Below are 144,179 nucleotides of genomic sequence, written 5' to 3'. Positions count from 1 at the left end.
TCCTTCTGCTGCTCGCAGAACATTGCCAGCCTCACTCACAGAGTGTTGCCAGGCTTCCTTTCGGCGAAGCCTCCACTCCTCGGGGAATCTCCACTTAGACAGGCCTGCTGCACAGGCTATTCAGCCTCACAGGCCGTCGTCAGTGTTAAGTGTAGTTAGGTCATGAGACCTCCACTCTGTAGATTCCCTCTGAGCAGAAGCTCCACTCGGGTAGTTCGGGTTGCATAGGCTATGCAGCCTCACTGAATACCCCCAGTGTCGAGTACAGGCCTTTTCCTCCGGGCGTGAGTGTAGCCAGGTCTCCCCTCACTGAAGGGCTAGTGAGACCTCCACTCCTAAGAGCTGGTGGACTGAACGTTGTCAGGTTTCCTCTCTTTTTAGAGAGTCTTCTGTGAAGCCTCCGTTCTCCAGAGGCTCCGCCTCCAGTACTTCTAGGCGTGAGTGTAGCCAGGTCTCCCCTCACGGCAGGGTTATTTGAGACCTCCACTCCTAAGAGCTAGTGGATGGAATGTTGTCAGGTTTCCTCTCTTTCAGAGAGTCTTTTATGAAGCCTCCATTCTCCAGAAGCTCCGCTTTCAGTACTTTCAAGCGTGAGTGTAGCCAGGTCTCCCCTCACTGGAGGGTTATTTTGAGACCTCCACTCCTAAAGAGCTAGTGGATGGAATGTTGTCAGGTTTCCTCTCTTTTCAGAGAGTCGTTTATGAAGCCTCCATTCTCCAGAGGCTCCGCTTCCAGTACTTTTAAGCGTGAGTGTAGCCAGGTCTCCCCTCACTGCAGGGCTATGTGAGACCTCCACTCCTAAGAGCTAGTGGAGGGAATGTTGTCAGGTTTCCTCTCTTTTCAGAGAGTCTTTTATGAAGCCTCCATTCTCCAGAAGCTCCGCTTTCAGTACTTTCAAGCGTGAGTGTAGCCAGGTCTCCCCTCACTGGAGGGTTATTTTGAGACCTCCACTCCTAAGAGCTAGTGGATTGAATGTTGTCAGGCTCCTCCATTCCCTAAACTCCGCCCCTTATGGTCAGGGCGTTTATGAGCTCCTTCACTTAGAGAGCTAAGTGTAGTAGGCTTCCTCTAGGCCTCCACGCTTGAGAGTTGCGTGCACAGGTAGCCGGGCTAGCCGTGGCAGGTCACTGGGCCCCAGCGACTCTCGCTGATGCAGGGGTGATTTCCTTCTTGACTCCTCATTCAGTCAGTTTGATCACCTATCCCTCGGCATGGCGGTGTTGGTATAAGCGTTCCCATAGTGTCCACCAGGACGCAGCGTAGAGTTCCCTCCGGAAGGGAACGTCTCAGGTTACGTAGGTAACCCTAGTTCCCTGAGGACAGGGAACGAGACGCTGCGTCTCGTGGCCATGCCTCGGGCCCTGCACATACCTCCGTCAGACAAAAAGATGGTAATGTGCTCTCAGGCACCTGCTTTTATACTAGCAGGCGCCTGATGATGATGTCATAGGCTGGCGCCGGCCAGTGTCAAGTTCACTGTCGTTGTTTCATACATTTGTTTCAGAACCGGTCATGCTGAAGGCAGTTCCCATAGTGTCCACCAGGACGCAGCGTCTCGTTCCCTGTCCTCAGGGAACTAGGGTTACCTACGTAACCTGAGACGTTTTCTTATGTCAAAAGTCAAGGATTGAAATGACTCACCATAACCACAGTAGTCATTAAGAGGGACAAGAGATTTAAGAGTAGTTGTGGACCAATATTAGCCTTACTGAACTAGTACAGTGAGGGAAAATATTATTTGATCCCCTGCTGATTTTGTGCGTTTGCCCACTGACAAAAAAATGACCAGTCTATAATTTTAATGGTAGGTATATTTTAACAGGGAGAGACAGAACAACAATAACAAAAATCCAGAAAAACACATTTTAAAAAAAGTTATAAATTGATTTGCATTTTAATGAGTGAAATAAGTATTTGATCCCCTATAAATCAGCAAGATTTCTGGCTCTCAGGTGTCTTTCATACAGGTAATGAGCTGAGATTAGGAGCAGTCTCTTAAAGGGAGTGCTCCTTATTTCAGCTTGTTACCTGTATAAAACACCTGTCTACAGAAGCAATTAATCAGATTCCAAACTCTCCACCATGGCCAAGACCAAAGAGCTGTCCAAGGATGTCAGAGACAAGATTATAGACCTACACAAGGCTAGAATGGGCTACAAGACCATCGCCAGTGAGAGGGTGACTCTCACTGGGCTACAAGACCATCGCCAGTGAGAGGGTGACTCTCACTCTCACTCTCACTCCAACAGTTGGTGCGATTATTCGCAAATGGACGAAACAAATATAAAATACCTGTCAATCTCCCTTGGTCTGGGGCTCCATGCAAGATCTCACCTCATGGGGTTTCAATGATCATGAGAACGGTGAGGAATCAGCCCAGAACTACACGGGAGGATCGTGGCAATGATCTCAAAGCAGCTGGGACCTTAGTCACCAAGAAAACAATTGGTAACACACTACGCCATGAAGGACTGAAATCCTGCAGCAGCCGCAAGGTCCCTCTGCTCAAGAAAGCACATGTACAGGCCCGTCTGAAGTTTGCCAATGAACATCTGAATGATTCAGAGGAGAACTGTGTGTTGTGGTCAAATGAGACCAAAATTTGGAGCATTTAAATGCTCTAAGAATGCTGCATGTCAAACATGGAGGTGATAACATTATGCTATGGGGGTGTTTTTCTGCTAAGGGGTCAGGACAACTGCATCACATCAAAGGGATGATGGACAGGGCCATGTACCGTCAAATCTGGGCTGAGAACCTCTCAACCAGGGCTTTGAAAATGGGTCGTGAATGGGTATTCCAGTATGACAATGACTCAAAACACATACATTAAGTACATTAAGGTCCTGGAGTGGCCTAGCCATTCTCCAGATGTTAATCCCATAGAAAATATGTGGAGGGAGCTGAAGGTTCAAGTTGCCAAACGTCAACCTCTAAACCTTAATAGCTTGGAGAGGATCTGCAAAGAGGAGTGGGACAAATCCCTCCTGAGATGTGTGGAAACCTGGTGGCCAACTACAGGAAACGTCTGAACTCTCTGATATTGCCAACAAAGGTTTTGCCACCAAGTACTAAGTCATGTTTTCAAATACTTATTTCACTCATTAAAATGCAAATTAATTTATAACTTTTTTGAAATGTGTTTTTCTGCATGGATTTTTTTTGTTGTTGTTTGTCTGTCTCTCACTGTTTAAATAAACCTACCATTACAATTATAGACTGATTATTTATTTTTCAGTGGGCAAACGTACAAAATCGGCAGGGGATCAAATAATTTTTTCCCTCACTGTACAAACCAGTCAACCCATTCTGTAATGTATGTGAAACTAGTATGTTACATTGTTATTTCCAAGGGTCAAGTGCAACATGAAATCAGCCCTTTAAAACAAGAGTTATTTGAAAAATAAATAGTTATTTTTTTCACCAGTTCAGAGAATGTTTCGTGAAAATATTGAACATCCTCTTTTATTTTTTCCTTTGCATTTCCCCAACACTCCTCTAGTTTTCTGAACTTTGTCTTCAGCAGGCATTCCAGGTACACTTTGGAAACACTGTCGTAAGCTATTTTCACAACAACCTGTCGGGAATGATGAGATTGTTAGAAAGTGAGATAAGGAGCTTGAATATTTTTGATTGATTTTAAGGTCATGTACTGCATGTACCGTTTTGATCTCTGAGGCGGTCTCAGGCAGAGATGCACACTGACTTTGGATTGCCTCCATCAGGATATCAGTTTGCCTGTTCCTTTTCTTGAAATAACTTTTTAAATTGTCCTACAAATGGACATTTAAAAGAAACAGGACTGTAAGTTTGATATTAAAAGTGTTCAGGCTTCAGTGTCCTTGTTGTATATTTGTAGCTCAGAGAAACAATAGAGCCAAAATAATACTAATAAGATCTTATGGATTTCACAGTTATGTGGACTCAAATACTTCAATTTGAGTAGACTTTTCCTCTGAACAGATTATCATACAGACAGATAAACATACCTGTGCTATGTCATTCATGATCTTTTGTACAGTGGATGAAGCATTATCTTCCAGATCCTGTAGCATGCATATAGTGCTTGAGTAGACATCACTGTTCTCATCTGGACTGATTTGTGCAGCATAGAATCTATAGTTAAAAATAATACTGCTTTTACGATAAAACTGCAGAAAAGGGGCACTTAAAGGTAAACTGCAGAAAAGCCAATATTGGTAACAGCCAATTAAAGATGCACTAAAAAGGTCACTCCAAAAAAATAAATATTTCTTAGCACAAATATTTTAAATAATACACTCACAAGATAATGACACTTACTATAACAATAACAGGTTTGTCTCTCATGGGTGATGTAATATTTTAGCCACAAATGGAAGCCAAATATTAGTCACTTTATCTTAATATCCCAACAATTATACTGCCCTTTTTTTGTTTTCTTTGCTCGCAAAAAGTATTCTCGTTGCGTCATAACATTCCGGTTGAATCACTGATATTACATTTTGGTCCTTACTACCTTTATGGGCTTTGAATGCATCAGTTGCATTGCCGCCTATGCAGGATCAGAGAGATCTCAGATTTCATCAAAAATATCTTAATTTTTAAAGGTTTTACATGTTTGGAATGACATGAGAGTGAGTAATTAATGACCGAATTTTTATTTTTGGGTGAACTATCTCTTTGGGTGAACTATACACAATTACAGTTTCTGAGCCATGTATTAGTTCATTACTTGAGTAAATACCTGAGTTGCATACAGGTGTTGATTATCCGAAAAAGATACACAGAGTTTTTCTCTGTAAACTTAACTTTGTTTAGATGTTCTTTCTCAGCATCCACATACCTAAGAAATCAGATATTTATAGCTATTAAGTGGGATTACAAACCTCCCCTCTCCAACAACCACACACACTAAAACGATCATAAGTGGATACTCATTTAATCACTTTAGCATGTGAACTTTAAAGGTGTAATACAAAATAGAGAAACCTACTTCTGAACAAAACTACGCAGCTGTCCTCTACAGAGTATTTGTACCGCATTCATCAAAGTCAGACCAACCTTTTTAGCATCTAAAATAGCATAATGTAGGATCTGTGAAAACAAAACATGAAGTTAGCAATATATCATATTAAAATTTCCTGTGATACCTTATACATAGGAAAATAAATGCAAGTCTTGCTTCACTTTCTCTCTCTCTCTCAGAGCTACCTGAATGACATCTATGTGCAAACTCGTGAAAGTTTCTTTTCTATCCATTGAGTCCTCATTATGTCCATGTTGCTCATCATAGCGCAGGATGTTTTGTAGATTTGTGGAGATGTCATTCTGTGGCAGTTAAAGCGGGGCAGAGACACGTGTGTTGTTATACATATCTTGTTGTGGGCCCTTTCGTACATTACCGCAACATAAGTCAGTATAATGAGAGTAAAACAATTCAAATAAACTAAAGACCATCCACGCTATTCCGCAACGTGGAATTAAGCTATTTACTGTGAATGTGCAAGACATTCATTGGCTGCCATATCTAAAACAATAAGAAATAGCAGTTAGCTATATAAAGCAGCATAGCGGACTGTGTTTTTACAGCTAAAATAATTGGAAGCGAATTACACTGGAAGCCTCGTACATTTAAGTTAGGCTACAAAGGGCCATGCCTGCTCTTACGTGGATATTGTGAAGTCTTACCTGAAGTTTTTGCAATAGTTTCTGCTTTGCTCTCTCAAACCCTCCCGTCAACAGCAGAGGATCGCACAACGTCAGTTTTGGTTCTGAACTGAAGCAGAAATGAGCACATAAAAAATGAATATATTTTAAAATGTCACTATATAAGTTTATTTTAAAGTGTTTTCTATTCATTAGTGTCACATGATCCTTCAGAAATTGTTCTAATATGCTGATTTGCTGCTCAAGAAACATTTATTATTATCGTAGTTAACAAATGAAAGCTGCTTAATATTTATTCCTGGACCACAAAACCAAGTCGTAAGTAGCATATATATTTGTAGCAATAGTGAAAAATACATCATTTAGGTCAAATATTTTCTTTTATGCCAAAAATGTTAAAGAAGTAGATATTTTGTATCTAAAATTCAGGTTTTCAGAAAACTGACCCTTATAGAGTGGGGGAACCATGACGCCACTTTGTAGGCAAAAACCCAGAAGTGAGTTAGCATTTTATCACTTCCGGTTCCATCGTCCCAAAGTCGATGGGTTTGTTTGAATGGGATTTTGGTTAAATCCCTTAAATAAGGTTTGTGGTTAACATGAGCTCAAGATATTTTCACGTTTTATTGTACGACATAAAACACACCAGTTACACCCCACTCGTGATTTTTGTAAACTGTTACGTTTCTAAAAAAAAGACGGTTGCTAACAAATTGCTAAATGGGACTACAGTCGCTGTCAGAGACATTAAACGTCATCACGCAGAACAGTTTATCAATTTATAGTGTTTTCTTAATGTACTGTAGTATAATTTGTAGTACAATTAATTGTAGATTAACCAAACCAAGTTAGTTCCCCGTGTTTTATATTATCTTTAGACAGTGTTTTTTGTTTGTTTGTTTGTGTTGCTTTGCCCCGAAATACAACTAATAGTTTTGTATGGAAGATTCTCGTTTAATTACTGATGTAACCAGCGGAGACTCTGGGTTCATACCATGAGGTAAATTAATTTTACTATTATTCTATGTAAACACCACATTTACAGGCTTTTTGTGGTCGCGGTGAAACTTTACTGATGCATAGTGCTTAAAGCCACGTTAAAATTAAATGTTTACGACCACATGAAGCTGTTAGAAAGAAGAAAGATTGAGGATGTTCTAGAAGCACAGATAAAATAACATTTTGTGTAACCACTCCAACAAAATGATAGCTGAAACGCGGTACTTTATTCGCTAAAATAAATTTAATCTTACCATAATTAAACACCTCTTCACTCTGCTGTTATTTAATAATTTCATGCGCTATATTTTATTGAATACTATGCGGAGACTCGTTTTGAATTAAAATATTCATATTAATCAAGGATTTGTTGACTTTTAATGGACCTTATTTTGAAATGTACAGAAATACGTGCTTTCATATGTGCTTTAGTTATGATTATTTCATTTATTCAGTCCTTACTGTTTATTATTATTGTTTCATTTCAGTTTTATTGTGGCTCTAGTTTTGAATTTATTCCAGTTTTATATGAAAAGGTTAATGTAAGATGGAATATAATTCATCCTTTATACTGAACATTTTTCTAAAAATAAGTTTGAAAAAGTTTGTCGGAAGCATGGCGGTGGTGACGTCGAAGGAGAGCGAACGATGTAGTTCATTTATTTATTTATTTTTTTTATTCATTACAGCTTTGTAGTTCTAGCATTTGTATTTAGGTTTCAAAATTCATACAAGTTATATTTTTGTGTGAGGATTATCTTGATGGACAAAATGTGTAATTCTTTGAAAAACAGCAATGTTAGAAAGAACAGTATTTATTTGAAATAGAATTAATGTAATGTTTGGTCAATTTAGCGCATCCATTCTCTTCATCTTCAAAACATAACCATCCCAAACTTTTGAAAGGTAATGTTTTAAAATTTTCACAGCATACCTGAAGAACAGATCTTTTTTCCACATAATAAGGAAATAGATCTCTTTTACAGACAGATCTCTGTTTAGGAGCAGGTCCAGGTTGGTAAAGAGGTGACGGCTGTAGCTGTCCTTGAGATGATCTAGCAGTCCAGCATCTTTCAGTGCAGGTGTTAATCGAAGCACATCATCAAATATCATGCTCTGTGTTCTCTTCAGAAAGTCCAGTATCTGCTCTTCCAGAGATCCTTGGAGTGTCTCTGCTGACAGCTTGGGAAAGTGGTTTTCCACAAACTGATCTATTTCCTGAAGGAACTTATCATGCCAGTCTTGAGAGAAGTTGATTTTCGGCATTGCAGCTGCTAATTGATCACTCAGAATTGTTCTGAGAATATGAAGCGCCGTCTCGCCACTCACTTCAACACCTGAACCAGACGGTATCTCATCGACTGTGCTTTTCTGTTCTCCTGCTGAATGCATGTGCATGAATTACTTTTGAAATTTTAAACATAAATGTGTTTTTATTTCTTCAAACTTCAATATTACCCCCCCCCAAAAATGTCTTGGTAAAATATAATGGTAACACTTCACTCTAAGGTTCCATTTGTTAACATTCTATATAAATCAACAACAACAGTTTTGTCTGTTAATATTATTTGATGGACCAGTGCTAACTTGAACTAACAATGAATTGTAATACATGTTGTTATTAACTAATGTTAACAAAGTTTCATAGATATTGTACAAATGGATTGTTCATTGTTAGTTCATTTTAGCTAACATTAACATTTACAAATTAGACCTGTAAAGTGCTAACAAAATGACAAAGTATTGTCTTACCATCTGTGGTCTTGGTGTTCTGTGTTGGTATGTATTTCATGAGACAACACTGCTCATCTGTATTTTGGGCTGTTTTTCGGTTCTTCCAAAACGTGAACTTTTTGTACATTTTTGTAAGGGCTTTTAGATTGTGAAATCTATCTATGAAAAAGTAAGCTGTGGTACAAGTATAGCAAATGTGAAAATTCAACCTTGATGCTGTTCTCATATATGCGCAGGATATGTTTGTGGTTCATTTGAAGTGTAGAAAGCAGTTGCAGCAAGTTTAAGCAATGTCTCATATGAAATAAACATGCCAAAATAACAGTGCTGTAAAAATGTATTTGCTGCATCCTGATTTCTTAACTGGAGGTCAGTCTTTCACAGCTGTGTAGGAGAAATTTTCTTCGCAGAACTACTTTAGTTCAGCCACATTGGAGGGTTTGAGCAAGAACTGTGTGTTCAAGGTCCTGCCACAGCATCTCAAATAGGTTTGATGGGGGGTCGGATGCTTTCACTTTTACTTTCAAATTCTTGATGTTGGTGTTATGATTTACAAGAAAAGATCATTGCCTGTTGTGGTTACATCTTTACACCTTTCACTTTCTAAAACCAAAATGAATGCTACAAAGATGGATTATTGTTCATTATTAATCTTAATGAAAAGCACAACAACAATAAAAGAGTACAATGATGATAGCTTATACAACTTTTATTAACAAAAAAAATAACAAATAAAAATAAGACTATAGGCTATTGAACAATATGGTAACACTTTACAATAAGGTTCATTAGTTAAACATTAGTTAATGTATTAACTAACATGAACTAACCATGAGCAATACATTTGTTACTGTATTTACTAATCTTTATTAACGTTAGTTAACGGAAATACAGTTGTTCATTGTTTGTTCATGTTAGTTTACATTGCATTAACTAATGTTAACAAAATTTTAATAATGCATTAGTAAATGTTGAAATTATCATTAACAAAGATTAATAAATGCTGTATAAGTGCAGTTCATTATTAGTTCATGTTAACTAATGTGGTTAACTAATGAACCTTATTGTAAAGTGTTACCAACAATATTTTACGGAAAGTTTAGCAAACACAGTAGAACAAGGTTGGATGGGCTAAAATTTCACCCTGGACAAATCCAGCCCATCCAGCCCACGTGTTTAACTCCTTTCATTTTTGTGGGGTTTGGGCCTTGTAGTAAATTAATTAATAAACAGATTAATAATGATAGATATCAGTGAATGCGCAAATTTTGTAACAGAAATGCAATTGACAGTGAAGCACTGACTTTGAGCTAGGATGCCATAAAGTAAATTTACTGCTTTTAAATTCTCAGTTCTGTGAAAGAAATTTTGAAGAATGTTGGTAACCAAACCATTTTGGTTAACTTTTACTGCTATTATAACACACACACACACACACACACACACACATAAATATATATATGTGTTGTGTGTGTGTGTGTGTGTGTGTGTGTGTGTGTGTGTGTGTGTGTGTGTGTGTGTGTGTGTGTGTGTGTGTGTGTGTGTTATAATAGCAGCAAAAGTCATTAAGCTCACACACAAACAAAAGCCACAGTATACATACACACACACACACCCACACATAAATATATATATATATAAATATATATATATATATATATATATATATATATATATATATATATATATATATATAGTCGGTGGACGACTAGCGTTGTGTTTTATGTCTTTATTTTACAAAAACGGTGAGTATCCGAACGGGCATTTGCATAAACCGATTTGTCAATATCTGTTACATGTTTGTAAATGCATTTTGGGAATCTAAGACTTGTGATGACTGTTTAGGAGGCTTTTAAATCTAGCTAATGGGTGTGAACTAGCTTGACGGAGAGAAACAAAATGGCACCAGAGTGCTTTTGCGCACACACAACTTTACCTTTTGAGGTTTGTTAAGACAAATATATGTACAAGCAAGTTTGAGAAGAAAGCTTGAGACGTATTCCATATCAAATGCAACATTTATGGCAAATCAGAGACTAGATTTCACAGTACTTTAATTCATAAATTATTCTATGGTGATCAGTCACTTTTATTATTTTCCATCCATCCATTCTCTTTAAAGTCCCCCTGAAATCAAAATTAAAGTTTTTTGGCTTTTAGTATGAATATATTAGCCTTAAGATTATCTATAGTCTAGTGTGCTTCAAAACAACAACAAAATTCGCGTTTACAAGATATGGGCATTCAAAACTTACAGTCTCGTCACTTCCGCCAATATGAATCAAGGATTTGGATGATATCACCGTGCACTTCAGTTTCTCATCAAACGTTCTGTCCAATCAAATGCTCTCTAGAGTCCGTAGTGTCCCGCCCCCTACACAGAGACGCGGCGCAGATCATAAGCGCTCATATGTGCGGTCAGCATGTATTAAACTACACAGCCTCAGCATGATAATGATCACTATTTCGTTTTAGCAAGTTTCATATTGAATCTGTGTGGTAATTTATTAGTCTGTGGCGGTCATAAGCTTACAAATGCGGCTTTACCGAGCTCAACGGCTCTGGCCCCAGCAGATATTAATGGGACGCTATTGGCTATTCGAAATTAGTGGGCGGGGCTGGGCGATATGTTTTTGTTTCAGTTAAAAGTACGTCACCACATAGAATAACGCTGCGTATTTCAAGGCACTTCAGTGGACCTTTAACTTACCCTCTGCTTATCCACGGTAATGTCGCTGGAGGACTGAAGCCTGTTGTTATCATCATTGTTATTCTCATTATAGCAGCATGATTTGCTAAAACACAAAAAAGATCAACATGAAAATGTGATCTGTGAAGAATACAGTGTTGGGAAGGTTACTTTGAAATGTAATGAGTAGTCTAACTATTTCAATTAATTTACTAAAGTAATGTAACTAATTACATTTGATTCCTTTTTTAAACACCTTTATGAATTCAAAGTTCATTTTTATTTTCTAAATTTTTCTAAACTGTTAATCATTTTGAAATGTGAACAGGTTGGGTTAACCTTACAGTAGGAATCAACACTCTTCAAAAAGACTTTCAAAGTCTCATTTTTTGAATTAAGATTATAATAATTTAATTTAAAGCACAGCCACCACAAAATCAGACGTTTAACATCTCTTTTTACTTTGAGATCGTTCTAAGGTTAAATTCAGATTGAAAATCATAACAAGAAGTTAATAACTATGATAAAGTTTTTGAAATTAAATCTTTGCATAGTTATGACAGGAAACACTGGCATCTAACAATGCCTTTTTCTTTTCCATAGTGAGGATCAAATGAATTTTGATTCATAACACTGCTTGTATATATTTTGTAAATCACAATTTTTAGATTTAGAATTTATGGTAACTGCATCAGCTGACGCTCAGCTGATTGTAACTCCTCCCACTACAATTAAATAAGATATATAAGTTCATATGTACTCACACTTGCTTTGGTCTGTCACACAAACATGTGCTTACCCTCCTCCATCCCCAACTCCTCCTTTTACAGGCTTGATCACTTAACATCTTGTCCACAGAAATCAGCTAATTGTTGCTTAAAGGGGTCATCAGATTCTCATTTTCCACAAGCTGATATGATTCTTGAGCAGAGCTCATTTGCATTTAAGAGTACCATGCAATAAAATGAGTTGATTTTTTGAAGAGCTGATTTTGACAAGATAAAAGGGTGTTTTTTTACACTACTATTGAGAATTTTTAACCAAATTATATTATAGACTTTTCATTAAGACCCTAAAGAATCATATCAACTTGTGAAAAATGGGCATCCGATAGCCCCTTTAAAACATTTTTTTTGCAAGCCATTTCGGTGCATGCCCCATCCCTCTCTTCCGTGGGGTGTCCAGCACTTCTCTGAGAGACAGTAAATTTTAGCCGCATTTAGCCGTGGAACTTCCCTTCAAAAACAAAAGTAATACACTGTGTCCTCAGCGGCTCAGATGTAAAATGACAACTGCTATATTCATCAAACAACAAAACACCTCAATCGTTTAGGAGACATACCTGTCTTCCCCTGCTCCGGCGTCAACACAATGGTGGACAGTTTACAGCTCACTCAGGGCAGGTCTAAGGTAAGACGGCGTGTCAATCAACAATCGTGGGAGTGGTCTTGATCTGTGTAACGTCACCCAGCCAAGAATCTGAGAATGGCTTGATTTGAGAAAGGGGTTATGATTTATAGGGATTTTAAAAAAAAAACGCTGGGTGGATTTTTATCATTAGGGTGGATGTGTACACACACTACCAGCACACATTTATGTTCAGACAACGTGTAAAAGTGAATTTTGCATCCGATGACCTCTTTAATCTTATCCAGTTTCATTTACAGACTTCTGCATGGAATATCTGTTGCGTATAAAATATTCTGGTAAATGCATTAGGCTTCTGGGTTTTCAAACCTCAGTGAGGTTTGCTTGTGGAAAGCTCAGAATCTGATCCCTTGAGAGTAAAGCCTGCCACCAAAGTAATGTTCACCTCTATGAAAATTATATTAGAAAAGGTAAAAAAAAAGAGTAAAGGGGTAAATAATTTTTCACCAGTGGTCCAATAGAAACATAATTTCCTATTTTCAAGTAACATCAAAAGGTCATCAGGTACAAATGAATATTGTAATGATAAAAATACAAATGTACCAGTACTGTATAATGTTCTTAACTGAATGTCACAAAACAGTCATGTCATCAAATTAAACTTGTAAACAAAGATTTTACAATTTTGGCTGATGGTGTTATTCATATCAAAGAAAACAAAAAAATCTTTTTACAGGCTGACGGGTGACACGTCTAGGTTTTAGATTGAGGCTGACTCGAGATACATCCAGCACTTCCTTCACCTGTCGCTCTGATAACTTCGAGCGAAGCAGACCAGGTACATACTGCTCACTGCAAAACAATCAGAAGAAGACTTCACTGCATTGTCTGATGAAAACAAAATAATAAAACATACATTTCCAAATCTGTAATTATGTGTACAAAGTATATACTAAGTTAAAGGGGTCCTATTATGCTCTTTTACAAAGTCTTTATTTAGTTTTGGGGGTGCACTAGAACATGCTCTCATGCCTGTTGGTTCGAAAAAACGAATTATTTTTTACATAATTTACATTATTACAATAGCTTTTTCCCCAGGCTGGCACAAATGGCTCGATTAGTTCTGGGTTTGATAAAGGTACGCCTTCCGAAAAACAAAATGTGTTGTGATTGGTTAGCAGTCCTACTGCGTTGCAATTGGCGAACAGCTTAGACCGTGTTACAGTCCTGCCACAGTAGCAAATCCAGCTTACAACTGTGCAAACTAGATTGAAGTGATTCTTACATTTTAAATATGGATTTTTTTTTTTTACAAACACACATCAGATCGCTAAAGGAAGCTTTTAATAACCCCTGGAGCCATGTGAGGCACTTTTTATTATGGATCGACTTGTTTTGAAACACTTGTCTATGCCATTCAGTTCTAAAGCTTGGGAGTGCCAGCATTATTTTTAATATAACTCCGATTGCATTCATCTGAAAGAAGGAAGATATATATACACCTAGGATGCATGGAGGGTGAGTAAATAATACGCTACAGTAGTGTTGGTCCTAACGTCAGCCTGCAAGATCGCTGATACATGATATTATCATTATTGTGCTAATGTATTCAACTATTTACATGCCCGAAATCAGCTTCAGCATAAGGCTAGTGAAGCTATCTACATTGTGTGATGAATCAATCTCTTACCACACACTGCACACGTCTACGGCGCGGCTCCAACGCGGCAACCGATGATCATCACTAGTCAATGTTTATGTTTACATCAGGCGCGGATCAGCGTGTTTCGACCCTCTGTACCGCACACGTCAACGGCACGGCTCCAGCACGGCTACCAAAGCAGTTCGTGGACACTTTAGTCATGGCTCGCTAAAGCAACCCAGAAGCGGCTGTCCATAGTCGATGCTACATGGCTAAAGTTAACCGAATCCCGCACCTCGTCCACGATTAGAATTTCCGTAGGCAGGATTTACGGTGTGACATCATAGCATCCGGAAAACAAACGCTGTAGTCCTTAAGGAGCCGTTGTTGTAGTTCTTGAAAATTGATTTTTTTAAATATCTCCCTTTGGAGTGGACTTTGAGATTTGTAACTTTGTAGATGTTTTTTATGTCCAAACATACACACCACAAGTGGAAAAGCATAATAGGACCCCTTTAAGTGTTATTAGCTATGTTTACCTGTCCTGATGGAAATCTCCAAACAAATGACAACAGGTAATCTTCAGTGCGTCTACATCATTGCAAAGCAAAACTTCACTCATTCTCTGAAGGAGACAATTCCTCTTGTCATCACTGCCACTCTGTAAAACAGATATATTGGATGATTGTGTAATTCTTTACACAAAAAAACTATGCTTTTAAAACTTGTTTACTAAAAAAAGCCAAAAGTGGTTCTTCTATGACATTGATGTGTATTTATTTTTGTATGCTTTATTTTAAGAGTGTAATTTAATTATGTTATATAGTTGTTGTTTTTTACCAGTTCAGTGAATGTGTTGTGCAAATTGAGTGCATCCTCTTTCATCCATTCTCCGACATTTCCCCATCTCTTTTCTAGCCGTCTGAACTTGCTCTTCATCAGGCAGTCCAGATACACGTGTGAAACACAGTCATTGGCTACATTCACAAAGATCTGTCAGAAAGAAAGTGGGGCAGAGGAGCAGAGAATAAATGTAAAAGGTTATGAAAAGCTACAAATCTGTTCTTGAATAATTGATTTTAACTGGTAACTTGAGTACAGAACCAACCTCTCGAATCTCTTTTCCCACATCAGTCTGAGGCAGAGATGCACACTGCTTTTGGATTGCCTCTGTCAGTATTTCAATTTGATCACCTTCTTTGAAATAATGTCTTAAAAAGGCCTAGATATGTAGATTTACAAAGAAACTATAGTTATTTTCAAGTTTTTCCTGAACAAACAATCATGAAAAATAGGTATCATGAACAATAAACAACTAATTTTCCATAATTAACATTCTAGGGGCCAGTTTTACTAACAGCTTGTGCCATTGTAAACCTCTTTTGGCGTTTTAGTTTTACTAAAGACGTGCAGTAAAGAATTAGTGCTGAAAAGGCATGGACAAAGTTATTTTTGCACCTGACCTTATTGAACATACATTTATAGGAGTTTCCCTTTCAGACTCAAAATTGATGGGAGGAGAGTATTCAAATGAATTACGCAACACATTTTACTAATGTTTGTACTCCTCAAATTACTGGCATTTGTGCCATTAATTAACGGCCAAATAAAGCATGTCTTGAAGTATTTAAAGCTTGAAATGGTTGCAATTATTGCTGCTATAGGAGGAGGCACCGCAGAGAACAGAGAGCGTGTGGTAGAAAGGAGAGGATTGTTTTCTCATGTATTCTTTTTTTCTGAATGCCAAAAGAACATATTATATGAAAATATCATTTGCCAAGCCATTTTATTTTTCACGTTGCTTCAGGAAATAAAAGACGACTGTGAACGCCTAACTAATAGTCACGCAATACCAGGTCTATCAAAACTTCTAGCAAACCTTAATTTTTTGGCCTCTGCTTATTTTTAACTTACTGATTCTTTATTTCTTTATTCTTTATTTGCGACTAGCCTAATTTGCGCTGCGTTTGATATATTGCGTTGGTCGATATGTAAATTAGATGTTATGTCTTTGTTCTTTAATTTGCGCATTGTTAGTAAATCACCTGCAGAAATTTACCTTCCCATCGGTGCCATTTTGGAATTGCACTCTGGCGCTAATTTGCCCTGTTGGTTTGTAAAGCATTGTTCATTGTTGCTTCATAATAATTAAATGCCACCTATTATGCCCCTTTTTGTATGTAATATTGCTCTTGGGTGTCCCCAGAATGTGTCTGTTAAGTTTCAGCTCACAGATAATTTATTATAAAAATATAAAGTGGGAAATATCATTTTTGGGGTGTGTCTAAAAAAGAGCTGTTTTGGTGTGTATTACTTTAAGGGGAAAAGACAAAAACAGTTTTTTCATGCACCTGTCAAGTTTGAGATTTTGGGCTTTTTGGTTTTTCATAAACTGTTTTTTCAGACTAATGGAAAGAAAACATCCAAAAGACACTGTTAAGTGTTTCTTTTATAGCACTTTATCTATTTTTGTCAATAGATTGCAATTACAATCCATAATTTTAAAGGCTGTTTTCTCAAAATGAGTTTTTTCTTCTACATTTTTATTCCTGTCTATATCCTGAAGGTTTTTACAGAGAGATTTGTTCATATATAATTTGCTTGATTTTATACATTTTATTCCCCCAAAAAACGTAAAGTGAAATGAAATGAAAAAATCCCCAAAATCTTCTCTGTAAAAACATTTGACTCAAATAAGTCAAAAAAAAATTAAACAAGAATTTCGAAACTGATTTGATCCAGTATTTAGATTTTTGTACTAGAAATGTATGCAAATTAGCGCATATTTCATTAAATAATACCTCATTTGCATATTAAAATCTAACATTTAAGAAAACTTTTAATACAAAAAATGTTTGCAATTATCAATGAAATTAATCAACTTAGTAAGTAAGATGATAACTATTAGTTGTTGTTTTTTTTTACCCTATTCACCTACAGTGTCTCGCCTTAAAGGGGTCATAAGATGCCCATTTTCCAAAAGTTAATATGATGCTTTAGGGTCCTACTGAAAAGTTTTTAATATACTTTGATTAAAAATTCTCTATGGTAGTGTAAAAAAAAAAACTAATTTTACCTGGTAAAAAATGCCTCTGTTCTCAGCAAGCGATATCAGTACCTGGCCCTTTAAAGGATATGAACCTCTGCTCACCCCGCCCCTCAGTTCTGTGGGGTTTGTCATTACATTGCACATGGGGTGTTGCCTAGACAACAGTTGGGGGTATAATTGTGTAGTTTGGGGGAAAATGGCATTGGGGTGGGGTGGGGGGTGTGAATGGTTAGTAAACTTAATGTCACTTTGATTTATCTTTGTATAAGGGTAGGTATATTAATTATATTAAGACGGATGTACATAGAGAAGACGACATAACCATGTTCTCTGAGAGTGTAAGTTAAACTTTAGCTGCATTCATTGTGAAACGCACTAACTTTAGCACATTACTTAATAGGTGATTAGCAAAGATTCATATAAAAAGAAATTACACTCACTTCTTCTGGTTAAGATGATGCAGGAACACGAATAGTTACAGACCCATTTTTCAGCAGTATTAGTGAAAGTTCGGGGGAAAAGATTCCAGACGCTTACACGTATGTCATAATATGTCTCTCTTTATTTTTCGTGTCAGCAACCCGCTGCACTACTTCAAGCTGCGTATTATCAATGTATATGAATACAAATGCAATGCTTATATGCTAAATGTTTAACTGAACAAACATATGAGTAAAAGACATAGTTTTCTCAGTTATTTACATGAACTGTAATACATGTCTCTATTCAAAGAAAAAATAAAATAACTATTTGTAAACAAAGTCTCAACAAGCAGCAGCTTCACAAAAACTGCTTTATACTGACCCTCGTTTTTAAAGCAGTGTGGTGAGAAATGATTCGCGTAAACATGAACCCATTTAGGTAGATCGGTGGCAACATTCCCTCAGTGCTGTCAGTTTACTTCTGACTCTGGGCGGGTCTATGCTAAAACACTACTGTCTAACAACTATCGCAGGAGCGGCCTCTGTCGGTGTTACGCCACAACGACAGGCATCTGAGAACGGCTTGATATGAGAAGAGGCAAATTATTTTACTTAATTAAAAGTAAACTACTGGGTGGATCTTTGTCATTCTAGGGTGGTTGTGTACACACTCTCCCAACACACATTTCAGTTCAAACAGCTTGTAAATGTGCATGTGGCACCGAATGACCCCTTTAAATACAACTGAGCTGCATATTCCTGCCCATCTTCAGAAGAGGGTGTAGTATGACAGGTGAAGTCAATAACATTATTATTATTATATTATTATTATCTCTTCATCACGGGACCTGTTATTGGGTGGGATATACTGAAATATACATGAGTTTTCACAGCCCATTTGCAATGATGGTTAAGCAACACACATACTTCTATAACGTTCACTATGTGCTTTAACAAAACAACAAGCGCATACAAACTATAATATTACAGGACTGTCAGTCAGCGGCCGTGGGCGGGGCCTAAACACTGTGACATCACACTGCTCAGAGAATCAAAACAGCACGCCTAGTAAAATAAGGAATGGATTAATTTTTAGCACTGTAGGGTGGTTGTGTTCACACAGTGCCAACACAAATTTATGTCCAAACACCATGTAAAAAGAGAATTTTGCATAATACAGTCTTAAGAATAAAGGTTCTTTTATTGGCATCAATGGTTCTATGAAGAACCTTGAACATCCATGGAACCTTTCAAATGGAGAAAAGGTTTTTTATAGTTGAAAAAGGTTCTTTAGATTTTTAAAACATTCTTCAAAATGGTTCTTTTAGGAACTGCTCACTGAAAGGTTCTTTGGAGAACTAAAATGGTTCTTCTGTGGAATCACTGCAAAAACAAACCTTTTGTAACATTTAGTTTTAACAATGTAGGTGCCCTGTAATGCATTAACTGCATTAAAGTAAAAAAACCTGAACCTTATTACAAAAGGTTACCATTACATTGTTTAACAAACCTGATAGGCAGGTATGTAAGCAAACAAATATGAATCTCTATTAATGCCTGGGACGTTCCCTTGAATTTGGGAAATCCCTCAAATTTCCAATAGTTCATAAACTGTTGATTATGAAATAATGGTACCTGGGCTAAGTCTTTCATCATTTTCTGTACAATAGACAGAGCGTGATCCTCCAGCTCCTGTAACACGCAGATGATTTCTGAGAGGACATCACTGTTGTTGATATCCAAATTATTGAGTTGAGGAGCAAAACATCTACAGTAAAATAAACATATGCAGAAGTTTTTATGACAGAACTGGTTTTGTGATTGCCTTTGTATGAACCTAATGCAGGATCAATCAGAATATTATGCATAGAGAAATACCAGTTATTTACACACTGACAGGTTTTATAAACATCAAAAATAGAAGTCACCTGAGTTGCCTACAGGTGCTGATGAGCCGAAAAAATAGAAAAAAACTATATTTTTTTATATTTTTGTTCATGATATTTTAACATATTTTTATGAAGAAAAGAATAAAAATATGCATAACAATAAATAGTTTGATAATGTAAAGAACTATTAGTCACTTACTCCTGAACAAAATGATAAAGCTGTTTAAGGCAGAGTGTTTGTGCCGTACACATCAGCGTGTGACTAAATTCCTTTGAACTTTGAATAACAGCATTCAGACACTGTAAAGACAAAACAACATAAGACAAGTGTGCAGTAAATCATATTTAAAAATCATTACAAATCCTCTTTTTAAAACCAATAAAGAATGAGCATTGCACATTGTTTTCTTTACCTGGGTGACATCTAAGTGTACTCTGATGAAAGTTTCTTCATCCATTGAGTCTTCATTATGTTCATGTTGCTCATCATAGTGCAGGATGTTCTGTAGAGTCCTGGAGATGTCATTCTGTGGCAGAGAATGGTTCGAAAGAGCAACAGAGAAACTGCTTCCAAAACCACAGGTCATGATATGCTTAATCTTTATTTGTTAAAATTATTATCAGTGTATTAGGCTAAAAAAGAGCACCCAAAATAGCTAAATATTTAGGATTGACGTATGTTTCTGTCAACAGCAGAGGGTTGTCCACTCTGAAGAAATGCTGTGAGTCTGGACTGAAACATAAAATAGTTAATATATTTGTCAATAGTTCATGCTTTAACTGTTTATTACAAGTATATTTACAGAAAAGTAAACAACAATGAATTTTATACCTGAAGAAAACATCTTTCCCCCACAGTAGAAGGCAGAAGATCTCTCTTACAGACAGATCTCTGTTGAGGAGCAGGTCCAGGTTGGTAAAGAGGTGACGGCTGTAACTTTCCATCAGATGATCTAGCAGTCCAGCATCTTTCAGTACAGGTGTTAATCGACGCACCTCATCATATATCATGCTCTGTGCGCTCTTCAAAAAGTCCTGTGTCTGCTCTCCTTGAGATTCTTGTGGTCCCTCTGCTGGCAGCGTGGGAAAGCGTCTCTCCACAAACTGATCTATTTCCTGAAGGTACTCACAAAGCCAGTCTTGAGAGAAGCTGTTGTTCAGTTGGCTCAGTGTTTTTGACACCTCAGCTGCATAATCAAAATCCTCAGGGGTTGATTGGTCACTGAAAATCTTTCTGAGAGTATTAAACACAGTCTTGTTGCGTCCTTCAACATCTAAAATAATGAGATCAGGAACTCCAGACTGCTGTGAACTGCATTCAGATGCCTGTTCCCCTGTTAAAAAGTTCATTAACAAATAAAAGTGTGCATGATAAAAAAAAGGGGGTAGATGTTAATGTACACATATTAAACATCAAAAATCTTGAATTATTCATTTATAAATACCATGTTTGGGGAAATTTTACAAACTGGCTTTTTCAGCAAGAGCAAAGACACTTACTTTCATAAATAACTGTGATCAATGTCTATATAGAAAAATTATAGTGACTTACCATCTGTCTTCTCTGTCCTCTTCATTAAAGGTTTCTCTCCATTCCCATTCTTTGTTTTCCACCTGAACGAAAAGATTTGCTTTTTCCATTGCTTAAACTCCATACTTGACTGACACAAATAAAAAGCTTTCTCATCTCACAGAATACATCAGAGTAAATAATGAGCTTGCAGGAAAGGAAGGATAATTATGGATGTTTACTTCATGAATAAACATTCAAGCCAATGGGTTTGCAGCTTACCCACTAGTTGTTTAAGGTGTGAGAGCATTTACGAGAAAACGAAAGTGAAGACTTGCTTTTGGGTGTGCCATGCTTCGTTACAAACTAACATCATTATATTTTACAAAAGACCATATAGAGTAGCAAGAAGTAGCAGACTTATTACTAGGGGAAGGGAAAATGAAAGTGAAAATCAGCCTTGAGAAGTGACAGTGGCTTTACTTTCATCTTATATTGAACCGAACCACACAAACATGGTAAATTATGTGGCAGCAATGGTAAACCAATCTATTTCCCATCACTATGAAGTAATGGCCTGCTGACAAACCAGTTGATTACCTTGCAGTGCTTTAATGCTGCTTATTACACAGCTCTGTGGAATACTCGATTCTGATTGGTCAGTCCCCAACAACAACCGGTAAAAGGGTCATTCCAGGTAAACAGTTTTGCTTCATGAGTTTTTATGTTTCATCATTCTACCAATTGTGACATGTTTAACTATTAGGAATACATATTGGCCAAGCTCAGGCACTCAAAAAATAATCATGGGTAGATTGTTCAGAAAAAATATGAAGTAAAATGCATTTTAAAATCATGTTTTGCTCGTCAGTATGTCCTTTAAGATGCCAGCTAAAATGCAGACAAGCTGTACAACATTTAGATAGTTGCCTGTCATATTTTAAAATGTTGCACTTTGTTTTGTGTGACTTGTTTCAGAAAGAAGTTCAAAAAAAAGGTGACGGCAGTGCACCTTATTTGTTTTCTTTATTTTACAAAAGCACAATGTTTTGTTGATATTGCGAGAGTATACAAATAAAAGTAGACCTTCTACAGTTTCAAATGATGTATCACTCTTATGTACAATCAAAAATGAAAGAACATTTTAAGTTATTTTCACTGTTATAAGGAAAAAATGCAAGTGATTTTTCAAATTGCTGTTTTGATCATTTGTCAGCCAATATTAAATTACTGAAAGAGTAGGTTTGGTTTGATAACTTGAAAAGTAACATAAACTTGAAAGTAAAGTAATTAGTAATCTGATTACTTTTTAAATGCAGTGATAATTAATGTAAGTAATGCAGAAATCACAAATTGCAATTTTAAAGAAGTAATAAGTCATTTGTTTTTTTGAGTAACTTTCCCAACACAGATCATATTTAATACACAAATTTCAAAGGCCTTTAAATCAATATAATCAAAACTTTTTATAAAAACAACCTACTACATGCTTTCTGCCGTTTGATTGATAGTTTATACCTTTTTACAGAGTATAATTGTAAAAACATCCACCTTCAGGTCATGTTTCACATGTCTTTTTTAAGGACACATGAGGATTACTTTTTATACTGTTCTAAATATTTCAAGATGAACACTTGACTAAAGCAACTTAGGTTTACTGGATTATCCATAAATCACATAAAAATATGTAAAAATGTGAGTATCAAATATGATCCATTAGGCTTTGAAGAATGTTAATTAGTTCATCTTTCAATCATCATTGTATTGCATTGCATTACATGGTTTGCCCCACAATAAAAACTACAGAGCTTTGATCATAAACTAAGCATTTAAATATCATCTTATTAAGACATTTTACTGGGAGATATAGAGACAACTTATATTTATATGCAATTTATCTAAGTAGGTATATATATTTTAAAAAAATAAATTGTTGACTATTGTTCAAAATTGCAGGCTTTACAGGATTAATTGTTTCCAATTCCACCTTTATTCTCACTTAATCGGATCACTAAAAATGCATCTTAATATCCGAAGAAGAACATAATAAGTAGGCTACATGAATTTTGGTTGGAAACAAAAGTATTTTATTATTTCAGACAGACAAGAAAAATAAAGTCACTGCTGTAGCTCTACAGCTTTGATGCCTGCATTCAGTGCAAACAGGTGTGAAAGAAAAGATTTAGCACCTTGTTAAAGAATAATCACCAAATCTAAATACTAGAAGGCAGAATGTTTGGAGAACATTCTTCATCTCCATACCTTTTATGAACTGAGGTAAACAAAAGATTAAACAATTAAACATATAACATAAATTCTTTGTATATTTTCAGTTATTTTGTAAGCAAAATTATTATAGAGCAAATATCTTTGCTTGAAAATATAAGCTAATCTTCATCTTCAACATCAGCTATGGTTCTGATAAATGTGGATCAGTTCTACATGTTGGCTTGGAGGAATTTTGGCCTATTTCTCATCAAATCAGTGATATTGATAGGCTTAAATTTCTATTGGGTTCAGAGGCAGCTAACCACCACTGTGCTTTTTTGGTTTTCATGTGACTATATAGGTTGCAAGCTATTTACAACAAACAAGTCTCTTCAGAGGACAACAGGTGACATGTGTAGGATTTGGATAAAGGCCATTTTCCCAGATCACATCCAGCACTTCCCTCACCTGTTGCTTTGATAACTTCCCCTTCCAGCGCAGAAGACCAGGTACATACTGCTTACTGCAAAACATTGAGAGGAAGACTTCACTGCACTCTCTGATGAAAACAAAATCTCTCATTCTATGTTTGAATACTCTCACTCAATTTTAAAACAACTGTAAATGTTTTTGCATTAGTAGTAAGTTAATTGTGATCCAAGCTTACCTCTCTTGAGGGAAGTCTCTGAACAATTCACAACAGGTAATCTTCAGTGCATCTACATCACTGCAATATATAACTTCACTCATTTTCTGAAGCAGCTGGTTCTCCTGGGCAACAATGCGGTTCTGCAGGCAAAAAATGAGATTTTTATTTATGTAATAAAAGAAAAACACACTGTTTTCTTATGTCAAAAGTCAAGGATTAAAATGACTTGCCATAACCACCATAGTCATTAGGAGGAACAGATGTAAGAGTAGTTGTGGACCAATATCAGCCTTAAACTAGTACAGTGAGGGAAAAACATTATTTGATCCCCTGATGATTTTATACGTTTGCCCACTGACAAAGAAATTATCAGTCTATAATTTTAATGGTAGGTTTATTTTAACAGTGAGAGACAGAATAAAAAAAGTTATAAATTGATTTGCATTTTAATGAGTGAAATAAGTATTTGATCCCCTATAAATCAGCAAGATTTCTGGCTCCCAGGTGTCTTTCATACAGGTAATGAGCTGAGATTAGGAGCACTCTCTTAAAGGGAGTGCTCCTAATCTCAGCTTGTTACCTGTATAAAACACCTGTCCACAGAAACAATCAATCAATAAGATTCCAAACTCTCCACCATGGCCAAGACCAAAGAGCTGTCCAAAGATGTCAGAGACAAGATTATAGACCTACACAAGGCTGGAATGGGCTACAAGGCCATCGCCAAGAAGTTTGGTGAGAAGGTGAAAACAGTTGGTGTGATTATTTGCAAATGGAAGAAACACAAAATAACTGTCAATCTCCCTTGGTCTGGGGCTCCATGCAAGATCTCACCTCGTGGAGTTTCAATGATTATGAGAACGGTGATGAATCAGCCCAGAACTACACGGGAGGATCTTGTCGATGATCTCAAAGCAGCTGGGACCATAGTCACCAAGAAAACAATTGGTAACACACTACGCCATGAAGAACTGAAATCCTGCATCCCACAAGGTCCCTCTGCTCAAGAAAGCACATGTACAGGCCCGTCTGAAGTTTGCCAATGAACATCTGAATGATTCAGAGAAGAACTGTGTTGTGGTCAAATGAGACCAAAATTTGGAGCATTTAAATGCTCTAAGAATGCTGCATGTCAAACATGGAGGTGAAAACATTATGATTTGGGGGTGTTTTTCTGCTAAGGGGACAGGACAGCTGCACCGCATCAAAGGGATGATGGACAGGGCCATGTACCGTCAAATCTGGGCTGAGAACCTCCTTCCTTCAAGCCAGGGCTTTGAAAATGGGTCATGAATGGGTATTCAAATATGACAATGACTCAAAACACATACATTAAGTACATTAAGGTCCTGGAGTGGCCTAGCCATTCTCCAGATGTTAATCCCATAGAAAATCTGTGGAGGGAGCTGAAGGTTCAAGTTGCCAAACGTCAACCTCTAAACCTTAATAGCTTGGAGAGGATCTGCAAAGATGCGTGGGACAAATCCCTCCTGAGATGTGTGGAAACCTGGTGGCCAACTACAGGAAACGTCTGAACTCTCTGATATTGCCAACAAAGGTTTTGCCACCAAGTACTAAGTCAGGTTTTGAGTAGGGGTCAAATACTTAATTTATAACTTTTTTGAAATGTGTTTTTCTGGATGGATTTTTTTTTGTTGTTGTTTGTCTGTCTCTCACTGTTTAAATAAACCTACCATTACAATTATAGACTGCTCATTTCTTTTTCAGTGGGCAAACGTACAAAATCAGCAGGGGATCAAATAATTTTTTTCCCTCACTGTACAAACCAGTCAACCCATTCTGTAATGTATGTGAAACTAGTATGCTATATTATTATTTCCAAGGGTCAAGTGCATCAGGAAATCAGCCCTTTAAAACAAGAGTTGTTTGAGAAATAAATAGTTATTTTTTTCACCAGTTCAGAGAATGTTTCGTGAATATATTGAACATCCTCTTTTATCTTTTCCTCTGCATTTCCCCAACACTCCTCTAGTTTTCTGAACTTTGTCTTCAGCAGGCATTCCAGGTACACTTTGGAAACACTGTCGTAAGCTATTTTCACAACAACCTGTCAGGAATAAAGAGATTGTTAGAGAGTGAGATAAGGAGCTTGAATCTTTTTGATTGATTTTAAGGTCATGTACTGCATGTACCGTTTTGATCTCTAAGGCGGTATCAGGGAGAGACGCACACTGACTTTGGATTGCCTCCTTCAGGATATTAATTTGTCCATTTCCTTTCTTGAAATAACTTTCTAAATTTTCCTACAAATGGACATTTAAAAAGAAACAGGACTGTAAGTTTGATATAAAATGTGTTTTCAGTGTCCTTGTTGTATATTTGTAGTTCAGAGAAATAATAGAACTAAAATAATGCTAATAAGATTTTATGGATTTTACAATTATGTGGACTCAAATACTTCATTTTGCATGGACTTTTCCTCTGAACATATTATGATACAGACAAATGTCAAAACATACCTGTGCTATGTCGTTCATGATCTTTTGTACAATGGATGAAGCATTATCTTCCAGATCCTGTAGCATGCATTTAGTGCTTGAGTAGACATCACTGTTCTCATCTGGACTGATTTGTGCAGCATAGCATCTATAGTTAAAAAAAAATAATACTAAAGCTTTTACAATAAAACTGCAGAAAAGGGGCAAATAAAGGTTAACTGTAGAAAGTCCAATATAGGTAACAGCCAATTAAAGATGCACTAAAAAGCTATCTCCAAAAAATAAATATTTCTTAGCACAAGTTTTTTTTTTAAATAATATGCTCACAAGATAATTACTCTAGTTATAACAATGACATAAGGTTTGTCTCTCATGGTTGATGCAATATTTTAGCCACAAATGGAAGCCAAATATTAGTCACTTTATCTTAATATCCCCACAAATTCTTTAATTAGTGCAGATTTAAAGGGATAGTTCACCTAAAAATGAAGGAATGCACATGCATCGTAATAATCTCATGAACATGCAGCTTAGACTGACACGTCAGTCCTTTTTTTGTTTTCTTTGCTCGCAAAAAGTATTCTTGTAGCGTCATAACATAACAGTTGAACCACTCACATGGACTACTTTGGTCCTAACTACTTTTATGGGCCTTGAACGTGGTAGTTGCGCTGCTGTCTATTTAGGGGTCAGAAAGCTCTGGGATTTTATCAGAAATATGTTAATTTGTGATCTAAAGATGAGTGAAGGTTTTACATGTTTGGAATGACATGAGAGTAATTAATGACAGATTTTTCATTTTTTGGGTGAACTATCTCTTTAATTATACACTCTTACAGTTTCTGAGCCATGTGTTAGTTCATTACTTAAACATCATTAGTAAATACCTGAGTTCCATACAGGTGTTGATTATCCGAAACAGATACACAGAGTTTTTCTCTGTAAACTTTACTGTATTTTTTAGATGTTCTTTCTCAGCATCCACATACCTAAGAAAACACATATTTATACCCATTAAGTAGAATTACAAACCTCCCCTCTCCAACAACCAGACACAAAAAAGATCATAACTGGTTTAAAGGTGTAATTCAAAATAGAGAAACCTACTTCTGAACAAAACTACGCAGCTGTCCACTACAGAGTATTTGTACCGCATGCATCAAAGTCAGACCAACCTTTTTAGCATCTAAAATAGCACAATGTAGGATCTGTGAATACAAAACATGAAGTTAGCAATATATCATATTAAAATCCCCTGTGATGCCTTTAACATAAGAAAATAAAAATAAGTCTTGCTTCTCTCTCAGGGCTACCTTAATGACATCTATGTGCACACTCATGAAAGTTTCTTTTCTATCCATTGAGTCCTCATTATGTCCATGTTCCTGAGGATGTTTCAGGATGTTTTGTAGATTTGTGGAGATGTAAATCTGTGGCAGTTAAAGCGGGGCAGAGATACATGTGTGTTGTTACACATATCTTGTTATGGGTCCTTTCGTACATTACCGCAATATAAGTCAGTCAAAGAATTAAAATAAACTAAAGACCATCCATGCTATTTCAGAACACGTAATTAAGCTATTCTGTGAATGTGCAAGACATCCGTTTTTTTGGCTGCCATATCTAAAACAGTAACAAAGTGTTTATGAGTACTATAGTACTTGCAACTTAATGATATGATAAGAAATAGCAGTTGGCAATATAAAGCAGCATAGCGGACTGTTTTTGTACAGCTAAAATAATTGGAAGCGAATTACACTGGAAGCCTCGTACATTTAAGTTAGGCTACAAATGACCATGCCTGGTCTTACGTTGAAAATAAACTTCTTACCTGAAGTTTTTGCAGTAGTTTCTGCTTTGCTCTCTCAAACCCTCCCGTCAACAGCAGAGGATCGCACACCGTCAGTTTTGGTTCTGAACTGAAGCAGAAATTAGCACATATAGGCTACTGTTTAAAAGTTTGATTTGTAATGTTAAGGAACAAATTTTTGAGCAAAAATGAAAGTTATTTTGAAACTTTTCTGTTTAAATATAAATTCTAGTAATCAGTGTCACATGATCCCTCGGAAATTGTTCTAATATGCTGATTTGCTGCTCAAAAAACATTTCTTATTATTATCATAGTTAACAAATGAAAGCTGCTTAATATTTGTTACCCTGGACCACAAAACCAGTCTTACATAGCATAGGTATATTTATAGCAATAGTCAAAAATACATTGTATGGGTCAAAATTTTTGCCAAAAATCATTAGGATCGTGTTAAAGGGGTCATATAATGCGGTTTCTTGTTTTCCTTTGTCTTTGGAGTTTTACAAGCTGTTTGTGCATAGATAAGATCTGTAAAGTTGCAACGCTTAAAGTCTCACTACCAAAGAGATATTTATTATAAAAGTTAAGTCTCAGCCACACCTCCCTAAATGGCTCGTTCAAACACCCCCCCACTTGTCCACGTCACAGGGTGAGTAGATTAGCATAACACCGCCCATATGTATATGCACTGCAAAAAATGCTTTTCTTACTTAGATTTTTTGTCTTGTTTCCAGCCAAAATATCTAAAAATTCTTAAATCAAGAACGATTTTCTAGATGAGTAAAAATGATTGTTGAAATTGAGTGCATTTTTGTTTGAAACAAGCAAAATAATCTGCCGGGGGTAAAAAAAAAAAATCCTGTTTTCTGTTTGAAATAAGATTTTTAGCTTACCCCATTGGCAGATTATTTAGCTTGTTCTATGCAAAAACTCACTTAATTTTGACTTGTTTTTTCTGAAAACAAGAAAACGATCTTTACTAGTCCAGAAAATCCTTCTTGATTTAAGAATTTTTAGATATTTTGGCTGGAAACAAGACAAAAAAATCTAAGTAAGAAAAGTGCTTTCAGTGTGGAAAGAAAGAAGGCATAACTTTTACCGGCTGTAGTAGTGTTGCAGCCACCATGTTGTGAAGACGCAGTGTCCACACTGCGAAAGCAAAATACAACTAGAAATCAGTGGTTAAGTTATATTAACAACGATGTTCTGGAACAGTACAACGTAAATATTTGAGTGGGTGATGCTCATTTCATGGAGGACTGTTTCTTACAGTGCCAGCTCTACACAAAGGGTTCAGGCTAAAGTGGGGCAATTCCAATGTTGCAAGGACAGTCTGCACTTAAAGCCTGTAAGGAACGTTTTCATATTTAAAGAATTCAGTACTGACCATTCCGTTTTGAGCAGTATAGAGTCGTGCTTGTTGTTTCTCTTCTACGATCGCAAATGCAGACATGCTGGTATGTTTTCGTGATGTAACGCGACGCAACGCGACGCAACAGGTAAAAAGACAGTATGAGTTATTTTAATCAGTAGTTATGTCCCAACTGGATGCAACTCTGTCTCGTCGCACCAGGAAACAGCATCACAAAATGATAAGGGGTGTAAGGGGCATAATCACAATGCACTGTATAGCTGGTCAATCAGTGAAGACTTCATTATCCATCAACGAGTTTTGTAAAAATCTAAGCGTTTCAGAAAGGCAGGGCAGAGAGGAACAACAATAATGTACAGTAATGTGGAAAATAATATGTTTTTTGAACCTCAAACTGCATAAACACATTACATTACAACAAATACACCAAATAATGCTCTTTTTAGCAACATCATATGACCCCTTTAAAGAAGTAAAGATCATGTTCTATGAAGTTACTTTAATATCTGAAATTCAGATTTTCAGAACATTGATCCTAATTACTGGTTTTGTGGTCTGGCTCATTTTTGAGAAAACTGTGATTCTTTGATAAACAGCAAATTTAGAAAAAACAGTATATTTATTTGAAATAGAATTAACGTCTTTAATTTTTGGTCAATTTAGTGCATCCATTCTCTTCATCATCTTCAAAAACATAACGATCCCAAACTTTTAAACGGTAATGTTCAAATTTGCACAGCATACCTGAAGAACAGATCTTTTTTCCACATAATAAGGAAATAGATCTCTTTTACAGACAGATCTCTGTTTAGGAGCAGGTCCAGGTTGGTAAAGAGGTGACGGTTGTAGCTGTCCTTGAGATGATCTAGCAGCTCAGAATCTTTCAGTGCAGGTGTTAATCGAAGCACATCATCAAATATCATGCTCTGTGTTCTCATTAAAAAGTCCTGTATCTGCTTTTCCTCAGATTCCTGCAGTCTCTCTGCTGGCAGCTTGGGAAAGTGGTTTTCCACAAACTGATCTATTTCCTGAAGGAATTTATCGTGCCATTCTTGAGAGAAGGTGATTTTCGGCATTGCAGCTGGGTTTAATTGATCACTCAGAATTGTTCTGAGAATATGAAGCGCTGTCTCGCCACTCACTTCAACACCTGAACCAGACGGTATCTCATCGACTGTGCTTTTCTGTTCTCCTACTGAATAGATGTGCATGAATTACTTTTGAAATTTTAAACTGTACTGTAAAACAATACTTTTTTATTTCTTCAATATTACCCCCCAAAAATGTCTTAAAGTAAACAATTATTGCAATAAAATGGTTACTTTACTTACTTTACACTTCGGTTCCATTGGTAAACATTATTTTTAGCTACATTAGTTAACATAAACTAACAACAAAAGTTGTATCTTAACTAATGTTAACAAAGATTTATAAATATTGTACAAATGTATTGTTCATCGTTAGTTAATTTTAGCTAACAATAACATTAGACCTTACTGTAAGGTGCTATCAAAATGACAAAGTATTGTCTTACCATCTGTGGTCTCTGTGTGCTGTGTTGGTCTTTCGTCTTTCATTAGACGATATTCCTCATCTTTATTCTTGGATGTTTTTTTCTTCCTCCCCATCACTGACTTTAACCATTTTGACATTTTTGTAAGTGTAAAGTTACTGTATAGGGATTTTAGATCCTGCAGTCTGTTTGAATTAGATCTGGAAAAGTTAGCTGTTCTACAAGTGCACTATAGTAAATGTGAAAATTCAACCGTGATGTGTTGTTCTCATATATGCACAGGATATGTTTGTGGTTCATTTGAAGTGTAGGAAGCAGTTGCAGCAAGTTTAAGCAATGTCTCATATGAAATAAACATGCCACAATGACAGTGCTTTAAAAATGTATTTGCTACATCCTGATTTCTTAACTGGAGGTCAGTCTTTCACAGCGGTGTGGTAGCAATTTTCTTTGCAGAACTACTTTAGTTCAGCCACATTGGAGGGTTTGAGCAAGAACTGTGTGTTCAAAGTCCTGCCACAACATCTCAAATAGGTTTGATGGGGGGTTGAACGTTTTCACTTTTACTTTCAAATTCTTGATGTTGGTGTTACGTTTTACAAGAAAAGATCATTGCCTGTTGTGGTTACATCTTTACACCTTTCACTTTCTAAGACCAAAACGAATGCTACAAAGATGGATTATTATTTTGAATGAAAAGCACAACAATAAAAGAGTGCAATGACAAACTAGATTATAAAACGTTTATTAACAACAACAAAATAATAATAAGGTAATAATAAGAATTTCATCAATTATAGAATTTATAATAAAAAATAGTGCAAACACATGCAGAAATTATAAAAACAATATGTATATAACTCTATGTACATTGTGTATATAACTCTATGAAATTGGTTTATATTCTCCAATATTTATTATAAGTAAAGAAACCTATAGCGGTAGTTGTAGTACGGTATGACAGATCAGCTTAATTTTATATAGCTTTGAGTTATGATTATTGTGTTGAATATAATGTAGGATTAACAATGTGGCTTAAAGGAGAACTCCGGTGTGATATTGACCTAAAGTGTATTGAATCATGATACCGAGTGTGAACGTACCTTGCATATTTCATCTCGGCAGCTGTCCAACAGGCTGTCTATGAGAGTGAACAGGGCATCGGAAAAGCCATGTAAATAAATCACTGTTTTACGCCATTTACGAGGCACAAAGTAGCTCCACACTTCATCGGTAGACTTCCTAGGGCCCTGACATTTAAAACGAGACATTGAGAACTCAGAAAAAGCACCGGTAGTTTATTTACAAGAAGATTTATACAGACATCTTCCACCAGGAACAGAGCGGTGGCCGCCATCTTAAATCTAGTCACGATAAGTCGAGTGTCGAGCACGAAGGAAACTACAACCTGATACGTTGATAACCTGATAAATTCATTGGTGCTCGACACTCGATTTATCGTGACTAAGTTCAGGATGGCGGCGACCGGATTTTCTTTCCCAGGTACTGTCTGTATAAATCTTCTTGTAAATAAACTACCGGTGCTTTTTCTGAGTTTTCAATGTCTCGTTTTAAATGTCAGGGCCCTAGGAAGTCTACCGATGAAGTGTGGAGCTACTTTGTGCCTCGTAAATGGCGTAAAACAGTGATTTATTTACATGGCTTTTCCGATGCCCTGTTCACTCTCATAGACAGCCTGTTGTGAGCATCGGCTAACTGACCCCAGATTTCGGACAGCTGGACACAAACCGAGATGAAATATGCAAGGTACGTTCACACTCGGTATCATGATTCAATACACTTTAGGTCAATATCACACCGGAGTTCTCCTTTAATAAAGCATGAAATGTTCACATTTCCACATATACAGTCAAAACAAAAATTATTTAGACACCAGATATAATTTTTAGACTGTTCAATGATGATGCGAAGTGTTGCTATATGGTCTGTGCATGAGCGATCTTTCCTGAAACCTGCTTGCTGGTACCGCAGCCTGCTGTCTGCAGGCTCTTGGAGACGGTTAAGAAGATCTTACTGGGCACAGAGAGTATGGTTATCCCTCTGTAGTTGTTGCACTTCCTTAGGTCACCTTTCTTCTGGAGTTTCATTATGTGTCCCTCTGCCCATTCTGTAGGTAGTTTTTCATCATCCCAAATTTTCCCAAAGAGTCTGTATAGCATGTCGGTGGATGTGTTCATAGCAGTTTTGAGGGCTTCAGGTGGAATGTTATCAGGGCCAGCAGCCTTGCCTGGTTTTAGTTGTTTGATTGCAGCTTTTATTTCAGTTTTTGTTGGTCTGTCACATATGATTTTCAACTGTGTCTGCGCCATAGAAATGTGTGGTTTCTCGGCTGGTGGTGGTCTATTCAGAACCTCTTTGAAATGTTCTACCCATCTATTGAGCTGTTCTTCTGGGGTTGAAAGGAGTATGCCATTCTTGTCTATAATCGGTTTATTACTTTCTTGATGTGTCCCAGCCAATTTTCTGGTGATGTTGTACAGTTCTTTCATGTTTCTTTGAGATGCTACGAGTTCTGCCTCCTTAGCTAGTCTTTCCACCTGTGATCTCTTGTCCCTTCTGATGTTCTTTCGCACTTCTTTGTGGCAATGGTTATATTCCTTTAAGGCTGCTGTTTTTCCATATCTTGTTTTTGCAATATTTACTTTTTCCTTTAGCTGTCTCCTCTGCTGGATTTTGTTGAGGGTTTCTGGTGTTATCCAGTCTTTGTGGTTTTGCAGTCTTTCCCCAAGACGTCCTCACATGTTGAGGTCCATGCCGTTTTTAAGTTTTCCCATTCTTTGTTTGTTGTCCATTCGTTTTTATGAACAAGCTGTATCTCTGTATTTTTCTTTGAGAGTGTATCTCTGAACTCTTTCCTAGTTTGAGCATTGCTGAGGTAGTTAATGATAATGTTGAATGGAACACATCCCTATACATGAACTTCATTGACTTTGAGAAAGCATTTGACAGCCTAGACCGGACAACACTATGGCAGCTAATGGAACACTATGGAATCCCCACCAAGATCATAAACCTAATTAAGAACTCTTATGACGGCACCTCCTGTAGAGTCATGCATGCAGGCCAGCTTTCCCAGCCCTTTGAAGTCAAGACAGGCGTCAAACAAGGATGTCTTCTCTCACCATTCCTCTTCCTCCTCGCTATTGATTGGGTCATGAGGGAAACAACAAAAGGAAAGAGAAACGGAATCCAGTGGACACTGTGGGAGCAACTGGATGATCTGGATTTTGCGGATGATATCGTTCTACTCTCTCACACACATTCACAAATGCAAGAGAAGACTTGCACAAACTTCAACAAAACTTGGCCTTACCCCCAATACAACAAAAACAAAGGTGATCAAGATTCACTCCAAGACTAGCAACCCCATTACCTTAAACCAGGGGTTCTCAAACTATCTGGAGATAGGGACCCCTCATAGGGCAGAAAAAATTCCAAGGACCCCCTCATAACCGCAACACAAATGTAATAGCTAAATCGTGTGTGTGTGTGTGTGTGTGTGTGAGAGAGAGAGAGAGAGAGAGAGAGAGAGAACGATGGGAAGGGGTTGAGCAAGTAAAAATTAACTGCAAGAACACAGTGGAACACAATGTAAATAGTGCAAAAGGCTTTTATAGGTATAGTCCTAAAATGCAATGAAAATGCACTGATGCAATAACAAGCAATAAACAGAGAGAATCAAATTTTTGGAATGACTTCATGTGTTAGGAAAATATGTTTAACTGGTGTGTGTGTGGGGTGGGGGACAAGTAAAAATTAACCCTGCAGCAACACAGTGGAACACAGTGAATATAGTGCAAAAGGATTTTTGATAAGGATAGTATAGTGCTAAAATATAAAATACAATGACAATGCACCAATGCAGTAACAGGCAATAAAAAGAGAGTATGTTTACCCAGTTTAACAATTAACACTGCAGAAACATTGGAACACAATGAAAATAGTGCAAAAGATGTTTGCTAAGGATAAGTATAGTGCTCAGATATAAAATACAATGACAATGCACCAATTTGGGATTATCAATACTCGACCTTTTTAAATATTTATCCATTGTGGATTCTAGCCTAGTAACGTTAGGTTAGCGTTTTTATAGTGCTTTGACGGATTGACGTAATGTAACAACCAAGTTTCTATTGGCCCAGAATTAAAGCGGGGGGAGTGCTGAAAATAATGCGCCGGTTTAATTGTCTTTCATTCATTAGCTGGAGACTGATTGATACGGTGACGCATTGCTGCCACACACATATTTTTATTGTGACTAATTTGCAGAGCGGTACATCAGACGAACATGTATTCTGCATGATGGGATAGACAGTAGACAGGCTGAGTTGAGAAGTGGCTTTTCAGGGCCGCTCACGGACAAATGTTAAAGCATAAGCACTCTTTTCATGGAAAAAAAAAATCATTTATTTTTCATTTTTTAAACAGAACGAAATCATCATCATCATAACACGATCAAACGTGTGTCATTTTTCTTATTTATTTCTGATACTATTTAGGCCTACATTTTCTGTAAAATCAAACTTTCATCCAAATAATATTCAAAGTTCAGAGTCAATCATCTGATCATCTTAAATCCTCTGGGTCTGAGGGCAGATTAGTATGGAGATTAATCCTAATAAACAAGCCGCTACAATTGAAACACTTACATTAAAATTATTAAAACAGTGTATTTCTATATAACTCCAGCAAGATCTCGTTATTACGACATAGCTGAGTGGGAAAAAAGTAAGTGTGTGGCAGCAATGCGTTGCCGTAGATTGACGTAATGTAAAAGCCGAATTCTCATTGGTCTAACGTTTCACTCGCGGGAGTAATGACGATGGTCCCTGCACTTTCTCGGAGTTTGATTATATTTTGTAGCAAACTTTCCACGGACCCCCAGGAAGTGCGCCACGGACCCCACTTTGAGAACCACTGCCTTAAACAACGCTGCCCTATTGGAGGTAGAATTGTTTACCTAGGCAGTGTGGTGGACATAACTGGAGAGACGGATGCAGATATTAGAAGCAGAATTAACAAAGCAAGAGTGGTATTCAACATGCTCAGAAATATCTGGAGCTCAAAGAACATCTCTACAACCACTAAGATACGCATTTTCAACTCCAACGTGAAACGGGTGATGCTTTATGGGTCTGAAACATGGAGAACAACAAAACACACAACACACAGGCTGCAAACATTCACCAATACCTGCCTCAGAAGAATACTAAACATCTGGTGGAAAGACAAAGTGAGCAATGTGGACTTGTGGAGAAGAACAAATCAGGATCCCATAGATGTACAAATACAGAAAAGAAAATGGAGTTGGGTTGGTCACACTCTCAGAAAACCTGCCACAGACATCACCCGTCAAGCCCTGAGATGGAACCCTCAGGGGAAAAGGAAACGAGGTCGCCCCAGGAACAGCTGGAGAAGAAGTATAGAGGCAGAAATATCTGAAAGTGGGCTGAACTGGGGAGAGATCGAACAGAAAGCCACCAACAGAGTGAAATGGAGGTTGTTCGTCAGCGGCCTATGCAAGAGGAGCAAAGGGCTTAAAGAAGAAAAAAGAAAGATATAATTTTTGATATGCTTTTACTAGTGGATGCAGGAAATTTAGTTCATTTATGTAAGTGAGGATAGCTAAATAAAGTAAACTGTGACATGTTATACATGTCATATTTGATTACCATTTTATAGCCAATAAACTGTGATAATGTGAGAAATGTTGAAGGTGTCTTGATATATTTAGGCTTGACTGTAATTCATTTGTGATTTTTAAGATGAACAAACTGTGATGATGTGAGAAATGTTGAAGGTGTCTGAATAAATTTTGGTTTGACTGTAGTTCAAATTCTGTCATTTAGGCTGATGATACATGAGGCAACTTTATGATCAATTTTGCCAGGCAAATATTTTTGAGCAATCTTGTCTGGGCACTTTCCCATCACATTCCACAAATTTCTATCTAGATACTTTAGATTGGCTGACTCATGGGCCCTGTCTCTCACCTGGTTGCCCATTAATGGCATCTTTGCTCAAAGTTGCCTGGCAACATTGCTCAAAAAGTGTATCCTCAGCCTTACTCTTGTAGTAACAAACCTCTTTCAACCAGGATACTGGGGCCCACTAGGGGGCCTCAGCAAACTTCCAGGGTGGTTAAATTATAAAATCTTTATTAAAATGCTAAAAAATAAATACACTGTAAAATCTAATTAGTTGGGCTTACTTAAAAAAAAGCATGGAAACCGATTGCCTTAAAAAAACTAAGTAAAGAGAAATAGAAATAATATGTTGTACTGACAAATGCTCAGTTAGTATAGTTTACTTACATGAGAGTTCTAGCAACTAAAAAAGAACTGTAGGGGCTACTTGATCCTTTACTTAAGGTTTACTCTTGACTTAGTATAGCTACTCACTGACTCCCAGAGTGCATTGCAGCATGCATAAATTATGCAATTGGTTTGTTTTACTGTTGTTATTTTTATTTGCTAAATTTATTTACTGTCTTGTGTCAATAGTAGCACAACAAAAAGAGCAAATAAAATAATAAACTGGTTATTGTCACAATTAATAAAAATAATTAAAACTGAATTGTTACCATTGTTGTGATTAGCGTGCTGAATGTTGAAGTCTGTCTGTGACTTTAGCACATAACCACATATAGTTAATGATAATCTCAACCCAATTAGGTGTATCAAGGTGTTTATGAAAAACAACGAAATTTTAAAAGATCATTAGTAAATATTAAAAATATATAAGCTAATGATTTATTTAAATAGGTTGCCTTCTAAAAGCAACCTGCATGTTACTTTTTGTCCCTTAAAATCAATAATTATGATTCCATGTTGCATTGCTGCATCAAGAGGAACAAAATTACAATAAAATAAATGAAGTTCCAACTGCCCAACCAAAGGGACCATTAATCACTATGATGGTAGGTACAAAAAACATTTTATGAAAATTAACATCAATTTATGAAGTCAGGTTAATGTGATGTTCTTTCAAATATTTCAGTTGTATTGAAACAACATTCAAGATGACTTTGGGAAATAAGTGAATGTAAGTTGTGAAAAATAACTGCAGATTAACTATTGACCCACCTTAAAAACTTTTATTTTCTTCTTCTTTTTTTATTTAGGAAATTAGCAACATATTAGTGCACTGCTGCCTCTCACTGGTTTCTTAATGTCATTGGTTCCTTTGTGGCTACTTGAATATTTTAAGTAAGCGTCACTCAAAGCAGTAAGTAAATTGTTTTACTTGCATTGAAAGTAGCTGTAACTTAATACAACCTAGTAAGTATAGCAACTAAGTAAAGATAACTAAGTAAATCTAAGTAGGTAAACAATTGGATTTTACAGTGTAACCATACTGATATAAAAATACAAATAGTAAGAAAATATATTCCATTCATTGTAATTAACAACATGAAGAGCATTAAACATTACATTAAATGAAGATTTCCCAAACTGGGCTTCGTAAAGAAACTGCAGGGGGTTTGTGAGTTTAATGAAAAGATAATAATAATCAAATCTTTGTAATGTAAAATTAAAATAAATAAATCATTTTAATGTGTTTGAGAGACAAAAGCCTTCCATAGTCACTGAGTGATAATTCAAATAACAATTCACATGTTCAGTAGTTGATGTAGATGCAATGGTGAAACAATTCTTAAACCTGAAATATTTTTGTAAATCCAGTGGTCAAATGCTGTGTAGCTACCTGACTAATGACTAGTCTTTTTGTGAACATTGATAGAACATTTAACAGATGAAAAAAGCAATTAGGATGAATTAATATATTGTGAATAAATTAATGCTATTGTGTGAATATGTAATCTTAATACAAAAGTAACTGTAGCCTGATTATGAGTGTTTTAAAATGTAATATAATCTAATTACAAGTACTTAATTTTGGGAATCTGATTACGTAATCCAGATTACATGTAATAAATTACTACCCAGCTCTGCATATGAGTAACACTTTACAATAAGGTTTAATTTGTTAACAGTAGTTAACTACATTAGATTACATGAACTATCAAAGACAGATATTTTTTATAATTTCTAAAGCATTTACTAATCTTAGTTAATGCTGATTCCATCATATGTAAAGCCTGGATCACAAAAACAGTCATAAAGGTCAATTTATACACTTAGAAAAAAGCTTTCTAATGATGTATGGTTTGTTACAATTTGACAATATTTGGCCGAGATACTTTTATTTGACAATCTGGAACCTGAGGGTGCAAAAAGATCAAAATATTAAGAAAATCGCCTCTAAAGTTGTCTGAATGAAGTTCTTAGGAATGCATATTACTAATCAAAAGTTAAGTTTTGATATATTTATGGCAGGAAATTTACTAAATATTTTCATGGAACTTGATCTTTACTTAATATCCTAATATCCAAAATCATTTTGACCCACAATTTATTTTTGGCTATTGTTACAAATGTACCCATGCTACTTAAGACTGGTTTTGTGCTCCAGGGTCACATATACTAACAGGCTACATTATCAAAATCAAAATTTGTATCTGTTAATGTTTTGAGCCTGAGCTAACATAGACTAACGATGAACATCTGTATTTTTTATCAACTAGCTTTAACAAAGATGAATAAATACTATAACAAATGTATTGCTTATTGTTAGGTAATGTTAGTTCATGCATTAAATAGTTTTGTCAGTCTGATTTGCGTGTGGTGACATTATCTTAAGACAACATTAATTCTAATTCTACCTCAAAATATATATATATTTTTTTAAAATAGACTATTTGGATCACAGTTATGGGGTTATTTTTGTGTCTTTATTATTCAAACAAACATACTGTGTTTGAGAGTAAAACTAATTATTTTGTAATTAAAAAATAAAAGTTTGCAAAAAAAGTCTTCTTAAATCTCAAAAATAAAGAAATTGATAACAAAATTATTTGCAGTGCGTGTAATTTTTTTACAATCTTTAGTTTTCTTTGTGAACTTCAAACACTTTTCATTGCAAAACCACAAATGTTGCTCTCTTTTCTGCTGTCTTTTTTTGCGAGTCTAATTTTTTTTGTTCGCGAGTTGAAAAGTTTTGCTTGTGAGTAAAGCTGTGTCAGTGGGCGGTCTCTACCTATCAGGATGAAAGACCTTTTTCTATTGGTCACTCTCGATTGAAGTGACCACGCCCACTACGTTTCCCCGCAAGCCGCAACTGCCACCGCCGCCAGTCTGACTGAGGAGCGAGTTTCTATCAGCCATGGCAAACAACAGGTTGTTTACTGAGTTTACAACCATCTTAAACTCAGTGACAAGTGAACTTATGTAGTCTCTCTTCTCATGCTCACCAATTTACATACGTAACGTTAGCTAAGCCCGTCTGTAGTTCGGTGATACTGCTGAATAGATTTAGCTAGTATAGCTAACGTTAGCTGCCAGAGCCCCCAATAGTAATAAAGCGTCAGGCCATTATTTTCCTTGGAGGTGGGGGGGGTTAACTTAAACTAAAATATAGATCATGTTAGTACAGTTTTGATAGATGATGATTGTAATCAAGGTAAAGACCACCATGACCACCAGCAGGAGTCGTACAGTAGCGGTATCAACATTAAGTGACATGGTATCTGATGCACGGAAGGTGCGGCAGCAGTGACCATGATACAGTCCATCGGCACATGTCTCAAGTGTCACTGGCTCTGAGCAGTGGCATGTGCCAGTGGCTTCAGTGTGTCACATGCCATGTCTTTTAATGTTAATACTGCCTCTTGAGTCGTAACATGGAGTAACGCACGCCGTACAGGTGTCCGTTATTACTGATGCGCAAACACACCGTATATGCACTAACGTTACTCACTATACATATTTCTGCTTGAACACAGTTCAGTATATTCAGTTAAGTGGATGCTCACGCGTTTTGAAGAAGTTTGTCAGGATCAGTGGTGTTTATACATATGGGCATCAGACGCTCCAAAACACCCTTTTATTTTTTCATCTGTGAGGACCCAACTTAGCGATCTGCCAGGACCTTGCTCGCTAATCTAAAAATATATTTTTCTCTGGCTGCCTGGCGGATATCTCTGCATGGATGAAGGAACACCATCTTCAGCTCAATCTAGCTAAAACTGAGCTCCTTGTCTTTCCCGCCACTCCAACTTTACAACATGACTTCTCCATCCAGTTAGGTTCATCAACAATTACCCCATCGACTTCAGCCAGAAATCTTGGTGTAATCTTTGATGACCAATTGACTTTTAAAGAACACATAGCTAAAACTGCTCGATCCTGCAGGTTTGCATTGCACAACATCAGAAAGATCAGGCCCTTCCTAACAGAGCATGCTGCACAACTCCTCGTCCAGGCCCTGGTCATTTCCAGGCTGGACTATTGCAATGCTCTTTTAGCTGGTCTTCCAGCATGTACAATCAGGCCTCTACAAATGATTCAGAATGCAACAGCACGGCTCGTCTTCAATGAGCCCAAGAAGGCCCATGTCACACCTCTCTTCATATCCCTGCACTGGCTACCGGTTACAGCACGCATCAAATTCAAGACACTGATGCTGGCCTATAGGACAGCCACCGGCTCATCACCGGCCTACCTCCATTCACTACTACGCATCTACACTCCCTCCAGAAGTCTGAGATCCTCTAGTGAAAGACGCCTTATTGTACCACCACAGAGAGGCACGAAATCACTTTCCAAAACATTCTCCTTCAATGTCCCTGCCTGGTGGAATGATCTTCCCACCCCCATCCGAAACGCTGACTCCATTACTGTCTTCAAGCGACTGCTGAAAACCCATCTTTTTCGACACTATCTGACTATCTGGAAAAAAAAAAAAAAAAATTTTCTTCTCCTCTCTTTCCTGATCTTCCCTTTCTAGCCCGTACTCATCTAACAACGCCTGACATATGGTATTTTTGAGCACTTCCTATGTCGATCTGCCTCCTTAGGATGAATCATTTGTTGTATTCCCAATTGTAAGTCGCTTTGGATAAGAGCGTCTGCTAAATGAATAAATGTAAATGTAAATTTTTAACCAATGATTACCTACACCCGACTTCACTGGAGCTATACTCTATAAAAACTGAAAATTTTGGCCTGATGCTTTCCAATGGGGGCTCTGGCAGCTAACGTTAGCTATAATGTATAATCAAATCTATTAAACAGTATCACCGAACTAGAGACGGTCTCTCTCCGGGCTTAGCTAACGTTAAGTATTTAAATGGGTGAGCATGAGAAGAGAGACTACATAAATTCACTTGTCACTGAGTTTATGATGTTAAATTAGTTATCTTATTCAGTAGACAACCTGTTGTTGTTCGCCATGGCTGATAAAAGTCAGTCAGACTCAGACTGACGGCGGCGGCAGTGGTGGGGAAACGTAGTGGGCGTGGTCAACCGATCACTTTGACCAATAGAAAAAGGTTAGACTCGCAAAAAAAAGACAGCAGAAAAGAGAGCAACATTTGTGGTTTTGCAATGAAAAGTGTTTGAAGTTCACAAAGAAAACTAAAGATTGTAAAAAAAATTACACGCACTGCAAATAATTTTGTTATCAATTTCTTTATTTTTGAGATTTAAGAAGACTTTTTTTGCAAACTTTTATTTTTTAATTACAAAATAATTAGTTTTACTCTCAAACACAGTATGTTTGTTTGAATAATAAAGACACAAAAATAACCCCATACACGGTAACCTAATTGTTTTCATCTAATAACTCCCTGTATTACCTTTCTTCAAAATTCTCTTTTAGAGAACATCGCATTTAGTTTGATGCAAAAAGCCACAGCTAGGCTAAATTACATAACCTGTAACTCTCCATTACGCAGTATGAGTTTCATTATACGTAAAACGAAATGGAATAAATAGTGATTATGTGCTACAGTGATGATTGACGTTGAAAAGAGCCAGTCAACGTCATGAAATTGAATACAGGAAGTAACTGTAGCCAATGAATGGCCGCGGTGGGCGGGGCGATGTGGATTCCACGCGAGGTACACGCCCATCATCAGCGCTAACAACTCATTCTACCATTGCGTGGAGCAAGGAAGGTTCTGGAAAGGTAAGACGTGACCTAAAGCAATATTAAAACACTACCTGATGGTAAATTAACAGTGCTAAGATATATATGTAATGTTTAAGTCTAACAAATGTCAAAGCAGTCGTTTGAAAAACCGCTTGTTTTCTTATCATGGCGAACCGAAGAGCTGCTTAGCCTAATAAGTATCATAGCAAGTGTGCTGCCAAATTACATTTGACAAATCTTGCTCTCTTTTTCTAATCCAGCTTCTCTCCGGAGATCGGATATCCCTCGACTGATCGGCTGCATCGCTCAGCACTTCCCAGGTCTAATCTGTCTTTACCGTTGTGTCGTGTTACATTCTTTGGATCACGACCCAACATCTCCAGGCTCTCCACTGTCAACCCTTCACTGCGTCGGTGGACGACTAGCGTTGTGTTTATGTCTTTATTTTACGAAAACGGTGAGTATCCGAACGGGCATTTGCATAAACCGATTTGTCAATATCTATTACAAGTTTGCAAATGCGTTTTGGCGAACTAAGACTTGAAAATGAGTGTTTAGGAGGCTTTTATAACTAGCTAATGGGTGTGAACTAGCTTGACGGAGGGGAACAAAATGGCGTCACAGTGCTTTTGCGCACTCCGCTGCGCGCTAACCGTGACGCACTCTGCACCACCGCGACGATCACACAACTTTACGAATTTGAGGTTTGTTAAAACAAATATACGTAAAGTTGGGCTGTGTTTTAATCATTCAGGGTATCATAAGGGCTGTCGTCGTTATTCGTCGTGTTTATTTCGATGTAAAAATAGCGGATTGGGTTGAGCTCGACCTTGGGTGCTATACTAGTGACTTGATTTCTGTAGATTACATGGATATAATTTCTAAGCGATTAATAAAACATCTTTACAATACAGTGACGTATTCTTGAACATTTCCAATTCCCTTGAAGGTTTCGGTAAATAACTCGATTGACATACTTTCAATTCGACCAAACGCTGGGCACGCGCTTAATGCAACGAGAATATAATCTTACATTTGTTTGGTATTGGAAAGCTTGTTCTGTCACGTAATTCTCGGCTCTTGAATATATTACTCACCACGTGTTCATTTGGCTTGAGTCATACTTGAACCTGCTGACGCAGTCGATGACGTGCGTAACTGGGGTCTTGATCAAGGCCTCTGCTACACGATTGTAGCCTTTTTTTATTTCACATTTCACGACCAGACGTTTGTTTGCCCTAACAGATAGCAGAGAGAATGTTAAAAATATTTGTGGAATTTTTCTTATCTTAAGTAGTTAAGTATTAGTGGCTGATACAACCATAAAAGATATTGAGAGGAACAAGTCCACCTAGCTGTCAGATATGGCTAGTTTGTCCCTTAAATTTAATGTTCTTTATGCTTTACTCCATTATACACTGTTCTGTTTGTTGTTAGGAAAGTCCAAAGTTTTGGCTTTTGTTCCTTAGTCAGACCGGGCTATTTAGCTAAACATTTAATATTTGACAACTGTAATGACTTACATCTACTTAAAGGGGCACCCTCATGTCGTTACAAACCCGTAAGACCTTCGTTCATCTTCGAGGCACAAATTAAAATATTTTAGATGAAATTCAAGAGCTTTATGATCCTCCATTGACAGCAAAGGTCCTTCCACGTTCACTGTCCTGGGCTGCGTTTCCCAAAAGCATCGTAAGCTTAAGTTGATCGTAGCTCCATTGGTTTCAATGGGTCTACGATGTACTTAAGCTTACGATGCTTTTGGGAAACGCAGCCCAGAAAGGTACCAAGAACATCGACAAACTAATCCATGTGACAATAGGTGGTTCAAACATACTTTTATGTCTTTGCGTCGTGGTACTCTCTAAAAAGGCACCAGAGAAGAATTGTTGCATAAAGTTGTTATTTTAATTTATTTTTATGGACAAAAAGTATTCTCATAGCTTTATAAAATTGTGGTTAAACCACTGATGTGATAAACCACTGAATAAATAAGCTTTGATGTATGCGTTGATGTATGGTTTGTTACGATAGGACAATATTTGGCTGAGATACAACTATTTGAAAATCTGGAATGGTGCAAAAAATCTAAATCTTGAGAAAATCGGCTTTAAAGTTGTCCAAATGAAGTTCTTAGCAATGCATATTACTACTCCATAACTAAGTTTTGATATAATTATGGTAGAAAAAATGTACAAAATATCTTAATGGAACATGATCTTTACTTAACATTCTAATGATTTTTGGCATAAAGTAAAATCAGTCATTTCGACCCATACAATGTATTTTTGCCTATTGCTACAAATATACCCGTGCTACTTAAGATTAGTTTTGTGCTCCAGGGTCACATTTTCCCTTCAACGGTATAATTTCGGTGATTGATTTAATTCATTGAATGTCCTTAGATGCGTAGATACAAAGTGGATTGGGATGAACTGTTGTATAATACAGCATGTTTCCCTTTGTTTTCAGAGCTGTTGCGCAGCTGTTGGAACGCGAGCGGGGGAAACCTAGTCCACGAGCGAGGAGTTTGCAGCCACTGTGGCAAGATCTTTTTCATGTCAGAGACCGAGCACACTTGCAGTTGTTTATGTCATCCCCTCTTCTCCAGACAGAAGATACCCAAAAAATCCCATTCAAGATCCTTTTATCTTGCTGATAGTGCCTCAGATCACTCAAAATGTCTGTCAACGTCAACCGCAATGTGTCGGACCAGTTCTACCGCTACAAGATGCCCCGTCTGATTGCCAAGGTACCCGTGAGATTTAAATGCTGTATTTTTTATTTCTGTGTACAGTAAAAATTTTAATGTTGCTGATAACAAAAGTTCCACTGTTAATTGCAGGTGGAAGGCAAAGGGAATGGAATCAAGACGGTCATTGTCAACATGGTTGATGTTGCCAAGGCACTGAATAGGCCTCCAACCTGTAAGTCTATGTTTATAATTGGTTATATCATAGCTGTTATTCTATCAGTATTGTTTTAGATTGAATGGTGATTATATTCTTCCATTTGCTGGTTCTTTAGATCCAACTAAGTATTTTGGCTGTGAGTTGGGGGCTCAGACTCAGTTTGATGCTAAGAATGACCGCTACATCGTAAACGGATCCCATGAAGCCAACAAACTGCAGGACATGCTGGATGGATTCATCCGCAAGTTTGTGCTGTGCTCCGAGTGTGACAATCCTGAGACTGACCTGGTAAGTTGACTATCTGGGTCGCTTGCTGAATAAATAATAAAGATTGTGTTTACTCTGTGTTTTCCAGTCGGTCAGGCAGTGTTTAGAGAACATTTTGAGCGGTATTTAAACTTGATTTTGTGGTGCAAGTACAAGGTCAGTTGCCATGTGATGTTTGTGGTGACAAAATAGTCATGGTTGTGAAAGCATTGGTATTCAGTGCCATTTTAATATTATTTATATACTTTTTATTTATTTTCAGTTTTCATTTTAATTGAACTTTTAGTGGCTGTCTGCTAATTATTTTTATATATTTTCTTTTCTCTTTAGCTTTATTATTTGATTTTTTTTTAGTAATTTTTGTACGTAAAACATTTTTATTTTAGTTAGTGCCAAAGCAACTCGTCTAATTTGTTATAAATTTTTCCCTTTATTTATTCATTTTATTACTTTTTTTTTTTTTCAATTTCACAAAAGCAGTTTAGTAGTTTTAATTTAACAATACCAACCACGGTTCACAATTCAGAGCACAAAGTCCGTAATGTCTGCTAAATATAGAAGCGATAAAATTATTTTATTGATCCTGTGTTTAGCTTAATTGGCACTAATTACAGTTTAATTTCTGGGTGTGAAAGCTATTTATATGTATTTTTGTGAAGATACTTTGAAGAAAAGTACTTCTGATCCATCTTATAATTCAAGTAAACACTTCATTTTGAATAAATCATTGTAATTCTCTGTAATAGCAAATTTGTCATGGTTTCATGTTTTTTTAGCTGGTATTTAAAATGCAATTCGATCCTCAATGATTTTATTAAAAGTGAAAACTTAGGTGGAACAATTCAGAAGTTGTTTCATTTTCAAAAATGTTCCTTATAGTATCTGTTGTTCAGTAAGTTTCTTTGTCTCTCAGCATGTTAACCCAAAGAAGCAGACCATTGGAAGCGCTTGCAAGGCTTGTGGTAACCGGGGAATGCTGGACACTCGCCACAAACTCTGCACATTTATCCTCAAAAACCCACCTGGTGAGTTTAGTTGTGTTCTACTATGGGCTGTTGAAATGCACTACTACTGTTATTCAGTATATTTAGGATTAGCTTTATGCCTCGTGTTTGTTGGAAATAGATTAGTGCTGGGCGATATGACGATATATATCGTGGGGACGATAGAAAAGTGTCGATCGTCCTATTTCTCTTCTATCCTTTCTAACCTAATTTTATCAATTACTAAAGAAAATATTGCATTAAATAGGCTATGACAAATGTATGATAATGTCTTGTCGCTATGCAATGCATACTCTACAGAGTATGTGAGCGGAGTGGAGCGGCAACAATTTCCCCTCCGCGCTCTGTGCATTTAATAATCGCTCCGCTCCGGGTTCACAATTTCCCGCTCCACTCCTCGCTCACTGATATCAGAAACACCGCTCCACATTCGCTCCGCGTCAAAAAATTCAGAAGTAATGTTTGAAATATAACAGTCCTGTTCATAACACATATTAAAAAAAAAAAAAATACTAAAATAAAATAACAGGAGAGTTTGAAACACTAGTGTGCAAACTTTGTTCCTACCACATGCCAAGCTAATAACATTGTCAGCATTAAAAGAGTATAACTGCTGCTTTATGCAGTGCAAAGTTTGTAATGAAAATAAAAATACATTTTCGTCAGTTATTTTACCTATGGATCGCTGCATTTCTTACAGATTTCTGCTCATTCGAAATCGGATACCATTACATTTGTTTTAATGTATTAACAGAGCGACTGCATGTGGATTGGTATTGTACCTGTTTAAATCATGCTGTCACCTAAAAATATTCAGTATCTAGAAGGGCTTCCTCTTTTTTTCTGCTTTTAAATAGCTTATAAATGCGTGCGTATTATACTTTCACTTTCAGTTTTGCGGGAATTGGCAATTCGGCGTCAATTGTTTGAATGGACGACAACGAAACTACAAAAAAAGAAAATCACCGATGTTAAACACAGAACTTTTATTAACATAACGGAAAAAAAACACAACAATGCTACAGGCTGAAAAAACTGGAAGTTGGAACCAAACAAATAACAACCATAGAACGTTTATTACGTAACCTATGTTAGAATGTTTTTGAAACGAATAAGAAAATAAAATAGAAAGATAAATAAATAAATTGCACAAGTTGAAATAAGATTAAACGAATGAACAAGAAACGAATATGAAAGAAAAACTTCCAAAATGACATTAGGCTACAAAAATGACAAGTCAGCAGTCGGGGCGCGCTTAAAGGTGCGTGTATAAATTAGTTGTGTTTCCTCCAGATGCTGCCACCTTTGTCAGGCAAAGTTTGCAGATTGCCTCATTAACGTTTTCAGGTTCCCTTTTTGCATTTGGTTTGAACCCAAAATATTCCCAAACACGTGCTTTTGCATTGCGTTTTGACACTAAATTGTCCACCATTCTCTTTCTGTAAATTCGACTCCTCTCGTTCTCCTCACGTGATAAATGAAATATGACACATTGTAGCTATGTTCAGTTGTTAATTATAGTGCATGCTCTCTTCTTAAGTAAATTATTTAGAAGTATATTTTCCATTTAATTCAAATAAATATTTAAGAAAAAAACGAATACTTAAAAAAAAATGTGGGGACAGTGTCACGGTGGAAAAGTGATGTCACCGGTGTTGCGTCTTAAAACCGGTAACACCGTCAACACCGTCTAATGTCTATTGCTGTCATCATAGCCTTTACATTCTTTCTGATTTGAGTGATCCATCTCTATCAAGCTAGCTATCAGTGATGCGCGGGTCAATGGATAAACAACCCGAACCCGACCGACGTTTTCAACTAACCCGCCCACAACTCGGACCGCAAAAATATTGTACCCGACCTGCTTCCTGATCCGCATGTTTAATTTTTGCGACTGACACCAGCGATTATATGCGGCTATGCGGTGGAGATCATTCGGCATTAATTAGGTAATTTTATCAAAAGAAATGTTCTTGATTACAAGAAAATACAGATTGTTCTTGTAATTTATTTTGTCTTTCCTTTATACAGATTTAAATAGTTTCGTTTTCAGGGATTCTCTGATGTTAAATATGATCAAGAATTATTTTATTTCGATCTACAGTGTAATAAAAGTTAAGAAAAAGATTAGCCTATAGCCTTAAATATATATAGACTACAAGCTAATTCCTTTTTTCTTAACTTTTAACTTCTTAAAAATTGTCAAGAATATTAAATCAACTTATTAGACTAGGTTAACGAATTTTCTTATACACATAACGAATGCACTTCAAAACAAAGTTTCCATATATACTGTAAATTCAAGAATCACGAATATGACAAAATAATATTTTATATATATTAATTGTATAGCTATAATAGTTTTATCAAACGAATAAAGAATTTATAGTGGCTTGGATTTATTAAGTAATGTTTAATTTCGTTCATTTCGCTGTCTGGAAATGTAAAGAAAAAATTCTGTTTTTACTTGGAATTTGTTTTTAATCCCTGGTTTTAAACAAGCATATACATGAGATAATTTATATATTATTGCTTGAATAAACTTTTAAAAATAGTGCTAGAAATTGTATAATTAAGGAAATTAAACCGACCTAGGCGTTTGAAAAGACACAGTGAAATGTGTCTAATAATTCCAAAAAGAAAGAGAAGCATTGGACATAATCAAAATATTCGAGACATTTATTAGGAATATCATTTTCCTAACAATTCAGATGCTGCATGTTTATCCAGTCTAATCGAAATGTGTGTCTCTCCCCCGACTTTCCCAAAAAAAATCCCACCCCCCTCTCAGAAAATACATAAAGCTGACATTACTGAGCTATATGCGTTTAAAAGTAGCCTATTGAAATGTTACAATGGCATTGGTCAGTTCAACGTGTTGGAAATCAGGCATTCTGTCCCGTGTCAGCATTTATTCAACAGGTAATAACGTTCAACATTCAGAAGGTAAATATTTAATAGATTTCATAGAAAATTGTGTCTAGTACTATAAGTAGTACCAAGAAGTACTTATGCATTCCCGTTACTAGTTCTTCATCTGAAAGGGCCTTCAGTGCGAGACTGCGAGTGGGAACATCATCACATGTAAGAGGTCATGTCTTAAGCCAAACACAGTTGACCAACTTGTCTGCCTCGCACTCAACCTATAAATTTGACAGAGACATTTTTTCTACTTTTACAAAGTAGCCTTTTATGTTTGCACTTTTATTCATGGCTAATGCCTTAAACAGTGTTATGTTCAACTATGATATTTACTTTTGATACTTTATTTTGGTTTGCAAACTTTGCACTTCAAGGTTGAAAAATGTTTTGTTTATTTTTTATGATTGAGTGCTTTTCTGCTCAGAAACTTGAAATGGTTGTGCACTTTAAATAAATAAAAAAAAATTGTGTATTTTGATAATACTATTTAAATAACTATGATGTGGATAAATGTGAAGGCTACTGTAGCTCTACCTCCACCACATCTGTTGTCTTTTGATACATTTATATTGCTGCACTAAAATGTATTTTTCTCATTTGTGACAGTTCAGTTAAATGTCACTTCAAAATAAAGTTGCAAAAAAAAAGTATGCAATGACATTTTTGTCAAACTTTTCAGAGAATAACTGAAAACGTACTTTAGTGTGGTATATCGTGATATATGATTTTTCCATATCGCCCAGCACTAGGATTAGTACTGTTTGCTTTTTACATTTCTGCTGTTAGTATTGCATACAAGCTTTACAACCCCCATTAATTGCAAACCTGTTTGAAATGCAGAGACTGATAGCAGTTGTGTGAAAGAAAAGAAGGAGAAAGAGAAGAAAAACAGAAAGAAGGATAAGGAGAATGGCTCAGGAAGTGGTGAGGCTGGGAACCATAATGACATAGATGCACCAGATGCTGTGGTAAGATATACCTGTGAATAACTATACATATCATTTTAATAGAATTTGTAGCTAGTATATGAAAGTGTATGTTAATGTGTAGGATGGTGAGGAAGACGACGATGACTGGGCAGAGGAAACCACAGAGGAGGCCCAGCGTCGGCGTATGGAGGAGATCAGTGATCATGCCAAGAATCTGACCCTCAGTGAAGACCTGGAGAAAACCCTGGAGGAGAGGGTCAACATGTTCTACAACTTTGTCAAAGTAAATATTTAGTTTATTCCTGTAATCTTCCACATCATTACTCCAGTCTTCAGTGTCACATGATTCTTCAGAAATCATTCTGATATGCTGATTTGCTGCTTAAGAAATATTTGTCAATGATAAAACAGAGAAACTGATAATTTATATAAAAAGCTGGATAGATGGATGAATAGAGAGCCTCAAAAGAACAGGATTTATTTGAAGTAGAAATCTTTTCAGGGTTTATACAAGGTGCTTGAAATTGACTTTGAAATTTAAGGCCTGAAAAACCCTTGCAAATAGCAATATTTCTGAGAAGGAGGGACTTGAGATGTGGTTGAATTATTAAAAAGACAATTTATCTGTGAAATAAGTGTTGATTTTTGTCAATAAGCACACATATTTTCATGCAAAATTCGTGCAATTCAAAACATGATACCTTTTTCACCTATTTTAGCTAATGTCATAAAACTAGCAAGATAAGCCAGTAGTAGTAATGACAATGGGGTGTAAACATGGCTGAAGCGTGAAAAGTGGAAAAGTTAACTAAAATCAATTGAGTTGGTTACACTGGAACCGCTCTGATTGATTCAAACTTGTGACTTTTTGATAATTAATTTCAAGCAATTCGCTAGCAAAAAATAGATGAAATTAAAAGAGCTGTTAATTTTTGAATTTCGACATCGCTTGTAATGATTTTAAGCATGTAGTGACTCCGAATCAGTCAAACCATCAAGTCGCTAAATGGTTCACTGTTTAGCAGCTTGAGTCATTTGTTTCAGACCAGGACTTCAAATCACGAAATATTTGATTTAGATCAGGACTTCAGAGAGCATGTTGCATATCATTTGATTTAGATAGGAATGGGTTTGTGAATTATGCACAAATTGAGTAATTTAAATCAAATGATTAAATTAAATGATTTGTGAAGTTGCGATCTAGGTCAAATGATTCACAATCCGTGCTCCAAGTCCTGATCTGAAATGATAATTCGCAAAACTTTTACTTTAAATCAGAACTTTTGAGCCCAGATCATGAATCATTTTATTCAGATCGGGACTTCGGTGTCGGCTCATGAATCATTTGATTTAGTTCGGGACTTTGGAGCACATGGCGAATCATTTGTTTCAGATCAGAACTTTAAGATACAAAACAAAGAAAAAAGAAAGTATACACATACAAATCTCAAGAAAATTAACCGTGGTTTTACTATAGTAAAAGTGTATTACAGTAGTCAACATTTGAAGTGGATCAAAAAAGTTAATCAAAGTTGTCCTAAGACAAAAACTGGCATTGTTTTGGTTTTAGGACAACTTTGATGAAAGGTTTTGATCCACTTCAAATGTTGACTACTGAAAACTTTGAAATACTTTAGTTTTGATACTTTGCACATGTTTTCCTTTCATTTTTGCCTTTTTTTTTTATTTTATTTTTTATTAGCATATTGTCTATTTATCTTTAGAATTTGAAAGAGAAAACCTTGTTTGATAAGTGAGATCTTTGATTTGATTGTTCTTAAGAATCAAAAAAGAAGTGCTTCAAGTCTTTTCTAATTAATTAATTTTTATTTTATTTTATAGCATCTGTACGAACCTTGTTTTTTGTCAAATTTTGTGTCTTTACTGTCACCTTTGATCAATTGAATGAAGTGCTGCTTCCGCCAAATAAAAAAAGTTCTTTATTTCTTTTCAGCAAAGGAAAGAAAGTGGAGCAATAGACTCTGCTGATAAGGAGATTCTGGCTGAAGCAGAAAGGCTGGACGTGAGAGCCATGGGGCCACTTATCTTGAGCGAGCTGCTTTTTGACGAGAACATCAGAGACCAGATCAAGAAATTCAAACGTCACTTCCTGCGGGTACGTGTTTAAAAAAAACACCAGTTTTAATTTTAAACGTGATAGGCCGGCCCACTCAGGATCTGCATGTACAGAACTATGTGAGATATTATGCAGATTTCCACACAATTGGAACACCCCCATCACTTGTGTTAATGTATTACATATTCTGGCTAATTTAATTGTGCCCTAAACTAAGTACAGCATGCTCAGCTGCATATGATACATTTAACACCCAGAAATCAGCAGATTTTGCCTCAAAATCAGTATTGAGAATATAAATAAAATTTTCCATGTGGGTGTAGTGATAGGCGAGTATTTATAGCAGGACACTGAGACCTGCTGACAAGCTATGATGCTAGTGTAAAGCCATGCTAAATATAGTCTTGACTATAAATGAGCAGCTTTGATATCTACCACTGCTTAGAGAAATAAAGTTGAAGGTGCTTTTGATTCATAAATATACATAGTTTTATATAATCACTACTGAAAGTGCCAAATCCTCCTTTTGTTATAGTTCTGCCACAATGATAAGAAAGCTCAGAAGTATCTTCTGGGAGGCTTCGAGTGTCTGGTGAAGCTTCATCAAAGTCAGCTGCTGCCACGAGTGGCCGTCATTCTCAAAGACTTCTATGATGCTGACCTACTGGAGGAGGATGTCATCCTCACTTGGGCAGAGAAGGTAAAACCCTACTCATCGTTTGGCTTAATAGAGCGTTTTATAACATCATTAAATCTTGAATAATTTACCTTTTTGTTGTGTTTTAAGGTATCCAAGAAATATGTTTCCAAGGAGCTGGCCAAGGAGATCCATGCCAAGGCAGCTCCCTTTGTCAAATGGCTGAAGGAGGCAGAAGAGGAGAGTGAGGGGAGTGAAGCAGAGGAGGAGGAAGATGATGAAAATGTTGAGGTAATTTCTTACACACTTTTTACAGTTGGAAAACTTTTGGATTAGCTCAAATTATTCATGAGATAATTGGACCAAGTCTTTTTATCCAGCTATAGCTGCTTGATTTTAATCACAGAAAGGATTAGCAGTTTCTTAGGCCTCAGCCTTTTCTTCACAGTGTACTGTAGTGTAGCTATTGTATCGACACAAGGAAGGAGAAAGAAGAAAAGTGATAAAAATATACCCTTTTTTAAATTTTGCATGCACAAACTAAATCTTAGACACCACACACAGGGTAATGTAGTAGTTAATTAGAGAAACAGCTTTATATTTTAACTGTCAGCAGGAGCCCTGGGACTGTAATTAGTGTAATTACATTAGTCTTCTCTGGGCTAGAATTAGTGACGGTTGTGCAGGCTTGTGATATTCTGATTCTTTATTGTTCTCATTCGAACTGTTCAGGTTGTGTACTCTTCCTCTGCCCGAGAGCTGAAGGTGGAGACCGTTCAGCCTGAGAAAGCAGAAGAGGAGGACGATCTTGATATCGATGCCATTTGAAGAAATGACACGTGAAACAGCAGCTGCCATCTTGGAACCAACCTTGCTTACTTCCTGTTCCTCTTGATGAAATGGATCACAGTGGCCTCCTGTTTAGCCCCAGTCTTGTTTTGTCCCACTTTCTCCTTAGTTCTGTTTGATTTACAAGAATGGTTTTAATATAGCTCTTTCATTGACTTGCTGCTGATGTATTAAGAACTTTTGAGCTTTATTGTCTTGTATTGGGCAATTTTGTTGTATTGTGAGCTTGACTTTGAATCATGGGTTTGCTTATACTGCACATCTGAATCTTTTTTTTTTTTTTTTTCTTGAAATCACAAAATAAAGGTTTTTGCTGTACATTATATTGATGATTTTGTTTTCTTAACTAAATAAAGTTGTAACTTGTATTGTAACAGAATACATGAAATAAACAGGAATGATGGTGAACTATATGAATCTGTTCATTGTGGTGGCATTACTTGATTTCATCACTCTTTATTTTGTCAAACCTAAAATAGCCACTAGATGGCACACATACACCAGAACATCTAACTGATGATTCATCTGTAAACTCTTGAGGTCTACCATTGTACAAGCCCTTCCATCTTTGATCATGACTTTTGGCATTTAACATGTCGTAAGCATATGCATATGTATGGAGAATCAATAAATGAAAATAATAGTGAGCTAAGTGAGTGGTGCATTTATCTGGCGTGATATGATGGAAATTTTATTTTGTATAATAAAGTTTAATTAAGAGAATTGTAATGCTATTTTACCATTATTTTAATATTGTGCAATAGTTGTGCTTCTCTGCAATACACCTATCATGCAACATGCAAATTTTATTATATTTATAAAACTGCAAGTACATAACTGGCACAATTTGTGTGCACTTCATCTCGCCATGCACATATCTGTAGATAACATTTGTATTAGTGCTGTCAAATTGATTAATCGCAATTAATTGCATTCAAAATAAAAGTTTGTTTACATAATATATGTGTGTACTGTATATTTATGTATATATTTAAGAAATTTAAACGATTAATTGATTAATAGCAGCCAAAATAAAAGTTTGTTTACATAATATATGTGTGTACTGTGTATATTTATATGCATATATAAATACACATACATGTATATATTTATGAAATATTAACGATTAATCACATCCATAATAAAAGTTTTTTTTACATAATATATGTGTGTTTGTGTATATTTATATGCATATATAAATACACACACATGTATATATTTATGAAATATTAACGATTAATCACATCCATAATAAAAGTTTGTTTACATATATGTGTTTACTGTGTATATTTATTTTATACACACACACACACACACACACACACACACACACACACACACACACATAGGCCTACCTGTTAATATTAAGGAAAAATATATTAGATTTATATATAAAATATTTATATATATTGTAAATCACATACAAGTATAAATTTTCTTTTTAAAGCTCCACTGAAGTGCCTTGAAACACGCAGCGTTATTCTATGTGGTGACGTGCTTTAAAGTGAAACAAAAACATATCGCCCAGCCCCGCCCACTTATTTTGAATAGCCAATAGCGTTTCATTTATATCTCTTCGGGCCAGAGCCGTTAAGATCGGTAAAGCCGCATTTGTAGCTTATGACAGCCACAGACTAATAAATTACCCCACAGATTCATTATGAAACTTATAATCATGCTGAGGCTGTGTAGTTTAATACATGCCGATTGCACATATGAGCGCATATGATCTGCTCCGTGGGGGGCGGGACAATACGGACTCTAGAGAGCATTTGATTGGACAGAACGTTTGATGAGAAACTGAAGTGCACGGTGATTCATATTGGCGGAAGTGAGAGACTGTAAGTTTTGAATGCCCATATCTTGTAAATACGAATTTTGTCGTTGTTTTGAAGCACACTAGCTTATAGATAATCTTAAGGATAATATATTCATACTAAAAGCCAAAAAACTTTAATTTTGATTTCAGGGGGACTTTAAATATATACATGTATGTGTGTGTATTTATATATACATAAATATACACAGTACACACACATATATTATGTAAACAAACTTTTATATCGTGATTAATCATTTGACAGCTCTATATTTATGTTTTATTTTACAGATATATATTACATATATGTCTTAAATATATACATGCGTGTGTAGTTATATATAGATATTAATATATATTGGATGCGATTTATCACGATTAATCGATTTGGCAGCACTAATCTGTTTGTTATTTTTGTCTGGGCTTTAGGTATTTATACATTATGTTTACTTGATTTTATACAGATTTTTATGAACCCACTGTTGTAAACTGAAGATTGAGATGGAAGAACAGCTAAATTTCAAAATACTTTACACAGTATCAATTTTATTCCTGTTGATCAATTTAATTTTAATGTTTTGTATCCGTGAATTTTTAATTTTTTTGTCCCTATCTAAATAAGACTACATGCGGGATGCAAGGCATTTAGCAAAGCCTTGTTTATATAAATAACTATATAAATAATATTATCACCACAAAAAGATATCACAAGGAAACTTTTCCTTGATATTAATATGGGAAAATGTTGTTTGTTAGGTTTGCTTTAAGCCCTGCTGAAAAAACGATAGAAACCATATCAGAATTTGTAATGGTTATATTGGTTACAATGGGAATTGTACTGGTTTACTTGTGCTCGCCTTATACGAATATGTCCCAAAAACACACTAGAGAAAACAATTTTTAATGGTTTTAATGCTTCAGAGTTGATTATATTTGTATTGGAAACCATTATAACTTCTATCATGGCCTCTACTGTTTTTTCAGCAGGGTGTTTTGTTTAGACGCACTTTTGAGTCCTGAGATTTCAACATGGCCTCCATTGAACACAAAACTGGAAGCTGGTTTCTGGAAAACGTAATAAATCTACAGTTTCCATCTCATGTGTGAGTATAATATTTTTTATTATATTTCCTAAAAGTGCACCTTTAAAAAAGCACACTGACTAGTTAATTGAAAATCTATGTCTTTATTTGACATATACCATATATGGTAAAATTGCACTTCAATTGAATAGGGTGTGTCACAGTTGTTATGGTATGACGAAGTTTTCCCCTTTTTTCCATATGAACACCTACAACTCTCTGAGGGATGCGACACTCTCCAATGAGCACAGGGATCCGTCTGTTTCCTCACTTCCTCTGTCTCTCTCAGGGCTCGGCTCGAAACTCCTGCGCTGTTGGGCAGCCATCTTGGATCTCGGCTGTTCGGGTGGAATGGAACCGTCAACAAGCGCGTCCTGCCCGCGGCCCCGACGCCTGTGATCGCCCGTTCTACCCCGCCGCTGCCGTTACCGTTACCACTGAATGTACCGGACTGAAGGATCGTTCGATGAGAAGATTGTCTTTGGGGGAGATCGCAGCGGAGGCCCCGTGAAGTGCAATTTTCTCTATTCTTACTTGAACCGGACATCCGAAATATGAAGCAGACAACGACGCCAGGGCTGAAAGTATTATGTTTTTAACAGTGCATAAGTTAGCCGGTCTCATTTGCTATTTTGGGATCTGTTAGATGGCTTGCGATCGGTAATTAAACGCACTAACGTCAGCGAGCGTCCGGAATATTTCTCCCAAACTTTTAACAAGTTTGTTATTAGCTTTAGAAGCAAATCAATGCTATTGACCAAGCGTGTAATCTGTCAAATATATATTTTCCCCTTCGTTGCACCGTAAAACCTGCTGCTTAAATCGTAATTCCGGGAAAGCAGCTTTCCATCAACACTATGTCAACAACAAGAGCCCCCCTGCCCACCGTCAACGAACGGAAGGCTGAAAATGTAAGTAGCCTATTTATGTTTTAGCATTTGGTTAATAATCAGTCATAACTGCTGTATACTGAGTACTGTATCCTGTGTTGATTTATCACTTAGGAGTGTGTTATTTTGATCTGGTCGCGTCGCAGTTTATGGCCGCGTCTCAAAACCTAGAGAGCTGCCTAACGTTATCTAGACAAAACGATGCTGCCGTTCAAGCTGCTTTTCTATCAGAATTAAGGGCACATCGTGTTTTATGTGCTGACCGTGTGCTTTAAGTGGATTAGCACTATTGTGCCAGTCTTTGGACAGATGGGGCACCAGGCTGAAGTGACGCATGGGGTCCAGGGCATCGGCAATTTGGCTGCTTTTCTGCGTGTGAGTGCAACATATGCTTGATTAGTTAAAGTCCTGCACGCTAGTGAGTGACAGTGCGTGGGTTTGCATGTTTAATGCGCCGATAGGATGCAGATATTGCGCATTGGCGTCAGTCTGTCCTATAGGTTACTGTTCATACGTCAGCAGTGAGGGAAGGTGACATGAGCACGCGCGCTAATGCAGGTCCCCCTTAAAGGTGCCTGTGAATAATGTGGTGTTAGGTTACGCTCTTTGGCTTTTCCACTGGATATGTGTCTATCTATCTATCTGTCTGTCGTTAGTTTTCAAATTCATTCTATCATTCTAACTATTGTTCCAGCTTTCTATCAGTCTGTCATTCCATCTGTCTGTCGTTCTGTATTTCTACTTTTTATATTCTGTGTTCTATTTCTATCATTTGTCTGTTTTCTGTCTTCTATCTGTTGTTGTCAGTCTGTCTTTCTATGTCTGTCTATCTATCATTCTGTCAGTTTGTTTGTCTGTCTTTCTGTCTGGCTGTAGGTCTTTCTGTCCTTCAGTCAGTTTCTCTATCTATCGTTCTACGTTCTATTGTCTGTCTGTCTGCCATTCCATCAGTGATTCTATTAGTCTGTTCTGTCTGTCTGTCTATCTATCATTCTATCTATCTGTCGTTTTGTTGTCGTTCTGTCATTCTATGTATTTATATAATTCGTTCTCTCTGGTTATCTATTGTTAATTTTTTGTTCTATCTGTCTGTCTATCATTCTATTTTTTTTGTCCTATTTGTCTATGTATCGTTCTTTCATTCATCTGTCGTTCTGTATGTCGTTCTATCGTGTCTATCTATTGTTCTTTTGTTTGTTCTGTCTCTCTGTTGTTCTATCTAGCTGTCCTATCTTTCTATATTTCTATCTATAACATCTACCTATCATTCTGTCATTTTATCTATAACATCTGTCGTTCTATCATTCATCTATCGTTCTATCGTTCTATCTATAACATTTATCGTTCTGTCTTTCTACATTTCTATCTATAACATCTATCTATTTATCTATCTATCGTTCTGTCTGTCGTTCTGTCTTTCTATTTTTCTATCTATAACATCTATCTCTCAATCGATCTATCGTTCCATCCATCCATCGTTTTATCATTCTATCGTTCCATTGTTTTATCTATCGTTTTATCATTCTATCGTTCTATAGTTCTATCATTCTATCGTTTCATTGTTCTATCTATAGTTATATCTTTCTAACTATTGTTCTATCATTCTGTCGTTCTCTCTATCATAGTCTCTATCGCTTGCTCTATCTAAATGAGTATGAATTGCTCTTTTTTTTTGTACTGAATTAAAAGAGAACATTGTGTGCTTACTGAAGTTCTTTACATATATTAAGTTGAAGACATGTGCAGATGCTTCAGTGTGTGAAAGTTATTCCGTATGTTTTTATTGACGTCTATTAACATTCATAATTCCTTATGAGAATCTCCACATTGTAATGCGCAGTTGTTGCTCACTTTTGAAAAAAGTCAAATGAGGTATCAATCACCCATCCACTCTGCCCCACCCGCCCCAAAACCTCTCTGCCTCTCTCTCTCTCTCACACACACACACACACACACACACACACACACTGGGTGTCAAAAAGACTCCAGCAGTGATGCAGCTCGTCAGTATCGGTGTTGGTGGATGGGAGTATTGATGAGTTCTTCTAACAGAAAAGACAGAGCTGTTTGGTTCAATGCCATTCAGCTTGCCAACACAAAAATGAGAGGATCGCAATCTAATATGAAGCATCGTGCAACGATAAGCGTAAGTGACCTTTAATCAAGACCGTCCTTTGTGTTGTTTTGCATTTTGTACATTTTGTATAAAACCTAACGCTGTTGGTGGATTCATATCTATTAGGCAGAGCTTTGTGGATAACGGTCAAGTCGGGGCGTCAGGGACAGTATGCAGGGTTTAGCGGGAACATTGTATAGCGCAGTGTCAGCATAGCCTTACATACAGAGGTGTTAGCACATGAGACTCACCGACTTACTAAACGTCATCCTGTTGCACTCGTGACCTCTGATTGGAACAATTCACTTAGTTTCTGTGTTGTTTGTAGCCTGCTGTATGTTGCACAAAAGTCTACTCACAAGGTTACAAGAGACCTTGAGAAATAATGAATGAAATCACAATATATGTGTTCTGCTTGACTTCTGGCAATTTTTGAAGAAATGGTGAATGCAAATGTGTATGATTGGTGATGTAATATCATTTGCGACAGTGACACAATTATAAAGATGCGTTGTAGGGGTGTTGGTGGATGTGACCGTCCTAATGGACACTCTGACTCGGTATGGGTAGAGTCAATATTAGTGATTTCTAGTGGTCTGGTCTTTACATGACTGGGCAGAAACAAAATTCCTGGAGGGCCAAATCTGGGATAAAATGAGCAAGGCTGAAATTATGATTTGGAAAGTTTTGGGTGAAATTAAGTTATCATGTCTAAATAATTTCTAATATTCAGAAACTTATACATTTTTGTTTTGTTCTCAATTTATCAGCATACAACGAATGGTCATGGCCGAGGAGAGGTGACCTCTCGATCTGTCAGGACGAGTGGTCGAAACCGGAATTCTGGCTCGGGATTGGATGATGTGCACCCTCTTATTGGGAATTACCGACTTTTAAAAACCATTGGAAAGGGCAACTTCGCCAAGGTCAAACTGGCTCGCCATATCCTCACAGGAAGCGAGGTGAGGAGTCAGGAGTGTGTTTCCTGACACACACAGTGGGCCACGGGGGTTTTCCAGATACAAACACGCTAGCTTTTCTGCTTTCCTTTTGGAATTTTTTGGAATTGCAACACTTTGTAAAACTCAGTTGAGCACTGTGATACATTTAGTATTTGGAAAAATCTCATGATTTTTTTTTTTTTTACACATGTAATTTAATTTTAAACATAGGCAATTTTAAACAAAACCAAACTTTTGAATGGTAGTGTATATAATTGACTAATATTTTAGGTTGCCAGTTTTCCTCAAATTTTGTAAAATTCCACTAATTTTTCTTTTCTTTTCAGGTGGCAATAAAAATTATTGATAAAACCCAACTAAATCCAACAAGCCTTCAAAAGGTGAGGTTCACATTTAATACTAAAATGTCACTTTGGACCACACAACCAGTCTTAAGTAGCACAGATACATTTGTAGCAATAGCCAACAATACATTGTATGGGTCAAAATGATCATATTTTCTTTTATGCCAAAAATCATTAGGATATTAAGTAAAGATCATGTTTAATGAAGATATTTTGTATATTTTCTGCCATAAATATATCATGTCTTAATTTCTGATTATTAATATGCGTTACTAAAAACTTTAAAGGTGATTTTCTCAATATTTAGATTTTTTTGCACCTTCACATTCCAGATTTTCAAATAGTTGTATCTCAGCCAAATATTGTCCCATACTAACAAACCATACATCAAAAGCAAGCTGTTAATTCAGCCTTTACATTGTGCATAAATGCTAATTTTCTGGTTTTGTGTTCCAGGGTCACAAATGTAGATGTGTTATGTGTATTGAATGTAAAAACTGTCATGATTCAGGGGTTTTTCTCTCTCAGTGCTGCTAGTGTCGTGTCATTTACATACAGGAAGTTGACGTTGTTGTTCTCTGTTTGTTCATGACTCCGAGACGTTGTTTTTGTCTGTGTGGTATTGCGTATTGGCTACTTGGTTGGTTTTGTGTTTGGCACTGTTGCAGTTCTATACTGATTCATTGGTAATGTTGGCAGTCGGCTCCGATTTTTAAACTGAATGCTGACTGCAGTGCTGATCTTCTGTGCTATGCAGAGCGTTTATCTCAGGCTTGTGTAGTAGAAATGGAACATCCTTTCAGCTGGCGTTCTCAGTCACCCATCATTATAGGAAGTCTATTCAAACAGAAGCTCCTCCAGCAGTAACCTTCACACTCTGAGCTCAAATACTGAAGTACACCAGCTGTGCTGCAATACTCTGCCCACCTACTGCAGGCAGCACCGCCACTCAAGCCGCTCTCCGCTGAGAACAGCCTGCCGCACCTGCGCATTTGCAACCTTGTGTTTATTTCTGAATGTGTACAAAGCTGTGTGGGAATTTAGAGCGAGCAAATGCTGTAATTTAGTAATGCAGTTGATGTGGCACAGACGACTTGCGTTCTATGTGTTCTCATTTGTTCACTTAAAGGGATAGTTCACCCAAAAATGAAAATTGACATTAATTACTCTAAGATTTTCATTCATCTTCAAGACGCAAATTAAGATATTTTTGATGAAATCCAAACTCTTTCTGACCCTGCATAGACAGTAATGCAACTGACACATTTAAGGCCCAGAAAGGTAGTAAGGACATCGTTAAAATAGTCCATGTGACATCAGTGGTTCAACCGTAATGTTTATTAAATCTGTTCATTACAGAAGACTTGGATTAAACCGCTCGTTTAATCCAAGTCTTCTGTAATGAACAGATTTTATTTAGACTTTTATTCATATATAAACACTAAACAGTCATAGAGCACATTTAATACGGTAAACGAAATATCAGTTGTACTTGATTGATGTGAGAGCAAACCGTTTCCGCCACTGAATACAAAATAAAAGGGGTAATTGCAACTCTTTATTTCACAATTCTGCCTTTTTTTTTCTCGCAGTTGTGAGTTTACATCTTGCAATTCTGACTTTTTCTCAGAACTGTGCAATATAAACTCACAATTGCGGCATATAAAGTCAGAATTGTGAGACATAAACTCGCAATTCTTTTTTTCTCACAATTGCAAGTTTGTATCTTGCATTTCTGACTTTTTTTTTCTTGCAGTTGTGAGTTTACATCTTGCAATTCTGACTTTTTTTTTTAATCAGAACTGTGCAATATAAACTCACAATTGCGAGTTATAAAGTCAGAATTGTGAGATATAAACATGCAATTCTTTTTTTCTCACAATTGCAAGTTTGTATCTTGCATTTCTGACTTTCTCTCACAATTGCAAGTTTATATCTTGCAATTATGACTTCTCAGAACTGTGTGATATAGACTCACAATTGTGAGTTATAAAGTCAGAATTGCTAGATATAAAGTCAGAATTGCGGGATATAAACTCAGAATTGTGAAAAATAAAGTCAGAATTGTGAGATATAAACTCGTAATTCTTTGCAGTTCTTTTTTTTCTCTCGCAATTGTATTGTGAGATTGTATCTCACAATTTTGACTTTTCTCAGTTTTGTGAGATATGAACAATTGCAAATTTATAAAGTCCATTTCTGAGGAGAAAAAAAGACTGTTCACAGAATTGCAAGTTTATATCACGCAATTCAGAATTGCGAGTTTGTATCAAAAAAGTCAGAATTGAGTGAAGTCACAATAACCTTTTTAAATTAGTTCAAACCTCAGTGGCTCTCATGCGTGAGTAAACATGACAAAAGTTTTATATATATATATACTGTATATTGTATTGCTAAATCTATATTTCCTCAGTGTTGGATTGTTCTTGTTGATTATATGCAACAGCAGTCATACAGTTGACCAGTGTAGTCTGATTCATAAACTAGTGATTCTTATGAGCCATTTCTTTTTTTAACAAACCAAAAGGACTTGTGAATGAGTGTCATGAGATATGTTTGACTCAGATTGGAGTGGCTCTCTACTTTCTCTCTTAATCGCAAGTCATTGTCAAACTTTAAATGAGCATACAAAATGTATTAAGTAAATTAAAGTCATTAAGTAAGTGGAAATAATTCCCGTTTCTAACGTCACTGTAAAGGTGTGATCACATTAGCAAAACTTGTGAGCAAAAAGCTCAATTGTCTGTTATCGGTAGTGTAGTGACGTATGAATCGCAGCTCACACAGAAGTCACTTTCAAACCAAGCAGCTTCCTGTTTATTAGTGCGGTGAATTTGATGTCCAACTGAATCTAATGCGAAATCTGAGTTAGGAAATCTTTTAGCATCACATAAAATTCCCATTCATGTGGATTTCTATTGAAATGACTAGATTTCACCCATGAAAATTTGCTGAGCAATGGTAAATATGACCGTACCTTAATTAGAGCACTATATAATCTATTATTAATTTAATATAATATAATATAATAATATAATTTTTTCCTCAAATTCCATTTAATTTTTTCCAAATCATTTTTTTTCTGTTTTAATTTGTTTTCCATTTTTTTTAATTGATTGAAGTCATGAAACTTACACAATTTAACAGCAAGTTCTTAAAAGTTTAAACATAAATAAATTAAGACCCTATGAAATAGTATTATTTTTTTTTTTTTATCAAATTCAGTTGTATTTTTTTTTACCAAATTCTGTTTTCCATTAGTTTTCTTGGTTCCATTTCAATCTTTTTTTAATAAAAATTAATAATCAAAAGGGTCATTCTACAGAAATGTGGACTTTTGATGTGGCAAGATGTCTTGAAGTATTTAAACTTGGACCACATTATTAGATTACCTTTTGACTTTATAAATACACAAATGACCACTTTTATTATTTTATATTATTTTTTCTTTAATTTTTTTTGTGCATTTATTTACCCATAATGAAGGTGACACCAATGACAATTTTCATTTAAAAAAATCAATTTTGCAAAGTGGCTGCTGCACAGTATCAAACCACGTTGTCAATCATAGTATACTCCATAAATTGAGTAGTTTAATCCATTTTTATTCTAAATTTTTATTCTATTCCCTAACAATAAAGCAGGTCCTACTAGTGAGTTTAACTAAAAGCTTCAAATGAAATCATGGGATAAATGAGAATTTCTGATTACTGAAAAGAGACAGTGAACTTATCACGGGCCTTTCTTCATATATTTGATAGTTATGAATACATTGTTGTATTTTAAATGATAGAAAAACATGCTTTTGACCTCAAAGCTTTTTTTCTATGTACATGGCTGTGGGGATGAGCAGTTTTGTGGTGCTTGGCATTCAATATAATTAATTAGATATAATAAAGTTAAAATTAGTTTTATTTTAAAATATAAAGAAATTGCATAGAAAGACCCAAAAGCATCATTGATTTATATATATTTATAATTGTTATCTTAATACCATTACATTTAGAAATATTTCTGTCACAATTTCTTTTATTCAACTTTTATTTTGACAGGTTGCTGTGAAGTTTTTCTTAAAAGAAATGGTAAAACCCTCATGAAGTGACTTTCAGAGCAGTTCTGGAGATTCATGTGTTCATTTTACTCATATGTTGAGACTGCAGAGTGTCGTTTCAGTATGTATGTATGTAGTAAATGAAACCACACGTCTGCGCCATTCATTCACACAGAGACATGCAGAATGCAGGATTCATATTTAAATAGTGTTTTTGCAGCTTAACATTCACAGACAGATGTTTTAAGTGTACAGATTTGCTTTGAATTTATTAATCCAATATTTGGCAAATTCCTTGACATTTCACGCTATACAGTAAATTTCGTTTTTATGACTGGATTCTGCGTTTTCTGCATCGTGTGAATTAGTAGTATGAATGTGAATTACCCAGTGCGATGACAGAGAAATTAAAACCAATCAACATTCTTGTCCCATCATTTGTTGCTTTTAGCGGTTGTGGTTGATTGGAACAAAAACTTTAATTTCCACAAGCCTTTTTTGCTTGTCACTCTATGGCGTTGCGCCCGGTTATGACAGTGTTATGCCGAACAGTTTGGATTTACAATCAGTCTTTACAATAGCCAAGATGGAGAGAGGAGGAGGAGGAGAAGAAGAGGATATGAGGGGAAAGGACAGATGGACATTTGGGTGGGCTGACAGTGAAGTGACAGATTAGAGGGACCTCAAAATGGTATGAGATTGAAGATAAAGGCCAGAACCGGCAGAGAGACAAACAGTCTGATGACAACCCGAGCAAGTGGAGTAGAAGGTGTACATATGAGTGATAAATGTGAAATGAAAGGCTGAGAGAGATATGGGCATGAGATGATCAGAAGAATTCAAATGATAATGCTAATCAGTACTCGCTCTGAGATATACAAGCAGAGGACGCATCTCTAATTTTAGCTGGAAGCTGCTCGCTGCAGCCACCATTAGTTTTTCCACAGCGCCATTGATTTGGATTCAGAGTATCTCTTCTCTCTGTGGCCTGCTGGTCGTCAGCCAACACACGGCTGTGACTCACGCGCCGCAATAATGAGAGACCAGCCCAATCAGGCCTCTTCTGGGTTTCTATGTTTTTGCTCTAATTATCAGCATCGCATTCATTTTCTCTTTATGGTGCGTGGAATGTTCTAACGATTAAATGTTGTTGTTTTTTTTACATACTGTATTTTTTTATCAAAAAGTTGTATGTTCAAAGGTTTTGGAAAAAAGGGTTATTTTTTTAATTTTTTTTTTTTAATGAACTCATCCTCCTTAGATACTTCTACACAGTGTTTGAGGTTGATGACGACTGTATTTACTAAAAAAGTGCGACTGTAAAATTGTTTATGCAATAGCTTACATTAGTGAATTGAACCAAGAGGTCTTGGTTTTGCTGCCAGGTTGTTGTAATGCTCATCTGAAAACATGATGTGACTAATGAACCCAGAGCTCAGGAAAATGACATCATTCAATATTATTACGTGTATGCTTTTGAGGGTTTTTTTGTATCATTTATTTTAATTTTAGTTTAAGTAATTTCAGTATTTTAGCATGTTATTTTGGTTGTCGTTTAAGTGTAAGTTTTTCATCTTTTTGCAGTTTATTTCAGCTTTGTTTTAAATTATGAAAATAATTTTTACTAGTTTTACTTGGCAATAACAGCATTGTTATTGTAAATAGCATGCAGGTGAACAGAAATTCTTAGCATTGTTACTAATGATTATTTTGAAAATCGAGTACTTGGCAGATTATTCTGACGATTAATCAAGTAATCGGATCATTTTCGTGGTAATAAAATAGACCAAGAACCAAGGTAATTAGAAATGATTAGCCTTGTCACTAACGATTATTTTGGTATATAAGTAATTGGTTTATCATTCTGATGATTAATTGAGTAATCAGGTCATTTTTGTGGTAATAAAAATAGACCTCTGAACCAAGGCGAACAGAAATTATTAGCATTGTTACCAACAGTTATTTTGGTGATTGAGTAATTGGCCAATTATTCTGATTAATCGAGTAATCAGGTCATTTTTGTGGTAATAAAAATATACCTTTTGAACTAAGGTGAGCAGAAACTGTTAGCGTTGTCACTAATAAATATTTTGGTAATTGGTCGATTATTTTAATGATTGAGTCATCAAATCATAAAAATAGACCTCTGAACCAAGGCGAACAGAAATTATTAACATTGTTACCAACAGTTATTTTGGTAATTGAGTAATTGGCCAATTATTCTGATTAATCGAGTAATCAGGTCATTTTTGTGGTAATAAAAATAGACCTTTTGAACTAAGCTGAGCAGAAACTGTTAGCGTTGTCACTAATAAATATTTTGGTAATTGGTCGATTATTTTAATGATTGAGTCATCAAATCATAAAAATAGAGCTCTGAACCAAGGCGAACAGAAATTATTAGCATTGTTACCAACAGTTATTTTGGTAATTGAGTAATTGGCCAATTATTCTGATTAATCGAGTAATCAGGTCATTTTTGTGGTAATAAAAATAGACCTTTTGAACTAAGGTAAGCAGAAACTGTTAGCGTTGTCACTAATAAATATTTTGGTAATTGGTCGATTATTTTAATGATTGAGTCATCAAATCATAAAAATAGACCTCTGAACCAAGGCGAACAGAAATTATTAGCATTGTTACCAACAGTTATTTTGGTAATTGAGTAATTGGCCAATTATTCTGATTAATCGAGTAATCAGGTCATTTTTGTGGTAATAAAAATAGACCTTTTGAACTAAGGTAAGCAGAAACTGTTAGCGTTGTCACTAATAAATATTTTGGTAATTGGTCGATTATTTTAATGATTGAGTCATCAAATCATAAAAATAGACCTCTGAACCAAGGCGAACAGAAATTATTAGCATTGTTACCAACAGTTATTTTGGTAATTGAGTAATTGGCCAATTATTCTGATTAATCGAGTAATCAGGTCATTTTTGTGGTAATAAAAATAGACCTTTTGAACTAAGGTAAGCAGAAACTGTTAGCGTTGTCACTAATAAATATTTTGGTAATTGGTCGATTATTTTAATGATTGAGTCATCAAATCATAAAAATAGACCTCTGAACCAAGGCGAACAGAAATTATTAGCATTGTTACCAACAGTTATTTTGGTAATTGAGTAATTGGCCAATTATTCTGATTAATCGAGTAATCAGGTCATTTTTGTGGTAATAAAAATAGACCTTTTGAACTAAGGTAAGCAGAAACTGTTAGCGTTGTCACTAATAAATATTTTGGTAATTGGTCGATTATTTTAATGATTGAGTCATCAAATCATAAAAATAGACCTCTGAACCAAGGCGAACAGAAATTATTAGCATTGTTACCAACAGTTATTTTGGTAATTGAGTAATTGGCCAATTATTCTGATTAATCGAGTAATCAGGTCATTTTTGTGGTAATAAAAATAGACCTTTTGAACTAAGGTAAGCAGAAACTGTTAGCGTTGTCACTAATAAATATTTTGGTAATTGGTCGATTATTTTAATGATTGAGTCATCAAATCATAAAAATAGAGCTCTGAACCAAGGCGAACAGAAATTATTAGCGTAGTCACTAAAAGTTATTTTGGTAATTGAGTAATTGGTTGATTATTCTGACGATTAATTGAGTAATTAATTTTTGTGGTAATAAAGACCTGAACTAAGGTGAGCAGAAATTATTAGCGTTGTCACTAACGGTTATTTTGGTGATCAAGTAATTGGTCGATTATTCTGACGATTAATCAAGTAATTGGATAAGTTTTGTGGTAATAAAAATACACCTCAGCGAACCAAGGTGAACAGAAATTATTAGCGCTGTTACTAATGATTATTTTGTTAATTGAGTTATTGATTGAATATTCTGATTAATCGAGTAGTCTGATTATTTTTTTGAAGTGAATAATTGACTTTAAAATTACTTAATAATATATAATAGCAATAAGGCAATAATAATTGGTTTAATTATGATTAGTAATTATATGGTTGTATTAAATAAAATAATTAAAGGAACACTTTTTTTGGAAATAGGCTCATTCTCCAACTCCCCCCGAGTTAATAAGTTGAGTTTTACCGTTTTGAAATCCATTCAGCCGTTCTCCTGTTCTGGCGATATCACTTTTAGCATAGCTTAGCATAGATCATTGAATCCTATTAGACCAATAGCATCATGTTCCAAAATGACCAACGAGTTTACATATTTGTCCTAATTAAAACTTGACTCTTTTGTAGTTATATCGTGTACTAAGACCGGCGGAAAATGTAAAGCTGCAATTTTCTAGGCTGATGCGTGAAATTACTGCGCCTGCTTCGGCCATGTTACTATACATGTTGACTATTACGCGGGAATGGGAGTGTAGTTCCTAATCTTATCTGCCTAGAAAATCGCAGCTTCACATTTTCCGCCGGTATTAGTACACAATATAACTACAGAAGAGTCAAGTTTTAAATAGAACAAATATCAAAACTCGTTGGTCATTTTTGAATGCGACGCTATTGGTCTCATAGGATTCAATGATCTATGCTAAAAGTGATATCACCAGACAGCTTATGGATTTCAAAACGGTAAAACTCAACTTAATAACTCAGGGGCAGTTGGAGAATGAGCCTATTTCCAAAAAAGGTGGAGTGTTCCTTTAAAATATATAATGTATTAAAACAATATAGTCATAACTTATGTACATTGTGTATTATTTCAAATGCCTGCAGAGGGCGCTAACAGCCTGATGACTGTTTTTACTTTTTACAGCACAATTTAACCCTTGTTTAATATTGACTAAAAGCAAATATTTGGCCACTTTCTTAATGATAGAAATGCTACACTTTTGGTATTATGCCGTTAATCGACACGCATTCAGTCGAGGATTTTTTTTTTTTTTTAGAATTGAGTACTCGAATTTAATCAAAGAATCGTAACAGCCCTAGAAATTACATCACCATCTGAAGTATGTGTGCCTTGTGTTTCAGTCAGTTTCTACATCTTCACTTCTTTCGCTGTTGAAGCAGTGGAGCATTCAGTGATGTTTTTATGAATTCCAGGTTGTGTTACTCTAGCACTTGTCCTCATGATTGTGCATGTGTGTTGTTGTGATTTGGAGGTTGTGTAATGGCCCGTGGGCGTTTGAGCTCCACACTAGGTCTGGTCCCTCGACTGAAGTGAGATGTTCTGCTGTGGACTGGTGTTTTTTAGTCATCACAGAGGCGTTAAGATGGTGCACCGAAGGGAGAGAGAGAGAGAGAGAGAGAGAGTGAGAGCTAAGAAGATAATCTTTAGAAAAACACAGACAATTATGTAAAAATACAAATCGGAAGTTAATTTGAATTCATTTGAAACTAAGAATGAAAAATACTTCTACAGCATTTATTAATCTTAAAGTGAGTTTCAGCATTTACTAATGCATTATTAAAATCGCAAGTTGTGTTTGGTAACATTAGTTAATGCACTAGTGCACTAACATTAACAAACAATGAACGACTGTATTTTTATTAACTAAACATTACCAAAGATGAATAAATGGTGCATGTATTGGTCATTGTTCAGTCATGTTAGTTAATACATTAACTAATGTTAAGAAATGACAACTTATTGTAAAGTGTTACCAGAAAGCATTGATCAACAGATCTGAATATCTTTTAATCAAGGAATTGATTAATTCAGACATTTTGACAGTGCCTCTGTTTAATGACAAACTCCAGAGTGAGAACAGGATGGCATTGTTTGAGTCATGTGTTATAAATCAATAGACGCAGACTCTTATCTGGCCTTTCCCAGGCCTCTGTGCTTTACCAAACTTTTAGGCTGATAGTACAGAGACAATTCGCTATTGATTTGCATCTTGGAAAGTTTTCCATTCCTGTGTTTCTCTCTCCCCCTTATTTTCACTTCTCTTATCACGGATGGTTTGCTGTATTCAGAAAGCAGTTCATCATGGGACTTAAATATATTAGGGTTGGATGATATATTGAATATTTCTATTTTCACAATAATTTTGCTGGCAGTGTATGTGTACACAGTTTAAAATGATTGGTTCAGTACCAGAATAAAAAGCTCTTTCTTTTTTCAGTTGAAAAGAAATTAAGGTTTTAGAGGAAAACATTCCAGGATTTTTCTCCATTTACTGGGCTTTGATGGTTTCCAGCAGTTTGAACTTCCAAATTAAAACAGCGTAATGAGAATCATTCATAAATCTGCTCTTGTCAGCAAAAAGTAGTACTGAGGTCTTCTTGTGGATTTAAAATAAAAGTTCATAAATTCATAAATGTTAGCATTGTAATTTTACTGCTCTGTAAAATAAAATAAAAAAATAAGACAAAAATAATAACAATCATTACAACAGCTCCATTAATACATTTATTATAACATTCTCCTTTGCTCAGCAAGGCTGCATTTATTTGTACATTTAAAAACACATGCCTGATTCAAGAAGGGGGTCTTAAAATGGCCAAAGAATATTATTTTACTAACTTAATTTAACTTAATTTTAAGTTAAATTGTGCTTTGTTGGTAGGCTATAATGTCTACTAGAATGGAAAAAAAATGTTCAGTGTTAAATAAATATTTTTAAATTGTTGTTTTGTAATTATTTTTATTTTATTTTTTTGGGAAGCAAGACAAAACTGTAAAAAGCACATTTTGGCTATTTAATTTATGCAATGGTGAAATAAAAATAGGCAAAATACATGGGGGGGAAAAACACAAAAAAACGTGTTCTGTAATCGGCCTTCGGCCAAGTGTTTCATTTTGTTCAGCTTCGGCCAAGAATTTTCATTCCGCTTCGGCCAAGAATTTTCATCCCTAATAATAATAATAATAATAATAATAATAATAATAATAATAATAATTTACTTAACTGACCTCAAATATTTATCTGGTAGTCTAAGTCCTTGTACAAAAACATGAGCACATTTCTGCTTGGGCATATCTTGCTTATAGACTTCCGTTGAAAATGTGTTACTCTATGACGTCTGCTTATTGTTTAGAAATTTATGGACGTGTCTGGATTATTTTACCTGATATTAAAGCTGAACTTGTATTGAACCTGGAACATTTCTTTTACCTGTCACAAGTATTTTTCACGGTCTTAAGATTAAGGCAAGACTCTACAGTAGGGTTGTGCCGATAGACGATAGTATCGTGTATCGACGATAGCCAGAGATATCGCCTGTTGATGATGCCTTTGACGATAGTTAGATGATAATTATTATTATCCGTCAACAAAGAACTTAACTTTAGCAATGCAGCACAGAGAGTCTGTTCTAGGATGCTTCAGAAACTTGCCGCGGTATAAACACACGCACAGAGAGGCCACAGCGCCTTAACGCACCTCCTGCAGTGAAAATGGGAGATTTTCATCATACAGTACGGTGGTAGATTCTAAAGGGAGTGTTATATTATATTAGCATTGCAGTCATTAGGATAACAGAGGTAGTAAAACCTGGTTCAGGCTGAATTAATTACGATGTATCATAATCAGTCTGTATACAGTAAACATAAACATTCATCTCAGTAACATCTATAGGCGTTAATTAGAATTACGATGCGATCAGATGGCGCTAAACATACGCACGTGAATTACACGCGCATCACTTCTCCGCATCCAATATGAACTGAACTACAACATCACCTGATGACAACGGTCAGACATACAGCGGTAACATTATCGCAATATGACGGGTAAAGAAAGATTCATTCATTTACATTCTGGCACGCACATTTACAGCTCACTCACTGATGATAGCAGAGAATGAAACCGAAAGTAACTTGAACAACTCCGGCAGAATTACAGTCAGCGCTCTGTACACGCACAACTCAATCATATGCCAAAAGAAAGTCTACCTTTACAAAACGAATAAGGAATTTAGTACAGAGATAATTAATTAAATTAGCACGATAGTATCGTGTATCGGCGATACCTCAGGCTGACGATAGGGCGATATGAAAATTGAGCATATCGCCCAACACTACTCTACAGGCAAGACCGTTGTAGTTTTTTTCATGCACTGGTGAATTTTTGAGATGTTGGCGTGTTGTGCCTTCAAAACTTGTCTGCTTTTAAACTAGTGAAATGAAAACCATTTCTACCAAAACCAACATACACATTCAAGTGTGTGTTTTGTTACACTTGATATATTTTACATCCGAGGATTTCAATTACAATACATGTCTTTAAAGGCTATTTTCTCAAAATGGGTTTTCCTCATGGACTGAGAACGAAATCTTGACTTACATTCACCAAACTTTACAGTTTTATTCTGATCTATATTCGAAAGTATTCTAAAGCAGACGGGTCTGTTGATTTACACTACCAGTCAAAAGTTTTTGAACGGTAAGATTTTTAATATTTTATAAAAAATCTCTACCAAGCCTGCATTTATTTGATCTAAAGTACAGTAAAAATGTAAAATATTTTTACTATTTAAAATAACTGGTTTGTATTTGAATATATTTTAAATTATAATTTATTCCTGTGATTAAAGCTACATTTCCAGCTTCATTACTCTAGTCTTCAGTTTCACATGATCCTTTAGAAATCATTCTAATATGCTGATTTGCCGTTGAAGAAACATTTATTATTTTTTATTAATTTTTATTATTAAAAACACTTAGGATTATTTGAATAGAAGGCTCCAAAGATCAGCATTTATCTGAAGTAGAAAGCTTTTGTAACTTTGTACACTATAGCATTCAAAGGCTTGCAGTCATGCAGTCAGTATAATTTGTATTTATTTTTTGAAAGAAATGATAGAAATCAATACTTCTATTTATCAAGTATGCTTTAAATTGATCAAAAGTGATGCTAAAGACATTTATAATTTTACAAAGGTTTTCTATTTTAGATAAATACTGTTCTTCTGTACTTTCCATTCATCAAAGTAACCTGAAAGAATTATTCTCAGCTGTTTTCAACAACAATAATAATAATAATAATATTAATAATGTTTTTGAGCAGCAAATCCAGAATATTACAATGATTTCTGAAGGATCATGTGACTGGAGTAATGATGCTAAAAATCATCTTTGAAATCACAGGAATAAATTATATATTCAAATAGAAAAGTTATTTTAATAGTAAAAATATTTCAAAATTGTATAATAAATAAATGCAGGCTTGGTGAGCAGAAACAGTAAAAATCTTACTGTTCAAAAACTTTTGACTGGTGTATCATTTATATATCATTTTAATCCTAAAATCTTTTTTTATTCTGTCCGTTGACAGTATTTTCTGATATCTAGAGTAACAAAAAGAGAGTTTCAAAATCCCGTCTGTAACATCTTTTCACTCTAATATGTCAATGTGTATGCAATGTATGGAAATACCTATTTTGTATATTTAAACTTGTACAAAAACGATTGTCTTAATGTACAATGATCAGGCTAATCAGCTGGGGAAGTAAGGTGATATCTGGGTTTGTATCAAAATGTACATGTCGTTCTTGCTTATGAGTTCTGCAGTGGCCTTAGTGTTTCATATTTGGAGAAAAAAGTGGTTATGAGTGGATATAACTCACAGAATGTAGTGTGGTGAGAATTGGATTGGGTATATGATGTACCGAAAGTGTTTCCCTGCAGTCCAAAATCGCACCACCGTGTCTTTCGCACCGTCTCCGAAGCTACAGCTACACTTGTGAGAGCGGGACGTGGAAAGCAGTATGTGCTAACAGCTCAGGAACACAGTCTGCCTACTATAGTGCTATTAAAGATGCATGACTCTTCCATTCCATTGAGAGGGGAGGATTCAGCTTCTTTTTTTTTTTTTTAAGAGATCAATAATGAATAGCACTTAACGCTTGTTTCCACTGAAAAGGAAGCACTCTGTTCGCTATGACAATGACACAGTCCAGCTGTACTTAGCTTCCTGTTTCATGTTAATGCTGAAAGATGGCGAAAAGCTTTTGTTTAACAGTGCATTGTGACATGTTGATTACATTTAATTATGATCTTCTCTTCAACAGCTTTCCAGAGAAGTCACAATCATGAAGAATTTGAACCACCCGAATATTGGTGAGCATGTTTATATGCAGACACACAACTGTTGTTAACTAATACTATAATTAAATACCTTTTTGCTAATTGAATTAAAACTGAAATAAAATAAATAAGTGTTAACTAAAACTTTTAATAAAATTAACAGAAATGTATTTATACTGAAATAAAATAAACTGTTCTTAACTAAAACTGTAACAAAAAATATTTTCGCTAATTTAATTAAAATTGAAATAAAAAATAAAACTGCTGTTAACTAAAACTATAACTAAAAAAATTTGTTAATTTAATTAAAACTGAAATAAAATACTGTTGTTAACTAAAACTATAACTAAAAACATTGTTAATTGAATTAAAACTGAAATAAAATAACAAACTGTTGAGTAAAACTATAACTAAAAACATTTTTTATAATTGAATTGACTGAAATAAAACGACTAAAACTGTGGTTAACTAAAACTATAACTAATAACATTTTTGCTAACTGAAATAAAAAAAACTGTTAACTAAAACTATAACTAAAAACATTTTTGTTAATTGAATTAAAACTGAAATAAAATAAATAACTGTTAACTAAAACTTTTAATACCATTAACAAAAATGTATTTATACTGAAATAAAATAAACTGTTCTTAACTAAAACTGTGACAAAAAAATTTTTCGCTAATTTAATTAAAACTGAAATGAAAAAATAAAACTGCTGTTAACTAAAACTATAACTAAAAACATTTTTGTTAATTGATTTAAAATTGAAATAAAAATAAAACTGTTGTTACCTAAAACTATAACTAAACTATTTTGCTAATTAAAAAAAAAAAAAACTAAATAAAACTATAACTTAAAAACATTTTTGTTAATAGAATTAAAACTGAAATAAAAAATAAAATGTTTACTAAAACTATAACTAAAAATATTTTTGTTAATTGAATTAAAACTGAAATAAAATAAAACTTGTTTAAAAAAACTATAACTAAAAACATTTGTTAATTGAATTAACTAAAATAAATTATAACTTGTTTTAATAAAACTATAACTAAAAACATTTTTGTTAATTTAATTAAAACTTAAAATAAAAAAAAACATTTTCATTAATTGAATTAAAATTTAAATAAAATTAACTAAAATGACTGTTTACTAAAACTAACTCAAACATTTTTGTTAATTGAAATAAAACTAAAACTTGAACTAAAACATTTGTTATTTGAATTAAAGCTGAAATGAAATCACTAAAGCGGTTAACTAAAACTATAACTGAAAACGTTTGTTAATTGCTTTAAAACTAAACTAAAATATTAGATGTGAAACCTCAACTAAATAAAAATTAAAAATGTTCCGTTTGGCCTATTAAAATTAGCCTATAAAATTAAAACTACATAGAAATAAATAAAAATGACAAACATAACAGAATGACTAAAATGTGCAAATGAAAATTGAAAATATAAAAATAAACTAATTCAATATATTATTAAAAACTATGTAAATAATACCAATATAACACAGGCACACTTGTTTCTGCTTGCCCCCTTTTTGAATCAGTACAACAGCCCATAAGTAGTGGCTTTGATGATGTTCCTCTCGCTTAGTTTAATTGATTCTCCCACATTTGTTGTCGGTTCCTGTTTGCAAACAGCATAATGATTATCAGAGGCAGACACGTCGTCATGTCTTCACACAGAGGGGCTTTATGTATCACCAGCCTATATTTAGACACTCTGTCGGTGGTAGAGCATGAGAGAGAGCTGCATGGTGTTTCACGACAGACAGACATTAAACTAAATGGGAAGACCTGGAACACGCTTTTAAATGGGAGGATTTATAAATAAGAAATGATTTCCAAAGACATGGAAAAATAAAGCTCATGAGAACGAGGCAGGAAATGAAACCTCTCTTACAAAAACCATTGTGCTATTAGAAAACAGAGATGGTAACAGTTGATATTATCATGGTGTTTTGATGTATACCATAGTATTGAGAGACATATTCAAATGCCTTATTTAGTTTAGTGTTTTAGTATTACTTAATTTTTTAAAAATATATATCTAAATACATTTTTAAAATTGAATTAAAACTGAAATAAAATAACAAACTGTTGTTATTAAAACTATAACAAAGTTATAATTTATTTAAAACTGTTGATAACTAAAAACGTTTCTGTAAATTGAATTAAAATTTAAATAAAATAAAACTGTTACCTAAAACTATGAATAAATTTGTTAATTGAAATAAAATCAACTGTTGTTAAACTATAAATACAGTTTTGCTAATTGAATAAAAAATGAAATAAAAAAACTGTTATTAACTTAAACATAACTAAAAAAATTATTAAATTAAAACTGAAAAAAATTAAAGTTGTTAACTAAAACTATAACTAAAAACATTTTTGTTAATTGAATTAAAACTGAAGAAAAAACTCTTAATAACAAACTGTAACTAAATATTTTTAATTGAATTAAATCTGAAATCAAATAAACAGTTGTTACTAAAACGGTAACAAAAAACATTTCCGCTAATTGAATTAAAACTGAAATAAAATGAATAAAACTGATGATAACTAAAACTATAACAAAAAAACATTTCTGATAATTGAATTAAAATTGAAATGAAAATAAATAACTTTTTAACTGAACCTATAACTGAAAACATTTCTGATAATTGAACTAAAACTGAAATAAAATAAAACTGTTGTTAACTAAAACTATAAATACGTTCTTGTCAATTGAATTAAAACTAAAATTAAATAACAAACTGTTGTTATTAAAACTATAACAAAAAACTTTCGGTAATTTAATTAAAACTGATATAAAATAAATAAACTGTTGATAACAAACGATAACTTAAACATTTCTGCTAATTGAATTAAAATTTAAATAAAATAACTAAAACTGTTGTTAATTAAAACTATAACTAAAAACATTTTTATTAATTGAACTAAAACTTAGATAAAATAGCAAATTGTTGTTAGCTAAAACTATAACTAAATACATTTTTGTTATTTAAATTAAATAAACTGTTGTTAACTAAAACTGTAATTAAAAACATTTCCGTTAATTGAATTAAAACTGGAATAAAATAACTAAAACTGTTGTTAATTAAAACTATTATAACTAATAACATTTTTGCTAACTGAAATAAAAAAAAAACTGTTAACTAAAACTATAACTAAAAACATTTTTGTTAATTAAATTAAAACTTAAATAAATTAAATAAAACTTGTTAACTAAAACTATAACTAAAAACATTTTAAATATAATAAAGCCGGTAACAGTTGATATCATCATGGTGTTTTGATGTATACCATGTTATTGAGAGCAAGCCATATTCATATGCCTTATTTAGATTAGTGTTTTAGTATTACTTTAATTACCATTAGACAGTCTTAAAGATCTTAAGATTTGTACCTGATTTGACCTTAAAGAAACCTTTTTCCTTTTCCCTACTTTCTCTCTTTTCTGTATGAGTGATTATTTCTCTCTCTTTACAGTCAAACTGTTTGAGGTTATAGAGACCGAGAAGACACTGTTTCTTGTGATGGAATATGCCAGCGGAGGTAAGTGTGAGCACGATTGAAAGAGTTTCATTTTGCTTCCTTGTCTTCCCTGAGTGTTTATCTCTGACCGCTATGCTCTGTGTCTCTTGCAGGTGAGGTGTTTGACTATCTAGTGGCTCATGGGAGGATGAAAGAGAAAGAGGCCCGGGCTAAATTTAGACAGGTGCAGTTCTCTTACTGTTGTCTTTCAACATGTTCAGTACACACACACACACTGTGATTGGTTTTCTAGCCGGTGTGAGTTTACATGAGTTCATCTGCCTCGAGCCTGTTGTGTCCAGGAATGACCCCGGTCCACTAAACCCACATGTCTTGACTGTTATGATATTAAATCTGACAAGAGCCCTTTAACACAAGTGAGCTATGTGAGGTTACTCAATAATGTCACTGCACTAATAATGACACTGACATTAAGTAGGAATGCTGTAAAAATAATGTTGCGCTCAACTGTGCCGTATTATCTACATGTTTGTTGCTCTTAGTGTTATGTCATACTTTAACTGGCGATAGAGCGGTTAGTCATTATCAGCAGGGTTGTGTCTAGACAATCAATGCCACCCATTGAATTTTGGAAAAAAGCTGTTAATGTGAGTCGACAACCCATGACAAGCCTGGCTAGGACCAATGTCACTAAGTCACTAAGTCTGATTAGATGCAAACGTCAATAGATTTTCATTGATTTTTTTTTTAAGTGATCAATAGCTAAATTAATTACAGTTTTGGCAGTACTAAAAGTATGTTTAGGTTAATGTGTAGGTCAAGTATGTAATTTCTGTGCTGCTAGAGCATTTCTGTGATGTACTGGTGCTAGTGGCCTAGAAAAACAAACAAAAACAAGTTTGGGACTGGCAAGATTTTAATCTGTTAGAAACAAGTCTCTTGTGCTTACCAAGGCTGCATTTATTTGATGAAAAATACAGTAAAAACGCTGTAGTAAAAATATCTGCTTTCTGTGGAAGCCCGTTTTTTTTCACTGAATAAAAATAAAAGGTAATTTATCTCACAATTCTGACTTTTTTCTCAAAATTGCATGATGCAAACTCACAATTATGAATTTTTTTCTCTCAGAATTGTGAGATATAAACTCGCAGTTCTGAGAAATGAAGTCAGAATTGCGTGATATAAACTTGCAATTCTGATAAATAAACTCGAAATTCTGAGAACAGAATTCCCCCTCAAAACTAGACTTCATAATTTGCAATTGTGAGTTTATATCTGAATTGTGAGGGGACAAAAAAGTCAGAAATGCGAGAGATAAACTTGTATTTGCTAGAAAGTCAGAAATACGAGGATAAAAACTAAATTGCGAGTTTATGTTGTGATATTCTGAGAAAAAAAAGTCAGAATTGCTAGATATAATTTCGTATTTGCGAGGAAAAAAGTGACTTTATTTCTCACAATTAAGTTTATATCATGCAATTCTGAGAAAGTCATATTTGTGAGTTTTTATTTTGCAATTCTAACTTTATAACTTGTAGTTGCGAGTTTAAATCACACAATTCTGACAAAAAAATTAAGAATTGCAAGAAAAGTTAGAATTGCTAAAAATTGTTTTTGTCTCGCACTTCTGACTTTATTTCTCACAATTGAGTTTATATCACACAATTCTGAAATAAAGTCATAATTGTGAGTTTTTATCTTGCAATTCTAACTTTAAAACTTGCAGTTGCGAGTTTATATCACACAATTCTGAGGAAAAGTCATAATTGCAAGTTTATATCACAATTCCGAGAAAAGGTCATAATTGTGAGTTTATATCTTGCAATTCTAACTTTAAAACTTGCAATTGCGAGTTTATATCACGCAATTCTGAGAACAACGTCAGAATTGTGATATATAATCTCGTATTTGTGAGGGAAAAAGTCAGAATTGCGGGACTTTATTCTGACTCGCAATTCTGACTTTTTGCAGAATTGTGTAATATAAACTTAATTGTGAGAAGTAGTCATATTTGTGAGTTTTTATTTTGCAATTATAACTTGCAATTGCAAGTTTGTCAAACAATTCTGACCAAAAAATTTAAAATTGCGAGAAAAAAGTCGGAATTGCAAGAAAATCAGAATTGTGAGTTTTTATCTCAATTCTGACTTTATTTCTCACAATTGAGTTTGTATCACGCAATTCTAAGAAAGTCATAATTGTGAGTTTTTACACTGAAATTCTAACTTTATAACTTGCAATTGCGAGTTTATATCACGCGGTTCTGAGAAAAAAATAGTCAAGAGTTGCAAGGGAAAAAAGTCATAATTGTGAGATATAAACGACTATGAAAGACTTTATAGAGATATAAAGTTAGAATTGCAAGAAAAAAAGGAGTTTTTATCTCGCAGTTCTGACTTTATAACTTGCAATTGTGAGTATATATCATGCAATTTTGAGAAAATTCAATTGTGAGAGAAAGTTGCAATAACTTTTCTTTATTTTTATTCAGTAGCGAAAACAGGCCTCCTAACATTTAAAGGTAACTGATTAAATAAATATACAATAATCTCAATCCATTGTACTTGTTTTGTACAGATTGTTTCAGCTGTGCAGTATTGTCACCAAAAACACATTGTTCACCGAGACTTGAAGGTAAGAAGTTATACTTTTGTTTTCTTGTTTTTGTGCAAAAACTATTACAATAGGGGTATGACATGTATGATTGTATTAAAGTGCACATGTATGGAAAATACTGGGGCTTCCCCCTAATAGTCGACTAACCGTTTAAAATTTTATTGGTGGCTTAGACAGAAAAAAACAGAAAAAAAATTAAAGATTCGCAGGAAGTGGCAAAGTCACGCAGTCCGCGACGGACAGATCATTAACAGCTGGTGTATGTGGTAATATAGTACATCAGGCAGGACATCCAAACACTCGCCTATCATTCATCAGCCTCAAATATGGCTTATCTAAAATATGTTAGCAGCAGCAACTTCACATGGCCACTTAGTCTAATGTTAACCTAGTAAAATGTGCGCTATTCAAGTGTCTGTGTGGAGGGTGGAAGCTGAATAGTAGAGTGCTTACTGCGTGACAGATGGAAAACTCTTAAAATACTCATTTTTGGTTGTACAGATAAGAGTAGTACATCTTTCGAACCTGTAAAGACTCTTTATTTGTGTGCACTCCAAATAACAACGAAACACTGCGCTTTTGTAAAATAATTAAAGCAAACAGAATGCGCTTTCTGCCATCTCAGTGTCTGTGAACTTGAGCGCGAAACTTCTAAACTCCGTGTATACTTGCCTTATAGGCATGAAAAATACAGTGCCTTGCAAAAGTATTCATACCCTTCATTTTTTTCACGTTTTGTTGCAGCATTATGTTAAACTGCTTTAAATTTACTTTTTTTTTTTTCTCACATAAATCTACATCTCATACACCATAATGACAAAGCACAAAACAGGTTTGTAACAACTTTGCAAATTTATTAGAAATAAAAAAACTAAAAAGATCCTGTTGCATAAGTATTCATACCCTTTTCTGGGACACTCGAAATTTAGCTCAGGAGCATTCATATTGCTTCTAGATGTTACTGCACTTCGAGTGGAGTTAAACTGTGGCAAATTCATTTGAATGAGTATGATTTAGAAAGACACATACCTCTCAGAAAAGGTCTAACAGCTGAAATTGTATATCAGAGCAAAAACCAAGTCCTGAGGTCAAGATAACTGCCTGTAGAGCTCAGTGACAGACTTGCGTTAAGGCAATGATCTAGGGAAGAGTTCAGAAAAAAATCTGCTGCATTGAAGGTTCACACAGAAGCATTATCCATAATGGAAGATGATTGGAACAACTAGGACTCTAGAAAATGTTTGCCAGCCCCCATCCAAGCTGACAGAGCCTGAGAGGTGAAAAGGTGAGGCAAAGAATGGCAGATAATTGCCAAATGCAGATGTGCAAAGCTTGTCACATCATACCCAAAAAGACTTGAGGCTGTAAAGGTCACCTATGTACTGAGATAAGGGTATGAATACTTATGCAATGTACTTGTTTCAGTGTTTTATGTTTAATAAATTTGTAAAATTTGCAAATCTGGTTTTTGCTTAGTCATTATTATGGTGTACGGAGTGTAAATTGATGTGGGGAAAAACTAATTTAAAGCAGTTTAACATAATGCTGCAACAAAACAAAATGTGACAAAAATGAAGGGGTATGAATACTTTTGCAAGGCACTGTATATCTAGAGAGAGTGAAATGTACCAATTCAAATAGAAAACAAATTTTCTCTGAATATGTAATCCTTATGATTACATATTCACTACCGTGGAGATGACGAGTCAGTGTTGCCAACTTCATCTCTTAAAGGTTTTATCAGCGATTTCTAGCCTGAAACATAAAGTGTCAAATTCAGCTGACCTTTCATCACGATCCGCTCGCTGCCTGCCCCATAAATTGTCTGTGAAAAAAACGCGTCTCTCTGGTCAGCCTAGGGTCCGAGATATGCCAAAAAAACAATCGGCACTACCAACCTTTCCACAGATAAACCAATCAGCGTCAGGGGTTTGGTGTTGTGGACTTTCCTACTGGTGCAGGGATGTGAGGGAGGTGGAGCGAAAGTCCACAACACCAAACCCCTGACGCTGATTGGTTGGAACACTGTTTGTTTATCTGTGGAAAGGTTGGTAGTGCCGATTGTTTTTTTTTGGCATATCTCGGACCCTAGGCTGACCAGAGAGACGCGTTTTTTTCACAGACAATTTATGGGGCAGGCAGCGAGCGGATTGTGAAGAAAGGTCAGCTGAAATTGACACTTTATGTTTTAGGCTAGAAATCGCTGATACAACCTTTAAGCCGAAAACAAAAAGCACTAGTTTATCAATCAATTATTAAAATGTTAATGCAGTCCCTGACACATTCATAATCATTACTTCTGCTGGTGCACTTGAGCTCTTATTAGGGAGTTAAAGGCTCATTATTATGATTTGAATGGTTTATTAATAAACGTGCGATTAGTTGACTAATCGCTTGAAATGAATGACTGCTAGACAACCAAAAGAATGTTTAGTCAAGGGCAGCCCTAGAAAATACAAACAAGATGAAAAGATGATCAAAGTGATCTGTGTGTTTCCCCAGGCTGAAAACCTGCTGCTAGATGCTGATATGAACATTAAGATAGCTGACTTTGGCTTCAGTAACGAGTTCATGGTGGGAAATAAGCTGGACACGTTCTGCGGCAGCCCCCCTTACGCTGCCCCCGAGCTCTTTCAGGGTAAGAAATACGACGGGCCGGAGGTGGACGTGTGGAGTTTGGGCGTCATACTCTATACACTGGTCAGCGGCTCCCTACCCTTCGATGGACAGAATCTGAAGGTTTCACTTCACTTTATCAATGTTTATGTGTTTGCGCGTACACTGGATCTCTGTATACTTACTGCTGTGTGTTTTCCACAGGAACTGCGTGAACGTGTGTTACGTGGTAAATATAGAATCCCTTTTTACATGTCCACTGATTGTGAGAATCTTCTCAAGAGATTCCTGGTCCTGAACCCAGCCAAGAGAGGAACGTTAGAGGTTAGTCTCTCCATCTCTGTCCATCTGTCTGTCTTTCTTCAGCTCTTTTTTTTTTTTTTTTTTTTTTTTTATTATTATTAGAGCATGCCAGACATTTTTTCATAACACCTGCTTTGTACTAAAGACAGAACTGAGTGATAAATTCACTATTTATATAATTATACCTACATAAATTTAAGGGATAGTTCACCAAAAAATGAAAATTCTGTCATTAATTACTCTCCCTCATGTCATTACAAACCCGTAAGACCCTTATTCATCTTTGGAACACAAATTAAGATCATTTTGATGAAATCTGAGAGCTTTCTGACCCTGCATGGACAGAAACACAACTGACACGTTCAAGCCCCAGAAAGGTAGTAAGGACATTGTTAAAATAGTCCATGTGACATCAGTGGTTCAACTGTAATGTTATGAAGCTATAAGAATGGTTTTTGTACGCAATGAAAACAAAAATAATGACTTTATTTAACAATTTCCTCTCTTCCGTGTCAGTCGACACACATTCACAAGTAATTAGTGACAGAATTTTCATTTTTGGGAAAAACTACCCCTTTAAGCAAAGTCACTCAATTAAAACTGATTCATTTATGTTACAGTGGCGTCATAAGTGAAAATTATGAAATGTTCTTGTTCATATATTTTAAGAAGAAATTAATATTTTATTCAGTTTTTTTTTTTTTTAAGAAATTAATGAATTTATTCAGCACAGATGCGTTTAATTAAAAAGTGACAGTAAATACTTTTATAATGATATTATAAATAATCAATTTATAATTAAAATTAAGCTTTGCCATCACAGGATTAAATGTCATGTAAATATAAATTTTATTTGTAATTCACAATATTACTACTTTTGATCAAATAAATACAGCCTTTTGTAAGCATAAAAGGCTTCTTTAAAAAAAAAAACATACAGACCAAAAAATGATTCTCTTTTTGTAAAAAAAAAAAAAAAAAAAACTACCCTTTTAAGCCATTCAAAAGTTAGATTTTTTTTTTTTTTTTTTTTTATATAAATACTTCAATACTTCACCTTTAATGCTTTTTTTTTTGGTAAAAAAAAAATCTTACTACTTTTGATCAAATAAAAGGCTTCTTTCAAAAACAAAAATTCCGCAAACTGATCCTCATTTTAAAAAAATGATCCTTTTAAGCCATTCAAAAGTTAAGTTTTTTTTTTTTTATAATATTACTTTAATACTTCGCTTTAATGCTTTTATTTTGTACGGATGCATTTAATATTAATATCTAAATATTACTACTTTTGATCAAATAAATGCAACCTTTTTTTAAGCATAAAAGATGTTTCAAAAAGGTTTTTAAAAATCTTACCGACCACAAACTTGAATGGTAGTATAAATGAAAATAATGAACATGATTTTGTATTCAGGTATTCAGGACTTTTTTTTTTTTTTTTTTTTGTTAACTAAATTTTTATTTTCAATATTTGTAATCTAATAAGCTACAGTGTTTTTTGTTTGTTTTGTTTTATTTATTTATTTATTTATTTTTTCAATGAAATATAAATAAATTATTTTAAGCCATTCAAAAGTTTGAGATTTTTTATTTTTATTTTTTTAATACGTTTATAGTGTGCGGATGCATTTAATTAAAAGGAGACATTAAAGACATTTACAATGATATTATAAATATCAATAATTTGTAATAAAAAGCTTTCCCTTAACAAGAATAAAAGTCAATAAAAATTGTAAAAAAATTATTTGTAATTTAATTTTTAAATATAACTACTTTAATCCAATCAATGAAGCCTTTTTTAAGCATAAAAGGCTTCTTTCAAAAACACCTTAGCGTCCGCAAACTTTTGAATGATAATGTAAATGAAAAAAAAAAATATTCTCTGATCAGTTCAATTTTTTTTGTAATCTAATTAGCTACAATGTTGTTTATTTTTATAATACAAATTACTGACAAAGCAAATATATACATATCTACATATACTGAATGCCAAAGTCTGAAAAGAAGTGAAAATCTTCTAGCTATATCTGCCAGCCCTAGAAGTGATGACTGTTGGCCGCTGCGGTGAGTCTCAGTCTAAAGATGATTATTTCTCTTATCTTTCTTCGTCAGCAAATCATGAAGGAACGCTGGATCAATGCTGGCTTTGAGGATGATGAACTCAAACCCTTCCTTGAGCCAGAGGCCGACATCTCAGACCAAAAGAGAATAGGTAAGAAAAAAACCTCACTGCAGTTAGTTCATTTGCCACCATTTCAATATTCATTTCCATGCAGCGGAAACATTTCGCATAGTCAACTTTGGAGCGCCTTCTAATAAAGCAAGCCGAGGGAGATTTATATTAATATCCGCACTTTTATCACAACACTGAGAGAAATCGTCCAGAGACAATGAAAACGAGGGCGTAGAGGGCACACTTGATAGTGTGCGGCGTTGCGTAATACCCAGCAGCTGGCTCCCTCATCTATCGCCATCTCGGTCTACTCCTCCCTCTCCCGCTCTGTCTCAGTGAGGATCTCCCTGTGTAGCAATGTGATATGATCACGTGACCCCCTATACGAGAGCTTAGCTCGCAGGAGCACGAGGCAGTGCGGTGCACCCCTGCTTTGCACACTCATCTGCAATCGATCCGCAGCGCCGCATGTACGCCTGGTAGCGTAACCACACACAAGAGCACACCTGGTTACTTATTGAGGAAACTGCAGGAACAAGAACACTTGAATGTGGAAGTCAGAGTATGCGGTGACTGTGCTCGTCTAGCCTCCCGCCCCCTCTTTGAGAGAAGCCTCACGTTGAGAGGAGCATGCTGAAGCCTGGCAGCCCACAGAGGCCCTTGTGTATGTGTGTGTATGGAGAGGAGGTGAAACCAGGAGCTTTGCCTCTTTGATGGAAAGCACTTAAGTCAACCAACATATGGATTCCCATGAGCCCATTAAAAGTCAGATCTGAGAGAAAGGAGGAGGCTTAATTCAGGCTCATGAAATATATCTTTCCATCTTGTTTCGCTCTGGAACATGTTTTATGTAGAGCTCTCTCTATTAATGCAACATCCGACTGCTTCTTCATTCACTGTATCTATTGCTTCAACATTTAGATGCCCAACATTTAGAACTCCTGAGCATCCTGACATAGTAGTTTTTCAACTCTTGAGGGTTATAAAATACTGGCTTCTTACATTATTTTTATCCAAAACGACTTCTAGAGCATTAAAGGTGTCAGTTCATGCATTCCCTGGGAATCAAACCCATTACCTTTACATTGCTAGCACCAAATCTAATATTTGAACTACTGGAATGTCCATTACATTTGTTTTACTTGGTGAGGTTGCAATGAGTTTACTGCTCTTATTTTTTTAGATTTGGCTTGCTTTTTGTTAAATTAAATAAATAATTGACAGTTTTTAAAATGTATTAATATTAGTTGTTGCACTTTATTTGGTAGTATGTATTTTTACTATGTTATAACAGAGTATTTACACAGGAAGCACTGTAATAAAAAATGATAACATGGGTTAAACATAGGTTATGGTTAGGGTTGGTTCCAGTTATTACTTATTGATTGTAATTACAGTAACGCTTTACAATAAGGTTTATTAGTTAACATTAGTTAACTACTTTAGTTAACTTAATGGCAAAAATGTATTACATTACATTTGCATTTAGACAATTAGCAGACACTTATCCAAAGTGACTTACAAAAGAGGACAATGGAAGCAATCAAAAACAACAAAAGAACAATAACATGCAAGTGCTATGATAAGTCTCATTCAGCCCAACGCAGTACACGTATCAAGTTTTTTTTTTATTATATAATTTTTAAGAAAACAAGCAGAAAGTAAATTGATAGAGAATAAGTCTAAAATGGCATTTTTTTTTGTTTTGTTTTAGAGTAGAATTAGAATAGAAGGTACTAGAGTTAGAGGGTCAAATAAAGATAGAAGAGATGTTTTTTTTAGCCGATTCTCGAAGATGGAGAAGGACTCAGCTGTTCGGATTGAGTTGAGCAGGTCATTCCACCAGTTTTAATGTGTGTGTGTCTGTATATATGTGTATGTATATATTATAATTTTATAATTATTATAATGTATTATAATTTATATAATTTTTATTTTTATTTTTTTAAACCATGATACAGTTGTTTTTAGGATTATTTGACAAAAATAAAATTTAAAAGAACAAAATTTATTTGAAATGAAGATTTTTAGATCTCAGTAAAATGTCTTTAATTCAACAAGGATGCTTTAAATTATTCAAAAGTGACAGTAAAGTATTAAAGGATTAGTTAGCTTCCAGAATAAAAAATTGATGATAATTTACTCACCCCATGGCATCCAAGATGTTCATGTCTTTCTTTTTTCAGTTGAAAAGAAATTTAAGGTTTTTGAGGAAAACATTTCAGGATTTTTCTCCACATAGTCCAAATTACAGTTTTAATGCAGCTTCGAAGGGCTCTACAAGATCCCAGCTGAAGAATAAGGATCTTGCCTAGTGAAAAGATCTGCCATTTTCTTTAAAAAAAAAAAACATACGTTTTAACAACAAAAAAGTACCTCAGCCTCATGCATTATGTATATGTGACGTAGGCAGAAGTACTGACCCAGTATTTACAAAGCGAACGTGCAAAGAAAGTCAAACCCTCTACAAGAAAAAGTAAAACAACGATGTTTAAGGAGTGAGTTTTTCGCCTTACCCTACCTTTTTGAACCTGACTACACAGTCCAAGTAGTAACCGTGCATGACGTTTCCGACGCTAGTTTGAGAGAAAATTAAATTAAAGAAATGAAAGAAAATGGCCGATCGTTTTGCTAGGTAAGACCCTTATTCCTCGCCTGGGATTGTGTAGAGTCCTTTGAAGCTGCATTGAAACTAAAATTTGGATCTTCAACCCCTTGGTCCCCATTGTTCAATATATGAAGAAAAATCCTGGAATGTTTTCCACAAAAAAAACGTAATTTCTTTTCGACTGAAGAAAGAAAGACATAAACATCTTCAATGACATGGGGGTGTATAAATTATTAGTAAATTTTGAATCTGGAAGTAAACTAATCATTTAATTTCATTCCAAAAAAACAAAACAAAAAAAAAAAACATCTGACCCGAACGTTTGAATGGCAGTGAGTGTAAAGATTACCATTAACCAGCATAAAAAAAGTGTGTGCATATTAGCCATTGCAGTAACTAATGTTAACGTACAGATCTTATTTTAAAGTGTTACCTAATAAGTGTATTTGAGTTAAAAACAGAAGGAACAGCGCATTCTCTTTTAAGTAACAGTGAATGGGTGGCTACAGGATGGATCTGTGTATTGTTAGCATGTGTAGGAGGAGCGGATGACTCAGTAACATTCTCACAAATAAACTAGATTTATCTCTGGGTATCAACCTACCGGTTACTAGTGTCTGTGTAACAACTGAGGGGGTGATGTGTGATACGATTATGCTAACAAGTCGAATATTTAATTATGCGAATTATCTAAAAGACTTAGATGCGATAGTCTTCAATTTATGCCTGATTTGTTAGACAGCAGCCGTCATTGTAGGCATCATTCATGTTCTTAGTTTAAATAGTGGGCTCGCTTAAACCCTAAACCTAAGTATGAGCAATAATAATAGTAAGAGTAACAAAAAAACTGTGTAAAGATCTAAACTGGAAGGAGACTGTAAAATTAATCTGAATTCTTTCTCATTCTCCAGATGTGATAGTAGGAATGGGCTTCTCCAAAGAGAAGATCCAGGAGTCTTTGTCCAAAATGAACTATGACGAGGTCACAGCCGTATACCTACTGCTGGGAAGGAAGACCAATGAGGTGAGCTGCTAAAAAAAAAAGTGGTTACTTAAAATTGATATTATGGTCTGTACTACAAATGTGACTTGCTGTTTTTGTGTTTGTAGGAGATCACTGAATCCAGCTCCAATAGTAATATCTCTGTGGCAAAGACAAGACCAACCAGTGAGATGAACGGCCAATCACCATCTCACCTGAAGGTCCAGAGAAGTGTCTCCTCCAGTGAATCCAGAAAATCCAGACGCCATAGTGAACAAGGTGACTTTTTCTTTACATACAGACAAACATTAACATACATGTGACCCTGGACCACAAAACCATTCATAAGGTTAAATTTGACAAAACTGAGATTTATACATCATATGAAAGCTCAATAAATAAGCTTTCTATTGATGTATGGTTTGTTAGGATAGGATAATATTTGGCTGAGATACATCTATTTGAAATCAGAAATCTGAGGATGCAAAAAAATCAAAAAGACTGAGAAAATCACCTTTAAAGTTGTCCAAATTAGGTTCTTAACAATGCATATTACAAATCAAAAATTACATTTTGATATGTTTACAGTAGGAATTTTACAAAAAATCTTCATGGAACATGAACTTTACTTAATTTCTTAATGATTTTTGGCATAAAAGAAAAATTAATCATTTTGACCCATGCAATGTATTTTTGGCTATTGCTACAAATATACCCCAGCGACTTAAGACTGGTTTTGTGGTCCAGGGTCACATATGCGCACACTATCAATTGAGTAAAAGTTACATGATGTGCCTATCAACTAATTGAATTATACACATATATGTGACCATGGACCACAAAACCAGTCATAAGGGTCAATTTTATATTAAATCTGAATAAATATGTTTTCCGTTGATGTATGGTTTGGTATAGGACTCTATTTGGCCAAGATACAACTATTTGAAAATCTATAATATGAGGGTGCCAAAAAAAACAAATATTGAGAGAATCGCTTTTAAAGTTGTTCAAATGAAGTTCTTAGCAATGGTTATTACTTTACAAAATATCTTAATGGAACATGATCTTTACTTAATATCCTAATGATTTTTGGCATAAAAGAAACATCATTTTGACCCATATGGGTTTTTTTTTTTTTTTTTTTGGCTATTGCTACGAATATACCCATGCTACTTAAGACTGGTTTTGTGGTCCAGAATCACGTACAAGTATTTGCTGAGAAAATCTCCCAAATGTCTCTTTCACAGTTGGTGTGGTCGCAAACTCAGCGTTGAGTAACTCCAAGAGGACGGTTCCTGTCACAGCCGACGGTGACGTCAAACAGGAAGGTGGTGTCACAGCACGTAAGCCGCCCTCTCACAGCCCCCCCAGCCCACTCCTGGGTAACGCCAACAACCCCAATAAAACAGAAATACCAGACCGCAAGAGAGGAAACTCCATCACACCTAATGTGAGTTCACCCTTGCTGTTTCTATTATTTTCTACAGTGTGAATACTGATGTTTATATATAGCTGCATTATAGCAGTAATATTATGAAATATTAGTTTAAAATAAAGGTTTTCTATTTTAATGTTTTATAATATAATTTATTCCTGTGATGCAAAGCTGAATTTTCCACATCATTCCTCTAGTTTTCAGTGTCGCATGATCCTTCAGAAATCATTGTGATATGCTGATTTCTTACTTTTATTATCAATGTTGAAAACAGTTGTGTTGTTTAACATTGTTTTGGAACCTGTGATTCAGGATTCTTTGACTAATAAAAACCTTAAAAGAACAGCATTTATTCCAAATGTAAATCTTTTCTAACAATATAAGTCTTTGCTATCACTTTTTTTTTTATCAATTTAACATATCCTTGGTGAGTAAAAGTATTATTTTCTTTAAAAAAAAAAAAAATTTCGACCCCAAACTTTTAAATGGTTTAAAAGTTTATATTGTTACAAAAGATTTCTATTTTAAATAAATGCTGTTATTTTAAACTTTTTATTTATTGAAGAGTTTGAACAGTAGTTCCCATGACAATAGAGCTGTGTTTTCTTGTCAAACAGAATAACTCTGGTTCGGGAGGCATGTCAAGAAGAAACACGTATGTGTGCACTGAGAGAAACAACACAGACCGCCTTTCTGTCATTCCTAATGGGAAAGAGAACAGGTACAGGTTGCCCTTCCTGTGTCTTGATTGATGTACTTAATATTTGCATTAAACACTGATGAAGCTCATGTTGTTTCTGAAGCATTAGCTGTTCCTCAGTAAAGCTGTGGTTTTTATGGAAGTCCGTTTTCCGCCACTGAATAAATTTTTGTTAAATATTCTTGCAACTTTTTATCTTACACTTTAATTTATTTATTTTTTCTCCTCTGAATTGCGTGATACAAATTTGCAATTTTAATTTTTTTTTCTTAGAATTGATATAAACTCGCCATTCTGAGAAATTTAAGTCAGATTTTCATGATACAAAAACGAATTGCGAGTTTATGTTTGCAATTTTGACTTTATAACTCACAATTGCTATTCTTGGGAAAAAAAAACAGAATTAATATCATGCAATTCTGACTTAATTTCCCAGAATTGTGAGTTGATCTCTCACAATTCGGGAAAAAAAAAACGTCAGAACTGCACGTTTGTATCATGCGGTTCGGACTTTTTTTCTCCGAATTGAGAGATATCAATTTGCAATTGTGAGTTATAAAGTCTAAATTGTGAAATGAACTCGCAATTGCTAGTTAAAAATTCAGAATTGCAAGTTTATGTCTCACAGTTTTGACTTTAAAACTTGCAATTGTGAGTTTATCACACAAACTTGCAATTTTGACTTTAAAACTTGCAATTGTGAGTTTATCGCAGGATTCTGTGAAAAAAAAAAAAAAAAAAAAATTACAAGAAAAAGTCAGAATTGCAAGTTTTTTTTATGCAATTTTAACTTCATAACTTGCAATTGCAAGTTTATTGCACAATTCTGGAGGAAAAAAAGTCAAATTTGCGAGTTTACATCACGCAATTCCGGGAAAAAAAACTCTTTATTTATATCATGCAATTGACTTCATTGCCCAGAATTGCTAGTTTAGTCAGAAATTTAGTCAGAATTGCATGATACAAATGCGTAATTTTTGTATTTTTTTTTTTTACTTTGTTCGAATTGTGAGATATCAACTTGCATTCAAGAGTTTATAGTCTGAATTGTTAAATGAACTCACAATTGTGAGTTAAAAAGTCAGAATTGCGAGTTTGTCTCACAATTTTGACTTTAAGACTCGCAATTGTGAGTTTATCACACAAACTCGCAATTTTGACTGTAAAACTCGCAATTGTGAGTTTATCACACAAACTCTCAATTTTGACTTTAAAACTCGCAATTGTGAGTTTATCACACAAACTCGCAATTTTGACTTTAAAACTTACAATTGTGAGTTTGTCTCACAATTCTGTGAAAAAAAAAAAAAAAAAAAAGTCACAATTGCAAGTTTCTTTATAACTTGCAGTTGCAAGTTTATTCAGATTTTTACTTTCTCCAAATTATGAGATATCAACTTGCAATTGCAAGTTATAAAGTCTAGGTTGTTAAATGAACTCGCAGTTGCAAGTTTATTACGCAATTCTAGGAAAAAACTTTATATCATGCAATTCTGACTTGATTTACCAGAATTGCGAGTTTATATCACAATTCTGAGAAATCAAGTCAGAATTGCATGTTACAAACGCGCAATTCTGATTTTCACTTTGTCCGAATTGTGAGATATTAACTCGCAATTGCGAGTTATAAAGTCTAAATTGTGAAATGAACTCGCAGTTGTGAGTTTATCACACAATTCTGTGAAGAAAAAAAAATTACAAGAAAAGGTCAGAATTGCAAGTTTGTCTTGCAGTTTTAACTTTATAACCCGCAATTGCAAGTTTATTACACAATTCTGGGAAAAAAGTCAGATTTGCAAGTTTATATCGCGCAATTCTGACTTAATAAAAATGTTTTTTTTTTTTTTTGTTTTTTTTTTTGATGGTCCTAGCCCTTTGCTGTATCAGTTGATAACATGGTTAATAACCAAACCTGGTTTTGTATCTGTCTGTAGTGTGACATTGTCTCCTGGCTCACGGGACCCAGGTGCCTCCACTCACAGCATTAGCACTGCTGCCACACCTGATAAAACGCGTTTCCCACGAGGCTCCGCGAGCCGCAGCACCTTCCACGGACAGCTGAGAGATCGTCGTACGGCCACGTACAACGGCCCACCCGCTTCACCTACGCAACCTCGCAGCCGCGGTAATGCCAACAACCTGCTCACCAAGCTGACCTCCAAACTCACGCGCAGGTAAACGCACATTCACTTGCATAAACGCATACAGTGCCATTCGATTTAGGCCTGACTCTTCCTTCCTTTTCCTGAGCTTTCTTTTATTTGAATTTTTTTTCCTAAGGGTTCATTAGAAATGGTTTATTTTGTCCATCTTTATAATGTCTATCCTTTTTTTTTTCATTCTTGTGTTGTAGAAATATGTCATTCAGGTTTTCCAAAAGGTAGGACATTGAGTTCATGGGGTGTAAATCTGTCTTTAACGTAATGAGAGGAGTCCAGGGGCTGATGCACTAACCCATAGTGATTTGATTGCAGTGATTTGGAGTTTAATGCTCTCTCAGTGGTTGATTAAAGCATGCTTTAAAACACTGCCTGCATCCTAGCGTGACCAGATCAAATCAATCTACCGCTCTTTAACTGATTGCTACTAATCAAAATGTTTGCATGACACAAGCTGATTGTGCAAAACAATATGTATGACTTAATCTGACATTGTCAAAACACTTGATTTGAATCGTTCAGCTGATTCCACAAGGGCTTCGGTTTATTCACAGCTGTATGGTGTGAGGGGGATTAGTTTGGCATTTATCTGCAGTAGCTCTGTGATTCCTGGAGAAGAAATTGCTAATTTACTTCTTTTTCCCCACAGAGATTTTTTTTTTCTTTCTAAAGCAGGCATTGATTTGCAATACCGTTTAAAAGTTTGGGATCAGTAAGATTTTTTTTTTTGTTTAATTAATTATTATTTGAAGAAATTAATGCGTTTATTCAGAAAGGAGACATCAAAGGGATAGTTTACCCAAAAATGAAAATTATCATTGCTTATTCACCCTCATGGCTTTACAAACCCATAAGACTTTTGTTCATCTTTGGAACACAAATTAAGATATTTTTGATTAAATCCAAAAGCTTTCTGACCCTCCATAGACAGTAACACAACTGACCCGTTCAAGACCCAGAAAGGTAGTAAGGACATTGTTAAAATTGTCCATGTGACATCTATGGTTCAACCGTAACGTTATAAAGCTGTGAGAATAAGTTTTGTGCTCAAAGAGCTTTTTTTTTTTTTTACCATTTCTTCTCTGTCGTGTCAGTCTTTAACACACTTTCACGAGGGTACCACAACATTAAAAAAAATAATAAATATCTTAATTTGTGTTCTGTAGATGAACAAAGGTGTCATAGGTTGAAATTACATGAGGGTGAGTGATTTAATGACAGAATTTTCATTTTTGGGTGAACTATCCGTTTAAATTGATCAAAATTGGCTGTAAAGACATGTATGATGTTGCAAAATATTTCTGTTGCAAATGCTGTTCCTTTAAACTTTAATTCATCAGATTATTTTTAAAAAATGTATCATGGTTTCCACAAAGATATAAACAGCACTGTTTTCAACATTGCTAATAGTTTGAAATATTTATTGATCAGCAAATCATCATATGTTGCTGTTTTACTGTATTTTTAATCAGATAAAAGCAACCTTAAAGAGCATAAGTGACGTTCACAAACATTTAAAAAAAAATCTTACTGAGCCCAATATTTAGTGGTGCTGTGTTTTCATGGTTGCTCAGTATTTTTGAGTAAAGAGAGCTCTGATTTCAGATTTAAATGATTGAAAATTATTAATGTGAAATTATTAAAAGTAGGAATATCTTCTGTTAGCAATGAGTGGTTTAGACATGGACCCACACTGCCATCTGGTGGTAAAAAATATATTGAAAGTTTTCTTTTTGTGGTACAGTTTTTGAACAGAGCATGAATAGTGTTGACTGAGACCCAGTCACAAAACAATGTGGGACACAATGAGATGAGTCAACTTTTAGGGCAAGGGACAGTGCAAACTGGGTTGATGTTTTAGTCCTCTTTTAATGTACTATACTAAACAATAGACCTGTGCCCCTGCAAACAGTAATCTACAAAAATGGGCATATATATTCATAAGAAGCTCTTATGGTTCTAGGAGCCGGAGATGGTTATAGACTTAAATGAAGACCAAGGTACAAGACTGTGTGCTTAAAGTGATAGTTCATCCAAAAATGAAAATTGTCATTAATTGCTCTGCCTCTCTTATCTTCATCTTCCGAACATTAAGATATATATGATGAAATCTGAGAGCTTTCTGACCCTGCATTGACATAAATGCAACTACCATGTTAAAGGTCCAGAAAGGTAGTAAGGACATCATTAAAATAGTCCCTCCCTATTTGTGCATGAAGAAAACAAAAAAGTAGTTTCCGTCAGTCTCTGTCACCATTAATGAGAGTACCACATGATACTCTTGTGAATGGTAGTGGAGACTGACACAAAAGAGAAGAAATTGTTGAATAAAGTCATTATTTTAGTTTTCTTTGCACACAAAAATTATTCTCGTAGCTTCATAAAATTATGGTTGAACCAGTGTGTCACATGGACTATTTTAACAATGTCCTTACTACCTTTTTGAGCCTTAAATGTGTCAGTTGCATTGTCGTCAATGCAGGGTCAGAAAGCCATTAGATTTAATCAAAAATATCTTAATCTGTGTTCCAAAGATGAACGAAAGTCTTACGTGTTTAAAGCGACATGAGGGTGAGTAATTAATGACAGTATTTTCATTTTTGGCTGAACTATCCCTTTAAATATTTTATGAAAGAAGAAACTACTCATCACATCAAATCTGAAATGGCTGTAGAATTCAAATCTGCAGTTTTAAAGACAGTATTGTGTATAAAATACAATATTTTTGAAGGTTGTAGCAAAATATGTACATTTTTACAAAGAATAACTTGGTTTGAGACTCCGGGTGTGTTCACACTTGTATTTTGGTTAATTTGGTCCGGACCAAAAAGGAAAATGATACATTTGGTCCTAGTCCGACTCCGCTTAGCGTTCACACTGGCATTTTTGACAGTGAACCTAAAGATACCGAACCTAAAGGCATAGTGACACGTTCAAAACCTGATTGGTTGGGTTGAATGACGTATATTTCATGATGGAACTCTAAACAAAAGGAAAAGGTGCATTCGACTTAAAGCAGCGCTGCGGGTGTATAACATCAAAGTACACATTCACTGATCGGTCTGCTGATTGCCGCTTTAAGTCGAATACACGCAATGCCATCTGCTGGATTAAGCGCGCTCATTGTTGCGTGCATATGATTTTATTTTGACCACCTGCAAACTCACAAAGAGCTCATAAAAGGCACTTTACCTCCTCATTGCTCTACGTTTGCCCTCTGCTAGTTTTAAAAAAATCTTTAAAAAGTTGTCGCATAGCGTCGCATCTTGTCATTACTTCCTGTTTTTTGTTCGTTTAGAAGTATTTAGTCCGTGTTGCATTCATGTTTCATTCGAACCGCACTATATCTGTTTGGAAGCAGACCGAGACCCATCTTTTTAGCGGTCTCGGTCCAGTGCGCACCAGGATTCAGATGGCAGCGTTCACACTTACTCAAATAAACTGCACTAACAGCAATCGCAACAGGTTTGAACACACCCTCATGTAAGTCACTCAAGCATCATGGGAGTCAGTGGTTACTACTGAGCTCAGTTTTTGTTTCTCTGGCAAAAGTGATTTGGTTCACTCTGATTGGTGGATCTCTCCTCAGATTTATGGGTAGTGTTGTTTTTTACTAGATTTATATACACACTAAAGTTCAAAAGTTTGGAATAATTGAGTTTTTTTATATAAAGAAGGTGCTTATGTTCACAAAAACATATTTGCATTTATTTGATGGAAAGTACAGTAAATACTGTCAAATGTTATTGCAATTGAACAAAAGAAGTGTTGGATATATTTAACAATTTATTTTACAATTTGAATTTATTTCTGTGATGCAAAGCTGAATTTTCAGCATCATTATTTCAGTTTTCAGTGTCACATGATCCTTCAGAAATCATTCTAATATGTTGATTTAACGGTCAAGAAACATTTCTTATTCTTTCTTATCAATGCTGGAAACAGTAGCACTGCAGTATGTGACCCTGAACCACAAAACCAGTCATAAGGGTCAGGTTTTTTTTAATTGATATTTCTACATCATCTGAAAGTTTAATAAATAAGCTTTCCCTTGATGTATGGTTCGTTAGGATAGGATTGTTAGGACAATATTTGGCCGAGATACAACCATTTTAAAATCTGGAATCCGGGGGTGCGAAAAAATTGAAATACAGAGAAAATCGCCTTACTAGTGATGCATATTACTTATAAAAAGTTTTGATATATTTATGGTAGGAAATTTACAAAATATCTTCATGGAACATAATCTTTACTTAATATAAAATCTAATATAAATTTAATATAAAATTTTTTTATAATTTTGACCCATACAATGTATTTTTGGCTATTGCTACAACCCATGCTACTTAAGACTGGTTTTGTGGTCCAGGATCATATATATAATATTTCAGGATTCTTTAAATTGAACATTGTCAGAGTTTTTACTTTTACTTTCATCAATTTAATGCATCCTTGCAAATCCTAAACTTTTGAACTGTAGTGTAGTGTGGTATAACATAATATAGTTTATGCACTCTGGAGGGCTGTCTCATAGCTATTATGAGTCTATAAGAGCATATGGGCACATCCTAAAGAAAGGTTTTTGATTGGAGGAGTCTGTTGTGGCTGATGGGCAGGATTTGAAGTAAAGCGCTCTGTAAGCTGCAGCAGACTCCATGTTGAACGACCTTTAGGAGTCACCTTCACGTCATCAGATTTGTGAACCTTTAACAGTACGAAATGCTCTATTAATGTTGAAACTGTCTCAATCTATCCCTCTCTTCCCCTGTGTTTCCTTCTCTTCCTCCCTCCCTTCCTTCCTTCCCTCCCTTTTATCTCTTTCTCTTTCTCTGTCTGCCTTCCTCCCCCAGGGTCACTCTTGACCCGAGCAAACGGCAGTCTGCCGTCAAATCAGGGCCGGCTGCCCCCTCTGTGCCCCCCACCCTCACAGTCCCCTCCAACCCTGCGGCAAAGACTCTTAGTAAGTCTGCGCTCCACTCGTTTACAGTCTTCCTCTTTCTTTATCATCACCCCTCTCCTCCAGCCTCTTCCCTTTCCACCACACCACAGGGTTCCCACGACCATGGAAAACATGGAAATATCAATGCATTTTATAATTTTTTTCCCCACAACTGGGAATGTGAATCTAATTTTCGTTATAAATATTTACCATAACGACTTAGTTCTTGTTAACTAATGTAGAGTGGAACTTTATGGTAACTAACAATGAAAAATACTTCAGATGTATCTGTTTTACTATTCAATGGACATTTTAATCATTATTTAGATAACCTGATGAACTTACAATGAACAGATTAATAAATATGGTAACAATTGTATTGCTTGTTGTTAGTTAATGGAATAACTAATTAATGTTAATTACTGGTAAAGTGTAAAATAAACAATTATTTAAATATATAAATTAAAAAGTAAGTTATACATATATACATACATTTTATATTAAATTTAAAAAATAAATATACATTTTTAAAATATATATTTAACGTGTGTGTGTGTGTGTGTGTGTGTGTGTGTGTATATGTGTGTGTGTGTGTGTATATATATATATATATATATATATATATATATATATATGTATATGTATATATGTATGTATATGTATATTTAACATTTATATGTATATATTTATTCAATAGTACACACAAGTGTGTATATTAAAAAATTACATTTATTTTAAATATTATACTTTGTGTATTATGTAAATGAATCATTTTAATGATTAAAACTATATATTATGTTAATTGTATATAAATATAATTTATTTTTTATATTATATTTTTAAAAATTACGTGTGTGTATATATACAGTGTATATACATTTAAAAATATTTAACAAGTGTGTAAGCATATAATATACTCAATATATTTTACATTTATATGTATTTATATTCATTATAAATTCATTTTATTTTTATATATATGAAAAATTACATATTTATTTTAAATATATTATACTTTATGTATTATGTAAACTAATAAAATGTGATTAAATAAACTATTATGTAATTATATATAAATACACTTTTTATATATTATATTTTAAAAAATTAAATGTGTATATTAACAGCGTGTATGTATATAATATGTAATATATTTAACTTGTTTGTATTTATATTATCTTGATTATACGTATACATATCAATTTATTTTATGTAAAATATACTAAATGTATAATACTTTTTATATTATTTTTAATTAAAATAGTGTGTGTATATCTATAATATAATATATATTTTTATATGTATATGTGTGTGTGTGTCTGTAATATATTATATGTAATATGTTTAACATTTATTTTTAAATTATACAAGAAATTTATTATTTACATGATTATATATATTAGAAAAAAAATATTTATTTGAAATATTATGCTTTATTACGTAAAAGAATAAAATGTGTTTGTGTACACATTTATTATATCATTTTATATTAAATATAATATTCTATATATTTTACATTTGTAGTTTACATTTTAAGCAAAACAATATTTGATGGCATATTTATTTGATGTGAACACATTTGAACCATTCTTGCCAATAAATCAGTCCAACTGATTCAGAAGTGGTTTTAAATGTTTCATTAGCGAATCATTTGAATCAGTCTTCATTAGTTAATTTGGACGATTCCTGTAAATTCAATTCATAATAAGAGTGGGAACCTTGTCTGCAAACATGTGGCTCTGTAATGGCTATTTGTTTTATCTGCGTCCACCAGTTTAATTTCTTTCTTTTTGTCGGCTTTGAACTGCTTTTTTCTTCCAGATTCAGCAGCTCTGGCTATAGGCAGTTGTAGGAATTCGCAAATGAAGAGTGTCTAGAGTAAGGCCTCGTTTAAACACACAAACAACAGCTACAACTTCACATTGTGTTTAATGGAGAGCGAAAGGCTGTATGTGTGAGCGAGAGAGAAAGTGAACGACTGTTGTCTGTCGAATTTAGTCGGAAACGATGGCGTATCCATAAAAGCACTACAACACGCACCCTCTCGCATGCGAAGAGCACAGTATGTATAGACACGTCCTCTATATCTGTATATGCGTCTGATGTCAGCATCCAGCGCTCAGAATAGGCTTTTACCCATGGTGCACTCTTTCAGTCAACTTCTAGGTGTATATTGTTCTTTGAAGGAAGCAGCATGGCAGTTCAAATGAGTGCATGGTGACAAACTAGCGCACATATTCAGGTGTCCAAGTTGATCGTAAGAGTCTCGTATAAGTTGTTTTTGTGTTTGTCTGATCCAACGTACTGATGACTCAAAGTCTTTGTGGGGGTTAACGTTTTGCTTACCTTTTTTTTTTCCTTTTCATATTTGTCCGTTTTTTTGCTCTCTCATTCAGTCTCTCTTTATCTATCTCATTGTGTGTGTAGTGATTTGCTCTAAAATGACTAAAAATGATTTCCTGTTCCCTCTCTGTCTCTCTTTATCCATTCCTTTTTGCTCCATTGTGATCTCTAACCTTTCAACAAATAAACAATAATAGAGTCTCAACCGAGTTTGAGAGAAGCGGGAGATTTGAGGGCTCAAGGTGAGGTGTCAGTGACTGTGAAAACCCTTACTTCCTCTCCTGGTTGATTATTTTTGTGTGTTGTGGACATATATTTTCCGTCTCCCACTGTACGAGAAATCAGTGTTTATTAGTGTAGTGTGTACAGCACGAGGGCCATAAGTCTGATTCATTCATGGTGATTGAGTGAAGTAGTGCTTTTTTTTTTTTTTCTCCATTTACATCAGGGCTGGGTGATGTTAAATATTATTCACTGTACATATTGATTTGGCTGGTTATTTGAAGTTATGTAACACTGTAAAATGATTTTAATGCACTTAATTTGGCTAGAGAGCATCATTAGACCTTTTCCGAGACATATACTCACAATTCTGACACATACACGCAACTCTGAAACATAAACTTGTAATTCTGAGATATAAACTCAGAATTACGAGACACAAACTTGCAATTCCGAGACACACAATCGCAAATTCTGACACACATTTGCAATTCCGAGACACATGCTCACAATTCCGACTCACAACTCTGAAACATCAACTCGCAATTTTGAGACATAAACTCGCAATTCTGAGACCAGATACAAACTTGAAATTCCGACTCACACTTGCAATTCCGACACACGCTCGCAGTTCCGACTCACAACTCTGAAACATCAACTCGCAATTCTGAAATGCATGCCAGATGTAAACTTGCGATTCAGAGACACATACTCGCAATTCTGAGACGCATGCCAGATACAAACTCGCAATTCCGAGACACATACTTGCAATTCTGACATAAACTCGCAATTCTGACACGTGCATTCACAATTCTGAGAGACAAACTCGCAATTCTGAGACACATACTCGCAAATTCTGACACACACTTGCAATTCCGAGACGCATGCTCACAATTCCGACTCTCAATTCTGACATAAACTCACAATTCCGAGGTACACGCTCTCAATTCCGAGACACACACGCAATTCTGACACAAACTCGCATTTCCGAGACACATACTCCTCAATTCTGAGACATATATACTCACAATTCTATAACACGTACACGCAACTCTGAAACAAACTCACAATTCCGAGACACATACTGGCTAATTCTGACACCCACTTGCAATTCTGAGACACAAACTCGCAATTCCAAGACACATGCTTGAAGTATTTATAAGTATTTTAGTATTTAAGTATTTTAAATACATGACACATGCTCGCAATTCTGAGACTCATGCCAGATACAAACTTGCATATACAAACTTGCAATTCCGAGACACATACTCGCAATTCTATGACACACACTCACACTCGCAATTCCAAGACACATTCTCACAATTCTGAAACATAAACTCGTAATTCCGAGGCACGCATTCTGAATTTCGAGACACATGCATGCAATTCCGAGACACACTCTCAATTCTGAGGCACATACTCACATTTCTAAAACATAAACTCGCTATTTCGAGACAAACTCAGAATTCAGAGAGACACACTTGCAATTCTGAGACACCTGCAAGATACAAACACGCAATTCCAAGACACATACTTGCAATTCTATGACAAACTCGTAATTCCGAGACATTTACTTACAATTCTATAACACATACACGCAACTCTGAAACATAAGCTCCAATTCCAAGACACACACTCACAATTCTGAGACACCTGCAAGATACAAACGCGCAATTCCAAGACACATACTCGCAATTCTATGACAAACTCGCAATTCCAAGACACATACTCGCAATTATATGACAAACTCGCAATTCCAAGACACATACTCGCAATTCTATGACAAACTCGCAATTCAGAGACATATTGCCGTAAATTAAGTGACAGATGTTTATAATGATACAAAAGATTTTTATTGCAAACAAATTTTGCACTTTCTTCTCATCAGAAAATCCTGTAAAAAATTATCTGTTTCCACAAATATATTAAGCAGCACTGATAATAAATGTTTCGCAAGCATCAAATCAGCAGATTAGATTCTGTGACACTGAAGACTGGAGTAATGATGCTGAAAATTCAGCTTTGCATCACAGGAATACATTTTAATATATTTTAATATTTAACAATATATTAAATCATTTATTTTAAATGTTAATACTTTTACCGAGCATAAGAGACTTCTTTGAAAAACATTTTGAAAAATATTACTAAACCTAAACTTTTAGTGTTTATTTTAACTACATCACCGAGCCCTATGTCGTGTTATATGGCATTAAAAAACAGCTGCTTGTGTGCATGCCCTAGTCTGCTATGCATTTGATTGCCATTAATTCCCATGTGTGATGATAACCCATGCATGCAGCTGCTGCACTGATTCTTCACTACCATTGTGATCGAGTCCTAGTGAATAAGTAACCTCAATATAAGAAATGTTCTCCTCCATCCATTGCCTTAACCTAGCCTTTCTCTCTTTCCATTCCCGTCCCGTTCCGTCTGGCAGTCGCCATGTATCTGGGGATCAGCAGAAAGATGAAGGGAAAGATGGAAAAGACGGGAAACCCCGCTCTCTCCGTTTCACCTGGAGTATGAACACCACCAGCACCATGGAGCCAGCCGACATCATAAATGAGATCCGCAAAGTTCTGGACGCCAACAGCTGCAGTTACCAGCAGCGCGAATGCTTTCTGCTTCTCTGTTCCCACGGGGACAGCCGCAACGACAGCCTCGTCCAGTGGGAGATGGAGGTTTGCAAACTGCCCCGGCTCTCACTTAATGGTGTCCGTTTTAAGAGGATATCTGGCAACTCCATCGCTTTTAAGAACATTGCTTCCAAAGTTGCAGGCGAACTCAAGCTATGAATATATCTTTAATCTAACCACATAGAGGAATTTATGAAATGGTTCAGTTCAGTATAGACAAACAAATTAAGCTGTACAATCGTAAAGTAGCAGTTTCTGAATGTTTTTTTTCTTCTTTTTTTTTTTTTTTTTAATAAACCACTTACATGTATTTGAAAAATGTATATACTTTAACATTGCTTAAAGCAATAATTTCTTAACATCAGTCACACAATTATCGTATTATCTATCGTGCAAGTCGTTAAATGCTGTAAAAACAACAGGTTTGAACCTTTCAGTGTTACGATTGTATGATGCTCTGAGAATGTTCAGAGAGGAACTCATTGCCATCGCCATCGCTTCAGACGGATGCGTTGAGGCTGATCATTCAGGAAATGGACGCTAGATGGAGATTTGTGGGGTTTCGTTTTGTTTTAGCTTTTTAACAGGCACTATTCTGTGGTGGTTTTAAGTATTGCGTGTTCTGGGCGGCTCTTGTTTAAAGGGTTTCGTCCGAATCTTGAGTTGCTTTTTGAAATTTTTGCTCCGCGCCTCTATGTATCGAGGGTGCTCGTCTGTGAAAGCGGCTGCAGTAAACCTGATTTGAGCTCAGTTTCACTGTTTGAATGTTATTAAGAGCAACATTTAGATGTTTTATAATTTATTTCACGTTATTGCCCACTCAAATGTATTTTTGTGTAAATAATGTACTTTATGCGGCGAGTACACATTTTCATACTGTTTTGTTGGCGTTCTCTGAAACCAAGAGGCATCTTGTAATCTCTTTCACTTATAAGACTCACCACAGATTCCATTAAACTATCTGTAACTTGTCACAGTGTTCATTGCAGAGATCTAATACAGCTACAAAATGATCTCAACATCTGGATTGCCTCTTTTTCCATCTAATCTGTTTTTTTTTCTAAGCTGCAGCTGTATACAATCAAAGAAACTGGTAGGAGTTTCAAAGGTTTTGTGTTGGATATTTAAGTGTTTTATGTTCACCAAGGCTGCTTTTTTTTTTTTTTAATCAAAAATACAGTAAAAACAGTACTATTGTGAAAAATGGTTACAATTTAAAATAACTGTTTACTATATTAGTATCTTTTTAAAATGTAATTTATTCCTGTGTTGCAAAGCTGAATTTTCAGCATCATTACTTCAGTCTTCAGTGTCACATGATCCTTCAGAAGTCATTCTAATATGCTGATTTGCGGCATAAGAAACATTCATTAGTATTAATGACGTCGAAAACAGTTGTGTTGCTTAATACTTTTGTGGATTCTTTAATCATTTCAGAAGAACAGCATTTCTAGAGTGTTTTCGTGACACTTCATCAATCGGCCATATTGGTGGCACTGAACGTAAACAATGCCACTGAACCGAATGAAACTTGCATATTTTGCTGATTATTGCTGCTGAAAATGGTAATTATTGTCATGTTTTGGGCTGTACTAATCGGTCAGATCAGGAAAAAATATTTGGAGTACTATACACTGCCAAAAAAATAAATCAAGGAGAAGCGTGCAAAAAACTGTCTGAGGAACAAAAGGTGTTCCAGGGCAAGAATTTTGACAACATTCGTGTTTGATCATTTCCGGTCAGGTAGGTGAAATATTAGGCTATATCTTAATTAATATTGCTTGTATGTATCTTTAACACCTATTAACTTTAATTTGTCAAAATAGTGCACGCTTTCCTGCTTACTAAGTCCTTCTTTATATGATTTAGCAGCTTCCACACATTTTTTTTTAGACAGCATAAATTAGCAGAACAACGTCTATTAACTGCAATCCATGCTGTTGTCTGAGTATCTCCAATATGGCCAAGCATCCAGGTAACTGGTCAAACCATTAAAAAAAATATTGGTTTCTTGATTTTAATCATTCTAATTTTTACGAAACGATGTAAATTCTTAAATCCTAATAATTGATTAGTCTAGCCTGTTTTCAGTTCATGAAAGGAATAGAGCGCCCCTTCCATCTATTAAATAAGCCTTGTGCTTTACTTTTGACATGGAACAAAGTCTCAAATTTTCAATTCCGTCCATTTTATTACAATATTCAAATGATAAATGCCGTTTTGGCGCCGTTTAATGTGGAGTGACCGATCACTGGAGCGCCTCAGTTCAAGAGAAGCGGTACTTGGAATTAATCATCTCCGCTTCAAAGCGAAATATGAATTAACATCCGAAGGTATGTTAAAAGAAAGAGTACAACATACACTGCTGTCACGCCAGCCGCGTCTTGAAAACACACGGATACGCCAGCCGCACTTTTTTTTGCGCGTCTAATCGCGCACTTACGGTATGAGAGCGGTCAAAATGGATGTAAAGACGCTGAATATATTTATACACACAAATATATTTATATATTTATAATATAAATATATAAATATATTTGTGTGTATAAATATATTCAGCGTCTTTACATATATACATTTATACACACACACACACACACACACACACACAAAAAAAAAAATATATATATATATATATAAATGTACAATAAAAATTATTAAATTATGTACAAATTTTAATTTAATCAGAAACATTAAAATCATACTCTTTTGTTTTGATGGAAAATAGCAATAAATATTGTAAAAAAAAATTGTGTGTGTGTATATTCCTGTGATTTTAAAGCTGAAATTGTAGCATCATTACTCCAGTCTTCAGTGTCACAGTAGTTTTTTTTTTTCAGGTTTCTTTGATGAATAGAAAGTTCATACGGACAACATTTTTTTGAAATAGAAATATTTTGTAACATTATAAATGTCTTTATCATCAATTTTGATTAATTAAAAAAATAAATAGATAAATAAATAAAAAAACTCCAAGCTTTTGAATGGTATAGTATATAATGTTACAAAAAAACTTTATTTCAGATAAAGGCTGATCTTTGCATCTTTCTATTCATCAAAGAATCCTGACAAAAATGACTCAACTGGTTTAAATATGATGATAATGATGATGATAATAGTAAAAATAAAGTCAGCATATTAGAATGATTTCTGAAGGATCATGTGACACCGAAGACTGGAGTAATGATGCTACAATTCAGCTTTAAAATCACAGGAATTTAAATTTACTGTATAGTTTTGGAGAAAATAAATAAACATTAAAAATTTTAATGTGTAATACATTTGTGTGTAGTGTGTGATCATGTGTGTCATGTGATGTGTGTGTGTCACAGTTACCCTGACTGTGTGCGTGCGCAAGTCATATATACTATATAGTATATATATATATATATACACACACACACACACACATTTTTTTAAACAATATTTCCTTTATTGCTATTTTCCATCAAAACAAGAGTATGATTTTAATGTTTCTGATTAAATTAAATTTTGTACATAATTTGAATTGTATAGATAGATAGATAGATAGATAGATAGATAGATGTATATATATAAATATATTTGTGTGTAAAAATATGTATAGAGAGAGAAAGAGAGAGAGAGTATGTGTGTGTGTGTGTGTATATATATATATGCGCGTGTGTGTGTGTATATCAGCTAAAGTAAAAAGGAGACGTTCTGACTGCGTCTTTATATCCATTTTGACCGCTCTCAGCACCCATACCGTAAGTGCGTGATTAGACGCGCAAACAAAAAAAGTGCGGCTGGCGTGACCGCAGTCAACTTACCGAAATATGTATCCTGTCTCATGTAATCGCTCCATCCGTGTTTCAGCCGTGGAAAGAAGTCAATATAACAACTATGTCATGTCACTTAATTCGCCTCAGAACAAAACGTTCGGTGACAAACGAGTTAAGGCCCTTTCACACGGGACGCGGCAAGCGGTGAAATCGCCGCGCGGCTGCCGCCTTCTCTTGTAGTGGAAGCGTTTTGTGCAGTTGAGGCTGTGTTCGCGACGCGGTCTGGGGGCGGACGTTGCCATAGTTACAGTTGCTTAAAAGTCTAAATAAAACGAAAATTGTGTTTGTGTCATCCTGTCATTAATTATTGTCATTATTATTCAAACTTTTGAAAGACATAGTTTATTATAACACCACGCATAATAATGTGTTTGGACACTTTGTACATATTTGTATTTTTACCTGGCAAACTCGTGTGCTCACCCAAAGTATGAGATTTTAGATGATTCATACAGTTCTGGGAAATCCAGCACACTTAAAACAATCTTCTCCTCTATTATAAGTTCAGTTAAATATTTTATGATTGGTTGTTAATAATCTGTTCACTTATTGGTTAAAGCCGACGCGGCTGCCGCTGCCGCTCACAAAAAGATAAAATATTTTTATCTTTGGCGGCGCTTGCCGCGAAGCGCCGTGCCCGTGGAAGCGGCAGGATTTTGGGTGCACGAGCACCGCTTGCGCTCCGCCTCCGCGCCGCCAGCGCAACAGCCCGCGGTTTGCCGCTTGCCGCATGTCTCCCATTGAAAATGAACTAGACACTCGCGACTGCCGCGTCCCGTGTGAAAGGGCCTTTAGTCAGCTTGAAAATGAACTCTAGAAAGGAGCATTTTGCTAAATATATGCACTATCATTATTCTCTTATACTGTAACCTTATACTGTAGCACCAACTGACTCATGTAGCCTATATTAAAAGCATTAGTAGAGTTTTTATCTTGAGAAAATTAGGCATGTACTATACCTGAGAGACATCCAAAATAATCGACATTAAATCGGAAATCGAACCTAATCACACGCTTTTGAATCCAAACCAAATTGTGAAATGTGTCAAAACCTAGCATTTATATGAAATCGACTTTTTTTTTTTATCTTCACTGTCACTTTTGATCAATTTAATGGATCATTGCTGAATAAAAGTTCAATATTTTTATATTAGTTCAAAATTGCAGTTTATGTGATCTCCCTAAAATAATTAAGAAATGCTCGAATTATTCTCAAACCATGAATAACTGTAAAACCTAACATGCAAATGTCATGGAATTTAATTAGTGAAAAGATGTGGGAATCCTGAAACTGTCAACATGATAGAAGGGAAGAAAGACAAAAAGCTGGTCAACACGAACCAAATTTTATTCTCAGACATTTTCATTCATCTGTTGCCCTGTGACATCTCAATGTGTAACAAGAACTTACCAGAGAACAGACAAAGGACCCTTAAATAAATCATGTCTTCCAAGAACAAGTCAAACATTCAATCAATCAATGAACAAAGGAGGGGGAAGTGAAGAGAGAAGAATGTGCGAAGTGAGGTTTCAAATTAAGTCTACTTTTGAGCAGGCATGAGGTCCTCAATGGCCTGGCCTTTCTCTAGCCGTTTCTCCATCTCGATCAGCAGTTTGACTCCGTCCACCACCATCTGCACCAGCTCAACCTCAGAGAAGCCCAGGCGATCAGCATTGGAGATGTCAAAAATACCACCCACAGCTGCAGTGTCCACACCACCTAATGAACAGAGGCACCACTTTCTTATTAGCACCAGTTTACATATTTCTGTTCATGACTCTGTATAAGTCGATTTTGGTTCCTACCTGTTCCACGTTTCTGCAGCCTCAGTCTCTTGAGGATCTCCTCAAACTGGCGGTATTTGCTGAGATTAGGCAGTTTGACGTGCACTCCTGCGCGCAGGCCTGTGCCGAGGTTAGATGGGCAGGTGAGGACGTAGCCAAGATGCTCGTTCCACATGAATGCATGACCCTTGTTTTTAAACAACTCCTCAATCTGAAAAAAAAAAAAACCATCAGTTAGCATTTCTTCCAGCTATGTACTATGACTTGCATCCACCAGAAATCTCTTAAAATCAAGCACATTTTCAACAAATCTTCCAGTTCATGAACGATAAAACATTGACAGCCAATCAGAATCGACTGACTTTGAAGAGCCTGGGCTATTAAGGCTCCATAACTGCATGATGCTCATAATAAAAGAACATTATTGTGCCTTGGTGTGGGTGCTAATATAATTATTGTTCTCGGTGTGACTGGGATTTTAGGATCACAGTGATGTAATACCTTAGTGAGACCTGTGCAGAAACGGTTGAAAACCTCCTTCATGTTGCCACCTTTCTGCATGGAGATGACACGCAGATGGTCTTCCTCATTCACCCACACAAGGAATGTCTTGTTATCATTGTGCCTGGAGACAAGGAGAAAATGAGTGAGGGAATGTCTTCCAAGTTCAGCACAGAAATGCAATATTTTACCAATTTAAATTGTAGTTAAGTAAATTAGAAATCTGCATTATATAACCAAAATCTATATTAAGTATGTTAATTAATATTACTCAGTACTTAAATGTATAATTTCACTGTAAGATGGACACCTTAAAACAAACAGAATAAATTCTAGGATCAATTTTTTTTTATTTCAATTAAAATTCTATTAATGTCAAGCCAATACTAAAAACCAATCAATTCAGAATTTGACTCCAATATGCAAATGCTGTATTTTAAGAATGGGGGGGGGAAACTGACAGGAAGTAGGTTCTCTATAAAAATAGCACAGGCAGTGCATTAAGGACAGTCTAGAACACTGACCAGATGCCCCTGGCATCAGGCCAATCACGAGCCATCCCTGAGGCCAGCAGCAGGGGAGACACAGGCTTGTCAAACAGGAAATGGTCATCGATGAGCTGCTGCTGCTCGGCCTCCGTCATGTTTTTCAGGGCGTAGTATTTTCCTTTGAGATCCCCAGTCAGGGCTCCCAGGGCTGCAGACAGATCAAACCAATCTGTGAGTAAATCCTATATCTTTTTGTTTATTTATTTTTTTTACATTTAAGAAAGATCATTGAGTACAGAATGAAATGTCTAAGAAAGGAATATTTATGTTGGTCCAGTCATAGCTGATGATACTCATCTCCACTAGAGGGAGCCACATGACCAGCCCTAAATTTCAGGAACATAAATACAGCATTTCAATTTGCCTGCTTATACAGTATGCAAAAAAGCATACTTTTGAGTGTTTAAGAAGAGCATTAGACATACTATCACTCCATAACCACATCTTTAATAGATCATCAGCAGACAGACAATAAATGAGGATTTTTATGTAAAGAACTCTTCTCCTGTTTTTGTATAGTAATGCATTTAAATATAAACAGCCAAATGTTGTTGCAGATTAAATAAATATTATCAGGTTATATATTGATTATTAATCACATGCTTTATCTAAACCTCTCCACTTAATCGTCAGTCTCACACATTCGCCATAGTTTACACGTTTTATTGTGTATAGCAGTGATATTTTAGCATTATTGATATACTATTATAGGTTTAATGGATATATCCGTTTACCAATTTTTTTTATGCGTTTTTGTTTTTTCAATATAACTATATTTATTAATACATCAAACTAAATTAAAATGAGAATTGTTGATTGGCAATGTTAAAATAAGGTAATATATAAATCTGTTAACATTTATTTAATTTCAAGTAACAAAAAATGTTTCTAAATGTTTTAGTACAATATAGTTTTTGAATGGTAAGATTTTTAATGTTTTAAAGGTCTCTTCTGCTCACCAAGCCTGCATTTATTTGATCCAAAGTAAAGCAAAAGCACATGTAAATGTGTAAATGTAATTTATTCCTGTGTTCCTTTTCAGCATCATTACTTCAGTCTTCAGGTTCACATGATCCTTCAGAAATTATTCGAATATGCGGATTTGCTCTTCAAGACACATTTATTATTAGTATTATTATCAGGATTTAAAACAGTTGAGTAAATCTTTTCCATGATTCTTTGATGAATAGAATGATTCAAAGATCAGCATTTATCTGAAATAAGGAGCACACACACACACACACACATGTTGGGTTTACATGTTTTATGGGGACATTCCATAGGCGTAATGGTTTTTATACTGTACAAACCGTACTTTCTATCGCCCTACACCTAAACCTAGCCCTCACAGGAGATTGTGCATACTTTTACTTCAGCAAAAAAACTCATTGTGCATGATTTATAAGCCTGTTTCCTCATGGGGACCTGAGAAATGTCCCCACAAGGTCAAAATCTACTGGTATTCCTATCCTTGTGGGGACATTTGGTCCCCACAACGTGATGAATACCGAATACCAGACCCCGACACACCCAGACAAACACCCACACATGTTGGGTTTACATGTTTTATGGGGACATTCCATAGGCGTAATGGTTTTTATACTGTAAAAACCGTACTTTGTATCGTCCTACACCTAAACCTAGCCCTCACAGGAGATTGTGCATACTTTTACTTCATGAAAAAAAACTCATTGTGCATGATTTATAAGCCTGTTTCCTCATGGGGACCTGAGAAATGTCCCCACAAGGTCAAAATCTACTGGTATTCCTATCCTTGTGGGGACATTTGGTCCCCACAACGTGATGAATACCAGACCCCGACACACCCAGACAAACACCCACACATGTTGGGTTTACATGTTTTATGGGGACATTCCATAGGCGTAATGGTTTTTATACTGTAAAAACCGTACTTTGTATCGCCCTACACCTAAACCTAGCCCTCACAGGAGATTGTACATACTTTTACTTCATGAAAAAAAAACTCATTGTGCATGATTTATAAGCCTGTTTCCTCATGGGGACCTGAGAAATGTCCCCACAAGGTCAAAATCTACTGGTATTCCTATCCTTGTGGGGACATTTGGTCCCCACAACGTGATGAATACCAGACACCGACACACCCAGACACACCCCCACACATGTTGGGTTTACATGTTTTATGGGGACATTCCATAGGCGTAATGGTTTTTATACTGTAAAAACCGTACTTTGTATCGCCCTACACCTAAACCTAGCCCTCACAGGAGATTGTGCATACTTTTACTTCATGAAAAAAAAACTCATTGTGCATGATTTATAAGCCTGTTTCCTCATGGGGACCTGAGAAATGTCCCCACAAGGTCAAAATCTACTGGTATTCCTATCCTTGTGGGGACATTTGGTCCCCACAACGTGATGAATACCAGACACCGACACACCCAGACACACCCCCACACATGTTGGGTTTACATGTTTTATGGGGACATTCCATAGGCGTAATGGTTTTTATACTGTAAAAACCGTACTTTGTATCGCCCTACACCTAAACCTAGCCCTCACAGGAGATTGTGCATACTTTTACTTCATGAAAAAAAAACTCATTGTGCATGATTTATAAGCCTGTTTCCTCATGGGGACCTGAGAAATGTCCCCACAAGGTCAAAATCTACTGGTATTCCTATCCTTGTGGGGACATTTGGTCCCCACAACGTGATGAATACCAGACACCGACACACCCAGACACACCCCCACACATGTTGGGTTTACATGTTTTATGAGGACATTCCATAGGCGTAATGGTTTTTATACTGTAAAAACCGTACTTTGTATCGCCCTACACCTAAACCTAGCCCTCACAGGAGATTGTGCATACTTTTACTTCATGAAAAAAAACTCATTGTGCATGATTTATAAGCCTGTTTCCTCATGGGGACCTGAGAAATGTCCCCACAAGGTCAAAATCTACTGGTATTCCTATCCTTGTGGGGACATTTGGTCCCCACAACGTGATGAATACCAGACACCGACACACCCAGACACACCCAGACACACCCCCACACATGTTGGGTTTACATGTTTTATGGGGACATTCCATAGGCGTAATGGTTTTTATACTGTAAAAACCGTACTTTGTATCGCCCTACACCTAAACCTAGCCCTCACAGGAGATTGTGCATACTTTTACTTCATGAAAAAAAAACTCATTGTGCATGATTTATAAGCCTGTTTCCTCATGGGGACCTGAGAAATGTCCCCACAAGGTCAAAATCTACTGGTATTCCTATCCTTGTGGGGACATTTGGTCCCCACAACGTGATGAATACCAGACACCGACACACCCAGACACACCCCCACACATGTTGGGTTTACATGTTTTATGAGGACATTCCATAGGCGTAATGGTTTTTATACTGTAAAAACCGTACTTTGTATCGCCCTACACCTAAACCTAGCCCTCACAGGAGATTGTGCATACTTTTACTTCATGAAAAAAAACTCATTGTGCATGATTTATAAGCCTGTTTCCTCATGGGGACCTGAGAAATGTCCCCACAAGGTCAAAATCTACTGGTATTCCTATCCTTGTGGGGACATTTGGTCCCCACAACGTGATGAATACCAGACACCGACACACCCAGACACACCCAGACACACCCCCACACATGTTGGGTTTACATGTTTTATGGGGACATTCCATAGGCGTAATGGTTTTTATACTGTAAAAACCGTACTTTGTATCGCCCTACACCTAAACCTAGCCCTCACAGGAGATTGTGCATACTTTTACTTCATGAAAAAAAAACTCATTGTGCATGATTTATAAGCCTGTTTCCTCATGGGGACCTGAGAAATGTCCCCACAAGGTCAAAATCTACTGGTATTCCTATCCTTGTGGGGACATTTGGTCCCCACAACGTGATGAATACCAGACACCGACACACCCAGACACACCCCCACACATGTTGGGTTTACATGTTTTATGGGGACATTCCATAGGCGTAATGGTTTTTATACTGTAAAAACCGTACTTTGTATCGCCCTACACCTAAACCTAGCCCTCACAGGAGATTGTGCATACTTTTACTTCATGAAAAAAAACTCATTGTGCATGATTTATAAGCCTGTTTCCTCATGGGGACCTGAGAAATGTCCCCACAAGGTCAAAATCTACTGGTATTCCTATCCTTGTGGGGACATTTGGTCCCCACAACGTGATGAATACCAGACACCGACACACCCAGACACACCCAGACACACCCCCACACATGTTGGGTTTACATGTTTTATGGGGACATTCCATAGGCGTAATGGTTTTTATACTGTAAAAACCGTACTTTGTATCGCCCTACACCTAAACCTAGCCCTCACAGGAGATTGTGCATACTTTTACTTCATGAAAAAAAAACTCATTGTGCATGATTTATAAGCCTGTTTCCTCATGGGGACCTAAGAAATGTCCCCACATGAATACCAGGTACACACACACACGCACACACACGCACACACACGCACGCGCACGCACGCACGCACACACACAATATTAATACTTTTATTTAGCAAGGATACTTTAAATTGATCAAAAGTGATGATAAAGACTTCTATAATGTTACAAAAGACTTCTATTTCAGATAAATGCTGTTCTTCTGAACTTTCTATTCAAAAAAAAAAAAAAAACTACTCGGCTGTTTTCAACAATTATAATGATGATAAATTATTTTTGAGCAGCAAATCAGAATATTAGAATGTTTTCTGAAGGATCATGTGACTGTAATGAAGCTAAAAATGCAGCTTTGAAATCACAGGAAAAATACATTTTAAAATACATTCAAATAGAAAACAGTTATTTTAAATAGTACAAATATTTCAAAATGTTACTGTTTTGCTGTACTTTGGAATTTTGCAGCATAAGAGACTTCTTAAAAAATAAAAAGTACAAAAAAAAAGAAAAAAACATTAATCAAAAAATTGACTAGTTTTGTAGTTCTGAACCAAATCCTCTTCCAAAGTGCAATGGATTGTGGGCAATATCAGCCATTAGAGTATAAACTGATCTTCATTTAGAATTTTTACCAGAAACAGTAGACCATCCAGATACCTTTGGGAAACTAATTTCAACACTTTGGAACACACTAATTCTACTTATGAATACCATTTAGGACAAATAGTATGAAAATTGGGATGCAGCAGACGTTCCATCTTGTTTCAAATCATGCAATTTGTACTGCAGTGCTGCAATGACATACCTTCCACAGAGAGCTTTTCAACAGCTCTTCTCTCTCCACGACTGCAGTGGGGCGGCAGACAGAATCCGCGGATGCTCCTGCCGGTTCTGACGCGTGAGCTCAGCACGTAATTGGAGTCCAGGTCATCACCGCCCTGCAGGAACCGAAAGTGTCAGTCTTTGAATACATGATATCACCATACCAAATATTAGTGATCAAGTACAAAAACATCCCATCAAATGATGATTTCTTTTTAAAAAAGTCTCAGTAGTTTTGTCTGTAAAATTCAATTAGGTGAGGTCTCATGTTGTTTTAGACCCCAATTTTTTTTTTTTATTATTTTTTTTTTTTTAATATCTTTGGTAATGTTCTGCAGAGGAAAAAAGCCAAGCACTTTTGGAATTATGTATGACAGGGTAAGTAAATAACAGAATGATTTTTAGGTGATGCGTCCCTTTAACTTCATACCTTGAGGTTACTTGGGTTGAGGTCGGTCTTGTGTTTATCTGTGGGTTTGTATCCTCCATGTCTGTCCTGAATAACAGGGTCCAGCAGCTCCTTGAACACCTCATAGGTCTCCTCATCTCCAGCCACGCAACCCACAGTCATAATGAAGGGGTGGCCTGAGATGGGAAAAAGTCCATGTACACAAATTAGGAGCCATGCACATCAGATGCCAACACTTACTACTAAAACAATCCATGTTTAACATCATGTGATTTCTCTTAGGACTATCTAACCCTGGCCCTTATCCCTGACAGACTATGTGTGTTCTTTTACCAGGATTATCTACGCCAGTCTGAATGACGTTATCTATGGTGAAGCCGTTGGGCGTGCAGCGCTGACGGAGGCGCTTGTACATGTCCAGAGTGAGGAACTTGGCCATATGGTTGTTGTGCTCTGTGAGGTCTGGATACTCTTCCTCAGCTGGCCGATGCTTGATGTTCAACCTGGCTAGTTTAGAGTTGCTAAATAAATACAACAACACATGGGGTGTAAAAATACCACGCACTGCTGTCGAAGGATGAGGTCACCTGTTCTGTTGTGTCCTGAATGAGTAAGCACCATTTGTCCTACCGAATAAGCTGTTAGATTGTTCATTTTTCATGTGGCTAGCTAGATTTGGATTTTCCATACCACTGCATTTTGCACAGGTTGGTCTTATCTATACAGGAACTGTTTTTATTCAAAGTCCTCCACACTAAAACAATGAGTCAGCAAGGTCACTGTTTAACACACAATGATAATCACACTTCTTTCTGCTCGCAATGCACCTATATGTTCAGAAAGCGCACAAGTAGTAGTCTTTTGGAAGACTCTGGGGTCTTTACCTGGGTTATCTATACCGGTCTGGATTACATCATCCAGTGTGAACCCGCTGGGTGTCTGTTTGGAGCGCAACTTTTCATACAGCGCTGGCGTGAGGACCTTGGCCATATGGTTGTTGTGCTTGCTGAGGTCGGGATATTCCTGCTCAAGTGTGTTCTTCATTTTCAGCTGGTTGTGACTGTTTCCGAAAGGCATGGCTGTGGTTTTCTGAGTGTGGTGGAAATTGGATGGAAAATAATGGTGGTTACACCATAAGGTTCAACACTAACTCCCATCCTGACATTTGAATCTGGATAAGCAACAAGAGTAAGAATACAATATGGAAGTTCTACACTGTTGCATTTATGCAAATGATAAATATGATAAACATGTGCACACAAATTGTCAATAGGCTAGGGAATCCTTTATCTACACTACTACTTAACCCTTATGCGGTCTTCGGGGTATTTTTTACCCCAAAAGGCGTTTGGAAAAATTTAAAAAATGTTCTCTTTGTCCAAGAGACATGAGACTCTGTAAAACTGTAAACACTTTGTAGATCTACAAAAAAAAAAATTTTTGGTGTAAAAAAAAACTCACACTCGTGGTCTTTGGGGTCTCTGGAGACCCCAGGCAACAAAATGCAATTTTTGTTATAAAATAATAGTTAAAAAAACAAAACAAATGTTATTTTCCTGTTTATTAATGTTTTTACTCCTCATGTGTGCAGATTTTGGAGGATTTAGGCTATTTTTAAAATATATATAAATTAATAAACAAATATTTTGTATAGGTTTTTACACAAAAACAGCTTTTTTTGTAAAATTCCCTTTTATAAAAACCTCACATGACTAACTTTCATTCATGTAGATAAAATGGATAATTTCACATGGTTTAGTGTAAGATTTTTGCCCATCTTTTGGAAAATCCAGTTTTAAACGTAAAAAAAATACTTTTACCAGTAGGTGGCTGCAGAGCTCCACTATATGCTTTTTGCTATTTGACCACCTGAAAGATGTCTTTTCACAAGTTTTTTCAGTTGAGTTCATATCTACATATCATGAAACACACAGGACTACATTTGGAGACCATAAAAACTGCTCTCTTATAATTTTTCAAATAAAAAGTAAAAAAGATGTTGTTGTTGCATTCTTATGTTCATGTTTTGTACTGCAACTCAATATGGAATAGAACTGGTTTTGTTTTAGTTTTTATCGTAATAATTGTGATTTCATAATATGTAGATATGAATTCAACTGAAAAAACTTGTGAAAAGATATCTTATTGTTGGTCAAATAGCAATTAGTTAATAGTAGTGCTCTGCAGCCATCTAGTGGTAAAAGTTATATTTTTTTACTTTTAAAACGGCATTTTCCAAAAAATGGGCAAAAATCTTACACTAAACCATATGCTATCCCCATGAATGAAAGTTTAAAATGTGGGTATTTTATAAAGTCAATTTTACATAAAAAGCTGTTTTTGCATATAAACCTATTAAAAATATATATTTATTTAATAATTTATATATATTTAAAAAATAGCATAAAAACTGCGAAAACTGCACAAATGTGGAGTAAAAACATTAATAAACAGGAAAAACTTTTTTTGTTTTTTTTGTTACCTTTTATTTTGTTACAAAATTTAAGTTTTGTTGCCTGGGGTCTCTAGAGACCCCAAAGACCATGAGTGTGATTCCAAAACGAAGACCGCATAAAGGATTTTGATTTTTAATTTTTTAAAAGGAGTCTCCTCTGCCCACCAAACCTGCATTTACTTGATCAAAAGTACAGCAAAAACAGTAAAAAAAAAAAAAAATGAAATAGAAGTTATTTAAAATGGTAAACCTTTCTATTTGAATACATTTTAAAATGCAACATTTTCAGCATCATTACTCCTGCCTTCAGAAATCATTCTAATATGCCATTTTGCTGTTCAAGAAACATTATTATTATCAATATTTAAAACAGTTGAGCACATATTTTCAGAATTCTTTTATGAATAGAATGATCCAAAGATCAGCATTTATCTGAAACAAAAAGCTTTTGTAACATTATTTATACCATTCAAATGCTTGGAGTCCGTATAATTTTTTTGGAGGGAAAATAAATTATAGAAATTAATACTTTTATTTAGCAAGAATGCTTTAAATTGATCAAAAGTGTTGATAAAGATGTTATAATGTTACAAAAGACTTTAATTTCAGATAAATGTTGTTCTTCTAAACTTTGTTTATTAAAGAAACCTGAAAAAAAAATCTACTCAGCTGTTTTTAACAATGTTTTTGAGCAGCAAATCAAAATATTACAATGATTTCTGGAGGATTATGTGACTGGAGTAATGATGCTAAAAATTCAGCTTTGAAATCACAGGAATAAATGACACTGTAAAATATATTCACATAGAAAAATAGTTATTTTAAATAAAGATATTTCACAATTTTAGTTTTTGCTGTAAATCAAATAAATGCAGGCTTGTTAAGCAGAAGAAAAATCTTACTGTTTAAAAACTTTGGACAGGTACAGTAGTGTACATACAGTAGTAAAAATTTCAGTTCATAATATATATATGAACTGAAATTTTTACTTTTATTATGTCCAACTGAATTTGAACCAAAAAGCCTGAAGTTATTCAAATCTATGTACCTTTAAATATGTACTTGATAACATTTTTTATAATCTGAAACTGTGTCATCAGTTGGTAACAAACGGATAATGGTAGTAAATGTAATAAGAAATTATTATCATTTATTTATTTATCCAAATGTTTCATACTTAAAACTACTAAAGCAATCCTGAATCGTTGAGAGGAATCAGAATCGGAAAAAAAATTAATTCCTAACATTCCCATTCCTTCTTCAAGTAGGGAAGCTTACCAGATGGTTTGTCTATTTTAATATGAAATATCTGCTCGTCGCAGTGCTGTGCACTAAAATGCTCAAACTTTTGCGCAAACGTACGATCAATGCTATCGATGACCTAAAACTGGGCGTCCACTGGACGGCACCACTTCAACGACAGAGAAAGAGTGAGCTGTCATTTATCATGGTCTTTCGTTCACAAGAAGCCTAGAAATGTTCAGAAAAAGCATGATAGAAGACCTCAACTCTTAAAAGATAATTTTAATTTCTAATACCGAGCCGATCGAGCCAACTCCACGCGTCCAATGCCCTTCATATAGAGACGCACTAAAAAACAAGTCTTACCGATCAAAAAGCTTATCCAGAATAATTCTGCGCCTTTCAGAAAACAGTGATTTTCCTTAACATATTTTAATTTGCGAGTTTAATAAGAGATGGAAACTTCTCAGTGAAGCCTTACCGTGGGTTGTGGGGTGCTAGAACTAGAGGAAGACTGAGAGGAGACGAAGATCCCTATTTTTCCGGTATGAGTATGAACTCTATGTGGCGTCTGTCTGTTCTCCAGCACTAGATCGTGATGGAGCGTTTGTTTTATAGTACAGGAAAGCCGCTCCTATTGGCTGCTATATGCAGTCCATTCATCCCATTGGAAGAACTTCACATTGGAACACTTTGACTGCTCTCAACAAAGTTGTAACATATATAAAACGTGCAAATATGTAATTATATAAAGATGTACGTTTAATTTAATCAAGTTTATATTATATTCAAGTATATATTACGACTTATTGGGACTGCCAATAGATTAAGATGTAATAATGTACTTTTTTAAAAGAAAACAAACATCAATGTATAATGTGAGAAAGTCGTATACATTTGTGTGGACATGTGCTACTGTTTGTCACTCACAGTTTTGCTAAAAGGTGTCTTTAATCATATATATTTAATGCTAAATGATATACAGTATGATATGACTTAACAAGAACACGTATAATGTTTCAAAAGTTGCTTTTGGGGATGTAGGACTGGAAACCATTTTAGTGAATTTAAACTACCTCGCAAATATTTTACACTACGGATAACGTTACTGTTGCTTTAAAATACCCTTACATCATTTTCCTGAGACAGGTTTAGTCGTGTGAAGTTGACGTTTTGCGGCTAGTCGTAGATTTGTAAACGGAAAGCAACGCGTTTACATGCGCTGGAGTCTATCCACATGACGTAAAAAGCCGCTCTGTAGACCGGGTCTGCACTTGTTTTTCAAGCAAACTAGCCGCACACACGTGCTGTACTGTTTTCTGCTGTTTTCCTAGATATAAAACTACAGCCTTGGTGAAGAAGCGGTAAGTTGCTGGGCCTTTCTTTTTGTGTTAAACATGTCGAGGGATGTATTTACGTTTAAACGTGACGCGTTTGTATTCGAGCACTGCACGTGTAACGTTATGTGATTAACGCGGTTTAACGTTAACGTTACTCCTTGAAAATAAATAAGTTTGCTCTCGATGTAATGAAAGATACTTTAAAATCTGTTATTTCATATTCAGCTCTACTGTAAAAATGCTGAGCATACGAGCATATCAGTGCAGTCGTGTACGTTAGCGCTTTTATCCATTCAGTTTCTCCTGTTCGTCTCGTCATTAAGGACAGTGACCTTGCTGAGTCTTACACACAAAATGGTAGAAATGTTCACAAAGATGAATAAATGCATTATTGACAGGTTAACTTACATATGACCCATTTGTTTGGCTGTTATGAACCGTCTCAGGATTGCAGGTAAACGCACACAGCTGCTGGTATCAATGTTGAGTCTGACAGGCTGCTTCTGCTACTAACGGACACTCTAACGGTTTACAAACATTTAAATCAAAATACACACTCGCTGGATTTTAAATAGTTGACGTATAATATTTATTTATTTATCTATTTATTTATTTATTTGTCAATATGTATGAATGTGTACCCATTAACATATAAATAAAATTACCATGTTTTACGTCAATAAAAATATATATACATATGACCATGTTATACGTCAACTACGTCATATTTTTTATTGTGTTTGTCTGTATATAAAATATTGGAAAAAAATATTAAACTTAAAGTGATTTGTTTAATAGTAATCTAACACAATATAATTTAAATGGTAATATTCTACATTGTATGTCATTCCATTGGTTTGAGTGCTTTTAAAATAATCTAACATAAAATGGGAAATATTTCAAGTGTGTCTTTAATTTTTGCATTGTGTAATTGAAATAAAAAACAGCTTTCTTGAGAATATTGTTTTGATAATCCACCTCTAAGTCTGCCAAACGGCAATTAGACATAACTCTATAAGAACTGAAAGCACATTGGATTTGCAGTGTTTGCTTGTATTTGTTGGTTTGTCTCACTCTAAATGTACAGAAATTATTTTGACATTATCAGGATTTAAAATGACTGACAAATTTAATTTGATCTTCTTAAGTAAGCTATAACTGTACCTCTACTTTAGCTCTTAATTGGCATCCTTTTTTTTAATCCTACCATTGTGTTTATAATCAGTTTAATATTAATAAAGTGTCTGGGTCATTCCATGTCAAATCAACCCAAATTCACAACTTTCCTGGCTCAATTTTTTTTAATTTTGCTAATATTTTATGAAAAATAAACATGTATATTGATGATGAAAGCTGAAATATTAAATTAAATATTGAATATTTACTGAGTAATCCACTATTTTGTAGATGGGTCAAAATGGCAATTTTCACCTGAGATTCAGAACCAAATTATAGGGGTGGTAAAATTACTTGGAGAAATGTCAGCATAATAATGTTAATTTTACAGAGAGATTGGTAGGTCTAGTAGTAAAGTGTGTTGACTTTAGCAATCTTTGTTGAATTATCTGCCAATGGTGACCATCCAAAAAATGGAGAAACAGTGCTTTTTCAAGTTTGCATGTCTGTAACACAAGAAGTATTAAAGAATGAAGTGGGTTAAAGTGACTCACGTTTGGTTATTGACAACTGAAAATGTGTACATTTTAACCATTTACTCCTGGAGCCATATTAACTGGAACTGAACTATACAGGGCCTTATTAGTCAAGTCACCTTTATTTATATAGCGCTTTTAACAATACAGATTGTGTCAAAGCAACTGCACAGTATTTAAACAACACCATAGCGTGTAAGTAACGCATTATTGTAGATAATCAATTTTCAGTTAAAGGCAGTTCATCAATGAATTCAGTGATATCATCATCCAGTTCAGTTCAAATAGTATGCGATATCGCTGGAAAGTGTCCCCAACTAAGCAAGCCAGAGGCGACAGTGGCAAGGAACCAAAACTCCACAGGTGACAGAAATGGAGAAAAAAACCTTGGGAGAAACCAGGCTCAGTCGGGGGACCAGTTCTCCTCTGGCCAGACCAAACCAGCAGTTTGTACCAATGTCTGATTGTAGAGAACTCGTCTGGATCCCGTGGTGTAGCGCCGATGGCCGCCTAGGTTGGCGAGGTCTTTAGTGATGATCCGTCTCTGGAGCTCATCTGATTGACATCCACGGCTATTGAAGTCATCTCCAGGTGCTGATCCATGATCTAAGCTGGGTACGGACTGGATCCGGGGGACTGCAGTGACCATCTGATCTGGATACAGGCTGGGTCTGGTGGCTACGGTGACCTCAGAATAAGAATGAAACAGACTAATATTAGCATAGATGCCATTCTTTTTACGATGCAACGAGTGCATCATGTGTTTTCGGTTCCGGCTGACCTAATTAATGCAGCCTAACAATCCTTTAACGGATTTGAATTATAGGAATGTGTTAATGTTTTTATGTGTAAGCCAGGTTAAAGAGATGTGTCTTTAATCTAGATTTAAACTGACAGATTGTGTCTGCCTCCCGAACAGTGTTAGGTAGATTGTTCCAGAGTTTAGGCGCTAGATAAGAAAATGATCTGCCACCCGCAGTTGATTTTGATATTCTAGGTATTATCAAATTGCCAGAATTTTGAGAACGCAGCGGACGTGAGGTACTATAATGCGATAGGAGCTCACTCAAGTACTGAGGAGCTAAACCATTGAGGGCTTTATGAGTAATTAGCAAGATTTTAAAATCTATACGATGTTTTATAGGGAGCCAATGCAGTGCTGACAGAACCGGGCTAATATGGTCATACTTTTTAGTTCTAGTAAGAGCTCTAGCTGCTGCATTTTGGACCAGCTGGAGTTTGTTTATTAAGCGTGCAGAACAACCACCCAATAAAGCATTACAATAATCTACCCTTGAGGTCATGAACGCATGGATTAATGTTTCAGCATTTGACATTGATAGCATAGGTCGTAATTTCGCTATATTTTTAAGATGGTAAAATGCGGTTATGCAAATGCTAGAAATGTGGCTTTCAAAGGAGAGATTGCTATCAAATAGGACGCCTAGGTTCCTAACTGATGACGACGAATTTACAGAGCAGCCATCAAGTATTAGACGGGTATTTAGGTTATTACTTGTGGAGGTTTTAGGTCCAATAATTAACACCTCTGTTTTTTTTTTTCAGAATTTAACAGTAAGAAGTTATTAGCCATCCAGTTTTTAATATAGGCTATGCATTCTGTTAGTTTTTCGAATTGATATGTTTTGCCGGGATGCGAAGAAAAATAGAGCTGAGTATCATCAGCATAACAATGAAAGCTAACACCATGTTTCCTGATGATATCTCCCAAGGGTAACATGTAAAGCGTAAAAAGTAATGGTTCTAGTACTGAGCCTTGAGCCTATTAATGAAGATGCCAAAAGTAAAGTTTGTTAAGACCCAATATCTAAAAGGGCATTAAGAAATCCTTAATACTTCCTGAGTTACAGACATGCGAATTTTGGAGAAAAGCATGTAAAGTGCTGTTTCCCAATTTTTGAAATGGTCACCATTGGCATACAATGCAACAAATGCAACATGTTTTGTCTACCAACTTATGAGAATAATGTGTTCATGTGGTTTCATTTATGGCAGAACAGTGTTGAATCATCCAAGGTCGCACTCTTCATTGAAGCTGAACTCTCCTGTCCCTCATGAGTTTTGTAGAGTACTCCGAGATCATCCAGGAAGGGGATGTTGTCATTATCTTCCTGGGTCATGAGTCCATGATGCCTATCAAAGTTCAGTCGGGAGCTCAGACGCAGACCCGCTATGGGGTCATCCGGCACTCCAGCGACCTGATTGGACAGCGGTTTGGTTCAAAAGTGACCTGCAGTAAGGGTGGTTGGGTTTACGTGTTGCACCCTACACCAGAGCTGTGGACTGTCAACCTTCCCCACCGAACACAGATCCTCTACACCACGGATATTGCCAACATCACACTGATGCTGGAGCTCAAACCGGGCTCTGTCGTATGCGAGTCAGGTAAGGAGGAGTCTTTCTTCAGCTATAAACCTATAAAAGTTTTTTTTTAAGAGATCTTTATTACTCAGGATTACAGTTTTGAGTTGACAAAACCAAACTAATCCACGTAAAGGATAACTATTGCCCAAATGCAACCTAGGCTGTTTTTATTTTTTACTGTAAACGAGACAAACTTATATCTAAAAGGATAATTACGACAAACGAGCCGCTTTTGAGATTGACCGTGATTCCGTTTTGTGGTCAATGGCCGGTGAATGGGGCATTACATTACTAGGGGCATTACTTTGAGCGCATCAAAATCGATATTTTTACAACACTAAGAAGGCTCGACACACCATGAAACTTTGCTCGAAGTATCGCCTTGGTCTCTACACATGAACTCGAGCATTGAGAACATTGTTTGTGTACACAGAGTTTACTAAAAAGAAAGTTTTTGAACAACTCACTTTCACTGTTTGTGTTTCCGCTCGCGGCCGTCTTGCCAGTCAAGAGGTGTCGATCTCCAAATGCGAGGATGGTTAGCTCCTAAAGCATATTTCCATATAAATGCACGGCTAATTCGTTGTTTTGTCGCAAGTGAAAAACAATATTAACCTTCTAGTTGTAAAAAGAGCCTCATGTAAGCCTAATATTTCGTCCTATGGAGTCCATTCATTCGCATTCGGAGATCGACAACTCTTGACTGGCAAGACGGCCGCGAGCGTAAACCCAAACAGTGTAAGTGAGTTGTTCAAAACCTTTCTTTTTAGTAAACTCTGTGTACACAAACAATGTTCTCAATGCTCAAGTTCATGTGTAGAGACCCAGGCGATACTTCGAGCAAAGTTTCATGGTGTGTCGAGCCTTCTTAGTGTTGTAAAAATATCGATTTTGATGCGCTCAAAGTAATGCCCCTAGTACTCCCATTCACCGGCAATTTGACCAGAAAACGAAATCACGGTCAATCTCAAAAACGGCTCGTTTGCCGAACTATGCTTTTAGAAGTTTGTCTCATTTACAGTAAAAAAACAGCCCAGGTTGCATTTTGGCAATAGTTATCCTTTAAAGGGATAGTTCACCCAAAATAATGTGAAACATAATCTTTTAGCTTTTAATCTGTTGCAATAATCAGAATAAGGGCAAGTAATTAACATCTTTAGTAAGGAGTCTATGCACCGTGTAAACAATGAGTGACGTATATGTGTGACAGATTGCTTCTGCGCATGCATCTATTATGTAAGAGCATGTTGACATGTCACGCAGGATGTTGTGAACGCGCTCAGGGGAGTTGGCCATAGCGGTGAATCAGAGAAAATTTTCTGTCTGTTTGTTTTGGCAAGTCTTCAAATGTTAGGCTTGCACTTCTGTAACGGACAAATGTTTAACAATATTTGCATTTTCATGTATAGAATTTAAAATGGTAACCGAAACCCTGGTTTATATTACTGCAAGTAAACTGTATTTTCGCAAATTTCTCTATACAAAGCTCGATATAGTATATCCAACTTTATCCACATATACAGTTGCATTCGAAATTATTCAACCTCCTTGACCTGCAAGGCATCAGTGCACTATTAGAGAAAGTTTATTAATACACATTTGAGTAATTTTGAAAACGTACATTGATGAATAATGAAAAAAGTCTAATTGGCTCTAAGCGTTCACGTTAAAAATTATTCAACCCCCAAAAGTTAATTTTTGTGCAGAATCTTTTATTCTTTAAATCCGCCCATAAATGCTGCTTGGAAGTGTTTAGAAGCTTTTGTCACCTCTCCACTGCAATCTTGGCCCATTCCTCACCTAAAAAAAACTTTTAAATCACTGATAATCTTTAGTTTTCACCTTTTCTTCAAATTCAACCAAATATTTTCAATGAGAATTAAATCTGGAGACTGAACAGGCCATTTAAGGACATTCTATGACCGAACCCTGAACCAGGCATAAGTATATTCTGATGTATACTTTGGGATGATTGTCCTGCAGGAAAGTCCATTGACCATCAGCTTCAGTCTTTGCACCAGAGGCATCACAATTCTTGCCAAAATGGCCTGATACTTCAAGGAATCCATGATGCCCTTCATACAGTTGTGATTTCCATGTCCTGCTACAGTATATATATATATATATATATATATATATATATAAAACAGGGACAGGTCTATCTCAATTTTGACTGGAGATGGTTTTCTTCTGCTCATAAGTTTTGCCTATTTTGCACCAGACATACCGCTGATCTAAAGGTCCAAAAATTTCCAGTTTGGTCACATCACTCCATAAAACTCTATAAAAAAATTCTTCCAGAACTCACAGGTCTATCTAAATTAATTTTAGCATAAGTCAGCGTTTTATGTTCTTCTTGGTCAAGATTGGCATTCAGCAAGATGCCCCAACATAAAAGCCACACTTGTCTTGTGCTCATTTTGTATTCTGCATTGAAATGTTTTTCCACCTTTCATTGGGTCATCTTGAAAGTCTTTGGCTATACATTGCCGTTTTTTCCTCAGTTGTCCTTATCAAACATTTCGTGTCTTTTTTTCTTCAACACCTTCAAAGGTTTTCTGGTACAACACATTTAAGCTAAGGAATAAGGCTGCCAGCTGTCTCTAGGAACTTTTAATGTCTTTGGAAATCTTTACATAGCCTCAGACTTTCTAAAGTAATACAGTTATTTATTGTATAGCTTTTGTGTGAGCTCTTGACTTTGCCATATTTACTACTCAACTTCAGCACATGCATGATCTAACTGTATGTATGTGTAACAGCTCAAGCTAATTCAGTTTTCTAATAGAGTTTCTAAAGGTTTAATTGTGTTTTAGGACAAATTTTTCATTCCCCACCATACAAATAAGTGACGAAAAATCAGAAAAGTTGAAAAGGGGTTGAATAATTGTGACATAGCTGTGTTCTTTTAAAAAATCCGGAACTCAAATATATTATATTATTAGATTATATAATATGTGACGACCATTTTAGGGGCCACTATAAGAAAGCCATTCTAAAACCAACAAATACAACAGTGGCCAGGGCAAATTATTGTATAATTAAGAAAATGTGACCAAAACAGAAAACAAAAAATAAATTTAAACTTAAACAAATAATAAATAAGGATTGGTGAGCAAACTAATTTAGACTACAACTTACTGAAGAGTTAAGAAAACTTCCTATCTCCCGAGGAAGAAATTAAACACAGCAAAAGTCTTCCGGGTCAGCTCACTTACCTATGCTTTCTATGTACTCTGTAGTAACTAAACAAATGCCACTCACCATCCTTAAACAAAAGAAAATAAGGAAAACAAAAATCAAAGACAAAACAGAATTCCCAGGGCAAGCCACCATTGAAGTGCCACCAGCAGCTCTTAAAGGTGCCATAGAATGGAAAACTGTATTTACCTTGGCATAGTTGAATAATAACAGTTCTGTACATGGACATGGCATACCATGAGTCTCAAACACCATTGTTTCCTCCTCCTTATATAAATCTAGCGTTTGCAAAAGACCACGGAAAAAGAGGCCAATTCCGACATAACGGCAACTATTACATAAGAGTCGCGATCATTAATAATTATGCCCCCAACATTTGCATAGCCCAATCATCAGAAGTTCTGCAGCTAAGCTACTGTGAAAAAAAAACAAAGCGAGGACAATAGCGAAAACGGCAGATCACGGGAATAAATGTTATGTTCCAGGTTGTGCAGGAGATGTTAAGTGCAGGGATGGGTTGGTGTCTGTACTCACAAAGGCACGAAAAACAAATAATGCGTTCTAATAAAATAAGGCGAGCCACTAAAAGAACACGCTTAGCTTCTTGCTAGAAGTTAGCCTGTTACATTGCTGTTCATAAGATTTCACTTACCACATAAACAGAGTAAGGAGAGATCACTGGGCGGACGATGGCGAATGATTTGCAGATCCTGATCGCCGCTGACAGCATCTAAACTTGTCAAATGTGCTAAGTACTGCCGCTGTAGTATAACGTTACACAGAGCAGGTGCAATGCAAATTTCAAAAGCAAAATTAAAATGATCATGCATTCAAAAAGGCAGTTTCAATGCCACGCATATTAATAGCGGCTCGAGCTCCATAATTAAATATACATTTTCCTTCATGTGTTTTTTTTTTTTTTTCCTGCTGTGTAAGCTATTGAAATGAGCCGCTCTGTGAAATAGCCAATCAGAGCAAAGCTCATCATTATTATTAATGAACCTTCCAAATAAGGCAATAACAGACCATTTCATTCTAGAGACAAATCCTAGGGTTGTAAATGGACTTGTAAAACCGTTTCTGGAGAATATTTGCCCTTTCTTATGCCATATACCTTCTATGTGGATATCAGAGAACAATTTAAAATATTGTATCAATGCATTCTATGGCACCCTTAGGCAGAGGCCTCAGGTGTGTGTGCTAGTCTTCGCCCCATCCAATTAGCAGCTGCACTCAGGAAAGAAACAAAGAGAGAAAGAGCAGGGGCTCGTAACATTGTATATTGACATTATCAATTAATATGCCAGTCATCTGTTATAGATGCAGCTTTTATAAAGTCCTGGATCTTCAGAAAAGCTTGTTTTTGTAAAGTACTGCAGTCTCTGCGGAGTTAAATAATTTTGATTGCAACTGTATACTGTACACTCACGTAATGTGACTATAGATAATTTGGATAATATCATGATTTATGTAAACTACTTTGAAACGATGTCTATTGTGAAAATTAGGTTGCAGTGTGTAGAGTCGGTTAGGCAGAGAAATCTTGGTGGAGACGAGACTCTTTGGCTGTTTGGCCCATTCAGTAAGTATTGGGCCTCTTGTATTCTGAATGAATCAATTAAACTGCTGTTGAGTGTCACACACACACACACACACACACAGCTCTGTCCTCAGTGCCCTTCAAACTTATTGAGCTGGATGTGTGTTTAACATGTTGATATCTGAGCAACGTTCAGGTGAGGCTGACTATACCATAGATTTGGCACGTGTACAGTATTGAATATTGATGTGGGTTTATCATCATTCAAGATACTATTGGACATCTCTTTAGAAAGTTTGATCATTTCTGTGTGTTCTTTCTCCCCTACTGAGCCTCTTGTTCTTACGTCAGTCAGTCTGTTCTATCTGAATGCAACACTGTAGACCGAACATTGACCCTATTGTTGCTATGAGAACAAAAGGCATGCTAATGGGTTCTTGAAGAGGAAGATGGGCCATTAACACCAGAACGTGTTCACATGCACGTGCATCACTATGTACATGCACACGTGATTGCTGTGTTTAACTTTAAATGACCACTTTTATATGCATGTGTTTTTCTGATTAAGGTCAATATTCCACTTAATGAGAGGTTTTCTGTTATCTAAAACTACATGAATACTATACATTCATGTAGCTTTTCTGCTATTCTCTTTTGGAAATACTGGAGATGCTCGCTTTTGCTATTTATTGCAGTACGTGTTATTCTGCACAGCAGCTTAATCAGCTCATTAATTCTAATTCATCTCATTGACAAAAGCACATAACAGTGCAACGAACTGTAAAATGTCAATCATGAGACTATGCAAGACACTATGGTGTTGTCAGGTCCTCTGTAAAGTACTTTTCTCCCTAATATTGGTGGAATTGCTTTGATTTTTAATCTAATCGAACCTAGTAAATTTAAATCATAAAAGTTTAAAAATGCTAATTTTAATATTGAACTTTTAATATAAATCTTAACCTTAAACCCTTTATTTCCAGGGCTTGTTGTAACAATAGATTTTTTGTCTTTCTTCCAGGTACAGGCAGCGGCTCTCTGTCTCACGCTATTCTGCGGACCATCGCTCCCACCGGCCACCTTCACACGGTAGAGTTCCACGCTCAGCGAGCTGAGAAGGCCATCGAGGAGTTCAAGGAGCACAAGGTGTCTCACCTGGTTACTGTTAGAAACCAGGATGTGTGCAAGGATGGCTTTGGCATCACTGGAATAGCCGATGCGGTGTTTTTGGACATCCCCTCTCCGTGGGAGGCCATCACACATGCCAAGAGCGCCATGAAACGCAAAGGTGAGAGCATGTAACTGTGAAATAGCTGAAGTGACATTACCATATTAATGCTAAATGTCATGTGGTACTTCATTCTTCACAGATAAAGCCACTGAAATGAGTCTTCAAGTAACAAGAAATACTACTAAATACCACAGTGACCTTTATGAACACAACTTCACAGACGCATTAATGCTGCTGGCACAAAGAATGTATAGTACACACTCACTAAAAGTACTGTGGAAGTGTGATACTTTAATACGATATACACCATGGTGTTTACATGGTGCTCCAAGGTATTTCAAAGAATAACATAGTGAAACAATGACATTTCCAAAGGAAAAAGTATAGAAAAGTTGCTTTGGGTTATATGAAACCCATACAGGTTTGCAACACCTTGAGGGTTTTCATTGTAAAGGAGACCTATTATGACCCAATATGTAATATAAGTCCCTGGTGTCTCCAGAATGTGTCTGTAAAGTTTCAGCTCAAATATTATACTATTTTAAAAATGCCTATTTTGAGTGGAAGCAGAAACACGCTGTTTTCGTGCATGGCTCTTTAAATGCAAACAAGCTTCTTCTCCCCGCCCCCTTTTCAAGAATAGGGCTGTGCCTTTTACAGCTTATGCCTCAGGTACTCTGCTAAAAAAAAACATATTTTTGGTTTTAAATATAACGTCTATCATGCTGAAATCATGCGTTTTAAAGTCATATCAGTTGAAACTATTGATATACTGTGTTCTGAGCACACACATTCTCTCCTCTGAGGCTGGAACTCTAACTTCTGTGCTTTTTTACATTTTCTGGGTGCACCAGGGACCCGATTATAGCACTTAAACACAGAAAAAAGTGAATTGAATTTATATTCTGTGTAGGTTTTCATCTCAGCTATGGATGCAGCTACTGTAAAACATTGAAAGAGGTCCATTATTTTCCATAACTGCATCTTGGTTTTGTGCCAAAATGATGTCACACCAGTAACTTTAATTAATCTAGAAGACTTTGCCCAGTTTGAACAGCATTTATAGCTGTGTGTGCATCTGTTTTGTCTGTGCTCTCTCTGATCACTCGGTTGGAACAACTGTTTGATTTTATCGAGTGGCTGTGTCAAAACTGGTCTCTTTAGAAGTGACCCGACCACTTGGCAAGAGGCTGTTTCCATGGGAGCTGCTACCCACTTTGCCATACTGGGCAGGCCCAGACTAGTCAGAGTCCTAGTAAGGGGTCAGCAATCTTTACATGATTTATTCCCCTGCGTCAGTAGAATATTGAAAGAGGAATGTTCATAAAATGCACAGCCCTTGGCTTTTAACCACTCACTTTCCTGTCTTGGTAAAGGCTGAAGCTGAGATGTAATTAAATGATTGGTTTATTGGCAACAAGTACTGTTATTTAAAGAATTAGTTCATTTGCAGAACATAAATTTCCCAGTGGTTTACTCACCCCCATAATCATACAAGATGTTCATGTCTTTCTTTCTTCAGATGAAAAGAAATGAAGGTTTTTGAGAAAAACATTCCAGGATTTTTCTTCATATAGTGGACTTCAGTGTGGATCAAGGGGGTTGAAGATCCAAATTGCATTTTCAACGCAGCTTTAAAGGCCTCTACACAATCCCAGCCAAGAAATAAAGGTCTTATCTAGTAAAACGTCACTTTCTAAGGAAAAAAAGCAATTTATATACTTTTTAACCACAAATGCTCATCTTGCACGTAGGCAGAAGTACCAACCCAGTGTTTACAAAGAGAACGTGCAAAGAAAGTCAAATGCCCTTTACAAAAAAAAAAAGGTAAAACAACAATTTCGAACAATTTTGAAGTTGGAGAAGAAAATGAGATGGGTTTTTTGCCCTACCCTACCTTTTTTAAACCAAAGCACACAGATAAAGAACTAAATGCACATGACTTTTCCAACGTGATTGTAGTGCAAGATGAGCATTTGTGGTTAAAAAGCATTTGTGTTTTGTTTTTAAAGAAAATGACTGATTGTTTCACTAGATAAGACCCTTATTCCTCGCCTGGGATCGTGTAGAGCCCTTTGAAGCTACATTGAAACTGCAGTTTGGACCTTCAAACAACTAATCCCCATTAAAGTTCACTATATGGAGAAAAATCCTGGAATGTTTTCCTCAAACCTTTTTATTTTTTGACTGAAGAAAGAAAGATGGATTTGAATAAATTACCAGGAAATGTTAGAAACCTCTCCTTAAAGAAAAATTATGTGAGGGTGAAATTTTTTTTTTTTTTTTTAAACAGTACAAATATTGCTCAGGAGTTCAACTAAACTAATTCATTTAAAACAGTTTTGGATGAATTACCATGTTAAAATGCATTTTTTGTAATGTGTACATGCATGTATAATAGGAGGAGTATAAGATCAGAGAGGATCTCCTGGCGATATTTTCTTGAGTCTCTGTCTCATGCAAGTGGAATTTTTGCCTCACTCTGTGCTACACCCCCTTTTGGAGACTCGCAGTCTATCTGATTTGTAATATACACACATGCTGGATGTTTTTGCTGGCAGGGTAATGACCATAAAGGGGTAGGCAGTGAGACTTCAGTGAGCACGGGCAGTGCTCTGTAAAACTCAGACTTCTGCTTTCCTCTTTCTGTGTCTATTGACAAATTGACTTTATTGTGCACCACTTGTCAGGGAGATTTCAGATCAGAAAACTTAACACAGCTCTAACTGTGAAAGCTTTTGTTAACCACAAGCCAGTTGTCCTTGACTAACATCCTTCTCACAACATATCCTATAACCTTGATGTAGCAATCAGAGTTTGTAGTGACTGAGTTGATTCTTCATCCTATCTCTTTATTTCTTGTCATTTTTGGCCTGATATTCAGACTTGTTCTCTGGTTTAAGCATCCAGAGAATCCCAGCTGTTGGTGTGACTCTTCGTTCCCAGGCACTTGTTGCCAGGAGACCTAATGTCTCTGTTTATGACTGCGTTTTCATGGAAAGGCCTTATTTGTCAATGGAATGACACGATAAACTTCTCTCTCTCACTCTCTCGCTTGAAATATACTTCTGTTAGTGCTCCTCACCAACAGTCTTTATTCGTACATTACCCCTATTCCAAATCCTAGAGCTGCCTACATAGACAGAATTTCAAGGCATCGTCAGTATACTTCAGTCACAAAAACTGTACAAAAAGAATCTAAGATTCCTTCTTTTGTCCAAATACAGTAGGCTAGAATACACTACATGACTGATTTTAAGACACTAGGCTACTCTTGACAACTTGAGGAAAAACTTGGAATCACTCACAAGTCGTCCAGGACACAACACGGACACACAAACATATGCCTTGTTGCTATGAGATGTGTGACAAATAACAACATTTTGTAACATTGGTTCAAAATATTAAACAATGTTTGCTGTCCTCCAAATAATACAGTCCCATAATGCATTCCAGTTCCATTGCAGGGAAAAAAACACCCATCTAAAGGGAGGAATATTATATGTGAGTTTTTGCACAGATTTATGCCTGATTTGTAGTCAATACTAGTTGCCGAAAGTCAAATCCAGTCTGCAGATTTTTGGCTGTTGAGTTGACAGAATTCACTAAAAATTTCATAATTTATGATGGGCACAGACTTCCATTTGATTTCTATATAAATATACATTTTTTGGGGAAAAAAGAAACGTTAAGGTCAACACCTTGGCCTAACCTTAAAGGGATAGTTCACCCAAAAATGAAGACCTTCGGAACATGAATGAATGAGATCATACTTTTCACTACCAATTTGCCAAAACCTAACCCCCATTTTTTTATTTTTTTAACATAGACGTGAAAGTGCACTATCCAAACTTAAATTGTCATAATTCATGAACTCTTTGGAATACAGACCTACACTGTAAACAAAATCTGTAGAAATTACAGTATTACTGGCAGCTGGTTGCCAGTAACTTACTGTAGATTTTAATTTATGCTATTTACTGGCAACAGTTTGTTAAAAGTTAATTGAACATTAAACATTAACAAGTCTTTATCTTTACAGAATAAAACTAAAATAACAGCCTCATGCAAAGCATTCTGGGAAACAAAATCTGAAGGAAAAAAAACAGAAAAAGGTTGATGAAGGTTTCTGGTTCCCAGAATGCTTTGCAGTAGGTTGTTATTTTATAGTTTTATTCTGTAAAGACAAAGACTTGTTAATGTTTAATGTTCATTTAACTTTGAACAAACTGTTGCCAGTAAATAACATAAATTAAAAATCTACAGTAAGTTACTGGCAACCAGCTGCAGAACTACAGCAATTTTTTTACAGTGTAAGGTTGGACAATACTGCTTGTATAGCAGTTTTAGGATTTTAGAATCCAAAACTGCTATACAATTAAAGCCTTATGTCTACATAAGTTACGTTCCGGATTTTAAGTTATGGTCAGATTTTAAAATTCATGTAGTGTATTCCAGCCATGAAGAGATGAAATCAAAATTACCTCGAGATTTGCTCACCTTTAAGCCATCCTAGGAGTATTATGACTTTCTTCTTTCAGACAAGTACAATTGGAGTTATATTAAAAAATGTCCTGCTTCTTCCAAGCTTTATAATGGCAGTGAATGGGGTTTAAGATAAAGTTAGATGGATGAAGTCAAATTAAAAGTGCATAAATCCATCATAAAAATTCAGTTCCCACGACTGGATAAATTAAAAAGGTAAGCGCGTCCTTTTTTCTCGCAATTGTAAGTTTACATCTAACAGCTCTGACTTTTTTCTTAGAATTGTGAGATATAAACACACAATTGCGAGTTATAAAGTCCAGTTCTGAGGAGGAAAAAAAGACTGATATGTTCATAAAATTGCGCACAATTCTGACTTCATTTCTCAGAATTGCAAGTTGCAAAAATCTCGTTATTCTGACTTTATAACTTGCAATTGTGAGTTTGTCACAATTCTAAGAAAAAAAAGTCAGAATTGTGAGAAATCGCAATAACATTTTTTTATTTATTATTCAGTGGCTGAAACGGGATTCCATACGGGATAGTGTTGCCACCCTGTGGAACAACTGATTACTGCAAAATAACTTCAATGCGCATGTACGACAGTTACAAAAATCGGGTGGTGAGCGTACAGACGCGCATACTATTCTGTTCTGTAAGATGTGAAAAATCTGTGAAAAAGTGAAGTATAATTTGGGCTTTAGGTGTAGCGTAAGCTCCAGTGAGAATATGCTAGTCTTGCGAGAACCAAGTGTTGTTTACAGCAAAGTAAGTCTCCTCTTTGCTTATATTGAAATCCTCCATTTTTCTTTAAAAATCATTTTGTACTTATAATTTGTGTTTTGCTTTCTCCTTTGTGCTTCCGCGTCCGTCACCACATTCACATTCTTCGTCATCTGCTGGCACGCCACTCTCTTGTTAATGGCATACGACAGTTAGTAGAAGCTAGACATCACTGTTTGTAAAGTTTTAAGTATGGATATTTTTCTTACACAAACGCATCGCTTCACTTCAGAATGTCTTCATTAACCTCTGGTGGTCGTGTGGAGCACTTTTTATGATGGATGGGTGCACTTTATTGGACTTAAATATATCTCAACACCCATTCAATGCCATTATAAAGCTTGGAAGAGCCAGGACATTTTTTAATAGAACTCTGATTATATTTGCCTGAAGGAAGAAAGTCAAATACACCTAGTATGGCTATAGTTTGAGCAAATCATGGGGCAATTTTCATTTTTGGGTGAACTATCCCTTTAAGTAGCCTATGCAGCAGCAGATAAAGGCCGTAGACAGCAAGGTAGTTATTTAAGTGGATCCCTGATTCACCTCCTGTGAGAATTTTCGGGGCCAAGAGAGACTTGGCACTTTGATCAGGGAAAAGGCAAACTGAGCCAGTGTTGGATTGCTTTCCTACCGTGGTTCTCATTCATTATAGTTCTATAATGAATGTTGAAAGTGAGGGATGGGCTCATGCTGGATTAAGTTAACGTGATTGGATTGAGTCTAAAAAAGATCCAAACGTAAACTGCACCTATTGAGATGTCTTCCTCAATATACGTCTCTCCTCACAGCACCCTGTCTATCTTCTTACTCTGATCAGCTGTGGCTATTCTTGTGCATGTTAGTAATACCACCTTTAGTCCAAATTCCCTCCATTCGTGTTAGTGGAGAAAGATGGCAATGGAGTGGAAGAGAATCGCCATCTCAAACACTTAACCACTCGTCTTCCATTTATCCAGTTATTATGAGAGCGTTTAACAGTCAGGCAAGAATATGCAAACATGAGCTTGTTGACTGCACTCTGACCCTTTACAGCCTTGTGAGCTAACGCATGTTTCCAGTAATAAGGAACCATATTATGTACATCACTTCCTGACTATTCTCAGCAGGCCTGCATGAAATCTGCACCCAGTTTTCAGTTTTCACTGATTTTGTAGTTTGAGTAGCCGAGTGTGACATAACTATTGGCTCAACCAATGATGTTATTTTAGGGGTTGGGCTTCTTAAGTTGGCTTTTAGGAGGGTGTTTAAGACTTGTTTGAACACAGTCATCTGTTTTGCAGTTGCATTTGATGCTCGCCTCATAGTGACCTGAGAAATAAGGTCATGGTACATGGTCATTTCCTTAAAAAGCACTAAATAAGAATGTTCTTGTTCCAGGTTGCTCATTTCAAGTTTCAGGTTTGATTTAACATCAGAAAAAATTGTGATCTTCCCTTTCGGATGTTTGACAAGGTTTTACAAATAAACTACTAATAAACAGATATTCATGTTTGCACAGAATATAACAAAGGCGATAGAGATCTGTGTATTCATTCAGTTGTTTGATAAAGAACAGATGCAAACTAAAGGTTAAAATTAGGCATTGTCAATCACATTGAGATCCAAACATAGTCAATATAAGAAAGCAGTTTCTGGAAATTTTCTAAATAATAGTTTTACTCCACTGAGTCTGTGAAACTACATGCTGAAGTGCAATGCTTTACTATAAGTATTGACTATACTCAGGTGTTGTACTTGTATGCACAGCATAACACACAGCCTCTCGAAATATACTCCGTTTGATAATGTGTGCAAACACAGGTGCTCGACTTGTGCACTATAGGGATTCATTCTTATCCAGTGATTGTTCTTCTCCAAAAGTTCAGTGATTAAAAATGTCATTGTACTTGTGTAAACTAGATTTAGATATATCTTCAAATACACTTCTTCACTTGTTTTTGTAATCCTTAGTAGTTTGTTGTTATTCTTGTTCCACCTCCTGTTTCTTTTCTGATTGTAGGTGCAATTTCAGTTACAGATTTTCGCAAAACTTTTAGGCAAATTTTTTTAGTTTTTTTCTTGCGTTAAGTCACGCCGATGGATGTTGGTAGGTTTACGTATATCGCAGCCACTGCACTAGGCATTCATTTTAATTGTAGGTGACGTAGGCATCTATCTTCACAGAAGCAGTGCGGCCAGCCACTTCTGGGATGCTTTTGAAACTGAAACGAGCCGCAGTGACTAGTGACTTGTGTAAAAACTTGTGCAGACTTGTTATTTAAGGGGTTATAGAAGCAGTAATGGCAAGAAAGACCCTTATACTTGTGAGCGACCACGTACGAGGTGTTTCTTGGAGGTTATAGTACATTAAAGAATGACCATGTGACTTTTACGTACGCAAGGTGACCTGTAATTGTGAAAAAGCAGTTTCTATTACAATATATATTTTGAATTGCCAAAAAACCTCCTCATGCAAGAGTAAAAACGCAAATTTGCAAAATTGACATGTTTCCATTAGGCGTATTTTCAATTTTGCAATTTCAGTTTGCGCAATTTCAGGGGCAATGAAAACTCAGCTTCTAAAGCGATGACCTAGGTCAGTGTTACCATTTTGTGGACAAATTAAATTACATTTTTTTTTTAAAAGAGTCAAGCACATTGGGCCTAACTCATGAAGCACGAGCAGAACAACTTTTTCGTTCGTAAAGCCGTTCTGACATAAACTTTCGTGTTAATGAAAATGTTTGTATTTTCAACTCGATCTCACATCAATTTATACTAGGGCTGTCAATCAATTTAAATATTTAATCGTGATTAATCACGAGTGTGATGAGTTAACTCGTGATCAATTTAATCACACATTTTTAATCTCTTCTTAATGTACTTTTCAAGTTATTAATACTCTAATCAACATGGGCATGGACAAATATGGATGCTTTATGCAAATGTATGTTTATTATTAGTATAACCAAACTCAACATAGAGCATGAAGACTAGAATTGTTTCAAAGGTCATAGATGTTTTTCAAAGAACTTGTTTATGTCTATTAGACACATGAAAAAAGAACAAAGAAATACCAGGTTCCCATAACTTCTCTTTATTTGCACTGAGCAATTTACTTACATAAGCCTGTTTACATTTTCGCAGGACAGGGCAGCTCACTTCTTCTGAACATGCAAAATGTCTCAGAAGAGTCTCAGATACTAAATAGGCCTAAGGTTTGGGCAAACCATGTCACTATGTGCTTTTTGGGGAAAAAAATGAAGAAAAAATAGTTGCTAAAGCGGTCTGCAAAGTCGCTAAGTTGCATCACTGCATCTCCATTTCTCCAACTATGGGGTGCATGGTGCGTTAATCGTGGGTTAATAAAATTTGTGCCGTTAAAATGATTTTACGTTAATGTGTTATTAATGCGCTCATTTTGACAGCCCTAATTTATACATATTTTTCAATTTTGTAGAAATTTGTATGAATGACCACCCCTAACCCCGCTCCTAAATCTACCCCTCACAGAAATCGTACAAAATTCCTCCTCGTAAAAAACTTACGAATTGGTCGTGAAATACCATTGGTATTTTCAAAATAGAAATGTGCTGCTCCCTGTAAATGGGGTGTAAAATGTGTTATCTTTTGTAATCTTCAGTAGTTTGTTGTTATTCTTGTTCCGTCTCCCCAGTAAAGCGATGGCCCAGTTTGTGGGCAAACTAAATAGTTAAACTCCAAGTTCATATGCAAACTGTGCATACATTGCTAAAAAAAAAATAACCACATCAGCACATTAGGCCTAACTCATGAAACACAAATGTGCAAATTCATAAAAATGTTTGTATTTTCAACTCAATCTCGCGTAAATTTATACATATTTTACTACATGGCTAAATCACACACATTTGTATAAAATAGTATTTTAGTAATAGTCTTTTTTTACAAGGTTACAAATTAATAGGAATTTGTATGAATGAAAATTAAATTAACTTGTAAAACTACGAATTGGTCGCAAGATACCATTGGTTTTTTCAAAATGTTAGTTGGTACGAAAGAATCCTACTTGTACAACAACAAGTTTATTTAGTATTCAGTAGTATTCTTTAAATTAGATGCTAGTAATACGTTACTGCTATGAATATTTAAAATTATAGCAATCAAAGCGTCTCAGCTAGAAAAACGCATCGCCACCAGCTGGCCGTTTTCAACAAAAAAACGTGAAATTATTATTTATTGGTAGGTATATGGCCTATTAGTCTTTTTTGCATTTATGAAATATACTGGAGCCAAGAAAGGAGTCCAGAATGTTCCACTGCATTCCTGGACAAATAACTTGTAGTTGTAATTGATAGATGGTGATTATGCTAATTATGAATGAGCATGCACACGCGCCCTATTTACGAATGATTGGAATTTATTAACATATACTAGTATGTTTAACTATCAAATCTGATGTTTCCTAAGCGTTTGTGAATCCGGAGAAAAGTTTAAAGGTCTGTTTTATTCTGAATTCATGCGCCATAAATTTCTTTTTAATATTTAGTTGGCCACTAGGTAGCGACACTGACCAACCTGTTTTACCATTAAAAAAAATAACAGAACGACAAATTGCTGTAGATGTAACAACAGTAGACTTCTAAGTTGAAGCATTTTTAGCGGTCATAACTTCTGGAGCGAAATAGCACAGACACTGGATAAAGTTTAATCTTTTTTAGTGTGTATGTATTGTCCACTTAGGTTCTCGCATGCAGGGTCTTCTACCAGTGATGCTTGATTCAACTTTATGCATCTACTTTCTGCGCAGATATTAACAGTGCAACTGGGTTGTAGATTGCCAGGTTGAGGTCACAAATGGGTTGAAATTTGTATGATGTGTTGCTTCATACAAGATCTGGCAACTGGACCTTGGGGATAATATGTTGATGTGATTATTCATATAATAAGGTTTGGACCATACAATAACAAAAAAGAGAGAGACATGTCAAAACTGGGTGAGATATGGTGGGAGATACGGAAGACTTGACAGGCATGTACTTGCTTGTCTCACTTTTGTACTTTGAAAACAAAACCAAATTCTCAATCCAAAACGCCAACGCAAAATGGCTCACATGTCTATTTCTCATAATTGTAATGCATGGGTTCATAAGAATGTGGGAGTCACTTTCTGCTGAAGGCAAGAGGAAATGATATAAATTCTCTCTGCTTGCAGCACGTCAGTCATGCTTGTCAGGAAAGTGAATGAGAAAACATTAAACAGTTTGACCAATTTTTATGTCATAAATAGCAGTTCACCTCGATGATTAGGTACAACTGGTTTCACATCAGAAACAAAACGTACTGAAGTTTGCATGAATCATACCCAAGATTTGTGGATGTGTATCAGCATTAACATTATCCAGATGAACCAAACTCTGACGTCTAGTGTGAAAGCCCTGACTGAAAGCTGACTACTTCTCTTTTCTTCTTGTCTTTGTCTTCAGGAGGTCGTCTCTGTTCCTTCTCGCCATGTATAGAGCAGGTCCAGAGGACTTGTGAGGCATTATTGGACCATGGCTTTGAGGAGATCTGCACACTGGAGGTTCTGCTCCGGGTGCATGATGTTCGCACTGTCACTCTGCCCTTACCAGACTTCGGACCAGAGGGGGGCTCTGCCGACAGCACCCAGATGGCTTCAGATCTTAGTCAGGATGAAGTCCCAAACACAGGGAACACCTCTGTGAACTGCAAGACTGCCACCCCTCCCAGAGAAATGGCAGGACACACGGGATACCTCACCTTTGCTACCAAACCACGTGATTAGATGCATAACTGAAGCTGATGGAGACGGTTCGAGTGATGCTGACTCACTAAATTAAATTAAAGGACCTTTTATTCCCCTTTTGTATGTTTTTTTTAAAGCTTTATATACATATAAAATATTGGTTAACAGCTAGATTGGCTTTTACAATAGTTCATGTCATTTCAAAACTTTGGTTTAGTACAAATGGTTGCTTTTTTGGTTTCTTTTTTTTAAACTAGTAGATTGTTTTACTACAATAAATTATTGGAGTGCAACAAAAATATACTTTTGTAGTTTCTTTCTTTTCGTGCTGTTGACATTATGTCAACTTTGTATGGTTGTCAGCTGCTGAATGCAACTAGTGCACAGACATCTGACCTCTCAGAGAACACAGCAACTTGGAAATTTATGCTCTTCATGACGTATCTGTCTCATGATAAAACAGTCTGTTGCTATCATGTAAAGCTTCTCACCCTTGCTCTCAATTCAAGGCTGTTATGACCTGTTCTGTATCTGTTGTGTGTTACTTTCTTGCATGTGGAATGAAAGATACTGAAGAAGGAGATGTGCCAACATCTGGTAAGTGTTATATCTGAAACTATCTCCTGAGAGCTTGTCTATTCATGTGTCCATAAAAGGCCTTCCTTCTGCAATCTGATGCCTTTGTGGATGCTGTATAGAGGTGAGTTAATTTATTATTCTTTCACTCTGGCTTGCTCAGTGTGTTATAAACCTGTTGTGCTCTATTTTTGGAAACACAGGCTGTGAATCATAAATACAGTGTTTGAAATGGTAGTGTGT

At 35.6% G+C, this 144,179-nt stretch overlaps 4 protein-coding genes and 1 long non-coding RNA gene across 16 annotated transcripts; 3 read left to right on the top strand and 2 right to left on the bottom strand.

The window, feature by feature from the left end:
• Nucleotides 1-26,287: 26,287 nt before the first annotated feature.
• On the bottom strand, nucleotides 26,288-27,477 carry LOC141325843 (uncharacterized). The gene is made up of 3 exons (XR_012353845.1): nucleotides 27,375-27,477; nucleotides 27,155-27,256; nucleotides 26,288-26,415 (listed from the first exon to the last, which is right to left on the bottom strand). It is a non-coding gene; the product is annotated as an uncharacterized lncRNA (long non-coding RNA).
• A 15,442-nt stretch (nucleotides 27,478-42,919) lies between these two features.
• On the top strand, nucleotides 42,920-55,221 carry LOC141326414 (eukaryotic translation initiation factor 5-like). The gene is made up of 12 exons (XM_073835163.1): nucleotides 42,920-43,013; nucleotides 43,238-43,434; nucleotides 45,450-45,729; nucleotides 45,823-45,904; nucleotides 46,005-46,177; nucleotides 47,070-47,181; nucleotides 50,923-51,050; nucleotides 51,133-51,294; nucleotides 52,966-53,127; nucleotides 53,624-53,788; nucleotides 53,876-54,016; nucleotides 54,458-55,221. The coding sequence occupies exons 3-12, from the start codon at nucleotides 45,658-45,660 to the stop codon at nucleotides 54,551-54,553; spliced, it is 1,293 nt and encodes a 430-aa protein (XP_073691264.1). The 5' UTR covers nucleotides 42,920-43,013; nucleotides 43,238-43,434; nucleotides 45,450-45,657; the 3' UTR covers nucleotides 54,554-55,221.
• A 2,535-nt stretch (nucleotides 55,222-57,756) lies between these two features.
• On the top strand, nucleotides 57,757-106,049 carry mark3a (MAP/microtubule affinity-regulating kinase 3a). 10 transcript variants are annotated; one of them, XM_073834191.1, is made up of 19 exons: nucleotides 60,364-60,511; nucleotides 61,252-61,443; nucleotides 61,770-61,823; nucleotides 75,778-75,826; nucleotides 79,290-79,355; nucleotides 79,448-79,518; nucleotides 81,873-81,929; nucleotides 84,414-84,650; nucleotides 84,732-84,851; nucleotides 86,943-87,042; nucleotides 90,523-90,635; nucleotides 90,722-90,872; nucleotides 91,841-92,043; nucleotides 92,646-92,749; nucleotides 94,663-94,902; nucleotides 95,082-95,108; nucleotides 99,738-99,847; nucleotides 102,367-102,411; nucleotides 104,832-105,069. In XM_073834191.1, the coding sequence occupies exons 1-19, from the start codon at nucleotides 60,389-60,391 to the stop codon at nucleotides 104,918-104,920; spliced, it is 2,151 nt and encodes a 716-aa protein (XP_073690292.1). In that variant the 5' UTR covers nucleotides 60,364-60,388; the 3' UTR covers nucleotides 104,921-105,069. The 10 variants fall into 10 exon arrangements, with proteins under 10 accessions (XP_073690290.1, XP_073690296.1, XP_073690291.1 ...); XM_073834192.1 differs by lacking the exon at nucleotides 95,082-95,108; XM_073834193.1 differs by lacking the exon at nucleotides 102,367-102,411.
• Nucleotides 106,050-110,163: 4,114 nt separating this feature from the next.
• Nucleotides 110,164-121,599, bottom strand: ckba (creatine kinase, brain a). 2 transcript variants are annotated; one of them, XM_073834181.1, is made up of 8 exons: nucleotides 121,497-121,599; nucleotides 118,203-118,407; nucleotides 117,340-117,494; nucleotides 116,893-117,025; nucleotides 111,644-111,815; nucleotides 111,120-111,243; nucleotides 110,640-110,829; nucleotides 110,164-110,553 (listed from the first exon to the last, which is right to left on the bottom strand). In XM_073834181.1, the coding sequence occupies exons 2-8, from the start codon at nucleotides 118,393-118,395 to the stop codon at nucleotides 110,375-110,377; spliced, it is 1,146 nt and encodes a 381-aa protein (XP_073690282.1). In that variant the 5' UTR covers nucleotides 118,396-118,407; nucleotides 121,497-121,599; the 3' UTR covers nucleotides 110,164-110,374. The 2 variants fall into 2 exon arrangements, with proteins under 2 accessions (XP_073690282.1, XP_073690283.1); XM_073834182.1 differs by having other exon boundaries at nucleotides 118,203-118,489; nucleotides 121,497-121,581.
• Nucleotides 121,600-122,278: 679 nt separating this feature from the next.
• On the top strand, nucleotides 122,279-143,645 carry trmt61a (tRNA methyltransferase 61A). 2 transcript variants are annotated; one of them, XM_073834183.1, is made up of 4 exons: nucleotides 122,279-122,379; nucleotides 126,024-126,413; nucleotides 132,155-132,421; nucleotides 143,080-143,645. In XM_073834183.1, exons 2-4 carry the CDS (start codon nucleotides 126,083-126,085, stop codon nucleotides 143,397-143,399), a joined length of 918 nt encoding a protein of 305 aa, XP_073690284.1. In that variant the 5' UTR covers nucleotides 122,279-122,379; nucleotides 126,024-126,082; the 3' UTR covers nucleotides 143,400-143,645. The 2 variants fall into 2 exon arrangements, with proteins under 2 accessions (XP_073690284.1, XP_073690286.1); XM_073834185.1 differs by having other exon boundaries at nucleotides 122,292-122,379; nucleotides 126,029-126,413.
• Nucleotides 143,646-144,179: the final 534 nt, after the last annotated feature.

The sequence above is a fragment of the Garra rufa genome, chromosome 2 (genome assembly GCF_049309525.1).
Source record: "Garra rufa chromosome 2, GarRuf1.0, whole genome shotgun sequence".
NCBI lineage: Eukaryota > Metazoa > Chordata > Actinopteri > Cypriniformes > Cyprinidae > Garra > Garra rufa.
This window is presented reverse-complemented; position numbering and strand designations above follow the sequence as displayed.

Excerpts from the sequence above, each read along its gene's own strand:
- LOC141326414 (XM_073835163.1), top strand. The coding sequence starts at position 45,658 with ATGTCTGTCAACGTCAACCGCAATGTGTCGGACCAGTTCTACCGCTAC. Across the intron at positions 45,905-46,004 it reads ACTGAATAGGCCTCCAACCT|ATCCAACTAAGTATTTTGGC; the intron begins GTAAGTCTATGT and ends CTGGTTCTTTAG. Across the intron at positions 53,128-53,623 it reads TCAAACGTCACTTCCTGCGG|TTCTGCCACAATGATAAGAA; the intron begins GTACGTGTTTAA and ends CTTTTGTTATAG.
- mark3a (XM_073834186.1), top strand. The coding sequence starts at position 60,389 with ATGGGAGTATTGATGAGTTCTTCTAACAGAAAAGACAGAGCTGTTTGG. Across the intron at positions 87,043-90,522 it reads CTCAGACCAAAAGAGAATAG|ATGTGATAGTAGGAATGGGC; the intron begins GTAAGAAAAAAA and ends CTCATTCTCCAG. Across the intron at positions 92,044-92,645 it reads GAAACTCCATCACACCTAAT|AATAACTCTGGTTCGGGAGG; the intron begins GTGAGTTCACCC and ends CTTGTCAAACAG.
- ckba (XM_073834181.1), bottom strand. The coding sequence starts at position 118,395 with ATGCCTTTCGGAAACAGTCACAACCAGCTGAAAATGAAGAACACACTT. Across the intron at positions 111,244-111,643 it reads CCTGATGCCAGGGGCATCTG|GCACAATGATAACAAGACAT; the intron begins GTCAGTGTTCTA and ends CCTTGTCTCCAG. Across the intron at positions 110,830-111,119 it reads TCTGCACAGGTCTCACTAAG|ATTGAGGAGTTGTTTAAAAA; the intron begins GTATTACATCAC and ends TTTTTTTTTCAG.
- trmt61a (XM_073834183.1), top strand. The coding sequence starts at position 126,083 with ATGAGTTTTGTAGAGTACTCCGAGATCATCCAGGAAGGGGATGTTGTC. Across the intron at positions 126,414-132,154 it reads CTCTGTCGTATGCGAGTCAG|GTACAGGCAGCGGCTCTCTG; the intron begins GTAAGGAGGAGT and ends TCTTTCTTCCAG. Across the intron at positions 132,422-143,079 it reads GAGCGCCATGAAACGCAAAG|GAGGTCGTCTCTGTTCCTTC; the intron begins GTGAGAGCATGT and ends CTTTGTCTTCAG.